Source organism: Urocitellus parryii, chromosome 1 (assembly GCF_045843805.1).
Source record: "Urocitellus parryii isolate mUroPar1 chromosome 1, mUroPar1.hap1, whole genome shotgun sequence".
Classification (NCBI taxonomy): Eukaryota; Metazoa; Chordata; class Mammalia; order Rodentia; family Sciuridae; genus Urocitellus; species Urocitellus parryii.
In genome coordinates this window covers 11,574,888-11,719,066 of record NC_135531.1, presented here as the reverse complement: position 1 = coordinate 11,719,066, position 144,179 = coordinate 11,574,888, and the positions used below count along the sequence as shown (strand labels likewise).

General features: G+C 35.5%; 1 long non-coding RNA gene across 1 annotated transcript; it reads left to right on the top strand.

Annotated features, from left to right (window-relative positions):
- Window positions 1–37,425: 37,425 nt before the first annotated feature.
- LOC113185304 (uncharacterized) lies at window positions 37,426–102,950 on the top strand. The gene is made up of 4 exons (XR_003301114.2): window positions 37,426–37,498; window positions 89,235–89,348; window positions 101,416–101,478; window positions 102,055–102,950. It is a non-coding gene; the product is annotated as an uncharacterized LOC113185304 (long non-coding RNA).
- Window positions 102,951–144,179: the final 41,229 nt, after the last annotated feature.

Here is a 144,179-nt window from a genome sequence, read left to right as displayed (position 1 = left end):
CAAAACAGTTTTATGTTTTGAGACTTCATTTCCTTGATAAAGTGATGTGAGAGTTTGATTAGGTAATTTTAGATTCTGTCAAACTTTGCCTTTGGGTCAAGCTACATGAGGAGTCCACAAAATACCCACATATGTATCATTAATTGATTTTGAACAAAGGAGCTAAACTGATTCCATGAAGAATCATATCAACCCCTAATGATGGACCAACTCCTCATATCTAATCCACTGATTCCCATTTGGAACTGGAAATAAGTGGACACTAGACAGCATTGCTAAGAAAGTATTTTACTTATTTGATTATTTATAGATTTAATGTGATCTCAAGTGAAAATTTTAACAGGCATTTTTTTTCTTATAAAATTAATAAACTAAATTTTGTAGTAGAAGATGAATCCATGAATCCAGGTCCTTGCCCATGCTAAGCAAACGGTTAGTCACATTAAATACATCTTTACTCTTCCTTCCTTCCTTTCTTTCTTTCTTTCTTTCTTTCTTTCTTTCTTTCTTTCTTTCTTTCTTTCTTTCTTTTTTTGAGCAGAGTTTCACTAAGTTGGCCTTGCACTTGCAATTTTCTTGCTTCAGCATTCTGAGTAGCTGGGATTACAGGCATGCACCAGTGTACACAGATCAAACTAAATGTTTTGATGGAAATTAAATATTCTTAAGGACCCAACATAATCATTAAAGGAATCATTAAATTGTATAATTTATATATTGCCTTATTTTAATAGTTTGTATAAAGTGACAGAAGGCAAAACAATGTGACAGAGAGTTGTTCCAAGACAGATACTTGCGTAAAATAGATGAATAGGTCAGTAGACCAGAGTCCACAAAATACCCACATATGTATCATTAATTGATTTTGAACAAAGGAGCTAAACTGATTCCATGAAAAGTCATATCAACCCCTAATGATGGACCAACTCCTTATTTCTAAAGAAGAACAAATGAGAACTGAGACTTGTCTTATTTCAGATGCAAAAATTTAATCTAAATCAAAGTAAAAGGAAATAAAGGAAAGAAGGAAAGCTTCTAAAGAACTCCTGTGTGATCTTGAGATAAAGAAAATTTATTCAATAAAACTCAAAAACAAGCCAGCACAGTGGCACATGCCTGTAATCCTAGATGCTTGTGAGGGTGAGGCAGAAGTATTGCAGGTTCAAAGCCAGCCTCGGCAAAAGGAGGTGCTAAGCAACTCAGTGAGACCCTGTCTCTAAATAAGATACAAAATTGGGCTGGGGATGTGGCTCAATGGCCCAGTGCCCCTTAGTTTAATCCCTGGTACAAAACCCAAACAAACTAACAAACAAAAAACAAATAGACCTAAGGAAGTTTAAAAAAAGCAATTTGGACTTTATAAAAGTTACAAATTTATGTTCATCAAAAGATGCCATTGAGAAAATGAAAAAGTCAAGCTACAGAATGAGAAGGAATATGTCCAACAAACATGAATGACAAACAACATACTTAGAATAAGTGCAAAATATCAATAAATTATGCACAAAGCATTTGAGTGATTAACCAGAGAAGATACTCACATGGCCATGAACATTTGCAAAAGTGGTCATCACTAGGCACCAAACTGGGCAACACCGATTCATTGAGCATGATGGGCTCCTCAAGTGGTACAAGCCACACTGTGGCACTCAATTTAAGTGACAAGGCAGGTGTGATTCTTCCAATGAGTGTCAAAGCGGGGCTTCACCCAGACAGATGTTTTGTTTCACCGAAACATCATATTGTAACCATAAATACTTACAGATATTGTGTTGATCAAAAAAATAAAAGTAAAAAGAAAAGCAGCATAGTTGAAGTGAATAGAAATTTGACTCGAATAAATATAAGAATCATGTTCTTCCATATTTGAGCCACTTCACAAATGCGGAGCTTCTTTGTGTATGTACGTGAGATTTCAAATGGTATTTTAAAAAGTTTAATTTTTAATTGACAAAAATTATATATACTTATGGTATACAGCATGATGCTCATTATATCGATATTAAAGGTATATACATACATAGGTATATAAACATATAAGTATATTTGTCCATACATATGTACATATATATGTATGTGTGTGCACATGTGTGCACCCATGCACATACACCACTATGGAACCAGAATGTCTTAAATAAAAATGAAACTGGAACCCCTAGGGGAATAATTCATCAAAACATCACATTGTCAAGGATCTCTATTACCAAACATCTACATTGAAAATGTTTCTCCTAATTTATGAAACAAGCTATGATCACTTACAAGGGTGACTGAGCAATGAGCAAAACAATAGGTTTTTCAAGTTTTCCAGGATTATTTGAAGTTGACTATATTGACTTTAGTTCCTAAAATGTCCAAAGATTATCAAGTAGATTAGGAGCATATGTAATCCAGGTAGGTAATGGACTTTTGTTTAGGATTCACTGTACGATGGGTCTATTTGGTTCCTGGACATATTCATGGCTATTTTTTGCAGTTTCTGAATGCACGGTTTAGTATAAATGACTCAGAAATATACAGAATACCTTTGTAGATTCTCTGACAAGTGGAGTGAGAAGTTTTATAATACAGTCACTTAAATAAAAACCCTTGGGAGGCTGAGGCAGGAGGCTTGCAAGTTCAAAGCCAGCCTCAGCAAAATTGAAGCTCTAGAGCTTTCATGTCTATAAAACTGGATAACCAAAATCAATCTTGCATTTCTAGAATGTCTTCAGGAATTAATGCCACTTACTAGGACTTGAAGAACCCAGGGTGGTGACTTCTAACATGCTCCCATTTTAATTATCTATCTGGTCTATGCAAAATAAAAAGACAAGTTTGGTGGTGCACACCTGTAAACCCTGCTATTTGGGAGACAGAGGCTAGAGGATTACAATTTGGGGCCAGCTTTGGCAACTGAGAGAGACCCTGCCTAAAAATTAAAAAAAAAAAAGTGCTGGTTATTTGTCTATCTCAGTGGAAAGTGTCCCTGGTTTCAATCCCCAGTACCAAAACAAACAAACACATGAAGAGATGGGTTTTTCAGAATAGCAATGGATTGTCATTTCCTGTATCCTGTTCTGACTTAAATTTAAAAATGTTGCTCTAGCTGTGTTTTCTTGACATGAACAAGGCAACGTATCTTTCAGATACCAGCAATTACTGACCTAGAGAGCTCTTAAATTTTTTTTTGCCTCTATACCCTTTATTAAAGATCACCCACACATGAAGACTAGTGGCACAGAATAGAAGATACAGACAAACCCACATAAATACAGTTATCTCATACTCCACAAAAGTGCCATAAACATACACTTGAGAAAAGATAGCTTCCTCAAAAAATTATGATGGGAAAACTGGAAATCCGTACGTAGCAGAATGAAATTTAACCCCTATCTCTGACCCTACACAAAACTCAACTAAAAGTGGATAAAGGACCCGGGCATCAGACCAGAGACCTTGCCTACTAGAAGAAAAAGTAAGCCCAACTCTCCATCATGTGGGCTTAAGAACCACATTTCTCAACAAGACGCCTAAAGTTCAGGCAGCAAAATCAGGAATCAACACTTGAGATGATATCAAACTAAAACTCCTCCACAACAAAGGAAACAATCAAGAATATAAATACATCTGGGCATGGTGGTGCATGCCTGTAATCCCTTGGGAGGCTGAGGCTGGAGGCTTGCAAGTTCAAAGCCAGCCTCAGCAAAATTAAAGCCCTGAGCAACTCAATCCCCAGTGCCACCCCCTGGCCCCACCAAAAAAAAAAAAAAAAAAGTGAAGAGAGAGCCTACAGAATGGGAGAAAATCTTTGCCACTTGCACCTGAGATAGAGCACTAATCTCCAGGATATATAAGGAACTTAAAACATGTAACACTAAAAAAACAAATAACTGAATCAGTAAGTCAGCAAAGGAACTGAACAGACACTTCACAAAAGGAGAAATATGATTGTTAAACAAATATATGAAAAAAAGTTCCACATCTCTAGCAATTAGAGAAAAGAAAATTAAAACTACAGTGAGATTTCATCTCACTCCAGTCATAATGGCAATTATCAAGAATACAAGCAACAATAAATGTTAGCGAGGATGTGGGGGAAAAGGTGCACTCATACATTACTGGTGAGACTGCAAATTGGTGCAACCACTTAGCAAAGAAGTATGGAGATTCATCAGAAACTTGGAATGGAACCACCATTTGACCCAGTTATTTAACTCCTCAACATGTACCCAAAGGACTTCAAATCAGCATACTGTGTTGACATGGCCAACAGGGATATTTATAGCTGCTTAGTTCACAATTGCTAAGCTATGGAACCACTCTAGGTGCCCTTCAACAAATAAATGGATAAAGAAAATGTGGTACATATACACAATGGAATATTACTCAGACATGAGGAAGAACAAAATTATGGCATTTGCCAGTACACGGATGGAACTGCATACTATCATGCTAAGCTAAATAAGCCAATCCCCCCAAACCAAATGCTGAATATTATTTCTGATATGTAGATGCTAGCTAACAATAAGTGGGATGGATGGAGGAGAATAGAAGTTCACTGGATTAGACAAGAGGAAATGAAGGGAAGGGAATGGGGCTGGGAATAAGAAAAACAGTAGAATGAATAAGACATAACTTTCCTGTGTTCATAGATGAATATACAAGCAGTGTAACTCCACCTCATGTACAACCACAAAAATAGAAGTTATACTCAATGTATGAAAAATAATTCTACTGTCACGTATAACAAAAGAGAACAAATGAAATTTCAAAAAAATCACCAATAGTGGGCTTTCAATATTAATAGTCAGTCATTCCAAGATCTACCTCATAGTTATTCCAGATGTCCAACTTTCTGTCATTATCTAATTTGAAAGGACATTAATTGCCTCTTTGTCCCATGCAGTTTCTTCCTAGTCCACTATATTGATAATATCATGTGATTGAACCTGTGGAGCAAGAGTAGTTTTTCTAGCCAATTGTTAAAAATCTGCACATACCTGTCTTAAAACTTTATAAGATGTGAATGTCAGTGGGCAGGAAATACATCCTTTCGTGGCTCTCTTTACACTCTACATGAAGTAGGTGGCAATCTAGCAAGAGTCTGCCATCTTCCTCTGTCCCTACCGGGAAACTCAGATGTGGATCATGGCTGTAGACCAACAGGCAGGAAAGTCGTGGTTGTTGTTTCACCTTTTTGGTTTTTCAAGCCACAGGATCTTTTCTGTTTAAGTGTTCAATAATAAATTAAATGAAACATATGTACCTATGTTTTAAGGAAGAAGATTTAGAGTATATAAGTGCCAGTATTCTTGAGTAGTGTCAGGCTGAAATTTACTACCTGTTTTGTCAATGTTGCACGAAGTCAATGTCACACAGAAAACTGTTTGCTATCTGAGATCCTCACATATGCAGGTAGAAAATATGCAAACTTCTTCTTAAAAGGATCCTTTCTAAAATCTATTCCATTATTTCTATTTACAAGAAAAAAATCTATTTATGCCATCTTAGCTTTCCAAATATTTTACTGTGTTTTACTTAAATACTAATAAGCATTATTTCATGATCATGTTAATGTTGCTTATGTAAAGTATATAGCATAATTTATTTATACTTCTTGTTCAACCTTTTCTTTTTGACATTTTTTAACTTATATAGTTTCTAGATATTTAGCTTTTTATTTTATAAAATATTTTTTAATGTATCCTACCCACTTATGCTTGTTTGTTTATGTACTCAAACATATATCACATATCAAAGCTGTTTTTCTCCTTGAAGACTTTTTGCTTGAAGCACTTCATTTTCCCAGCCATATCTAGACAGGATTCATTTTAGGAACATTGTAAAGTTGTTTTCTGAATCTCTTCTTTGCCAATTTTCTTTGATAAACCCATTGTTGGGTAGATTATCAATAGTTTTTCTTTTATTTTATTATTTTGTCTCTTCAAATTGATTTGTAATAAGGCATTCATGAAAAGTAAATATTTTGTATTATCACACTACTTGATCTCTATTATTTTCTCAGGTTTGGGGCACGGATTTCTAGAGTATATGAAAACCTCCTCTCAACACCCCACGTTAAGACTCCCCGCTCATTCTCACTTGCCTTCTAACCACATGCTTCCAAAGGCTGATCTTCTGCTTCTCACCAGCACGGGCCTCTGAATGCCCCTCCAGTTTCTTGTCTCTGAAAAGTGGACCATTTTTGTTAGCTTACTGTCTTCCGAATATTTGCTGAAATCTTTTGTTCTCTATCTTTGATCTTATTACTATTGTTTTTTAGAATTTATGGTTTAAACAATTTACTACCATTTTACAAGAGTTTTGAGAGTAGAAAGACAAATATGTATGGTCAATCTACTTCTTTTTCTTTAGTTTCCTTAGATTCTGTTCTAAATTTCATGAAATTTTTAAGACATACATTTCCCATTCTCCAGAGGCAGGCACAGAATCATGAACTAAGTATCATATTTATAATCATGAAGATTATAAACTTACACAATGTTAGTGGTAAATGAGATCTTGCCAATCCAATACACTAATTTTTCAAATGATAGGGCAATCTCATATGATTAGTTAAAAGCAAACCTGGAGATGAAACATATATCTTCAGATCTGTTCTTTCAATTCTTTATGCTCTATTCTATGATCAAACATTTTTGATGATCAGATTTTATACTGTATGTTGAGGATAAAAATTTGGATAAGAAATTGCATCTACTTAGAGAATTCAAAGTCTCTTGGAAAATCAAGAGGGACATTTTATAGTTCTAAAAGTGTATTTAAAGTTGTAATTTTGTAGTTAGAAAATTTATAAGAAATATTTTTTCATAATATCTATAATAGAGACTAACTTTTTAGAATATTCTTGTACAATTGGGAGGTAGCAAAGTAATAATTTGTGAATTAAGTTTCCATGGAAGTTATGAATATAAACAGTTAAGATATTTAATTTATCATAAAGATGGTAGATACAAATGAGGAGGAAGAATGTTATAAATAACAGATTTAAACATGCTATAAGTGCAGGTTTAAAAAAATCAATCATTCTCCTGTTCTTTGTTCTTCTCTCTAAACAGGATTTTTTTTTTTTTTTTTTTTTTTTGGTGTGTGTGTATACCAGGCATTGAAACCAGAGGTACTCAACCACTGAGCCCCATCCTCAACACTATTTACATTTTATCTTTGAAAGAGCATCTTGCTAAATTGCTAAGGCCTTGCCAAACTGCTGCAGCTTGCTTTGAACTTGTGATCCTCCTGCCTCAGCTTCCAAGTTGCTGGCGTTATAGGCATGCACCCCTGCACCTGGCCTCTAAATAGCTTTTGATGGTGCTTCACCATCTCACCATCTTGCCTGGTCAGAGTTATTGGTTTGAGTTTGTCTTATCTCGATTTCTACAGTATGCCTTAGGATTCTTTCTACCAACTGCAGATTATGTGAGTTTCTGGTGGTTGATGTCTAAGCAACAGCCTGACAGAGTCACTTTTTTTTGTTTCCGAAATTCTGGTAAGCTGTGTTTTCATTCTCTTTGGGAGGTGCATTCTTCTCTGAATAGTGTTCTCTGTGGAATGTGGCAATGGGGAGAACATTTTAAAATGCGTTTTTAATTAAAGCCCCATTTTGTTGCAGCACATGCTTGATTGAGCCCCTGGTACACAGTATCTTGTCCTTTCTCCTCTCGCCCATAGAACAGGTTACTATTACTATCTAGATATGCATGCCTGATATCAGGTAATGTGCACCCAATAAGAGGTTTGTATTAAGCTTAGTTTACAGAATATTATCTTTATTAAAGAGTAAGCAAGGGAGGGGGAGCATGGGAGGAATAGATGAACTCTAGATAGGGCAGAAGGGTGGGAGTGGGAGGGAGGGGGCAGGGAGTTAGCAGTGAAGGTGGAATGTGATGGACATCATTATCCTAAGTATATGTCTGAAGACATGAATTGGTGTGAACATACTCTATATAAAACAGAGATATGAAAACTTTTGCTCTATATGTGTATTAAGAATTGCAATGCATTCTGCTGTCATGTATTTAAAAAAATAAAATCAATTAAAAAATAAATAAAAAGGGTAAGCAAGTAAAGTTGTATGAACTAGAGACAGTTTTATTATAGACATGTAAGCATTTTCTTATCATTTGTTATTTTCATTGATAAATTAGGCAAAAATTTAAAAATCAGTTTTAAGCAGATTTTTATTTTTGTGATTTTTACATTTTAGATTTAAACAATTACATTGTCTTGTGTTTCAGTAAAGCAAATAATGTATACATACTCACACAAGTGCATATATAGTGTACCCTACTAGTCAGTTTTTCATTGCTTTTATCAAACTACCTGGCAGAAAAACTTATTTTGACTCACAGTTTAAGTGGTCTTGGTCCAGGGTTGGCTTGCTCCATTGTTCTGGGCCTGAGGTTAGGCAGAACGTCCTGGTGAAAGGGCATGGTGGACGAAAGCCACTCAGTTCAATAGCAGCCTGGAAGCAGAAAGGGAGAGTGTGAAACAAGGTAAAAATCAATAAATCCCCAATGGCATGCTCACAGTGATCACACCATAGCCGCCTTTAGTTACCACCCAGTAATCCATTTAACATTCTAAAATGGATCAATTCACTAATTATGTTACAGTAATCATAATCTAATCATTTCATCTCTGAAAATCTTTACATTGCCTAACATGTGGTTTTGCGGGGTCATCTCATACCCAGATCATATCTCTCTCTCTCTCTCTCTCTCTCTCTCTCTCTCTCTCACACACACACACACACGCACACACACACACACACACACACACACACACACAAATATGAATGTATGCAGATATGAGTATTTTGCGTTGATAACAAATATTTATGCTAGTTTTCAAATATAGCAACTTCTTTTACATTGATTTGTACATTATATTTTCAATATACTTAACTGGTTTGAGAATGGATGTAAACCCTACTTATTATATCATTTTATCAGGAAATTCTTGATTAATACTTTCTTGAAAAAGTTTATTTACTATATAAAGCTACTTATAAATCTGGTAGAATCTAATATTCTAGAATTAAAAAGAAAACACAAAATTATTTAATCACGTACTCCCATTTTAATGACTTATAGAAAATCCTTTGTGGTTTATAACACATGCTCTATAAGAACTTCTTTTTCCCCCTAACACAAGGTCATGTGAAGCATAGTTTGTTATAAATTTTCTAATTATTAAGATTTATGCTCATGATTTATTAAAACTTGATTTTAGGAGGCCTATCTAGAAATCAATGTCACTGAAGACATTAAAAATTAAGTAGAAATTTTCACCTGGATTTGTCTTAGCAATAAAATATATTGTTCATCATGATGAAGAAAGTTCTAAAGCATGTAATATAAATGCAAATAATTACCAAATGAACAATGTATATAATTTCTATTTTTCAATATGATGTCATGTTATTAAATGAACAACCATTACTAGACAGTTTTAAAATTCCTTATTTGAGTAACTTATTTGAGTAAAATATTTTAAAGGTCTTTGTTTTAAGGAAACACTAGAAAATATTTAAATGCCTTTCAAATGGAAAAAGTGAATTGAAATGCTTTAAAATTTAAAAAAAAAACACTGCTGCAATGATGTCCTCTATGTTCTTGTTAAGTCAAAATTTCTGAATTTGGGGGACCAAAACAATGAAGTGGCACTCATCCCCCTGTTTCCTCCTGTCGGAGAGTCTGTCAGAAGTACCACCAGGGGCTCAGTTGCTACAGCACCTAGGTGGGTTTGGTGGGGACTAGTTAATGGACTTGTCAGGGTGATTAATGGACTTCCCACTGTTTTAACAGAGATCAGTTTTCTGGTCAATATAACTGTCAGACGATCAATGCAGTGCTTTTAAGTTTTTTTCTTATATGACTGAATAATGGCCATAAATCTTCAGTGATATCTGGAATGTTAACATTATCACAGACTTTTGAAAATAATTTATTCTTTTAATCAGAAAGGCTCGATATTATCTTTATGAAATAATAGAGCAGTGTTTTGTACAATTTTTATTTTAATGATCCATGGATTATTTAGGAGCAAAGTAAACATGAGGTGTTAATACAATTTACAAAATCAATTCAGACAAAGCTTTCAGCTGCCTGCTTTAAAAAAAAAAAAAAGTGGTATTTTGGCCATTAAGGCGCTTGCTGACTTTTGTCCACCAACTGTGCACTTTTTACTTTTGACCTTCTCTCATTTCTAGGGATAAAAATCTGGAAGTTCCATCAGTGCCCGTCTCCCCAGGGCCTTGCTCAGGGGCAGGGCTGTTAGAAGGAAGGCAGACAGGGAGGAGCACTTTGCCTGCCTGTAGAAGCCAAGACAGGAAGAGCAGCAGCCACTGCTTCCCTGTGGGAAGACACAGTTTGGTTTTAAAGACCTTGTTTTCAAACATTTTATAAAAATGGTCGAAGATATTGCTCCTTGTAGGAACTAGAGTTTGTTTCTGAAGGGTCATTTTATCAAAGAGCAGCACTTAAAAATAACAAACAAACATCAAAATCCTCAAGTAGACCCATCTATTTTTAGTTTACATATTTCTGATAAATATGGGGAACACGGTGGAAACGAGAAGACAGCTGTCTCTGCTATGTTAAATTATCTTTCTCCTGACATGAGCATATAATCTAGTTTTCCAACAGGCATCTCTCTCTTCTGCGTTGAATGGTAAAATCATGGGGACGTGGTACGTGGGAGGGGCAATGTGAGGAAGCATTTCCTGAACTCAAGCCCTTCATCCCCACCTTATGTTATAGGGAATTCAGGGCAAGGAGGAAGTAAGGCTTCCCCAATACTTTATACGTTCTCAGCTGAGGCATTTTGAAACCAAAATTCCTGAAGCATTTTAATTGCATCAAGCAAGTTGAAATACCAAACTGCTGAAGAGGACAGATAAAACCATAGAACGTTTTTTGACTGAAAATAAAGTAAGTGTTAAAAAAGTGAAAGCTGTTTTTAATTTCTTATTATTGTTCTAACACATCTTTGCAAATTGAAGCTCCAAAACAGCACATAAGGGCTGGGGTTGTGGCTCAGCAGTAGGGCGCTTGGGTTCTATCCTCAGCACCACATAAAAATAAATAGATAAAATAAAGGTCTTTTTTTTTTAAAGCACATAATTCATGATGTTGCATTTGTGGAGGTCAGAAGTCCAAAGCTGCTTTATTGGGCCTAAATTAAGGCACTGGCTTGGCCTTCATTCCCTCTGAGCCCTTGAAGGGACCAAGGAGCCACCTTTTTTTTTTTTTTTAATAATTTTTTCGTAGCTCCTAGAGGCTACCTGGATTCTCTGGCTCCTGGCCCTTTCCCCATCTTCAAAGCCATGAGGGTAGAATGTTGTCTCCTCTCTGTTTTCTGCTTCTCACTAGGACACCTGTGATTGCACTGGGCCCACCGAGATGATCCAGGTTAATCTTCACCTCTTAGGATCCTTGATGACATCTGCAAAGTCCCTCTTGTCCTATAAAGTCACATATTCACAAATTCCAGGGATAAGGATGCATAAATATTATTTTTTTTCTTAGGCTTCACCCCCATCCCCAGAACATAGGATGTTAAACAAAAATTAGACCAATCCCAAATAAAGAGTTTAAAAATATTAAATTTTAGGTCCCATGTTTTATTTATTGATTTATTTATTTGTTTGTTTGTTTTTAAAATATTCCCTTATTTTAATTATTGTGTTTTACTTTCAATATTCATTTTTTTTTTTTTTTGGTCAGGGAGGATTTTTTATTTTTTATTGTTTTTTTATAAGCTTCCAGCTTGCCCATGAATTGGAAGAATGTTTGGGCTTATTCAAGCATTTCTGATTTTGCATGCTACTGCCACTAACAATAAACTGTGGATGGTTACATGAACCCATTACTGGAAAAGACTGGTTTTCCTAGCAAGTCCATATGTGTACTTGGGCCGTGGGGGTCCCAAAGCATTACTGATGGAAGAGGGTGTCCATATCTATGAGTCTCTTGAAAACTATAATAGAAATCCAGGCCTTGAATATTTGGGGAACTGTACATGATGACCTTGGGAATTGTGGTTTTTTTCAGCAAATGTTTTCTTTTCTTTTATTTTGTAAATCATGCTTTAGCGTAGCAGAAATTTATTTCTTGCTTATTTCAGTCTGATCTCAGGAGTTACTTTAGGGCAGTATCTGCTGCTTTGATTTAGTGCACCTCCCTTCTAACATGTGGACTGAACGTGTCCCCTGAACATTCATGTATTGAAGCTCTGGCATCAATGTGATCAATCAATCAAAGCACCTGACCAGGCTGGCACACCAATCTTAGGCTTCCCAGCCTCCAGAACTGGGAGAGATAGGCATTCAGACGAAGACATTTTGTTAAAGCAGCTTAAACAGACTGGACACTGGGTTATCTGTGCAAAGAAAAACTAAAATACAGTAAAAAACAAAAAAAAAAAAGAAAAAAAAAACAAAAAAACCCTCAAAAAACAAAAACCCACAAAACAAAACCAAACAACAACGACAAAGAACACCACAGTGTATTACTTCTTTACCAAGAAGTAAAGAAACAGAATATTCCATGTGCAGAGAAATTAAGAAAAACAGGGGGAACACTGGTCCTGCACCATACTTGCTCAAACTAAAAAGGTCAAAGCTGGCATCACAATCACAACCTTCACTAGCTTTTCAAGGCATATGAAAATGGAAAATCTATTCAAAAGGTCACCTATGAGACTGAAAATAGCTTTCATAGAAAAGATAATAACTGTATTATTTCCTGTGGCTGCCATACAAATGACCACAAAAGTGGTGGCTTGAGACAACAGAAATTTATTTCCCCACAGAAACCTGAAATCCAGGTATTGGCAGCAAAGATTTCCTCAGAAGGCTCTAGTGCAGACAGTCTTCCTATTCTTGCTTAGCTTCTGGTGGTTCTGTGTGTTCCTTGGTTTGTGGCCACATCACTCCAAGGCCAGCCTCCGTTTGTCTTCCTGTGGCCTTTCCTCTGTGTCTCTTACAAGGACACTTGTTACTGGAGTTAGGACTGGTCAGATAATCCAAAGGATTTCAGCTGGAGAGCCTTACTTTATTTGCATTTGGAAAGACCCTTGTCCTAGTTTGTTCTGGTTTAAAGGCCTTGTACTGGCCCCTTTATAAACAACAGAAAGGCTGAGAAGTTCAAGGTCAAGGTGTGGGGTAATTTGGTGTCTGCTGAGGGTGTGCGCCTCATGGATGGCATCTTCCTGCTGCTTGAGGCCCCTCAAGCGCTTCTTTCCTAAGGGAACCAAAAAGAGGCCTTCATGCCCTACTTACTTTCTAAAGCCCACATCTTACTACTGTCACATTAGTATCCAACATATGGATTCTTACTGGATGTTCAGAATACAGTGACCTTTTACTCCCCAGTAACATCGCATTAACAAATTTTGGGTGAAAAAGATGTTTTTGTGTTTGTACTTATATATACATTTTGAGGTGCAGTGCACCATGTAAACCACTAGAATCCTAAAACTCAGGACTCTTAGAACAACCCCAGCTGTGACACACCGTGGCCACGCCACTTGCTACCATGCCAGTCCTGACTTATATGTCTATGTTCAGACATGACTGCTGGACTTCCTGTAGAGGCACAGCCTCACACCCCTACACACACACAGGCTGATGAGAGGCCAAATTGAGTGGAGAGTAGAGAAGTAATATTATTTTGATAAAGTTTTTCTATATTTCATCACATACGGGCATCAGATGGGCACTCAGGACATAAATTGAGATGAGTTTATTCTAATCACTAGATCAAAATTGCATTTTTATAGCAATTCCCTTATTATAAAATTACTTTAATAAAATTACAGCAAAGTTCAAAATAAAGTAAGGTAGAATCTCATTTATTTACTATTTCTGAAAAAAAAATGACAAAATGAAATTATCCTAACAAACTCTAAGAGATTTGGGGAAAGAAAATAGAAAATGTTTATTCTATCCTGAATATACAAGAAAGTGATTTTACTCACAACAGCAAATTCACTGAAGAATTTGGACTTGTTATTCTTAATTACTAAATTAACTTTAGGATTTTTGAAAGTAAAAGTGACATTTCTAATTACTATTTTAGTTTCTTATTCTCAAAGATGGCTTGTGAATTAGAAAAATTTGACATCCATATATTTGAGATCACAATATGATTTCATCAAGAAATCCCCAGGAAATAGATTGCAGAACCGATGAAATATATAAAACCTTTGCAATTCATTCCAACCAGTCTCATTTTCTCTTCTAGACAGTATTCATCATAACACTCCTCTCTTAATTGCTATTTATATCTCTACATTCTGATTTACGTAAAGGTGAAGTTAATTGTTAAGACATATGCAAGTCCCAAGGTGATGTAATGACTTATTAAAGGCTGTGGAATATATTCCTATGGTTTTAAACTTATAGGAATTATCCAGCTATTTCCTCATGGCTCGGGGGCCTCAGGCTTCTGGGCTTGAAGACTCTATTCTGATTGATGTGAGAAAGCAGATAGTGGCAATGATTTATCATATGATCCTGCCCCTGTGAGGGCCTTTCATCTTCCAGCACCTAATTTTTCTCTGTTGCTGTAGAGCACTATGGCTTGTGTGTAGTAAGGTTTTAGGGCCTTACACGCAGACCTCAGGCAAGTCTTACAACAGGTGTTGTGCAAATACCCCAGCTCTCTCACCCTTCAGATGCAATAGCTCTGGATGCTGAGCTTTCCTAGGGGCAATAAAATCACCTAAGCCATAGTGAGGACTGACTCTAGTTATATCAGCTATTGTCTTTCTTTCCTTACTGGCTGGTGTTTTGTAACCTTTTCCTCACTACCCTGCATGCAAAACCTTATATCAGAGTATGCTCCTGAGTGACATCAAACAGGAACAAGGGGGCTCCAAGTCAGCCTCAGAAGGGAGGTCCATTTTGGGGTGGAACTTCTAATTGACAGGACTGGCAGGGGATTCAAATTGAGGGGCTGGAATACCAATGAAATTAAATAGGATTTTCTCTCTGAAGTTTAAAATTAGGTATGAGAATCAGACACTGAAGTGAATGAAAATTCTAGAACTAGAAAGTAGTCTAAACCTTGGAATTCTCCATTCCAATCTCATTATTTTATACTTGAGGGAACTGTATTCCAAGGAAGCCAAGTTGTGAAATAGTTTGCAACAATGGATTAAGAACTGAAATCAAGTAGCTTGAAACATGTATAAGGTTGTATATATGGCAGCACTCTTAAGAGATAATATTCATAGAGCTTTCTCCTCTTTTTTTTCTAATATCTTCAAGAGGGCATGTGTATAAGCTACTGATGTTTTATGATTGGAACTTAAGGCCACGAGACTTCAAAATTCTCATGAGTTTGTTCTGCCCAGTACCAGATGCCCATGTATAGTAACTGCATTTGAAAGCTCATTAGACACCGACATTTGAGGTGTTGAACAGGCTACACTAATTAAGTGATCCAGCTCCACCTCCTCTGGTGATTCCTTTTCCTCTCAGGACAAATTTTTTGTACATCTTTTAGATGGTTGGTGCAGATTAGATCCATACCCAGACCAAAGTCAGCAATTTGCTCTTTACTTCCCTCACCTTCCAGAACCCTTCAACACCCAATCAGTAGCCACAGTTGGTCACAAGAAAATGGCTAGGAAACATTTCTTACAAGTATATTTGTGGAAGAGGTGCACACATTTTCACTTTAATTGTATGTTTCTTTGAGGTGGCTCTGTGGCAGACTGAGGGAGATCATGTGGAGTTTGGCCCTCTCCCTCCACATTTCTTGAGCCCCTGGAAGGACAGGCTTCCACTGCCATGATCTGATCATGAACTTCTGTCATTTTGCAACTGTTGGGCTTCCTCTTCATCTGTCTAAGCCCTGACCCTGCTGCCCCTGTCTCGATAAGGGTGAGAGCAAGTCTATGGTAGGTGTGCCTGCCTCCTGTGCTGATTCTCCACGCAGCACCCACAATGATATTTTTAAGTCATTAATTGTCATTTAGTTGCTTAATGCCTTTCACTGACTGTCCATCAACTTCAGGATAAGACATCAAGCACCTTAGCATGAGTGTCAAGAGGTATTTTTTTCCCCTCTCATTTTTCTTTTTTGCTAAGTACTATGAGGTATGTGTAATGGTTAAGCAATTCTAAAATATAGGGACAAAGGAGAACTAATTGTAAGACAGAAGTCCTTAAGAAGACTTCACAGAAAATACCAGGAGAAGGAGCTTTGGAAAGTGGCATACTTTAGCAGGCATGAAGGTAGGGAGTGTGGATAAAGATGTCTGAACAAAAGCTATACAAGGAGAAATGCTGAAGTGTAATAATTCTTGCTCTCTTGGAATTTTTTTACCTTCTGCTCCAAATGCCTTAGAAACTATACACTTTTGCTCTATTCTGTGAAATCTACTCTCCGCTTTTTTTTTTTTAATCTCAAGTTCTGAATGCATTTCTCCGAAGCAAAATTTTTACTCCTTAAAACTTATGTGCCCTCATCCTTGTGTGTCCTTGGCACATGTGCTTCTACCAAATGTATGAAATTGTAATTTTATGCTGACATCTCTGTTGCTCCTAGTATGAGCTTTCTGCCCTACTTATATAATGACAAGGCTCTTCTCAACATTTTATCATGAGTTTATGACACACTATAGATACAAAGCAAGTGCTGGTGACTGAATTAATACACTAGGCATTAAGAGAGTTACATGCATTTGCTGGTAGGAAGAGTGGTAGTGAGCAATAAATGATAGAAAAGGGAAGAAGGATCATACCTAAATAAAACAGCAATAGTTTTTCTAATGTAACTTCCTTTCTTATATATCCCAGCTCACATTGCTCATATCCTGTCTCTTCTTCAATAAATTTTCATTTTAATAATTTTTTATTGTGGCAGAATGATCCTTGGTGGGTAGAAACAGTTCCTCTTCAAATCACAATATTTAAAGCGTAATTATGGAAAGTGATTGTCCTCAGAAAATGCAGCTGGGCTAAAGCAACATCCTGTCCTAGTCTTTTCACCTCAACTCCCATGCAAGGGTTTGGAATGTGTTGATTTATAATTACAAGGCAGAGACACATACATTAGATGTTGAAGAGATTTGCCAAGTTTGCATAGACATCAGAAATCTAGACCTTCCCCAGTGGTCAATGCAAAGCAGTTGGGCTCCATTTTTCTATCCCAAGTTAGTAATGCCTGCAATTGCTCTGTAATTCGGTGTGTGATTTGTCTTGCCTGTCAGAATTCCCATTTCTGACACCCATCAGAACTCTCAAGTGAGTAAATCTGTGAGGGCTTTTAATCCTGTGTTTTGTTTTGAAATGGCAGGAATTATGAAAGCAATTTATACTCTTCCTGGTTATTTTTCCTATGTTGTCTCCAGTCCCCCTGACTTGCACAACATTTTAACATGACTGTTCAGCCAAAGCCCCTCTGTCATGTTCTAGCATTTTCTAAATGGATGATACCTATTACTGGAAACTCATAAAGCTTTTGTATTTTAACCTCCATATTGAGTTGTCACTCATTACCTTTATTTATTCCCCAAATAGCTGCATGTCTACCTGGTAAGCCATCTGATTACTTTAAGATAGGAAGGATGACCACTGCCCTAGGTTTTACCATAAAAATGAGAGATGGAAATAACCTTTCAGGTCACTCTATCTCCTTAGCGAGCTACAATACAGTCCCCAGAGCAATGTTGCACTGAATGTGTCATAGTTTCTTGCATGGTGGCAAATTAGATTGTCCCAAATACTAGACTGCAGAAACTTCCTGAAGAAGTCTGACAGGTGGAGAACATCGTACACACAGTAGTTATAAATATACACTGCAGAGGTAAAGAAGGCAAGGCAGAAAAAGAAAATGCAAATTTGATGAAATTTTAATAAAACAGCTACGGTGTGGTATTAGTTTCTTAAACTCAACTTTTTTTTTTTCCCGTCAGTGCAATAAAATTCTTTAGCCCTCTTTTGCTTAAATGTATTTTTCTTCATAAAACACATTTAGAATGAGCTTGTGACAGGATTCTCTCTATGGGTTATTTCTTTGAAAAATAATCCCAAGAGTGCCACAAGAGGATCATGGCGTGGTACTTACCTTTGGAGATTTCCACGTGGATGCTACGGATTCATTTCTTTCCTTTTTCTTTTCATGTTTGTTTGATTATTTGGGACTTTCCTTTAATCCTTTCTGATTGGAAAATGTAAACAACAATTAATAGATATAATTGTCACAGAAGTAAAGGCCCAATGATAAAGTAAGGTGTGCAATGTGAAATGTGGTTTATTGGTGTGTGTGTGTGAAGGATTTAGGGATGGGGAGAGACAGGGCAGCTTTCTATCAGCAAACAGAAGCAGTAGGTGTAAGTCACTGTTCACTCAGTTATCTAAATATTTTGATAAAAAATATTTTTATTCAATGAATTGGCCACATAATAATTCAAGTCATCAAAATGGAACTGTTCACTATATTAATTGTACACACACACACACACACACTATTTTTTTTTCCAGTTCCGGGGATAGAACTCAGGGCTTTGTGCATGCTCGGCAAGTCCTCTACCACTGAGCTTTTTTCCAGTCTGGGGATCAGTTTTACTTCTGTAGTTTATCTGTGAAAAGCTGCTTTTGTATATTTCTGGTGTGAATCTTGTACCACAAGTTGTTTGTAGCTGAAGATGATTGTGGTGGTGAAAGGGAAGTTATTGACAGGAATTAGAAAGGAAAAGAAAGATAAAAACACAAATTAGAGCTCTCTGAGTCTGTAGCTTTGGCAGAGTGAAGATAGTCTACTCAGGAAATTCAAGAATAAAATACTCAAATATGTCACATTGTATTCCTTACTTTTTAATTGAAAGTATTTATATAATGTGGACTTAAAATAAATTTGAATGAAGTGACATCTGAAAGATTTATAGGAGAAAAGCTCTAGAAACAATCATAATGTAAGGAGAGAGCCTACAGATAGGGAGAAAATCTTTACCACATGCACCTCTGATAAAGCACTAATCTCTAGGATATATAAAGAACTCAAAAATCTTAACACCAAAAAACCAAATAACCCAATCAATAAATTGGCTAAGGAACTTAACAAACACTTCACAGAAGAAATACAAATATATGAAAAAGCGTTCAACATGTCTAGCAATTAGAGAAATGCAAATCAAAACTACATTAAGATTCCATCTCACTCCAGTCAGAATGACAATCATCAAGAATACAGGCAACAATAAATGTTGGTGAGGATGTGGAGAAAAGGTATACTCATACACTGCTGGTGGGCCTACAAATTGGTACAACCACGGTGGAAAGCAGTATGGAGATTCCTCGGAAAACTTGGAATAGAACCACCATTTGATCTAGTTATCCACTCTTATATTGGGTATATATCCAGTTTATACCCAAAGGATTTAAAAGTCAGCATACTACAGTGATGCATCATGTCAATGTTTGTAGCAGCTCAATTCACAGTAGCTAAACTATGGAACCAACCTAGGTGTCCTTCAATAGATGAACGGATAAAGAAAATGTGGTATACATTTTCAGTGGAATATCACTCAGCTTAAAAGAAGAATGAAATTATGGCATTTGTGGGTAAATGAATGGAGTTGGAGAATATCTGCTAAGCAAAATAAGCCAATCCCTGAAAGTCAAAGGCTGAATATTTTCTCTAATATGCAGAAGCTAATTCACAATAAGCAGGGGGGACAAGAGAGAGATAGCGTTACCTTAGATTAGGTAGAGGGAAGTGAAGGGAGAGGAAGGGAGTGGATATGGAGATAGGAAGGATAGTAGAACAAAACAGATATTATTACTTTATTTATATATGTGAATACATAATCAATGTGGTTCTACAACATGTAGTAGAAATTACATCCCATCTATGCATGATAGATATATCAACATACATAAATGCATTCTACTATCATATAGAATTAAAACAAATAAAACAATTTTTAAAAATGAAAAGGGATTAGCAACTGAAATTTTACATTAATTTGTTTTTTGAAGTCTTCATTTGAAATTGTAAAATTAGGAAAGTAAAAATGAAAAATAATTCTCTCTTTTATTCCCCTCCAGCACACTAATTTTTTGTTTATATATTTAAAATGTATTTCAGGCATATGAAAAATATGCATTTAATATCACTAATAAAAATCGTTTTTATAATTCATATTGTTTTCCATTATATATGTATATAGAAGTGTAGAGTAATTTGTTTGGGGAATAGTAGAAAACTAATATGAAGGCATTGATTTTCTGCTATAAAGAAAGAATTATGTCTTCAGCCGACGGCCAGTTTTGAATCACTCCAATTTAGAAATATTATTTTAGTTTATTCTAGATTTAAATTTTATAAAATTAATATCTATAGCTATTTAAATATTTTACTAAATACATTGTTAGGATTTAGATAACAGATGTCTCCAAAAAACTTAAAAGTTTTTAGGATAGGAATGTGCTTAGGTGAATGATTACATTATGAGAGCTATAGACTAACCAGTGGATTAATCCATTTGATGGATTAATAATTTGAATTATTAATAAGTAGTAACTATAGGCAGGTGGGGTGTAGCTAGAGAAGGTATGCCACCAGAATCACACCCTCTTGTTTCCCACTTCTTTCTCTTTCCTCTTCTCTCTGTCTCTTTCCCTCCCTCCCCCTGCCCCCGTTTCCTGGGGGCCATAGCTAAACAATTTTCCACTGCCACATCCTTTCACCATGACAGTGGAGTATGCTAATCATGGACTGAACATCTGAGAACAAGGACCTAAAATAAACTTTTTCTCTTCTAAGATGTTCTTAGCATGCATTTTGGTTACAGATATGAAAAGCTAATACATACATTTAATTATCATGTAAATACATACTGGCTATGCATTTTAAAAAATGATGGCATTATGATAGACACCCTTAATTTCAGTTATCTTTTCCCCTTTATCTCTCTGCATGATTTAATTATACAATTTATAGACCTTCTGATTCATAACTTAATTTTCTTTTATATTTGCCTATTGAATGATTACAAAATGGGAGACCATTGAATATTTGTTAGTGATTTATAATAGGGGGATTTAATTAGGCCTTCTGCATATATCACCTCTTTTAATCATCAGAAAAATATTTGTCAAATACACAGAGGTTTGGATACATTGCTACTTGAATGTCTATGGGCATCTCAAATTAGCATGTATAAAATTCAACACTCAATTCCTGTTATAATGTATTTCTATGTAACTGACTTTCCTTAAACTTAGTGTCTTAAAACAGTTATTTTGCTCCAGTTCATGTGGATCAGAAATTTGGAAAGAGAGACAGATTTTTGATCTCTGATCCAAAATACATCAGATGGTATGTCTGGTTGTAGAGAGTAAGCACTCCCAGGATGGCTAAGAGGATTCTTCTCTTAACACACCCATCTGACAGTCTGACATCTCAGTGTGTAGGCCTCTCATCTATCTATCTATCTATCTATCTATCTATCTATCTATCTATCTGTCTGTCTGTCTGTCTGTCTGTCTGTCTATCTATCTCTCAGCATCAAGTGCACCATATTCTATTAGAACAATAGCAGAGCCCATCCTGACTCAAGGGGATAGCCTAGACCCATTCCTCAATGGCTCAAAGTTTTGGCAACCCTAAATTTGCTATAATTTAGATTCTTCAACTCTCCTTTCAGCCCTTCGTACCACATTAAATCATTGTCACACTCATCTTGGTAAAAACCTTTGTAGGCCTGATTCTCTCAGAACTCATCTCAGAATATCCTATTAGCTCTACCCTTTAAACATATCCATAATCTGACTGCTAATTGCTAACCTACTGTTCATAATCTGGCACAGGACATTAACATTTGACTTTGACAATTAATGGAAATCTCAGATGCCCTAAATGGGCTACTCATGTTTATTTATATGAAAAGAATACTTTGTGTCAATACTGTTAACCAGTGTATGCCACCAGAAAAGAAAGATGCAGGACTAAGAGTAATTCAGCATTAATTGTTATTATTTTAAAAGCTTAAAATATCAAAAATAAGAAATGCACAAGGCTAAATATTTTAAAGTGTGCAAATTGGTTGGAGCATCCGTTCACTTTTTCCTCTCCTGTGCTCTACTGCATTCCACACTGAATCACTCAAACTTTAAAAATAACTGTGTATTTGGTTTATTGGCTTATTTAATTCACATGCTAACCATCTCCATATCACTGTGTAACCTGTCCGTTCTGCTCTTCATCAGCTTATCTTTTAGGGAAGGTTATCATGCCACATAATTCCATGTGCTATGTATTTGGAATTTTTAAAGCATTGTGTTTTTATATGCAGACCTTTTAAAATATACAATTTAACTGCAAAAAATGAATAGGTTCATTTGCATTTTGTCTAAAATTGCCAAATACGCTTGTATCAAGAAAATGACAAAAAAGTATGAACAAAATATACTATTTTTTGCAAGTGTACTTTAACACATGTTATTTTATATTTAAATAATACATTAATTATAAAAAGAAATGAAACCAATGTTTTGCAGGGCTTATAAGGATTTCATGTTTGTTTCTTTTTTATTTCTTAAAAAAAAGCTAGATCAGTCTCTGAATATTAAATTGCTTTTCAAAATAGCTTCGAAAATCACGAATTCTACATATCCTTATGGGAGCACATTCTTATTTAATGTTGATTATAATAAGGACAATTCAAATACTGTTGTTGCTCGGTCTTTGGAGATTTCACTATGACAGATGTGGCTAGGATCAGGTGTTTTAACTGGAGAGGTGCATCATGTGCACTGCTAAAGACTGGTGTGCAATCTGTTTTCACAGTAATTATCACTAATTATTATTGTTTCTCCTAAAAAATAGTATTATCTAGAAAACAGCTTAAATGATATTATAATCAAATGATTATTTTTGAGATTAGTCTTCATTTAGTAAAACTGCCAGGTGATTTCAGCAAGGTTTATGGTAACTTATTATACATCATTGGCAAGTATTAAAAATTTTCATGTATCTAGCATGTACTTAACTACTCAGCACCTTGCTAATAAATAATATAAACACATATCCAACAGACAGGTAATGAACATCTATGAACATTCTCACATAGTCATCTTATTTTGATAAATAATATTACATGAAATGCAATTTTAAAAGCTTTACCCCAAACTTGTACTGCTGATTAGAAATTGTCAGGGCAACTTAGCAGCCTTGTGTGGAAAAGTACAGTCCTCACTGTTACCGAATTCCTTCACCTAGGAGATGGCCTACAGCAAGCATGGAAGCTGTTTATCTCCCATTCTGGATGCTGGGACAATAGCCTGCCTCTCTCACCCAATTTTTGGGCCAACTTAGTTGCTGCCATTACCAAGCAACTCTTTCCTGTGCTTCCTGTTCAAGGACCAGCTTTCTTCTGCTTTGCTCAATTTTAGTTACTTGTTCTTTTTTCTTTACACAGTTTCTCATTCTAAATCTCTACCCGGCCTTCCTCAGAGTTTACACAGTCATCCAGTATATGCTATTTACTGTGAAGTAAGCTCTGTTGAAAGACCCATGTGAATACACATGCATGCAACGTCTGCATATGTGCGGTATTTTTCATATTGTTATTAAGTAAGCTACTGACATTGACAGTGATCGTGAGCATGACATCTTTCTTGTTGTCCTAGTATAAGGGCATTCTCTGTTATATTTGTGGGTGATATTATCACTACCTGGTTAGTTCTATTAATATCCTAGGGTGATATATTATCAGGACCTAAAAACAAATAATCCTTAATCTTTGGCTCTTAAGTCTGACAAAAGGTAAGTAGAGAATTCAGGATATTTGTGAATCTATGTTTTCAAAAAAATCATGTCTTTATTTTCGCTAACCTCTAAGATTAGTTTAGTATATTCTTTTGTTATGAATAAAGATGAAACACATAAGAACATTGAACAGTACTGTGGTTCAATGGATTTTTTCCTATGCAAGATCTATATTAATATATAGGAATATATTCATAGACTATATTATATTCACAGCCTATATTCATAGGTTATAATCAAATTGCAATTATGTCCCAGAATGTCAGTTTTAGAGTCTCTTACTTGCCAGTTTGGGGTGATGCTTCTTCTAGTGGTTGTTCAGCCAGCTGATGATTATGTCACGTATTCTGACAATGGAGGTTAGCTCAGAAGTTCTTGCAGAATATTTCATTGAAAAAGCCAACCCTAATCTTGTAAAATGATACAAGGAAGCCTTAATTCCATTTGCAGCAACACATCCTTAGGAACTGTATTTTCAAGACTTGTAACATTTAAACAAAATATTAAAATTTTTTTTCTGTATGGCTTGATATTCATGTTGGGTTGTCAGAATCTACCCTAGAGTTTAATCTCTGTGGCATTGGTCTCAATTTGCAGGTAGCCATTATAGTCTTCACATTAATCTTGCTTTAAAAGAGTAAAATTTATCTTTTTCTTGCTTAAATTCAATTGAACATCTTATTTCACATGCTAACAAACAAGCATAATATTTCTACATCAAAATATGTCAATTTTGAAATAATTTAATAATATTTCTGTATGATATTTAGATTAATCTTTGTGTTTTATTATATTAAATTAAAAACATTATTCTGAAGAGAGGCTACATAGACTTCATCCAACATCACAAAAAGCTTCAAATTCCCTGATCCAGATAATTGAATTTCTTTAAAATTAACAGATAATATTTCTGTAGTACATCTGTTTTCTCTTGTTATTACAAAATACCTGGGGTTGGTGCTTTATAAAGAAAAGAGGTTCATTTAGATCACAGTTTGGGAGGTTGAATGTCCAAGATTGGGTGGCAACATCCATCTGGTCTCTGGCGAAGTCCTCATGCTGAATGTCATCACAGTTTTGGGAGCATGTCCAGAAGAAATTGTGTCATAAAACAGAAAGACATAAAAGTAAGCAAGAACTGTCTGCAGTGGCACATGCCTATAATCCTGGAGGCTCAGGAGACTGAGACAGGAGGAACATGGTTCCAAGCCAGCCTCTCAGCAACACTGAGGTGCTAAGCAACTCTGTGAGACCTTGTCTCTAAATAAAATACAAAATAGGGCTGTGGATGTGGCTCAGTGGCTGAGTACCCCTGAACCCCTGAGTTCAACCCCCAGTACCTACCTGCAAAAAAAAAAAATGGAATCAAGGGCCAGGCTCACTCTTTTATAATGAGTCACTCTGGTAGATTTTTTTTAGATAGAGTCTTAGAAGAACTATTACAATTTCTTCTAATAGTAGCATCCCCAATGACTTAAATCCCCAATGCTAGTCTTCACAGCTTAAGGCATCACAAGCTCTTAAAATTGTCACACTGGAGACCAAGCTTCCAATACATGAATCTTTGAAGGACACACTCAAACTGTTGAAAAACCACGGCAATTTCCATGTTATAACAATTCATGTTATAATGTAACCTATGAAGTATGCTGGGTAGGAAGTTTTAGAAGACAGCCTAGATAAGATTAACTGTTTCTTGAAATCAGTCTGTTTAAATTGTATATATCATCCTGATTTAATTTGGGCATAACATATTCCCCTAGAAATTTGTGGATGACTTTGATATTTTCTATTTTATTGGAGTACAAATTTTCAAGGTAATTTCTAATTATCTTCTGTATTTCTGTAGTGTCCATCATAGTATTTCCTTTTTCATCATGGATGTTAGTAATTTGAGTTTTCTCTCTCCTTCTATTCTTTATTATGGCTAATGGCTTATAAATTTTATTTATTTTTTCAAAGAACCAACTTTTAGTTTTGTCAATTTTTCAATAGTTTCCTTTGTTTCAATTTCACTGATTTCAGCTCTGATTTTAATTATTTCCTGTCTTTTACTGCTTTGGGGGTTGATTTGTTCTTCTTTTTCTAGGGCCTTGAGATGTAAGGTTAGATCATCTATTTGTTGACTTTTTCTTCTTTGAAGGAATGAACTCCATGCAATTAACTTTCCTCTTAGAACTATCTTTATAGTGTCCCAGATATTTCAATATGTTGTATCAGTGTTCTAATTTACCTCCAAGAATTTTTTAATCTCCCCCTTGATATCTTTTGCTACCCATTGTTCATTCAATACATATTATTTAGTCTCCAGGTGTTGGAGTAGCTTTTATTTTTTATTTTATTATTGATTTCTAATTTCATTCCATTATGGTCTGATAGAATGCAGGGTAGTATCTCTACTTTTTCGTATTTACAAATATTTGCTTTGTGGCATAATATATGGTCTATTTTAGAGAAATATTCATGTGCTACTGAGAAAAAAAGTGTATCATAAACCTACCAACCAAGAAAAGCTCAGGACTGGAGGGATACACAGCTGAGTTCTACAAGATCTTTAAATAAGAACTAACACCAATGCTTCTCAAACTATTTTATGAAATAGAAAAAGAGGGAACACTTCCAAACACATTCTATGAGGCCAATATCACCCTGATTCCAAAACCGGACAAAGACACATCAAAAATAAAATAAAACAAAACAAAACAAAAAACTTCAGGCCAATATCTCTAATGAACATAGATGGAAAAATTCTCAAAAAAATTTTGGCAAATTGAATACAAAAGCATATCAAAAAGATCATGCACCATAATCAAGTAGGGTTTAATCCCAGGAATGCAAGGTCTGGTTCAACATATGGAAATCAATAAATGTAGTTCATTACATTAATAGACTCAAAGATAAAAATCATATGATCATCTCAATAGATGCAGACAAAGCATTTGATAAAATATAGCATCCCTTCATGTTCAAAACACTAGAAAAACTAGGGATATCAGGAATGTACCTCAATATTGTAAAGGCTATCTATGCTAAATCCCAGGCCAACATCATTCTAAATGGAGAAAAATTGAAAGTATTCCCTCTAAAAACTGGAAAAAGGCAAGGATGCCCTCTAAATTCTGCTTCTATTTAACAGAGTTCTTGAAACTCTAGCCAGAAAATTCAAACAGATTAAAGAAATTAAAGGGATACAGATAGGAAAAGAAGAACCCAAATTATCATTATTTGCAGATGATGTGATTATACACCAGACCAAACATTCCACCAGAAACATCCTAGAACTAATAAACAAATTCAGCAAAGTAGCTGGATATAAAATTAACATTCATAAATGAAAGGCATTTCTGTGCATCAGTGACAAATCCTCTGAAACAGAAACTAGGAAAACCACCCCATTTACAATAGCCTCAATAAAATGAAATATTTGGGAATAAACAATGTAACAGGTAAAAGACCTCTACAATGAAAAATACAGCACACTAAAGAAAGAAATTAAAGAAGATCTTAGAAAATGGGAAAATCTATCTTTTTCTTGGATAGGCAGAATTAATATTGTTAAAATGGCCACTATACCAAAAGCACTATACAGATTCAATGCAATCCCAATAAAAATCCTAAAGGCATTACTCACAGAAATAGAAAAAGCAATCATGAAACCCATCTCAAAAAATCAGTGAACCAGAATAGCCAAAGCAATCCTTAGCAAGAAGAGTGAACCTGGTGGCGTTACTATTCCAGACCTTAAACCATACTAAGAACAATAGTAACAAAACAGCATGGTGTTGGCACAAAAATAGACATGTGGACCAATGGTACAGAATAGAGGACACAGAGACTAACCCACATAATTACAGGTTTCTTTTATTAGACAAAGATGCCCAAAACATACATTGAAGAAAAGATAGCCTCTTCAACAAACGGTGCTGGGAAAACTGGAAATCCACATGTAACAAAATGAAATTAAACCTCTCTCTCTCACCATGCACAAAACTCAACTCAAAGTGGATTTAAACCAGAGACCTTGCGCCTAATGGAAGAGAAAGTAGGCCCAAATGTCCATCATGTCAGATTAGGCTCCAACTTCCTTAATGAGACTGCTATAGTGGAAGAATTAAAACCAAGAATCAAAAACTGTGATAGATTCAAACTAAAATCTCGTTCTCACAAAAAGAAACAATCAGTGAGGTGAATAGAGAGCCTACCAAATGGGAGCAAATCTTTACCACAAGCACATCAGATAGAGCACTAATCTGTAGGATATAGAAAGCACACAAAAAACTTAATACCAAAAAAAAAAAACCAATCAATAAATAAATAGGCCAAAGAAGTGAAATAACATTTCTCAGAAGAGGATATATAATTAATCAACAAACATGTGGAAAAATGTTCAACTTTTCTAGCAATTAGAGAAATGCAAATCAAAACTACTCTAGGATTTCATCTCACTCTAGTCAGAATGGTAGCTATTAAGAATACAAAAACAATAACTGCTGGTGATGATGTGGGGAAAAGGGCACACTCTTATATTGCTAGTGGGACTGCAAATTGGTGCAGCCCATCTGGAAAGCAGTATGGAGATTCCTTGGAAAATGGGGAATACAACCACCATTTGACCCAGTTATCCCACTCGTTGGTTTATACCTAAAGGACTTAAAAACAGCATACTACAGGGACACAGCCACATCAATGTTTATAGCAGCACAATTCACAACAGGTAAAGTGTGGAACCAACCTAGATGCCCTTCAGTAGGTAAATGGATAGGGAATCTTTGGTTATATATGCACAATGGAACATAACTCAGCATTAAAAGAGAATGAAATCATGACATTTGCAGATAAGTGTATGGAGTGGGAGAATATAATGCTAAGTGAAGTAAGCCAATTCCAAAAAACCAAAGGCCAAATGTTTTCTTTGATATGAGGATGCTGACTCTTAATGGTGATGGGAGGGGAGCATGGGAGAATGGAGGAATTTTAGATATGGCAAAGGGAAGGGAGCGGAAGGAAGGAGGCAAAGGGGTAGGAAAGATAGTGGAATGAGTTAGACATCATCACCCTAAGTACATGTATGAAGACAGGAATGGTGCGAAAATACTTTGTGTACAATCAGTGACTTGAAAAATTGTGCTCTATATGTGTAATATGAAATGAATTGCATTCTGCCATTGTGCATAATAAATTAGAATAAATAAATAATTTATTAAAAGATTAACTGTTCTTTATGATTTTGCAAAACTTCACTAAATCCTTTGGAATTTAGTAATTTTTTATTCTTTCACATTTAAACATCACCACCTCTTTATGGGAAGCAGAGTGGAGAGAGTTCTCAGAATCTTTAAAACACTGAAATCACACTTTAATTTTGAAGGAAGGATCTCAGAAATTCTTATTGACATTATAAATAATTTATTAAGTATATTTAGTTCTTGTTCTTAGTGTTCAATATCTCCTTAGCAACAGAATTATGCAAATTGAAAGAAATATAAACAGTGTTCCTGAAGCACCCCATTGCTTGGGGGACTTGATCAATGTGTTAAAGCAAGAAATGAGAAAAGCTTCTTCCTTTACATATCAAGGCTGTTTTTTTAAAATTTTTTTTCCCTTTTTTTTATTGGTTGTTCAAAACATTACAGAGCTCTTGACATATCATATTTCATACATTAGATTCAAGTGGGTTATGAACTCCCATTTTTACCCCAAATACAGATTGCAGAATCACATGGGTTACACATTCACATTTTTACATAATGCCATATTAGTAACTGTTGTATTCTGCTACCTTTCCTATCCTCTACTACCCCCCCCTCCTCTCCCCTCCTATCTTCTCTCTCTACCCCATCTACTGTAATTAATTTCTCTCCTTGTTTTTTTCCCATTCCCCTCACAACCTCTTATATGTAATTTTGTATAACAATGAGGGTCTCCTTCTATTTCCATGCAATTTTTTAATCTTGATTAACATGTATTAATTGTAAAGATTAATGGGGTTTAGTGTGATATTTCAATGCATGCATTCCGCATGCAGCAATCAAATTCAGGCTCTCTTTATCTGTCTACCCTCTGCCTCTTCCTACACCCTCTAGAAATCACTATTCTACACACATGTTGATTTGTTTCAAATATCCATGTGTGAGATACAAGATGCAGTACTTTTATTTCTTTGTCTGTCTTATTTCCTTAACATAACGTTACCTAGTTGCATCCATTTTTTTTCAAACGGCGGCATTTCATTCTTCTTAATGGCTCAGTAATATTTTATAATGAAAAATCACATGTATATATAATATGTATAAATAAAATCAAATTTTCTCTATCCATTTATCCATTGATGGGCATCTAGAAGGATTTTATATCTTAGCTATAGTGAATAGTTCCATAGTAAACTTGGACATGCAGGTGTCTCTTTGTTATGCTCATTGAAATTTCTTTGAAAATGTACTCAGTTCAGGTGGTAGATATTTATTTATTTATTTATTTGGAGAATTTCCTTAGTATTCTCCATAATGTTGGTATGACTTTACACCAACCCCAGCAATGCATGTAAGTTCCTTTTAAAACTATATATTTGCTAGAATTTTTGCTTTTGTTTAGTAGTTGTTGTAATTGAAGTAAGAGGATATCCCCTTGAAAGTTTGATTGGCAATTCTCTGATGACTAATGACATCCAGCATCTTTTTGTACATAGTTGTTGGAAGTTTGTTATTTATTTTGAAAGTGCCTATTCAAATTATTTGCCCATTTTTTTAGGTAATTACTTTTTGTTAAGCTTTTTGAGCTCTTTACATATTCTGGATATTGATCTTCTGTCAGACATACTTGTTGACTATTTTCTGCATTCTGTAGATTGTCTCTTCCATCTGTTGATTATTTTGTTTACTCTGCCCGAGCTTTTTAGCTTGATGTAAGGCCATTTGTATAGATTTGTTTTTCTTCTTGTACTTCCGGCTTCATAAAGGAAAATCATTGCTTATGCAAATATCTTGAAATGTTTCCTCTATGACTTTTTCTTCGTTGGTAATTTTGTCTTCCATTTAGGTTTTGGATTCATTTTGAATTGTGAAGGGTGAGATATAGGCTTCAGGTTTTAATCTTCTGTATGTGGTTATCCAATTCTCTCAGCATCATTTATTGAAGAAGTGATTCTTTTCCCAATGTATATTTCTGACTCCTTTGTTGAGAGTCAGTTGATTGTAGATTTATGGATTTATTTCTGGGATCTCTATTTTGCTCCATCGATCTGTGTGTATTTATGCCAGCACCATGCTGTTTTGGTTTTATGGTTCTGTAGTATGTATCAAAGCAGATATTATGATACCATCAGCTTTGATCTTTTTATTCAAGATTGGCTGTTCATGATCTTTTGTGCTTCAATTTGAATTTTAGAAATGTTTTGTAGTGTTGTAAAGGATGTCCTTGGTATTTTGATGGTGATTGTATTAAATCTTTAACTCACTTTGAGTTGTATGTACATTTTAAAAATATTAATTCTTCCAATCTATAAAATAAGAGCTTTCATTTTTTTTGTATCTTAAGTATTTTTCATCAGCATTTTGTAATTTTTATGGTAGAGATTTTTGATTTCTTTGTTAGATTTATTCCCAAATATTTCATTTTTATATTGTGAGTTGAGTTGCTTTAATGTTTTCGTCCTCACCAATCTTGTTACTCGTGGCAATTTTTGCATGTTGTTATTGTATCTTTCAATGTTACTGAACTTACTTAAACACTCTAATAATTTTCCTTGCTTGAGGGTTTAGATTTTTCTAATTTATCACATTATCTGCAAACAAGGTTAATTTAACTTATCCTTCTTATACATATACCTTTTGTTTTATTTGTCTTGATCCATTGCTGTGGCTAAAACATTCTGCACTATACTGAATAAGAAAGGTAATAGTGGACAATCTCATTCTGTGGTCAGATCAGAGAGACCATTAGGGATGAGGGGGAGTGGGGAACACAAGGAGGTACTTGGGAGTGGAATTAATCAAATTATGTTATATAATTATAAAAATATGCTACAGTGAAACCTACTATTCTGTATAACTAATATACAATATTAAAAAATTTAAAAACAATAAAAATATGAAGCACAGAGAGTTTTGTTTTTTTGACACTCACTGAGATATGGGAGTGTCACTGGGCAGCCATGTGAACTGCAGTGCTAGATAAATGTATCCTATGGGCAGCGTAATCCCCTGTATCTTTTCCTGGCTTGCAGAGCTGAACGAGAGTGGCAGCACAACTATGGTTTTATTCAATCTCTGTTTTCCCAGATTTTTTTCCTTTGTATTATTGTTTTATTCACTGATGAACATTCATGCCCAATGGTGGCAAAAGAACTGAAAATTTTTATAACCTGAATATTTGTTGAACTGTATAAATGGATTAATGGATTAAGATCCATTTTCTATTGAGGTGAGAGAGAATAAAAAAAAAACTCATGTCATCTGGACATTTGTCATTGTTTGTATTTGGAGGATGTTTTTGGTCACTGGGAAATACAGCGTATTTCATGGTAGAGGACTCTCTTCCACTTGTTTCACGCTTGTTTAATGCTTGAAAAACAAGCATCAAGATTTATTTGTAAGAAAAAGCATCTGTGTTCTTTAGTTTCTGTCCGTGTGTAGGTAGAATTGTCTCCTACCCTTTTCCCTAAGCATGTTGACAGGTGATACCACTTTATAAAGTCAAATGGGGCAATGAGACTTACGGAGACTATTGTGAGGGAGGAACTGTGTTTTCAGCTGCACTTGAACCTGGGATGATATCACTTTGAACTTGTTGGAAATCAAGTTTCCACCACTTAAAGCCTGAGAACTGAAAACACAGAAGAATGGAGCCAAGACATAGACAGAAACAGAATCCCAAGGCTGTCAATGAAACCCCGACTCTAAGTCAGGTGCCTGAAAGCAATCCTGCTCCCAGAGATGGCAGTTCCATGAGCCAGTTATTTCCCTTTTTGTTTTTTTTTTGTTTAATCTCGTTACCTGAGTTTTCTGTCACTTGATTTCCAGTGATTCCTCACAATAGAAGAGGGTAGGGAAGGACAATGGGGTGGATCGCTGCCCAGTTTCCTTAAGGCTAAGATAAGTGGAGGGAGCATATCCATTCTCCCCAGGTTGTATCAAGAATGGATCAAGGTCTTTGGGTTGGTCCTATTCCCTCTAAGAGACCCAGGGTCAGAGAATGTGTCCCCACGTTTGAACTCAGGATCCAGCTATCTTTCATTTTTCAGTTTCTACTTTGATAACACATGAAGCTATTTGACTCTTACCCTGCCTGCTTAGTGAGAGACTTCCTGACCCAGTCATGTCTCTGTAATCCTACTTTACACAGCTGTAGACAGATTGAGATTAGTGAAGCAGCTGCAGAGAAAGGACTGCCTGAGACAAATCACAGGGCTGGGTTTTCACCCAGTGTTCCCAGGGTGAAGAGTTTCTGAATGAAACTCTTACACTTGATTTCTTCACATCTACATGCCCAACGACATACAAGACAATTTTATGTTTTATGATTATGTCATTTTAGCAGATTAAGAAGATTGGATGGTAGTGAGTATACAAAACTCTTCTCTACCTCCCCTCCCATGCTCCTAATCATATTTTAGAGCCTAAATACTATTAAAGCTAATGCTGGCCCCTCCCTTCTCAAACCTCAAACTCCTTCAACACCAAAAACCTCAGTCTATGCCACGGCACAGGAAAAGAACTCAACTCTTCCACTTGAAGGATAAAATGTTGTTAAGAATAAATATCACTGATTACAAATTGCAGAAATCCTCCTCAGAGGGCATGTCCCAATGAGTCAATGAATTTGCTGGCTAGAGGAAGACAAACGTGGTGTTAAATTTTACTCTCAGGATTGCTTGGTGGATAATTTTCTATTTGCCAACAAAACACACATCTACAAAGATGCTAACAATGCTCTGCAGTTCCTGGGTACATCCTGCTGGGGGCTGGCTGGGCCACAGGCTCCCTGGGGCACAGGGAGGGAGTACCTTTAGGTCATAGTTATTGGTTTGAGGATTTCAGAATTTCCTAAGAGGTATACTCTGTGACTACTTAGAAACTCCAGACCCCAAGATTCTGCAGGATGGTTGCATGAATATCCAACCAAGGAATCTCCCTGCACCTGGATTCTGCCACACTGCAGCCCAAGTGTGAAGTCAATGGATAAGTTGAACTATCTTACTTAAATGAGCCCAAGGGTTATTTTTGTTGTTGTTGTTGTTCTCTCAATTTCAGCATATTTACTTCCCGAAAGTCATTTCTTTTCACACATTCCCAGAAGCTGACCCGATCATGCCCCGCAGAAAGTTATCTTCCAGCCTTTGCCTTCCTTCTTGGGTAAACACCATCAAAACAAAGTTCCAATCCTCTTTCTAAATCAACTTTTATGAGATATTTTCCACACTGATTCCCTATCTGTGAGCTTTCAATCTGAGGGATTTCATTTTGTTTATATAAAGTTTTGTTCTGCACAAATTATGCCTTAGTTGGTGGGCACAGTAATTCATGAAAAGAGAGATGATGGGTAACCTTGGAGAGTTCAGGATGAACAGGCCCAAAACAACCACTCAGTGATACTCAGTTCATTATCTTTTCCCTCTTCCTGTATCTGCATTGAGTCTGAAAGACAAGAAAAATAAAGAAAGGGCTCAGATTCAAGTCTTTCCTCTCTTTGGGCGGGTGTGGATATTCAGTAATCATGACTTGCTATTAAAATTAATGAAGCTCTGTGTTACTAAGCTATCATTCATTTACAAAGGCACAACAACGTTTTCTTATATTTCTACACTGGAAAACTCAAAGAACTTTTTTCTCTATGTGATCAATTGATGTTTCAGGAAGTATTTCTTTCCTTGACAAGGGCACAGCATTGCTGTCCTAGCATGCAGAGTTGGGACCCCTGCCTCTGATCAGCATCTCTCAGAAGCTCCACAGTTCCTCCACATCAACCCAAAAACAAAGGCTTGGCCGTTCCACCTAGGATGGGAAGGGGACTGAAGATCAAGGGTTGGGACTTTTCTTCTCCTGCAGGTATTGTGAACTCTCTTTATCACTGAATCCAGGGTCACTGAATCATTGCTTGAGATTCACCGTGGAGCCATATACTATGTGCACAAAGTTTCTCCTTTTTCCCTGGAATGATAATGATCTAATCTGTCTTGAGAGTTCAGATTTCTCCCTTTGCCAATAGAGCTGATTTAGGGAAGTGGGAAGAAGAACAGCATAAAGAAGCTACCAGCTGCTCAGAAGTCTGGAATAAGCTTTCCCTTATCTGATCGTTGTCTCTACTTTTCCAAAATATTAAGATAGAAAGTGGAAAAGCATACCATACCAGAAGTAAAAACCAGAATTCCAAAAGAAGAGGTGTGCCTCCTTCATCTGAAGAACCCTGCTATGCCAGGCAGTGGACACTGAGAAAGTGAGCTCCGGACTTGAGAATCCTAGGTCACAGCAGAGTTTCCAATCATGAAGTGTCCCCGAGGGGTGGACCATAAAGAAGAAGGTGAACACTCAGAACTCACCCCTGACCCTCCCAGGTACCACCAGTGTCTTAGCCTGAAGACACCCCTCCACCTGTCCCTTGCCCTCTTACTTTCCAACTTCTTTGCTTCATTGTATATTCTCACCTTGTACAATTTCTGCTTCTTCCACCTGTGACTCAGTGTGTCTTGCACTAATGAGTATATTATAGAGGTCAGAAGTCAGGGCTCTGTGTAGAGTAGCCCTCCGAATTGCTCCTCCAGAAGAGTGAGAAACTGGCCCACCACCTCCTGTTAGTCATGGTGCATGGGATACTTCAGAGCTTCAAACTCTCCTGCACTCCTGTCCTGCCCTCAGGAAGCTTGCTATGGGAATGGTCGCCGAGGGGGGCAAGAATATAGGGGCCAGTCACTGGCAGAATCACCTGCAATCCTCTAACATATTTCTCAGGAATGGGCTTCTACATCCTCATATTGTGAAGGGAACTTCTGAGTCAGTGGTCTATTCTTCCGTATTCTTTTAATAAATAAAATATTCTATTCTTAACTTCTCATCCAATATTAACCAGCCCATGTCACTACCTTGTGACACCTTCAGGAGTTGCCCTGTACACTCGCCTTCCAAGGTTGCACTTTCTCCTCACCCATTTGTCACTGGGTGGGCCAGGCTGTGAACTCATCCTGGAGTGCTGCCTTCCAACCACACGACAGCTGCTTCTGTATTTTTGACCCTTCCGTATCCTTAACTACACTGACCTGGAACCTTCCTGATCAGTTTCCTCCTATCCATTAGTCGGTTCTTAAGTCTTAGGCAACTCTAGTTTCATCAGTTCGTCTTTCCTGGAAGATCACTGTGCATGGGGACACTATTTTGTGTAGAAAGTAAAGGCTTTAGGATGAGTTGTTCCTTGGAAACTACCTCTCAAGGAATAATAAGCTCATTTCTCTATGACTTTTCCTAAAACGTTGCTTTTGAAATTATCATTTGTTTTTCTCAGACTCTAGCTGTGGTCAAAATGGTTATATTTAAGATGCCAATTATCTTACTTTGATTCAAGCACTAATATCACCGTAGAAACTGTTTTATATTACATTCTACTTAAACCCTTCCTGCTGTATATGCGTTAGAGCAACCTGAGTGACTATACTGCATGTGTAGGCCACAGATTAACTCCCATCCACACAAAGGAGCCTCTTTGCATGAATCTATTTCTGCATTTTACTGGCTTCCTCTCATCATTGATGTCCCCAGTTGGCATATCTGTCCTATGTGTTTTTGAGGTCTGGACTTAATATGGATACCCACTATTCCTAAAATAATTAGGAGTTATTAAGGCAGAAAACTTGCCTGGATGTGCTTAGTAATCTCTAGTTTAAGTATTGCTTTGAATAACAATTTGTTTCTCTTGTTTTTCCTCGGAATCTTCCTGTGCATGTGGGGCTTCTCTGACCTCTTCACATTAGATAGCGATCCATCAGTGCCTAAGTATACCTGCAAATAGCTGATGATCCTAATGTAAGTGGCAACATTCTCTCTTATTCATGCTTATGCAGCCATGTTCCAAGGGACCTGGGGAATTTTATATTCCAGAAATCACTATTAATCGTGTCTTAAGTTCTCTCCTCTTCTCCAGAGACATGGCTTGCAGTTCCCAATATTGCAACCAGAGTCAAAAGAGACTCACTCAGATATCATCACTGCTGTTCCTCAGGAGCAAACACCAGGTAAACCTTCTGAATAATGAGACACCCATTCCCTCGAGCCAGTGGCGGAGCATGCTGTATCTTCCTCTGGCTGCACCACTGTACAGAACAGAACATGATGCAGTCTTTTCAGCTGTACACTCTCGTATTCAGGCCTGAGGCTACAGCGTTTTTGACTGCTCCCTCCAGCTGCTTTTCAGTCTGCACTCACTAATAACTCCATTATAATATTTATAACACTGTCATTGAACTGAGAGCTTTGCTTGTCCCCACAGACACTATCAAATCATCCTCCATCTTTAGTTCTTGCTTATGCCTTCATTCTTTCCTGAGGAGGGCAGACCTGTTGACAGGGAGAATTGCAATTGAACGTCGTTGCCAACATCACGCCCACTGTAACTAAACACCAGCGTCCCATCTGCCTTGTCTTGGCTTACAGCCACCAGCTATGGATTCCAAGGGCTGGTAGACATGCAGCTGCAGTCTTGCTCCCCACATCAGCCTGGGTGAATCCGTAAGTAGAGCGCTGGCAGTGCTTGGATATTTCCTTTTCTTCTTTCTTGGATGCTGGATTTATTTGTGTTACTGAGGCAGGTGAATTTCTGTTGATGGGTTTGCAATGTACCATAATCTAACCTTTTCACCTAATGAAACTATGAGAGAGATAACATTGCATTTTAGAAACCTCAAGTGACATTAACCGAGTGGTGACAGGAATGAAATGTGCTCAAGGTGGGTCAGTGTGACACATGGGTCCTTAAGGGTGGTTCTTGCCAAAGTTGCTTGGCTCCCAGCATTTTAATGATTGAGATGGGACATGTGTTGTAACAGAATCTCAATGGCTACTGTGGGGAGGACAATGATGTAATATGAGAGCAGAGATGAAAGCAGGAGGGCAGGGGTTCCTGAGCACACAGAAGGCTCATGTCCTGCTTGTGTCTTGTTTGTCACCTCAGCATGGGGCGTGTTCCAGGAGGGGCAGCTGACTCCTTTGCACTGAAGGATCTAACGAATATATTGTTCATGGAAACCTCTAGAAAGTCAATCAAGGCAAAATTGCTCGGGCAGATCACAGAGACCCAGACACTAAGCATACACTTGACAACATCAATCATGAAACAAAAAATAATAGCCGCTATTATGAGCCAATACTGCCGTGATGTATTACATTTGACTCAGATCCTGGGACAAAACTTTCTCTTTTCAAGTGTGTGTGTGTGTGTGTGTGTGTGTGTGTGTGTGTGTGTGTGTGTGAAGATCCTATAAAGAAAACAGGAGTTATATATCAGAACGTTCAAAAGTTTTAGAGCAAAACTATAGTGAACATCTGGTCACAGAACAGTGTCGTGTTATCCCAGTTAAGCCGGGAAAATAAACACGAACGTGGTGCTATGCTTTTTCAGGTCTGAGAGCTGAGCTTTGCTTGGTGGGTTAATTAGACAACACTGATAAAGCAACTGATGAAGATGAGCGGAGGGAAAACTGTTAGGGCCCCACAATCAGGTTGAAAGCAATGATACCTCATGGTGAAAACCAGAAGGAAGGGAAGTCCGTCAGCACAACAAGGAGGCTGAGCCAGCAGTTCCAGGAGCGTCTCAGCCACCTCCTTCCACTCCCGTTCTTTAGTTTTGGATAATGCAAGATAAAAATGCATACATAAGTAAGTCCATAAGTAGTCATTTATTGAATACATAATAAAACATTCTAGGGTATAAGAGAAGTTTCACGGGAAGGATTTTTATGTTTTGGAGGTTGATAAAAATAATCACATATTTTATATTAAATGGTGCCCTACAGTTTTTGGAAAATTATAGTATGTTTAATTTACCTGTCTATCAGCCTCAGCAAAGAACCAGACCTAAGTATTGGGGCAAATTTAATTACCAAAATGAACAGTAACTGGGAAGAAAAAAAATTTAAAAAAAAAACATGATGTAGAAGAAAACAATAACAGCAGCAATATACCATTAGGGCTTGCATTTCACTTGGTATAAATGGGTTTTATTCCCAGCCTCTTCACTTGAAATTCATAGAATTTTTGCAATCTAAATTTTTTTTTACCAGTTTTATTGTTGATAACTAGTACTGAATTAGAAAATATGTACAGGAATGTATATCACGGATTATAGAAACATTAAACAATACAATAATTGACAGCCTTCATAAAACAAGGAAAATGGTATGGAAATACATATGTAAAATAGTAATAGCAGTATAGATTTGAGTGATTTTTTAAGAAAAAGGGGATTTTTTGTATATATTTTAGAAGCATTCCCTTCAAAAAGGCTATTTTTTATGATTCTTTCCAGGGGTCCTGAAACTTTCTTCAGATCCTCCTTACCCAACTGTGACAAATAAATTAGATTTACTATGCTTTCTCTATTCTCAACAGGTACTTAATTTAGCTTGTTAGAAAAAAAATCACTCAAAATTGAGCACCAGGAACAGGAAAAATTACTATAGGTGTGGTGGGAAATTTAGTAAGATGTTAAATTGGACAGTCTGAACAGAACAGCAGTGGGACAGGCAAGCCTGGGATGGAATCAATGACAAAGGCATGCAAATTCAGGACAAAGTGCCAACAATGATACCAGTTATGGCCGCACCATCATTTTGTGGTCAGAGGAGTGTCCTTGTCAGTGACAGATGCTGGCTCTGTCAAGGTTTCTCACCAACTGAACAAGTAACCATTGCATAGTATTTCCACTCACTCTCTTAGTAACTGTTGCAGCTTATTCTTCTATTCAATTCCATGCTGTTTCAAGAAAATGCAATGAAATAAGAAATTTAGCTTTTTTTTAAAAAATGGAGCAGATGTATATGTGTCGACTTTGTTTTGTTGGAGAGATTTGATGTCTTTGCAGGTAGATGGTTCTTCCTCCTTGGATTTTCATTACACAGATCTATTTAAAACAAACCCAGTCAAACAAACTTGCATTCACTGTATGATTCCCAGAGCTAGGTTTAATAAGCAAAAATTGCTCATTTTTATAGAGTTTCTATCTTTTCCCTATTTATTTCCTTTTATTACAAGTTTTATTGAAAAGTGCTTATGGGGAATATCCAGTGGCAACAGCCTGGACAGACACCTCCTCTACAGTTGTCTGTTCTTCACCAAGTCATGCCTGCAACTCTCTTGACACTATTCAGGAAGCCCAGTAATGACAGGCCAGATAGATAGCGTGCCCATTCCTATTTGGGCTATGCCAGAGAATAGCATCTCCATCCCTCATGGCTCTCATGTCCTTAATTCCACACCAGCCACTGCAGGGAGAGGGTTTTATAAGTCAGACTACAGTCTCAGTGACAACACTAACATAGCTGGCTTTGTCCATTTTGTGACCTGCATCCCAAGATTTTTTGCATGCACCTCTCTGCATATGACACAATAAGTTGTTGTAATTCCCAGCATACACGGGAGAAAGCTGTTGCTCTTTGAGATATAACATTGATCTGAATATTCTGGCTCAGTCTTGTGCTTGTTCTTCCTTTAACTTGGTTAGTTTCTTGGGAGAGAAAAAGGATATTTAAGGGAAATGGCCTTTACTTTCCTCCTTTTCTCCATGGATGACAGTAATAAAATGGTTAATTATTTGTGTCAACTGTTCTAGGATACGTTTGAATATCTTTATTAAAGCCAAAGTCTGGATGTTGCTTTTCAGTTGTGATTAACATGTAAATCAGTAGACTTTGAGGAAAGTGGTTCTTAAAGAGCAGCTAGCGGAGGATGGAGACAGACTCACTTAGGATTAATTCTAAAAGACAGTTACAGTTGTGGTTAGTTTCACATAAGTTATGTACAGTTGCTTACCCTACAGTCACATATTATTCATGGCTTAGTAAGGTTTTCTGAATATATACTCACATGATGAAGAATGGAGGGTGTAGAGAGATAGAAGCTTGAGTAAAACCCATGTCCTCAAGATATTTTGTTTATGGTCTGGACGGTAAAATTATCAAAATCAACCTCAACGAAATGTTTTATATTAGTTTTTTCATTTATTTATTCATTCATTCATATAATAATTTATTTAATAAACAATTAATGAACATAATTGTTTTTCGGGAACTGTGCTAGTTACTGGAGTCATAAAACTGAATAAATCACATTTCTTTATCTACAGGCAAATAATTCAAATAAACTTGTAAGGAGGATGAAAGAGGTAGAATTGAATTATTGTTTCCAAATACTCACTTTTCCATTACAAATTAATTCACCCTTGCCTCAGCACATGTAGGGCCTCCTGTTCCTGTTGAGTTCATCCATGTGTCTGACTTTTGCCAGTGACAGGTGACAGGTTGTGGTGAGCACTGAAATTCAAGAGGCAACTATAAAGGGCATTTAATAGTTCTTCTACCTATTTAAATATTTTTCTCTTGCCACAGGAAAAAAAAAATAAATCAAAATAGGAACATGTCCTTTACCTAGGTCCCCCAATAAATGAGAAGGTACATGGAAAATGTTTATCAGCCAAACCTGAGCTGCCTACACAAGGGAGTGAGAAATGAAGTCACTGTAACCACTGAGTATTTTTATTATTTGTTATCAAAGTAGATATACTGTGCTGTCCAATTTTTTATCTATCAAATTCTGAAAATTACTTATTACAAAGGTTGTAAATGAGCTGGACTTTATCTATTCAAGGAAAGAAGATGGTTCTCATTATTTAGAACAGCATGAAAACATCCAGGAAGTATGGATAAGGTTGTTATCTTTGCAAAAGTAAAGATAGTTTGGTAAAATCCATGCGAAAGGAAACAAAGAGAGATTAAACTGAAGAGGGAACAAGGGACATGTCTAGAACATGATCTGAAAAGTTAGTGTCTTTATCCTCCATGCAGGGCTTTAAACTGAGAGTCGGCTAGCTCTGAAAATCATTTCCACAGTCACTACTTACAGTCCTTTGAGGATGCAGAAGCGTGCACGTGTACACACACAAAAAAAAAAAAAAAAAAAAAAGAGAGAGAGAGAGAGAGATGAGAGAGAGGGGAGGGGAAGATTGTGGTTCATAGAGGAAATGTTATTTGAAGCAATTTAAAAAATATGGAAAAAAATTTGAAACATTTTAATGTTGGAGGTAGAGTTCAAAGCTATTCTAGGAACAAGGGACGGCATTATAGAAAACTAAAGTTAAAAAAAAATAGATTAACAGAGTGATACAGCACCATGTTTAGTGACAAATTTCAATGTCACTAAATTTGTGTCCTCACCAGACAGAAGCTGGAAGGACAAGAGAGCATACTCTATTCTGCATGAATCCTCTTCATCCCAGGCACAAAGGAAGAGGCCTCATGGCCTAATCATCTCTTAAAAGCCCCTCCCTCATAGCACTATGACTTTGGACAACATCATTCAAGAAGAAAGAGACACAGGAATGAAACATCATAAATGCTCTTGGAGAAAGCAGGTAACGGGGCATGGAGTCAGACTTACCCAGCATCAAACGTCTTCCTCCTGCTCTGTGAACCATCACAGGTCCTGGGGAAAGAGACCTCGCTACCATGAGGAGTCCTGGTCCGGATATTTTCTCTACCACTTGTCATCTTAGAGACCTCAGGCAACATGCAAGATCTTTTACATTTTTGGCATCCTAGCCTCAAAAATGTATCATTACCGAACATCTAAGGGTGATAATCATCAACCAAAACCAGAAAATTTTTGAGAAAAAGTTTATGTTACTGAATGTGTCCAGATATTTTTGGGGGTCATTCTTTCCTAAACAACACAGTATGGCAATGATTCATGTAGTATTTGTATTGTACTAAATAATGTAAGTAATCTAGACCTTTTTAGAGGAATACAAAGACATGCATAGGTCACATGAAAGTACTAGGACATTTTTCATAAAGGAATTGACCCCCTGCAGGTTTTGGTATCTCTTGGGAGTCTTGCAACCAATCCCTCACTGATATTGATGGACAACTACACACTAGAATATTTGAAGTGTCTACCTTGTCCCCAAATACAGTAGTTATTTCTTACTTTGCTTGACATTTGATTCTTCCTTGGAATCTGTAATTTGGGTCTCAGCAGGTAGGAGATGGGCCCAGAAACATCTGTGAGAGTCCACAAAATATAAATATCCTCGATCTTCTGGCTTAGCGGATGCTGTTTATATAGACAAGATATGACGCTTCAAAGATATCTAAGTGGCAAGTATCATGGAGAAGAATCTACTGAGTTTTTCTGGTAAGAATTGTAGTTAGGTGAGTAAACTGGAATTTCTTGATTTAATTATGAATGTAAAGAAAAGGGAGCCATTACCATTAAATAATTTCCTCTAGACTGAAATAAAATGTATTGAGTTTTCATAATTCTGAAAATAAAGTTGGTTCTGAAGCATACAATCATTGCCAAGAGATTTATTAACTTCCCTTTATGGAATACTAAGTATGAAAATGCATTCGGCTATTATATTATGTAATATGTATATATTTATATTTATTGTCATGTTTTGTCAATAGCTTTTGAATTAAATACATCAAACATGGAGGTCCAGTAGCTTAAAATACTTACACTTTGTGCTTTATAAAAATTTGCCTACATGTTGCTCTTTTTTAGTTTCTTTATTTCTAGTAAATTATGGCAGCATCTTTTCTGACTGTGACCTATTTATCTTAGCAGGAAACATTAGTAAAACACATCTGCATACCATGGATGCTCATCAGATAAGTGCTTCTCTGTGCACTGAATGTTTTAACGTTCATAAATAGAACAATTTTTCCCCTGGGTGAAATCTATTTCATAGATTAATATACAACCTTTCATCATTTAAATGGGCTGCAGTTAGAGATCTATGTTTATGATTCTGCTTTGGTACACTGATAGGTGGATGATACATATTCTGTTCTTTCAAAAGCAACACAGTTATATTATTCACACCATTGCCTTTAATGAGCTGGTTCAGAGCCATCGTCATCAATCTTGACATTTACATTCCTTTCATGTTGTACCAGAGCCTTGTGATGACATAATTGTATAATGAGTGCCGATGTGAAGTACATTAGCCATGAAAAACCTAATTTATAACCCAAATGGCCAGTTTGACCATTATCTGGAAAAAAAATTGAAGAAACTGTGAAGTTTCAGAAGAAAAAAAATGCTACTCTAAGATAGATAAAATATATGCTTAATATCTTACAACATGGTGAAGACTGCAGGGTTGATTGAAATGCTTCAAAAACAGGGATGAGAGTGGTGCCGCTGAGCAATATAGGACTTGTAATTTATTTCTTTAATATAGCAGCAGTTTGTCAGGAGTGTCACAAAAATATGGATTTGGTTTTATTATTGCTTGCACACTGCTCAGCACAAATGAATAATTCATTCCAAGAAAAGAAACACAAGAAATATTAACAGTTATTTAACTTGACCACTATAATATTTCAAGGAACGTACTGTCAACAGGGTTTCCAGATAATATGCAGAACCCCCAGTTAAATTTAAATCCTGGATGAATAATGAATGCTTTATCCAAACACAAGTATGTCCCAAATACGGCAACCCTAGTGGTCATTGTGTTTTTGGTTCCCTACCGCATGCTGTATGAGCCAGGAGCAGAGAGGTGTGTGGAAGATGAGACAATTTTAAGATCTGCTTGAGTTTATTTCAATACTTTTGTGTTATTCTATATGGAAATTCATTCTTGATCATTCTACATGAATCTCTTCAGGTACCCAGAAACAACTGAGACAACAAAATATACACTGCACTTAAGGCATACTTTAAAGTATATAAAGCAATCTTTCTCACTTTGATATAAGAATGGTGTTCACTTTTAATAGATAGGGACAAATTTAATAATGGGTTTCCCATAAATTTTCTAGAATATAAACAAACCTGCAAAGACATTATAAGTTACTGAAAGCCAAAATAATGTTCTATACTTTAAATTTGTTTTGGAAAAAGTTCCAGTGAATTTGGGTTTGCTATTACTTTTCACACCATCAAATAAGGAAGATATGTATGGTATTGAATCAGATGGTAATTTTGGTTCATTCCATTACTAGTCATTGAAAAGGTGTTTCAACATAATGATCTGCCAGGCCAGGTATTCAGCCAAATCACTGACACATTTTGTCAGAAGTGTTCATCTGATAATTTTAGTGAACCTAGTTTATTATTTTATCAAAAGGTTCAGTGTGTTTTAGCCTAGAACACATTGCTAAGTTTCTGTGTGAAGAAAGTAAATTAAAAACCACAAGATCTTTCCAGTTTGAGCCACAGAAATCTTGCATGGCAATCCTAAGTATCACGAGATTATTCTGGCAAGAACTCCAGGTCATGATGGGCTTATACACAATTGCAGACTGGATAGGAGGTGAAAATAATCTATATAACAGCATGATTGAAAATACAGATTTCTATAGTCATTTATGTGGTTGTCGTTTGAATCTTAAAGATTCTACAAAGCCTTGTGTTTAAGGGTTGGTCATTACTGGGTTGTGTCGGAACTTTTCGGAGGTGGAGCTTCATGGAAGGGGGTTAGTTCACTGCAGGGTTTGTTCTTGAAGGGAAGAGCAGGATCCAGAACCTTCTCTCTCTCTCTCTCTCTCTCTCTCTCTCTCTCTCTCTCTCTCTTTCTCTCACTCTCTCTTTCTCAGCTGCCATGGTATGATTAACTTTGCTATGCCACCCTCCCACCATGATATTCTTCTTCACTATAGGACCAACAGGAAACAGGACAACTCACCGTGGAGTGAAATGTGGACCTCAAAAAATCTTCCCTTCTTTATAAGTTTTAATCTCATGTACTTTGTCATAGCCATGGAGAATTGACTCACACATACAGCATGCTTTTTTGGAGCTACATTGTATTAATGATTTTGCCTAATTTTGTTCTCCATATGATATTTATAATTGTTGTCACCAATATGTAGACTACTATATTTTGCTATGGAAGCACATTGTAGTCATAGGTTTTATCTCAATGAACACTTAAATCACTAAGAGTTAGAGGACCTTTTTTGAAGACATAATTTACTCCATCATGACTAAAATTCATAAAGAAGATCTTTATAGGATAGAGAAACTGTCAGGGAGCCATCAATGATCATCAGCAGTACTCAATGTAAAAACAAAGTAAAAAAAAAATCTGAATTATCACCAAACTTAAAACATGTCGATGTACAGAAAGGTATTACTGGTGATTTGGCTTTTATTTGGTGTATTGGTGTTACATTTCCTATAAGTAATAATCTGTTTTATTGTTATAGTTGGTTCTTTTTCGTCAGCTTTATTACTGCTGTGACTAAAAGATCCAACCAGAATAATTCAAGAGGAGGAAAAGTTTATTGGGGGCTCACAGCTTCAGAGGTCTCAATCCATAGACCTTAGGCTGTATTTTTCCTCAAGAGAAAGGAGAGGCTGAAGGCTCTGTTCTGATGAGCAGAGGTTCTAATAGTACATATGATACCAAGATATGTATGGTGTTGAAGCAGACGGTGATTTTGGTTCAAAAATACTGAAGATGAGGCTGAACACTATGGCAGAAAAGTGTGATGGAGGGCAGCAACTCACCTGATGATCAGAAAGGAGAGAGAGAGAGAGAGAGAGAGAGAGAGAGAGAGAGAGAGAGACAGAGAGAGAACTTGCCAAATATGAATATATATCCCAAAGCCATGCCCCCAATGACCCAGCTCCTCTACCACACCCCTCCTGCCTCCAGCCATCACTCACTTAATCCCATCACAGATTAATTCCCCGATTGGGTTAAGCTTGTCACAACCCAATAATTTCCCTTTGGAAATTATTGGGTTGTGACACATTGTCTCAAATATGAAATTTTAGGGGACACCTCACATCCAAACTGTAATATGGTATAACATACATATTGGAAATCTGTAAAATATAGTTCATAGATCTTAGTCAGTTATGTTCCTCTTTCAAAGATAGAATAGATCTTGCATGCTGCTGCATATTACATGATATTTGAATATTATTTTTAATAACTAATTCTTAATAATAAGATGAAAAAACATTGAAGATTTTGGGCACTTGTAAGGTTATATTAAAAGAAAGGAAAAAAATTGATGTGTTACTATTTTCTGCCCAACATTTACATATAATAAGTCATATAATGTTCAGGTAAAAAAAAATAAAAACAACTATGCTAGAAAGAATAAGATGAGACAAATACATACAGGTAGGAAGTAGAAGAGCAAAGCCTGTACCATTTACAACATATCGACTCCTGATAAATGACCGATTGTATAGAACACACTGTTTAACGAAGTACTGCTCTCTGGGGTGTCAGCCTTGAATGCCAAGGCTCAGCATCGGACAGGGTGGACAGGGCAGGCTTTTGAAAACAAGAGCTTAGAACCTTAGCAGCTCAATACAGTAATATTTATTACTCATACTACATTATCAGTCTGTCTTGGCACAAGGACCTCCCCCACTATTCACTCCAGGACTGAGCCTTCTCTCCAGCCCACCTGTCCCTCAAAAACAAGAAGTTGTAATTGAATTAAGATAGCACTTTTACTTATTTCTACATACAAAGGAGTTTTCTACTCATATAAATTTCATATCGCTGAAATTCTTAAACTTTTTATTGTTTACATTAAAAATTGCATACCCCCTCCATTTTTTTCCCCTGTGCATACACTAAGTTTTTCCATCTTTACTTCCCATACTGATTAAATTTCAACATGATAAGTCTGTGGACCTTCACATTAACTAGGATGGTTCTAAACTTTTGATTGAAAAGTTTTATTCTTATGGAGTATGATAACAAAGACCCTAAAAATTCTTACTCAGCTATCAATTCCACTTTAAAGTGTCCCTCCACATTTCTCAAGAAATTCTCAACTTTGGTAACAAAATAAAGGCTCAGAATTTGACATTAAAATACTGACCTTGACTTCACACTGAGAAATTGTAGGGCAATTAAGGCAATCTTGTCCCAATTCAGACTTGATGTTTGGGCACTGTTGCTAGGAGCTGAATGCAATGGATACTTGATTGGTTTTTTGGTAGGTTAGACTTATCTGAAATAGCCATTTTCTTTAATAAAAACGTCTCATCCTTTTTCTCCTGAGCCCGTACTATCACATCTACTCCTGAACAATTGTCTCATTTCTTACTGAATGAGAGTAGGTCTTGCATTATGGTGGGTTATAAATGAAGTCTTATTCTTTTAAAGATTCCTGGAGCATAAAAGCACAATAGTAAAAACAGTAAAAACAAATATATATTTAATTAAACTCCTTCTATGTTTAATTTTAACAGTTACAGGCACCAGTCATTATCATTATCATCATGTCATCAATTAGGATGCTGAAACACACTCACCAAACACAGTCTCTTTTGTTCAATTCCATATCCTGGTAGCATGATGAATGAAGAAATAGAATAATTAAGGTAATTCATTTGTTCCTTATATACTTGTTTATTTTTCCAGGCTTTATTCTAGGTCATCACATTTTAACAAGGAAGGTACCTGGTGTCATCTTGGTGGATGTGTGAGTTCTCAAAATAGTGGTAGACATGCCAGTGGAGGAGAACTGTTTTCATGCTGTAGGTGCTGCTGGCCATGGATGTGCTAGGCAAGGTGAGCTCAGGTCTGTTGAGTTAATAAGAGCAATGATTTCACTGGTATGGATAGGACAGAGACATTGTAAAAGATAGAGAGGATATGAAATGCAATCTTCACATCTTCCAAAATTTCATTTTAGATCGGACTTCTTTTTTAGTGTAAGGAATAGAAACAGGTGTTTTGTTTATTTTGTACTATTTTTGCTTTTTTGTAGGATGAGGATGGTGGTGGTGTGGTGTTCTAATTGTTCATGGTACTCTCATTGCTTTGTGAAGATGGCATTATGGGCACGGGTCCTTAGAGGCAGACCAGAGCACTCCTATGATGCTTTCTGCAAAGCAGGACAGTCACCCTCTAGTGACATGTTGAGCTCATTAGGAATAACATCCTTGCAGTCCCTTGCCCTTTAGCTGGTGATACAAAAAAATCTTCCTTTAAGTCATTGCAGAGTGACTTTAACCCCTTGTTTCTGTAAGCACGAGCAGTTATACCAGAAAATGTCTCACATTAGCTTGATACTCAGAAACTTGGAAACATGTATATATATATATACTCTAATATATTTATATATATTCTCTCTCTCTCTCTCTCTCTCTATATATATATATATATATATATATATTCTCTAATATATTTATATATATTCTCTCTCTCTCTCTATATATATATATATATATACACATATATATATATATATATATATATATATATTCTCTAATAAAATGTCTTTGGTTTCATTTCTACTATTTGAACCTCTAGTTCTGTTCAGTTTTGTTTTCAAATCTTTATTGACAACTTTATCATATATTTACGTCAACTAAAATTCCAGAGAACATTAGGTTGTGTTTTCTTGCCAGTTATACGGTTTTGAGATTTTTTTTCTATTCCAATCCAAAGAGAAAGCTTGATTAGACTCCTTCATTCAAACAAGCAGTTATGCAATACCTACTATATATGAAGGTGCCTCTGTGCATAGTACAAGGGACACACAGATAAACACCAACTCCCCTGGTTTCTTGAAGATGACAGAGAGGCCCACATTTGTATGCTATAGAATAAGGTGATCTTCAAGTTGAAGATAAGAGAGATTCCAAGAATTTTTTTCTGACAGCATTATTATTTGTCTAAATGCTGAAATTACATTGCCAATAGATTCCTTTTACCTATTTGATCCTTCTTGCTCTGAAATTATATCTAAGTGTCACAAAAAGACCCTGGCTGAAATCTCTCTGCAACTGTGATTGTCAGGCTAACTCAGTTATGGATCTTATGCTGGAATACATTACTCTTTAATTATATAATTAAGGTATTGTGGTAATGATATTCTAGAACTAATGCGGTAGTAATGAATTAGCTTTACAATTGATGAATAATTGTCTTGGAAATTCTTTAAAAAATTAAATCTAATCCTGCTATAAATAGCTCCATCTATCTTGATCTATGTTTTTCCATCTTCAGGACTGTAGCTTTTGAATGGATATCAAAGTCTGCAGAATTTTAAAGTTAATTTTAGGTCACCTGAATTTTACATTCACTCTGTTGTTTAAAGTGAATAATTAAATGAAGAACAAGGGAGACTGGAAAAGCAAATTCTCTTTTGTTAAGTTGTATAGACCTAAATTCTTGAATAAATGGTACAGATGCGTATTTAACTAAGTCTTTTTTTTTCCTGCTGTGAAATATGCTTCAAAATTTACTGGGAATATGCTTTAGTGGAAATAGAATGGGGATAAAGTGATTAAAAGAACTTCATGCATATTTAAGGAAGCTGTCAAACCTTGTATTGCTTACATGTGTTTCTGTGGTGATCCCTGTAAGAAGGCTGAGTGTGAGATGGGAAGTTTTTGAAACGTGAAATTGATTTTGAACATCTCTCTATTTCTGCTACTATTTGGTAATGTCAGAAAAGCCTCCAAGTAGCTAATGGACCATTGGGACTTCACTGCCACTGTGGAGTTTATGCTTTTTCATAGATTAAAAGAAATGTCAGTGTGTGTTGTGCGTGCAGCAAAGGACACCAGGTGGTTCTGGCTGCAGGCTAAAGCTGAAAGGTTTAAAGCATAAACGATAAGAGCATTCCCCTTCCTCTCTTAGATCTGTCAGTTCCCATCTATTGTGGGGTGACAAAGATGTTTTTGTCCTGGGGCAGTTGATTTAACACATCCCCACTGAGTCCAAATTGTTGTCAGTAAGAGGGTTTCATGTTCCTCTCTCATTAGGTGATGAGGTGATGTGTGAAGGGAAGTCTGTTTAGAGGTGAGGGAAGATTCCAAAACACATTTTATTCATCTGAAAGTAAGGAGTGAGGGGACACTCTTCAAATCTGCCCTTTCAACTGCTGCTCAACGGTCCTGTTGGTAGAGGAAAGATGTAAATAAAACAGGATTCCCAAGGGTTCGGGATCTTATTGAAATGCAGGCAATTTCACTGTCCACTTGAATGATTGCTTAGATTTAATAGATGCATGATGGTTATACAATTTCTGCACTTTTCTTGGCAAAAGGTAGTACAGTTAGGTGCTAAAAGAACTTTGCTGTTGAGATGGTGGAGGTTCATCTACAGTGCACCATTAAGTCTTTATTGAAAACCACCCCAGTTTCCTAACTGTTTCTTAGTCTTTGTTCTTTTTCCCCAACCAGATTATAGCCACACCTCACCAACTCCATGCCATTCTATGGTTCTCCGTAGGTAGCATGTACTAAGTAACATGGACTAAGTTTTCCATACTGGGCTGCTCTGTAAGACCACAGCAGAGGTTTTAAAAGAGTGATAGGTGATGACACTATTAGGACTAGAGAATTTAACTACGGAGCTTTGCATCTCAAAATTCTGGTGGTGCAGGAAAAGAAGTGTATTTTTTTTTCTTAATCTGTCATAAATCAGAAGATTTTTAAAAAGACATATGGGAACGTAAATTAGTTCAGCCATTATGTAAAACAGTATGACAATTCCTCAAAAAGTTAAAAAATAGAATTACCATGTGGCTCAGTAATCCCATTTCTGTGTACATATCTGTAGGAAATATCTTTACTGATCTTGAAGAGACACATGCACTCCAATGTTCACTGCAGCATCCTCCAAAATGGATTTGATGTGGAAACAACTACGTGTCCATGTCCATCAGTGGATGAATGGATAAAAGATTTCTCACACAAATAAAATATTGCATAAAAAACAAATTCTTCCATTTGCCAAAGCCTGGGTATACTTGGAGGACATTATGCTGAGTGAATTAAGCCAGAAATAGAAAGACAAATATTGTATGATCTCACTTTTATGTAGAATCTAAAACAGATGAACTCATAGGAAGTAAAGGACAGGGTTGTGGATAAAGGAAAATAGGGAGATGTTGGTCAAAAGGCACAATGAGATGAGTAAATTCAGGAGAACTAATGTACAGTGTGGGGAAGAGAGTTTAAAATAATGTATTGTATAAGTGAAATCTTCTGAAAGAGTTGATCTTAAATTTCATCACACAAAATATAAAAAAATGTAGCTACTTGAGATGATGGATGCTAATTAGCTTGACCATGCTATAATAATTTCACAAGGTACAAGTACGTCAAAATATGACATTGTTTGTCTTAAATATATGTGATTGTTTCAATTATGTCTCAATAAAACTGGGTCAAACAACACAAAGTATAAGCCTGTATTTTTTATCTTTTGTGTCACCAGCCACAAAATTTATCTTCAATGTACCATAAACACTTTGAACTACTCTCGATTTTATTCTGCATTCATTCGTCACAGCCTGGGAGAGTCTGTGGGGTATCTATGGTGCATCAGGCACACATGGGGTGGGAATGGATTAGATCATGCATGACTGACTAGTTTTAATTTATTATGCATAGAGTCAATTATAATTTTATTGTTTAAGTGTACTTCATTTTAAGTATATTTTGTTCAACTATAAATGTGTAATATTAGGAAGAACATTTGTTAAAATTTAGTAATTATATGTTTGGAATAGTGAGAACTTAGTTTATTTTTTAGTCAAATATTTTGATTCTAGAGAAGAACTATTTTTCTCCTTTTCTTCTTTTTAATGTGAATTACCTCCCCTATAGAATTAAAACATTGTAAATGGCCAGCAATATTTTCTTGACATATAGATAGGTGAAAAAAAAAGAAGAGAGATTGTATAACTTGAGAAACTGGAGAATGAGAAAAATAAACATTCTTAACCATAGAGATACATTCATATATTGTGTTTGATCCCATGCTCTAGGCAGAGAGAAACATTGTTTCATCTTATTAACTAGGGAACCAGGCATATTTCTTCTCTCTCATAAGCTGTTTTATCTCCTTGTTGTGCTTACTAACAAGAAACACCACATTTTCAGACTACTGTTTATATTTCATTTGATTTAAGTAAATAGAGAGTTTGGATGTAAACTCACAGAAAATGTAAATGTGATACTTAGCTCAACTGAGTTTCTTTTCCTTATGACAGATTAAATATAGTTAAACTAGTTAAGCACTCTTTTTTATGACTTATTTCTATCAGAATCAGCAAAATACACCTGTAGCCCATATCTGGCACGCTACCGATTTGTGTTAATAAACTTTCAGAATCATGGCCTTTGCTTAAGTATCGCCAAGGTCTACTTTGCATTTATGTCAGAGTTGAGTAGCTAGGACAGAAACTGTGTAAACTGCAAAGATTAAACTCATAGCTAGTGACCCCTCTACAGAAAAAATTTGCCAGCCCCCATTTAGATGACGAACTGAACTTTAGCTGAAGCTCTGGAAGTTTTGATTAGTATTAAAAACATGGAGGATTTGTCTGAATATTATTGAAAAACAAGGATATGAAGTACAGGTGAGAATATGGAGAAACTGGAATTTGTACAGTATTGGTAGCTAAGTAAAAACTGAGGCACCCACTTGAGTTAAGTTTCATCTTTTCTGAAGTGGAAGCTACAAATGGACCTATTTTTAAATAGGTCATTGATTAATTCCATCCATCTACACTATCAAAAGTTTCTAAAATATGGACAAAATTAAGCAAAGCTAACCGGCACAGAGACCTCACAATGTGCCAGGTGCTGATTTAGGTTCTTAGTTCATGATTACCTGTATACTCTTTGTTAAGCATCATAAAAATCCTATGAGGTAGGTACAAATATCATCTTCTATTATTTTCACTTCACAGATGCTAAGATGTTAAAGGATTTGGTGAAGTTCATGCAGTTACTATAGGCAGATCTGTGTGGGAATTTCACATATTTTTCTTCAGAATCAACATTCTTAACCGTCAACCTCCCTCTATACAGCAACAGCAATGCAAAAAATTCCTTCTTTCCTCTTTTCTTTTATTCTTTCTTTTTCTTTTTTTTTTCTCTGTGTGTTTTTGCTACTGGGAGTTGAACCCAAGGGCACTCAACCACTGAGCTGCATCCCCAGCACTTTATTTTATTTTATTTAAGACAGGGTCTCACCAGGTTACTTAGGGATGGTTTTGAACTTGTGATCCTCCTGCCTCAGCTTCTTCAGGTACTGGGATTACAGGCATACACTACCATGCCTGGCTTAAAAATTTCTTAATGGAAAATTTTAATTTCCTTATGAAAGTATAATTGCTATCTGAAAAACTGCATGTTTAATGTATACAATGTGATGGATCTGAACATATGCATTCATCTCTAATACTTTCACTACAGTCAGGATGTAAAATATAAATTTGTCTCCTGCAAAAGTTTTCTGGTCTTCTTTAGTGGTAACAATGTTCAACATTGTTAAGTGCACACTCACACCACTGTGGTGCAACCTGGTGTTGTACACCAGGTCACCAGATATTCATCTCACAATGCCGACACATTCTCCCTGTTGATCACACACCATCTGCCCTCCCAGGCTCTGGAAACCACCATCCTGTTCTTTGTTTCTATAAGTTACACCATTTTAGATTTCTCATTTCTGAATTTGTCTTTGTAGTATGGGCTTGTTTCACGAATTATTGAGAAACAAGTATATTAAGTACAGGTGAGAATATGGAGAAACTGGAATTTGTACAGTATTGATAGCTAAGTGAAAACTGAGGCACCTACTTGAGGGAATTGCGCTGAAGTTCTTCAAAAATTTAAGAATAGAAATAGGGATTAAAATCAAGATCTCGAAAAGGGAAATCTTATATTTGTGACAACATGGAACTTAACACAGAAGTTCATTATTTTGAACATATATTTTCATAGTGATCTGTAAGATATATTTGCATATACTGTAATACCCTGTTATTTGTGAATGTTATTTGGAGTTTTCTTTACTTTACTTATACAGAGTACATCATTAAGATTTTCTGATCAATATTTTAGTGCAGTTCCCTGTACTAGTAACAATGGCAACTAATTTTTAGAATGAATTTTAACTTCTATGTTAAAAGTGCTACAATCTTAGACACAATTTGAGAATAGTTAACCATGTAAAAATCCCTGAACATTGTGCTTTGAAGATAGTTTCAACACTTTCCTTCTGAGACAAGAATGAAATAAAAAGTGTTAGGCTGAGAAAATGAAATACAAAGATACAATTAAATAAAATTATAGGTAATCCTTTATGTAATCATCTTGCTGAAAATTACAGGGTTTCATTGTCTTGTTTAAAAAAATGTTTTACCCGAAATGTTTCTCCAACTTCTCTTTGGTAGTATATTAGCAGTTAGACAGTGGTGATGTGATCCAGAATCAAAGTAATTATAGAAAATTTAGCCTAAAAATATGCACTCATTGGCGGTATCGGTAAGTGAGGCAAAGAGAAACATTGAAAAAATGTAGTCTTCCAAGTATTTTTGATGTGATGTCCCAATTTTAGAATTTGAAATGAATTTCTTTCCTGGTTTAGTATCACAATTTAGCACCAGGATTTCTGGAGTTAAATGATTCTGTCTCAGGAAGTGCCGGGGCACTCCTACATTTTTCAATCTAAGATATTTCAAAGTTTGAAAATTGTGAAATAATTGGGAATTTGTCAATTAGAATATAGTTTTTAAAGTGTTCTGGAAAAGTGTCATCTTTATTAGTAAAACATGTGGCCCTGCGGGTATGGAGAAAATGAAGAACAAGGGCTTCTGGTCTCTCCTGTCCTTGTTGCAAATTTCTCATCTGTGGAAACCCTTCTATATTTAGTACTGCAAAAATAATTATAAACTATGATGAAGACAAACTTATAAACCAAGGTCTTTAAAAACAGAAAGGATATAAAAAAATTTAGTACTGGAAGAAGCAACCCAAGTGCTCTCTACTGAGCACTGTTGAAGCCTAGCTAAAGCCCTTTGTCCCCTTCTGTACATTTTGGTCGTTTCCATATTGTCAGTTACATCATGGAAACCCAAAGTGTTCCATCTGCCAGCTTCTGAAGTCTATGGAGAGAAAAAGTGTAGCTTAATTTTTTAACCAACATTTTAATGTGTTCTTTGTTTGTTTTATATTTAAAAGAGCTACCTAAGAAACATGTAGAAGTTCCAGGTTCATCCTATCTGCTCAACCAGGCAATGGGCGGGGTGAGACACCTGCCTGACATTGCACCATTTGGAAACCTTGACAATGTCTTCTCCTTTTCCGGGGTTTTGTGGTTTTGATTCTCAGAGTGGCTCTTAGAAGTTCAGACTGCATTTCTCTCCAGTTGCCCATCAATTCTATAACTTTTCAATCTCTCTTGTTAAATCTGTTCCTTTCAGAACTAATTAGAGTGAATACTGTGCATGTGTATATGGGGCAGGCTAAACACTCTAAAGCCAAGAAAAGAACTAATTAGAAACTGGAGATCAAATTTTTGGACCAGAAGCTAAAGCACTGAGAGCTAATTCAAAGGGAACCTGTAGTCAGGGGATCAAATGAAGCCCAGCTCAACATTCCCTGTCTCTCAAAAATATAATTCCTTCTCCTGTGCTCTCATAGCCCTATGCAAACTTGCTCAGTTTCACTGAGATCTTCAATCTGTTCATTCACAGATTTCTGGTTTTCTGTTTTCATCTGCCCTGTTTTTCAGCTTAGACTCCATAGTTCCTCACTGGACTCCTACTGTTACATACACTATTACATTTCTCACCTCTTTTCTCCCCTCCACTGCACAAAACTAGATAAACCCAGTCCTTAGTCTCCTGCACATATGTGCAATTAAGAATTGTCAGAGAAAATTATATTATTATATCCTCACTGGTATTTATTACTTATATTTATAATCTCTAATCTTGCATTACAGTAAGACAGAAACAGTTCTGTAATAAGCTTACTAACTCGCTTCGTATCTGACTATGGTTTCTATATGTCCTTACATTCCATCCATCTTTTCCACTGCTGCAATCTTAAAGATAATTTATTTTTATATTTCATGGAGAAAAAAAATGATAAAACCACTATTTATCTCTCTCCTCTTCCCAGGCCCTGACCAAAACATACCTGTAGGACCTGCTATATGCCCATTCTTTCTTTTCAACTCTAGTTACTTCTTTCACAAGAGGTAGGTCCCTCCCTTTGAGATCAAGACCCCATGTTTTCTGGCTTTCCCAGGGAATTCTACTTCTTTGGCTCTTACTGCCTTCCTGCATTGGCAGCCATTGTCTCTCCACTACATTTTCATAGCACATGTAACCATGCTCCTAAATTTTACAACATTCCCTGTCCTTTATTTATTCCTTCAGCTACTAGATCATTATGTGACTACACTCTGAGGGATTTTTATATGAACTATCAAATCACATGGTCTTCACTCCCCTTTAAAACAGAATTGTAAAGCAAGGATGGTGGAAGGAGACAGTCATCATTATACAAAATACATGTATGAAGATGTGAATTTGGTGTCAACATACCTTATATACAAACAGAGATATGATAAATTGTGGTATAAAGGTGTATTAAGAATTGTAATTCAAAAAAACAAGAGAGCTCATGTTTAATTGCATAATTTGGCGTGAACATACTTTATATACAGAGTTATGAAAAATTATGCTGTGAGTGGATAATTATGAATGTAATGCATTCCATTGTTGTCATGTATGTAAGAAATAAATAAAAATAAATAAAACAGAATTGTGTTCAGAAGGCTACATGTGAATTTTATCGAAACCCAAGAGCAGACAGTATATCTTGGCCACAAGGAAGGCTGGTTCTAAGAACTGGAAAGGCATTAAAAACTGATTTCCTATTCTGAATATTTTGCTGTGTGTGTGTGTGTGTGTGTGTATGTGTGTGTGTTTAACTTTGTATTTTATTTGGAGACAGGTTCTCACTGACTTGCTTAGCACCTCACTTTTTGCTGAGGTTGGCTTTGAACTCACCATCCTCTTGTCTCAGCCTTCTGCTGGCATTATAGGTATGTACCACCATGTCCACTATGACCTTCTACTTCATTCTTTACATGTGCTTAAATATTCTCTTCTCTTTGTAAAATGAAATAAGGTATGGAGGAATGGGGTTGTAGCTCAGTGGTAGAAGTGTTGCCTTGCATGTGTGAGGCCCTGGGTTCAATCCTCAGCACCACATAAAAATAAATAAATAAATGAAAGATATTGTGTCCATCTACAACTAAAAAATAATAATAATAAAAAGAAATAAGGTATTCAGAAGATTTCTATAGACATTTTTATCAGACAAAATGTATAAAATCCTTGACCTGGATCTTTTAAGAAAGCCTCAGTCAGAAGTAAAAAACATGAATCGAGTTTTCTGGATTAAAGATCTATTATTCCTTTGAATATGTTTCTACACAGAGACTGGCCAGACAAGCACTTGGGTTTTATTGCACCTATGTGCATATTCTCAAAAGGCTTGCTTTTACTTGCCATTTTCCATAACTTTCCTTTTGAAGATTTTTGTATATAATATAATGCAAACAAGAAACTGAAATCTCAAAATCAGAACTATGTGATATAGGGAACAGGCCCCATGTGAGATATGAGGCATAATATTAGATTCGAGATTTTTATCAAAATAATTATATATCAAGCTGGAACATTCAAGTATAGTTTGATCACATTGCCTTGCTTTGAAACCGATTCTTCCAGTTGTTGATGAACATTTCTTAATAGTTCCTCTACTCTTAGGTGATATAATATGGAGTCTGAAGGTAGAGAATATGTGACTACAAAATCTCACTTTGGTACTTGTTAGTAGTGTTACCTTCAGAAAGTCATTTAATCCATTTGTACCTCAGTTTATTCCTCTATGAAATGGAATACATGGGCATAAAACACATACATGAGGTCCACATCTGGTGATAACTACCAGTAAAGTTAGTCTTCATATATCTGAAAATATTTATCATGCACTCACTCTCAAGTCATGGTTTGGTATAAAGTGCTAAGCTAGCAGAACATTTCTTTAAAATCTTGATGAGATCATTACATGACTCCCTGCATCTTTGTTATTGAAGGTGTGCAGTAGATGGGAATTAAATTTTTTTCCTCTGGAAAATTTTATTACTACTTCCTTATTTTTGGATTAAAGAAGCAATTTTGTTACATTTCTAAAATGCATATGATCTCATTTTGTCTGCTTAATATTTGGGATAGGGATACAACTTACACATTTCTTTAGTTTATAATTTTTTTTTCCCAATTGAAAACCCCAACCAGAGAACAGCCGCAGCATTGAAAGGGCTTCCTGAAAGCTTTGCTCTTCTATGCCTTTTATCTCTTTCTGTAGCTTTTTTTAAAATAATTTTTATTTGTTCATGTTAGGTATACATGACAGTAGAATCTATTTTGATGTATGTAGACAAACATGGAGTATATCTTACTCTAATTAGAATGCCAGCCTTGTAGATGTACATGATGGTGAGATTCACTGTGGTATTCATATATGTACAGAGGAAAGTTATATCGGATTCATTCATTCCACTGTCTCTCGATTCTCATCCCCCTCCCTTCCCTTCATTCCCTTTCATCTAACCCTATAAACTCCTACCCCTACCCCTTTGTTGCATGTGAGCCTCCACATATCAGAGAGGACATTCAACCTTTGGTTTTTGGTATTGGCTTATTTTGCTTAGTAAAGATTCATATTGCAATGTCTCCACAGTCACTAGTCAATCGCTCCACAGTTTACTTTTTAGGGTTTATTCTAGATATTTCATTTTTCATTGATAATACTCTATCTTTCTCTTTTTTATGATTTTTATTTTTTCCATAATCTGCAACTCATTTATTACTCATGTTGCAGAATTTCTTTTATTTTACAGTAAAATTATGCCTTTGTGTTTCTGTGTTAAACACATTGATTTTAAAGTATTTATACATATATTTTTAATGAAATTCATTCATTGTGAATTAATGATCTGCTGATTTATTTTATTGTCTTCTGTTAGCTTTGCATTTCTTCAAGTATTTTTCAAATTTTTAAATGAACACTGATTTTGAGAGTCTCTCTCCTTCTCTGACTGTCCTTCCTCCTTCTTCCAGAGGTCTCTTTCTCTCTGGGCCTAACCCACTCTCTGACTTGGAGTTGGACTTGGTTTCTTCCTCTGCCCACTGAGTCTCACCCTTCCCAGGGATAATCTTATAAGGGCAGTTGGAGGCATCTCCATTAAGAGACTGGAATTTGGGAAACCCACTGTGGCTCCAGGGAGGACCTGTTTGCTTCAGACTTGCTTATTCTCTATTATGTTTGTTGTGTTGTTTCTATTCATTACAGTGAAATATTTTCCTTATATATTAGGCTTCCCGTACTTCTTTATCTACTCTCTCTACATTTCATCTTTGATTACTCTTTAGTTAGCTTATTAAAGCTTGAACATCTGCACCATATGTATCCAAGCATCTTTTAAATATTTATGATTTTAGTTTTAACTGTATAATGGATTGACCGAATTTCTCTCATAAAGCTTATCAAAACTAAATGCAATGTTTTTTCTACCTGTCTACTTGATGTTTCAGCAGCACACAACACAGTTACTTGTTAGGGTCTGTAAACAAGTCTGGATGGCACCTGGCATTTTTCCAGAGGGAGTGGTTTGTGAAGTAACCCTAGCGAGCCATTAAGTGTGAAGATTCCTTATTGGTTGACTGCTATATCTAGTTTATGTTAACTAAGATAAGCTGTGTGGAATGTATATATACCCCTCCTGTCCTACAATAAACGGCTCCCACTCCTGGTGTATCAATCTACACAAGTTGCTCGTCACCCCTCTGTTATTTTGCTGCAGCCGGACTGCGGCAGTTACTAATTTGACTTGTGACATCTAGATCTTGAGAAATGTCTCTCATCCTTAAACATTTCTTCTTTGTCTTTTTGCTTTCCTAATGCTAGCCTGTATCCACATTTTTATACATTTTCTTCTAAAAATATCGTATTCCACTTTCATGATTTTAAATTTAATAACATGCTCTCAATTCAACATTGATATCACCAGGCCACTCCCATGGTATCCGTTTTGAATTCCAGTTATTACTGTATCATATGCATATTCAAGTCTTACTAATGTCTCAAAAACCCTGGTGAGTAGTGGCTAACTGCATATCACCTACATTTCTTCTTAGAAGACAAAGCAAAACGATACTTATGAGTCCTTGCGCTTATCTGCGTCTCACCAAAGCATCTGAGTTGATGTGCACTGTCCTTTCTGATCTGAAACAGTTAACAGAAGGCACACTGTCTCTTATTTGACTGCCAAATGATACCAGGAAAATTTGAGTCTGTGTATTGAAAATGGAAAGGATGCATACCTCAGATACCCTTGATTAGGAACATGTCCTGGACTTATTGTGACAGAAAAGCAGTCTTTAGCGTAAGCCATTCCATATTCGGGTCCATCTGTGATTACGGCATTCAGTAGCCTACCCTGCTGATTGTAGATGTAAATATTTTTCTTTTGGGTTGGGTTTCAATAGGGTCCTGGTAGATTTTGTTCCAGTTATTTAAATAGGTAAAACTTTGTTTTGCTTTTGGAAATCTCCTTCTGTCTGGAATGCTCTCTCACTGCCTAGGTGCCTTTCATAAGTATTTTTCTCATATTTCACTTCTGACTTGTAACACAACTTTTGTTTAGGAACTTTCTTTAACCAAGGCATTTACCAGTAGTACCTCTGATCCATTATTCTCCAGAAACTCCCTGTTTATCTTATTCATAGCAATTAGTCATTAAGTATTTGTGTATGTTCTTGTTTAAATTTTTGCTCCCTAAAAGAAATTCTGGGCAACATAATCCAAGAAAACTCTATTTCATTAGTGCTGTTTTCATCAGCTAGTGTAGAGCCTGGTATAGAACATATGTTCAGTACATATTTGTTACATAAATGAATATCTGAATAAATTAATTAGAGGTCAAACTGATCTTTTTAAAGCCCAAAATTTTTTGTTACATTTAATACAGTGTCTCCTTCTCCTAATCCTGGCTTTAAGGAACATACCATTAAATGCTTTCTCTGGGAATAAATCACCTTAAGTCTTTCTTCTCTCTTAACAGGAAACCAAAGATTTGTCCAATCAATAGAACAGAGAGACAGAAATGTCAACAGGGAGAGGCAGAAGAATTTGTAAGCAAATGGAATTTGAGAAGGTCATTTCATGTGTATTCTATTCTTTCTTCCCAGGAACACTTTCTCACAAGGGAGAAAGTCCTTCCAGAACTGTTCTGGGGAAACCACTGGTATATGCCTACATATAAACAATATTTAGATTTGGTGTTCTTAAAGGTGAGAGTGCTTGAAGACATTCTGCGTCTTAGGGGTCAGTAATGCCACCATCAGAGTTTCAGTACAATTCCATTTAGGCTACTGAGGCCATTGAACCAATGTCATTATTGGATATGAAAACTATCTTCAAAAAATATATCAAGGTTGGTTCCTTTTTATAGTTGTATATCATCCACAAAACCCTAAAAGATATGGGAATGCTAAAGTTTAGATTTACTAGAATACTAAAACAAGGTTTCTGAAGAATAACCTATTTTGGCAATGATTTACATATTAGAAAGCAAAGGCAACTAAGATTTTCAAGACCTGGCTCTTCTTAATGTTCATTGTGTTTCTCTAGGCCCAGTGATGCACATCTGTATTCCCAGTGACTTGGGAGGCTGAGGCAGGGTTTCAAATTCAAGGCCAGCCTTAGCAACTTAGTGAGAAAGGACTGGGGATGTAACTCAGTTGCAAAGCAATCCTGGGTTCAATTTGATTAACCCCCACAAACACTCTTCCCCACCAATAGAAAGTATAAATTTATTTCTAAACAACTTAATCTTCATTATTTTTCTAATAAATCTTTATTGGCTTTCTAGCATTTTCCAGGAATCTATTATATAGTTCCAGTAACTTTATGCATACACACACACAGAAAAATCATAACCTGTTGCACACGACATATCAGCAATATGGTAACTACAAAGTGTACAAAATCTTTTTGCTTCACTGTCACAATTTTCTCATGATCACACTTCTATATGTCACCAAGATTAATAGTTGGTGTGCCTCCTAGACATTCACCAGGTCACACAGTATTTATTGAATGTCTGATATAGGGTAGGCATTGTTGATGTAGAGCCTAGGAATATATAGATGTGTTCCTTATGACAAATGAAGAGTATTCTTATACCCTTGTAGATAGACAAATATTTCATTGTTTTAACTAAATGCCAGCCCAGAGATACCATGTTGGCATGTCCTAATTCCATGTCTGTTGAGAGCCACAGCCAAAGGGGCCCCAGCAAACTTCCAGCTGCCAGCAAACTTCCAGCTGCCGGCTGATGATTGGCTCACAGTGGCCCCAGCAGCATCTAGCTAATTGGCTCCTCTGCAGAGCTGCTCATTGGGCTGTTTTCCTGCCCTTCATACTGCCAGCTGATGATTGGCTCACAGTGGCCCCAGCAACATCTAGCTGATTGGCTCCTCCACGGAGCTGGTGACTGGGCTGTATCCCTGCCCTTTCAGACCATGGAGCTGCTCATTGGGGGACTTCTTTGGCTCCGCCCACGCGACCCAGCCAATCGGTCTCAAGAACAGGAGGATTGTGGGAGGTGGGGTGGTTTGTGTGGGGAGAGGCTTGTGGAAGCCGGTGGTGGCAGTTGGGCTCTGAGGGTTTTTTCCTGAGGAGCTGTTTTGTTTGGCGTTTGTAGTTCTAAAAATAAAGTTAGTTTCTTTTGACAAGTGGCTCCTGAATTGTGCCCAGCCAGACTGCAGCACATGTCCTTATACCATGTTGCTGTGTTCTAGTGTCCTTCTTCTCTTTACAAGGTAGATATATCCTATGTTCATGCCTTTCTTGTCTTTTTCCACAGAAAGATATTTATGTTGATATATTCCGTATCTTATTTGGCCCTTTTTATGTATATCAAGTTGTCTTTAATAATTTGTTCTCATAAATAAACTTACATTATTTATGAGAAGATGCTTGTTAGAGTCCTAACAGTAGATTTACAGCAGAGATATTTCAATTCTGAAAAGGCAGAAAGAATATAAAGACCTTACAAAAGTTACATGAGAAAATACAGTATTTCTGTAGTTGGAAAGAGATTGCTTCTGAGATGGATGTTGCCCTGAGAAAGAACATTGTAACTTACTATTAAATACAGTGTTGACACTTCTTTAAGTGTGTAATAAATAGAGATAAAAGACAAAAGACAACCCAGGATGCAATAGCATAATGTAAAAAATAGCATAATACAAAACTGTAATAATCAAGTGACAATGCATACATTCATGACATAAATACACATTAGGGCAACTAGAGAAAGAATAATTCAAAAAGAGAGAATAAAACATGACATTTAGGAGGAACACAAAGGTCAAAAAGTAAATTCCTATCTAGTAATTATTTTAGGTATTATAAATATCAATTTTTAAAGTATTTAGTTCTGATATTTAAAAAGGTACATTTGTACACTGTTGGTGGGACCGCAAATTAGTACAACCACTATGGAATGAAGTATGAATATTGCTGAAGACAAAGAATGGAACCCTCATATGACTTGGCCATCTCACTCCTTGGATTTATCCCAAATAACTAAAATCAGTCTACTATCATAATGCAGGCACATTAATGTTTATAGCAACGTAATTGACAGTAGCCAAGCTCTGACACTAGAACTGCCCAGGTGCCCATTCCCAGGCGAATGGATGAAGAAAATGTGGCATATATCACACACAATGGAGTTTCACTCAACTAAAAAGAAGAATGAAATTATGGTGCTTGCTGATAAATGGTAAAATGGGAGAACATGAAGCTATGTGAAAAAAGCCAGATTCAGAAAGTCAAGGGCTTCATATGCAGAAGCTGAACATAAATAAGGGAACAAAAGATGGGAAGGGAAGAACCATGAAAATAGAAAGGACATGAAAGGAATAAAGAGATTGTGGGGGTGAGAGAAGAGACAGAGAAGAGGAGGAACAATGCAATGAAATTCACCAAATGATGCCATGCACATGTGTCAATGTACCACAGTGGATGTCAGCTTTATATACATCTGTAAAGCACCAGTTTTAAAAAAGTATAAATGAATAGAAGAAGAGTAGAGTAGAAAAAGAGGAGGCATGGGGGAAGGAGGGAGGGAAAGAAGAAGTACTGAGGATTGAAATTCCATCTATTATGGAACTCATATTATTTGCATTGTATCAAAATAAACCCTAACATTTTATAAAAATATAATGCACTAATACAAATATAAAAAGAAAAATTAAATTTAAATTAAAAGCATACAAAAGTCACATGGTAGTAACTTGAATATGCAATTTCAAGAATTTGATCAAGTCTTACATACAAAGAAATCCTCAGTCTGCCCTTCAGTATCTTAAGGGAAACCCATGTTTATGGAAAACATATTCTCATTCCACACAACTGTAATATGAGTGTCTCAATTAACAGGGTATTGTGTAGTATAAAAACTGCCTACATTTTTTTGTATTTAGAAACTCACAATTTTTAAATTTTAATTTTTAAATTGATATTTATTTGATACTTATTTCATTAAAAACTTAATTTTTAATAATCACACTATTCATTTTTTTTAAACTTGAAGGCTCTGGTAAAGTTTGGAAAAGATAAAATAATATTCAAATCTGAAAAATTTTATGCAGAACCATGCTACAGGATTCAGAAAATTTCTGTTATACTTACTAAATGTGTAGGGGGTATTAATTCCTAGATATAATCAATTTTTCATTTACCATAATAGGAGTATATGTTTCATAACTAAACATGTTGAGTTCATTAATATGTACATATTATATCACCTTAGATATTACCTCTAAGTTCAGGAGTTTCAGACCAGCCTGGGAAGCATAGCAAGACTCCATATAAAAAAAATTGAACAAAGTCCTTCAAATTCTTAAATCATATCAGTTGCAAAACTCAAAAAGAAGGAAAAATTTGAGAAGATTTTTATACATTAAACAAAATTTAATAATACTTCAAATTTTCAAGCAATAAAATTCTTCACACTAACAAACTCATGAAAAGCACACAAGCTAACAATAAACACAAAAAGAAACTACTAGATTAAATTCAAAACCCATTTGTGGCAAAGCTTTTATAAAAAAACTAATAATCGAAGGAATTTTTTAATGTAATAAAGTTTTTTGATATATTAGAGGGAATGTATGCACACACACACACACACACACACACACACACATACACACTCACCATGGCTTAAACTCTACCTAATGTGCAGGAATTGCATGTTTTTTCATTAAAAAATAATGTATGCTATTGTCTTTCCAGAAATTCTGTTCCACAATATGCTGAAAGTCCTACTTAGTTTACTAAATTATGAAAAAGGGGGAAAAGTCATGTATGCAAGGGAGGAAAAGAAGATATAGTCTATATTTTTTTTTTGCAGATGATCCCATTGTTTATATAGTTATTTATGTAGATAACTCCAAAAACCAGTAAACAACAAAAACAAAAACAAAACTCTTCTGGAAACAAATGAATGAATTGAGTGAGATCACAGGGTACAATGAAAATAATGACAGCCAATTGTTATATATACAAGGAACAACTGCACTTAAAAAAACAAACAAACATGATTATAATTACAATAACACCAAAAATGAAGTAGTTATCACCACAGAAAACAGATATGCAGGGTGTATATTGAGAAGAGTAGGAAGCAATAACTAAATACAACATTCAAGATGGAATGGAATGGAGAGACAAGGTGGAACATTGAAATGACAAGGTAAACGACCAAATATTTGAGTAAAACTCAAAGTTTAACCTCAATATCTGTTAGTGCATACCAATATAAATACATAAATTGGTGGAAAGAGACCAGGGATCACATAAAAGACAACTGCCATTATGGAAAACCATTGTCCAAACTGTGCAGAAACCCCTCTGAGCTGGAATTCACCTGCCATCCTCCCTGAGTGTGCACTGCACTCAGTGACTCACGGTGCCATGCACAGTATTGGAGGGAGAGTGAAAGTCTGTATAGGTGACTTTTTTTTTTTAACAATGACAAAGTCAGATTAACAGTACTTTAATCAGATGAGAAATTATGTCACATTGGTATTATTTATTTTTTATTTAATGGGATGAGAATGATATTTTGCCTCTGTGTCCCTCCTTCTCCAAACCCTAACCCCACGGCTACTCATTTGATAAGCATCATAGAGACTCAAATTAAGAGGATTCATATAATTTTACAATGTATCAGACCAGTGCTTAGCACAATTGTCAAGGACATCAATATTAAGGAAAGTTTGAGGAGCTGTCATAGGACACAGAAGCTTGAGACACAAATATCATTTTCTGGAAGAGAATGGGGGCAAGAGACACATTTATGACATCCAAACATACAGGGTGAGTTTTCTTAATAGTAGTAGTGTACAATCAGTGGTGGCTCTTTAGTTAGACCAGCATACCATATCAGTGTGAGATAAACTCTGGAAGGAACCAGGTGAGGGCATGTGGCAACTCCTAGAACCTCTACAACTTTTCTATAAATATAAAACTTTTCTAAAATAAAATATTGATTTTATACGATTTTTTTCTTTCAGAGCTACAGGTCTTATTACACAGAATGCTTAACCAGGAGACAGGGTGAAGGGGTCTCAACGCATGGTATTCTCTATTTTGCAGACTCTGTCAAAAATATGAGGTTTTTGTAGGGTTATTTTGATAAACACTTGAGTTTTTAAAAATATACTTAAGAAGCAAAGAATAATGTTAGTTCTAATGATCCTAAAGTAAAGACGACATCCTAACAGATTAGATTTGATGATCAACATGCTAATAAATGATAACAATTGAAGCAGGAGAAACCATAGAGTATAATCTCTCTAGGTTATATAAAGTACTCCAAAAGCTAAACACCAAAAAAAAAAAAAAATCAACAAATGGACCAAAGACTTCAACAGACACTTCCCAGAAGAGGCTATACAATCAATCAACCAATATATGAAAAAATGTTCAAGATCACTAGCAATTAGAAAAATGCAAATTAAATCCTCTCTAAGATTTCATCTCACTCCAGTCAAATGGCAGCTATTATGAAGCAAACAACAATAAGTGTTGGCAAGGATGTGGGGAAAAAGGCACACTCATACATTGCTGGTAGGAATGCAAATTGGTATAGCCAATATGGAAAGTAGTATGGAGATTCCTTGGGAAACTGGGAATGAAACCACCATTTGACTCAGCTATCCCTGTTCTGTCTGTACCCAAAGTACTTAAAACAGCATACTACATGGAAACAGCCACATCAATGTTTATAGCAGCACAATTCACAACAACTAAACTGTGGAACCAAGCTAGATGCCCTTCAGTAGACGAATGGATTAAAAAAATGTGGCATATATACACAATGGAATTTTACTCAGTAATTAAAGAGAATAAAATCATGGCATTTGCAGGTAAATGGATGGAGTTGGAGAAGATAATGCTAAGTGAAGTTAGCCAATCCCCCCAAAATGCTAAATGTTTTCTCTGATATAGGAGGCTGATTCATAGTGGGGGGTGTGGAGCATGGGAAGAATAGATGAACTCTAGATAGGGGAGAAGGGTTGGAGGGGAAGGGAGTGGGCATGGGCTTAGCAAGGATGGTCATATGTGATGGACAACATTATCCAAAATAAATGTGTGAAGACACGAATTGTTGTGCATATACTTTATATATAATCAGAGATATGAAAAACCGTGCTCCATATGTGTAATATGAATTGTTATGCATTCTGCTGTCATTTATTAAAAAATCAATAAAAAAGTAATCCTTGGGAACTAATGCAATCTGATATGATGACTAACATTTTTTTTTTCCTGTAAATGACAAAATTTTTGTATCTCTCTCACTCTGAGGGGATGTCAAATTCTGTGGTTCTGTCTTAAAGATTCAGGGATCACCTTCATTTTTTTAATTGTTTCTTAAAAATATTTTATTTTATTTTTAGTTGTAGTTGGACACAATGCCTTTATTTTATTTATTCATTTTTATGTGGTGCTGAGGATCGAACCCAGAGCCTCACATGTCCTAGGTGAGCACTCTATGGCTGAGTCCCAGCCCCAGCCTCAGGGATCGCCTTCTTTGGTCATGACTCATTGGGGAAGGTCATCTGTCAGAAAGAAGAGCAATGCTTCCAACCCAGTTAAACCTGAACAGATAAGATCATAGTTTAACATGGGTTACCAACTTAATGAGGGTTTGTTTACAGATTAAGAGAACTTAGTTAAGTACATGTGAAAATGGAGAAAATTAGAAAACTCCTACAGGCATGGAAAATCATATTTTCTACTCTATATTTCATTTGAAATTTACACAAAGGAATTTTTAAAATACATGTAATGAATCAATTTGGACATCCCACTGGCAAAATCAGAATCGAACGAAAATTATGAGAGGATAAATATGTAAACTGATCAATTGGTTTAGCATAAAAATCATATAAATTATCAGAAACTGGTACAGAAATATGCAGAATAAGTCTTTCAATCCAAAAATATTTTAGTAAGACAAAGAAATAAATAATTCTTGCTTTATTCAAGAATGAATATATAATATATTTTCCTCTGCTCTCCAGGAAAAAAAAAATTACACATCTCACATCCATGATAATAAAGCTTCCCTGGAATGGGGTCATTTTTCAGAGACTTGTAGTATAATTGATTTTAAAGAAATATGCTAGGCACACTGAAAATTTAAAGTTAGAAGGACACAGTCCTGATGGATGGCTGTGAATGCACCTCCCATTAGGTCTGTGTTTGAAATAATGGAGATTAGTGGGCACTTACAGTGTGCAATTGCACATGTTCACTCCCTTGCTGGTACAGAATGTACTGACTGTGTGTTTGAGTGTTGGCTTCATATCCAGGTTCCAGGGGGACAAGATTGTGTATTTCCTGGTTTTAGAATATTTAAAGAATTAGCATAGCAGCTACCATCAAAGAAAAACATGCCGTGGGTTGGAGAGGTGATAGGTATGTCAACGCCCTCCAGTCAAGACCACCAGCAGCACACCTGCAATTGAACTGTTGGCTTACTACAGCATGAGGTGAGGCAGAACTCACACCATGGGGAATTGCAGGGTATCTCCATCAAAGAGGCCTTGGAAAGTACTTAGTGTGGGTTTGTGCATGGGTTAGGTGGTCTTAAGGAGAATCGAAGAAGGAGGTGGCTGTGGGAGATGAATGCTGTCAGAGAATGACAGGACCTTCCCTAGAAGAGAGAATGACTAAACATAATTGATCAAGGAACAAGAGTTGGCACTGTCAGCATGATCATTTTTGTAGCTAGGATACAATGACAAGTTAAAAAAAAAAACACTTATAAATCCACTTTGTTTATAAATTCAGATCCTTGACAAGGCTTTGGAGCAAATATATACTTTATGCATATATATATATTTTGGGGGCAGGTACCAGGGATTGAACTAAGGGGTACTTAACCCCTGACCCAAATCCCCAACCCTTTTTTGTATTTTATTTAGACACAGAGTCTCACTGAATTACTTATCACCTTACTTTTGCTGAGGCTAGTTTTGAACTCATGATTCTCCTGCCTCAGCCTTCGGAGCCTTTGGGATTACAGGCGTGCACCACTATGCCCAGCTGGGGCAAATATATTAGGATAGTTCATTTTATCAGACTTCAGTATTTAGTGTTTACCACAATGTCCTAGCTACTTTATAGCCAGTTCTAGGTTTTATTTTATCTCTATAAAACATTAGCCCCTCCTTCCCTTTCTTTCTTCAATTTCTTCCTTCATCACCACAGTTTTTTTTTTTCAAGCTAGCCTTAAAACCCCTGAGAGATCAATTGTATGCAGCACTACTATAGTACTATAGAGTTTGTTTTGGAAATTAATGAGATTTTGAGTACTAACAACTTCTGTAAACATTGTTGATAAGGTGTAAACATGTAGCATTGCTGCTTAAATTTTTGTTTTTATGCTTTATGCCACCAATTAAATTTGTATTTGTTCCTTTTTAAAATTAAACATTTAAAGTATTTATGGATTACATCACAAGTCATATTTTGTTGTAACCAAATGCCATTTTCGTCATTTTTATTATATCACCTAGCACTACATATAAATATTCATTAACCTGATTTGCTGGTATGTATGTAATAATAAAACAACCTTTCATCTTTATTCATAGAACCGTCTTATAGTTATTTGAAATGGGCTATTTTCATCAATATTAAATTCTCTAGAAAATATTTCTCTGAACTGGTCTGATGAATTTGTTCAGCCAAAGTTGAAAGCATTAGGGATTAGTAGATAATACTTAAGAACAACATTTTAATTTATTATGTTATGTTGACTATCTTCACCACCATCGAGAATACAAAAGGATTAGAAATAAGGCACCCATCCAGGTAATGTATGAGATCTTTAATATCAAGTAGGAGAGAGACAAGTTGCACCTGAATTCAGAATGAAGGCAGTGTTCCCTCTTGTAAGTTGCCTGCAACTAGTACATTTCAGGGAAGTTCTAGCAGCATGACACTCCAGGCCTCTGCCTGCTTCCCTAGTCCCTGGTGCCTGGTGAATGAGGAGTGTCTCTCTCTGATGATGCATGTGGAAGAAGGAACGTGGGACAGAGTTCAGATTCAGGTTCAAAGCACTATTCTTCCTTGTTTTAAATATACAGTGTAGTCTGGGTTAGCCCCAACACTCCTCAGCCACTCTGTGCATTCTGGCTCCTTTCTATCAGTTTTATGAATGATGAAGGAGATATCCTCATCTCCCAACTCCCATTCTCCTTTGAATAATCTCAAGATGCTTCAGACCTCTGGTGGAGAAGAATAATGTTCTTCTGTGGGTCCCTTCATATCCTTAATGGAGAGCTTAAGTGAAATGCTAACTCTAAGAATAATGAGATGCAGACAAAAAAGGGAGAAAGGTTACTGGATTATTTAATTATTTCAATAATTAAGACTAATTAATTACTTACGGTATGTTCTTGAAAATTGTTGTTTGACAAGCCCAAATCAACCCTCTGCAGTTCTAAGGACAGGGGAAGAATGATACATGTGCAGAGGGGAAGATGGTTTAATGTTATCAGAAGAGCTTTAGAAAGAGAAAGAAAAGGAGGAAAACTTGTAAGTTCTCATCTATTTCTGTAGTATCCCGATGATTCATTCTGTATATGCATATTCCAATATATATTTTATTTATGAGTGCACAGTTTTATTCTATTTTATCAGAATAAAATTATGAGTTAAATGAATACTGCTTTATTTTTAATGATAAATTTTAAGGGTTGTATGTATTCATTCTTGTGTCTTAAAATAGCTTTGAATAATTACTGTCATGCAATGCATTTAAATTTGCTTCATAAAATGTATTTTAAAATGTAAGAAACTGGAGCACAAAGGGATGTGAGATTGCACAGATATTAAGTATTGGAGCAGAGATTTAAACTAAGACACCCTGAATTCACACACCACTTCCTTCATTGCACTTATTTACTATGCATCAATTTTTTTCAGGCTATTTTTGTATCTTTTATCTTTCTATGTATTTTGCACAAGAATAAAAACATAAAGATACAAGACTATAAAAGAGATTCGTTTAAGCCATGTGCATTTGCAATCAAGAAAAAGGTTGCTACAACAATGGCTTATGTAAATGGACATGTTTCTCCTGTGAGAAGTCTACCACAAGCAAACAGTTACCTTTGCTTCAGTGGCAAATGATGCCAAATGCCAAGATCTCTGCAACTCCAACAATCATCTCCATATTCAAGGCAGAAAGACGAGGTCAGAAAGGAGCCCCTAGCCATCTTCTTCTTTCCCTTCCTATTAAAGGCAGTAGCTCATATTGAATCTTACTGCCTTAGTTGGGCACAGAAAGGCAGGCTGGGCAGAACAAATCAGTGGGCTCTCTGTATACACGTTTTGCTTACATCCATTTAACCAAATATGAATTAGTGTTATTCTTCCAAACATTCCAGAAATTTCTAACAAGTAAAACTTGAATTTGCCATATGTCCATCCCCACGATGAGTCCAGGGGAATTAAATGATTTGTAGGCATACTCTGCAGCAGCCTCCAGTACTCCACAGACCCCAGTCTCTCACCAGCTCAACAAGTGTTGGAGCATTGCTCTTCTGGTGTCTTCTTAATGTGCTCTGTAGTTAAGGCTGTGATGGTTGGGACTGTAATGAACATGTGAAAACTTCCTGGTCATCCTTCCCTAAAAAATGCAATTGTTTACATCACATTTATATTTTTTAGGTGTTACAATTATGCTAAAGATAATTTAACATACACAGTAGGATACGTATAGGTTGTATGCAAACACAATGACATTTTTATATAAGGAACTTGAACAGCTCCAAATTTGGCTATCCATGGAGGTCCTAGATCCAGTCCCCCACAGTAACAAAGAATAACTCAACTTGTCTTTCTTTTAAGCTTCAATATTGAGAGCAGATACATTTGATAAGGCTCTTATAACAAGCACCTCTACTAACTGAGTTTCCCAAATTTCTGTAATCTGCCTAATGACTCATTTCGTGCTTTAGAGAATGTACAGAATTCTAACTTGACTGAATAAAATTTATCTGGATTTATTCAATTTCAAATAGTGGACATATAGTGACAATTTTATCATATTCTGGGCAGTTTATATTGTTTTCTGTATTTCATAAAATAATCATTCCTTAGCCCTGCCCTTCCTACCAATAGCCCCCTCTTGCATCATCCATGACTGTATAATCCATGAGAGAAAAGTTCATGACTATTTTTTTTCAGAAATCTTCTGATTTAAATGTCTCACATCTGACATTATAATATATTTATATGTAAAATTTAAAGATGGATAGTGGTTTAAAATAACTTAGCAATAAGTTGTTCTAAAAATATTTTGTGGAGAAAATATATGTATAAACAATTATAGGCAAAATTATAAAGTGCCTGATATTTTAAAAGAAAACAGAAAATACAGAAATCATTGCAGAGTTAGGAAATCTGGTGGTAAGCGAACAATGACTTACAGTATTTATAAATTTTGCTTTTGAAACTGTCAAAAAATCATAAGTTATAAGAAAAACCTCTTCCCCTATATAACTCTCATCTCTGTTATGGAGAGTTCTGGTAAAGGGTAAATCTTGAGGAGGAGTAGGGATCTAACTGCCTCTTGAAAGCAGGCTGTTCCCTACGCCCCACACTGCACAGGGACCATCATAGATCAGTACCAACTTCCTCTTATTTAAGTAGACAGGACTTGAGAGCATTAAGTTTTGTAATTTTGTCATAAATGTAGAAAGGATGAATAGAAAAAGAAGCCAATTTAGTATTAATGAGACCTATTTACAAAAGTGCTGCTTTGATGTACTTTCAACCTGGTTCTTTCACTATACTTAAATTTTAAATGCATAATTATTACAAAATTGATGTTTTATTTAAACAAAAGTGAAGTGAAGATTTGAGACTTGCTGAATGTAAGCAGAACAACCAAGTAAATGCAGTATAGATTCAAATATAGATTTGTTTGAGAAGCCTTGTTAATTAAAAGATCTTTTTCCAACAGTAACATTATGGAAGCTACAATCAAGATAAGTCAAGGATAATCATCCTTTATTTTAGAAATGTCAGGCATAAGCTGAATGATTTCAGTGTTAACTAATTCTGTTTTTCAGCAGTTAGTCTTGAATAAACACTTTTATAAATACATTTAATTTTTTCCCCATGAACTAATATACTCCCAATGAGGAGCAGAATCAGAACTCCGTCATGTTTTATAACTAGACTTGCTGCTCAGATATTTCCTCTCAAGTTTGGGATGTAATGGAATCTCTGAATGTTTCAATAAATTAGAAGTGAAAAAAATTGAACTAGTAATCTTTGGATATGGGTAAATTTGGTTAGGAAACCAAAAGTAATAGAAGTTGATTCAGTTCAACTTACATTTATTTGTTGCCTTTAAAATACTCCTTTCAGTTTTGATTCACAAAAGAGAATACATACACACATATAATTTATAATTTGGTTTCAAATGATAGACACATCATTGATATTCATGAAACCTTCATTTACCCCACCCCTCCGCCAAACTCAAATATGTCTAATGTTTGAAGTAGGTCTTGATTATTCAAGTTACATAAGACTGAATACATTAAATGAAGGAAAATCAATAAAGTTCAGTAAATGAACAACACTGACTTTTAAAAAACTATTCTTAGGGTCAATAGAAAATAAGAGCACACACTTATATTTGCCCTTTTCAGGGCTGAATGCACTATTTAAGTATGCCATTAATATGCATTTGCTTACACAGAAATATTTATGTTATTCATGGATAAATCATATTTCATTATTTGAGAGATATATAATATGTACTCTATTGTACCAATAAAAACCTATGTAGATGAATGTAACAATTAAAAATAAGCAAAGAAAGATAATATAATTCTATTATCATCAGTCCCTGGGTGTGAATACCCAGTCTGCAACTTGCCTAAGATTCTTTGTTAATAGGCAATCACTTATGTTTATATTTTCAGGGTTGTTTGGATGATCTGGCTGGAGAGGTGGGTGTTCCCTTCCTCCCCACCCTCTCCATGCCCATCCCTTCTAAAGATGTACACGTTTTGGAAGAGGATGACCTTTCCCGATAGAGGAAGACCTTAGGTTGTGGGTATGAGTAGCTGTACAACCCTGCGAGAATCTCTAAACAAGCTCTCAAAGCACATGTGTAGCTTTCTTTGGGGTGTAGTATAAGGTTAATTTTGTATTCAGCTCTTGCTTGAATTGTATTTTTCCTTCTGTTAAGCAAATCAATACTTCCTGAGATGTAGGGTATTGATTTTGGGCTTCACCTATTGTCATTGATCTGTATTTCAGATAGTTGGTGTCTGAACCCATTTGAAAACTGCCAGCTATTTATCAGCAAAGACAAAACAAACAAGTACATGCAGAAATATTAAAGACATTGTTTTCTTTTGCTTGGGAATAATTGTTTTCCCATTATCCCTGTTGGGTTCTTCTCTAAGTACATTTAGTTCAATTTCTGGTATTGATTACAGCCTTCATGAACTGCTTACCCCTAGTCCAGTGTGATCATCTTTGTGGACTACTGCATCTACAGTTCACTGTGAGCATCTATCTAGGAATTTCTCTGAAGGGTGCTGGTAGCAGCTATGAAATATGTGAAAAATGACTTCACATTTAAAATCAATTTGGCCTTCACCCAATATCCATGCCTTATTTAATATAATTAGTTTTATGTTTTTCTGGCTATCTCAGTTTATTTCAAACTTAGAAGTTGTGTGTTTATTCCTGTGTTACCTAAGGTGGCTAGAAAATGACTGGTATTTGATCACTAGTCAACACAGTTTGTTTGAATAAATGAACATTTTCCTTCTACATAAAATGTTCTGTTGGAAAAGACAATGCCTGCCATATGGTATCTATCGCCTCACAGTATAAAATTCACTGTGGCCAATAAGTATATAGTTATTGATTCAAATTGGAATATTTTACTATGATCAAACTTTATAAATAGGCAATCGCTTATGTTATAATTTGGGGAAGTAAAGTCTTTCTTCCAAAATATTTTCATTTCCATTCCTACCATGGGTCTTGAGAACTTGAACTTGAAATTGTTGTGAAACTCTTGAACTGAAAAGAATAGAAGCTCCTTAAGTGTCTGTAATCAACCAATAACTTAGCTCTGCTAAAAAGAAATGGGAGAGCACTGAATTTGGCATTTCCTTTAAATTCCATTTATCTAATTCCATTAAGAGACTGGAGGAGCAGATTGAAAGTCAAGATTCTATTTCATTGTGTCCAGACAGCTTTAGGCCAACAGAGTGATATGGCCTTAGCACAAGAGCCTTTATGTAGCTTAAAGGAGGTGAACCATAGGGAAATAATTCATCAACGTCAAATTTAGAAAAAGCGTCCTGGAATTTAACTGAGCACTTTCACCTGCTCTGGTGTACCAACCAACTTTTCTTCAGGACTTAGGCAATCACTCCACCCTGGCTGGTGTCTGTCTTGTCAGCTCACTGCTCACACTTGAGTTCCACTCTAGGAACTGCCCTCAGTGAAGGGAGACTGTATCGTGCAAGATTATGTGTGCTTTCTTGGGGTACCCTAAATTTAATGAACTGATCTAGGAATGGAAGATGAGGCTCCCTTGCCTCAGTTAGAACAAGCCAAAGTTTTCCCAGCGCCAGAATGCACCAAAATATCTGTTGGAACCACCCATAAAATTTCACCACAGTTTAATCTCTCTACCTGGCCTATCCTGCTCTCTTCATCCCTCCTTCTGAATAAGCCACTTTTTTGTGCAAACATCAGAATTTCAATATATTTGTTTCCTAGTAATCTTATTTATGACAGTTGATGACAACTGTTCCCAGAAGGAAGCTGACCCCGAAATGTGGGTTTCAAGCTGGATTGTCCAGTGATTGGCTGGCAGTGGAAACTGTATTAGTTGTGGAAGTTGGAGCATGATTTTTCATGACGTGGGGCTGTGGTACAAACACTCAGCTCTCATTCGTACAGCCCTGGGATGGAATAGTAGGGAAGGGAATGTGTTGGTATTCACACCATATCAGGTGTTTGATGAATTTGGAGCAAAGTGGTGCAGGAAAGCCTTGCTGGGGGTTATAGGTGCATTCAGGAAGGGTAATCAGAAGTTGAAGGTGGGCAACTCCAAAATAAAGCAAAGCATGAAGAACAGAAAGCTGTTGCTGCAGTACATGGAAAGCATCTTAGCACCTGCGATCCGTGGACAGAATAAATGAGAACCCAGTTCAGGTCTTATTTATGAAATGAGTGACAGAGATGTAGAGAGCACTGAATCTCCAACATCTGGTATACACAAGATCTGGTATGATAAGGTCAGGAAGCCCATTGTGAAGAAGTGAGATTCTTAAATCTGGAATGAGAACATCTGGATTGAACCCTCAAAGCCTCAAATATCCATATTCCCCTGAACTTGTCAGAAGCCACCCATTCTGTGAAAGGCTAGAACTCTTCTTTTTGCTCAAGATGTTACAGAGGCTTCTGCCTTGTCAGACCACAGGAACCTCCAGGGCCTAGTTCTATCTACCTCCCTTCCTGACCTGTCTGGGAGAGTCCTGGGTCTGCACAAGCATAATGTAGACCAATGGGCTGCAGAGCTCAACCAAGATGCTCCATTGAGAGTGGATTTGTACCCAAATATGAGAAAGTTGGATCATGACGAATAGGATATAAAGTTGGTTAAGGGAGAGATGTGGAATGGAATTAAAGATCTTGTAGTGGGACATACTGAGATCCCTGAAATCCACTGGAAAGACAGAACTTTGAAACAATTGAGACCACATGGCAGTTTTTCTAATTAGTACATGATAGATATATACTATTATGGTTCATTTTGACATAATTATACAAACATGGAATATAATTTGCTCCAATTCAGTCCCTAATACTTCCCTTTTTAACCCATCTTACTACCCCATTCTGTTTTCTCTACTGTAGTGATATTTCTTCTGTTTATTTATAGTTTTTTTAGATTAATGAATTATGGATATGCATAAAGGTGAAATGCACTGTAATGTATTCTTACACGTACATAAGAATGTTTGGTCCCCTCAATATCCTTCCTCTACTCCACTGATCTTTCTTCTACTTTCCAAATGGAAGTTCTTATTCATTAACAAGGAAAATGTTAGAATATAAGTGTTGGCTCCCTCCAAAACTCATGCTGAAATTTAATGGCCATTGTGATGGTATTTGGAAGTGGGATCATGAAGAGGTGTCTCAGTCTTGGGGGATCCACTGTCACAAATGGACTAATGCCATTATCTCTGGAGCTTTTTTATTATTTTGAGAGTGGGTTTGATTTACCTTGCTCACTCGTTTGCCTGCCCCCTCTCTCTCCCCTCTTTTACCAATGTGAAGCACTCTGTCATGTTATGATTTAGGTGAGAAGGGACTTGCCCAGTTCCAGCATCTTTGTATTGTAGCTCCTAGTCTGTAGAAATAGGAGTCAATAAATTCTGTTCACTGTAAGTTACCAACTCTATCATATTCTGTTACAAAAGCACAAAACCATAAAGATATAGACAAAATAATTCTAATGAATAACTAGATGAGAATGTCAACTGGGAGTCCTGACCACAAGAGTTCCCGATGTGCTTAATAGAAGATGACAATATCATAAACAAGAAGTGTACCAGTCAATCTACAACCAAAGGGATACAGAGGGATGATCAGGAGGAAGAGGTCATGTACCTGATGAAAAATCATGTCCTTAGAAGAGTCTCTGAACTTCAGATAGAGAATCTGTGTAGGAAGTTTTGTGTCAAAATGAGAAAAAAAAAAACTGTAATGAATTTTTCAGTTCTTCACCAAAGGGATTTGTTTTAGTCAGCCTTTTGGCTGCTATGTCTAAAAAAATCTGTCCAGAACAAGTTTAGTGGAGAAAAAGTTTATTTTAGGGCTCACAGTTTCAGAAGTCCTAATCCATAGAAAGCCAGCTACATTCCTCAGGGTTGAGGCGAGGTAAAAACATCATGGAGGAAGAGTGTGGCAGAGGGAAGCCGCTCACATCACGATCAGAAAGCAGAGACGGAACAACTCCACCCTCCAGATACAAAATATATACCCATAGCCATATCCCATTCCTACTTCCTCCAGCCATACCCTACAACTTCAGTGACCACCCAGTTAATCCCTATTAGGGGATTAAATCACTGATTGGGTTAAGACTCTTACTGCCCAATTATTTCTCCTTTGAATCTTCTTGCATTGTCTCTCATGTGAGCTTTCGGGGAACATCTCACATCCAAACCATAACAGGACTAGAGACTACTAGACAATGGCCATTCTTAGAATTCAAGACTACTAGAATTGTATTCAAGACTACTAGACAATGGCCATTCTTAGAATTGGTGCTTGGAAACTTCAAGCATCATTGTGGAACCCTATTAGGGTGGAGGAATAATAAAGTCAAGTAGTAGATAGATCCTTAGCCCAGTTTTGTCTCACAGATGATCCACTAGTTCTAAGGAACCACTGAGTAGTAATTTTCCCTTTCCTGCCACAATAGAATGAAGAATGTCTGGACTTACTGGCAAGGACTCTGAAATTGGGCAATGTCAGAATGACTTCTGACACTACCATTCTCTTGGTTAAGATACATAAAACATAAGGAATATTGCATTCATGGGGGACAGGAATCAGAGACTACTGTTATGTTTAAGGACAACACTTTTGGAGTATGATCTCCATCATATCCCCATTTAATTTATAAATTTGGTTATAAAAACAGATCAAAGCTGGAGGAGGACAGTCAATGATTGCAACTCAATCAAGATAAAAGCTGGAGTAAGTGTTGTATTATTACAGAACATGTTAGTGGGAGTTCAGGTAGACGGTGAACAGTCATTGGTATGGTGCTTCTCATTCCTACTAGGAAGGAAGATCAGAAGCAGTTCACACTCACACAGGCATATCAAGAGTGCACATTTATGGTTAATTTACCCTCTACCTTAACACATTCTGAAATAACTGGGAACATTCTGCAGAATACCACATGAATCTACTAAGTCTATGACATCTTATTAGTTGAAAAATAAGAGCAAAAAATCACAGGTATGCTGAAGGCATTTGAAAGATATATGTACTTCACAGAATGGGAGATAAACCTAAGAAGTTTCAGGACCCTAACACATTGGAGAAGATTGTGGGGTTCAATGGTCTTAAACACACTGTGTTAGCTCCTTTTGTCACCAAGAAAAAAATATGAAAATCTGGTAGGTCTCTACAGGTTCTGGGCAACATAATCCATACTTGGCAACTACTCAGTTAATTTATAAAATGACGAGAGCTGCCATATTGTGATAAGGAACAGAGAAAGTAAAGATGCTGCAAGAGGTACAGTTTGCATTAGAAGCATACTTTCTACTTGATCCATATAAACGAACAGTTCCTATGGTGTAGAGGTGGCTGCAGTGGGTAAAAATGGTATGGATTTATGGCAACTCCCAGATGATCAGAATGTATATACCTGAGTTGTGGGAGCACAATATGGCATACATGACAGGCAATTATATGTCACATAAAAGTTAGTGAGATAGGAAAGAGAAGATAAAATGACCATAAGGCATTAGCTGTCCTGTGTTCTAAGGCATCAATCTATAACTGGATATATCAGTCCTCTCAAAACAATATATTCTGTTGTCCTGAAAGCAGCCATGAAAAAAAAATGGAAAAAGAACATCTGGGTTTACATATAGACAAGGAAAAAAAGCACAAATAAGCTGCATAAGCAGCAACTGGGTCCTCCATATTATCCACCACATTTCACTAATGTCTACATGTGCTCACACCTATGGCCACATGGAGACTTCCTTATGAACAGCTGATGGAAGAAGAAAAATATCAGTGTTGATAGATGAGTCTTCTGGGTATGTGCAAAATGAAAACAGAAGATCCTAAATTTCTCTCAGGGTGGCCTCAAAAACAGCAGTGATGTGAAATCCTCCCATTGGCCAAGTTCAGGCAATATATCATGTTGTGAAATTTGTGTGGATAGAAAGTCATCCTGAAGTAAAAGAATATATTGGACTTATGGGCAACAAGCATGGTTTGGCTGCTTAGTAAATGGCTGGACATGAAAAGTAATGGACGATCAAAGACAAGAACTATGTAAAAACTGGCATATCTGGCTAACATACATAAGTGGGCATAAAGTGTGAACATCTTTATATGATATAAATGTTCAACAGAGCACATTGACCTATGTCACCTGCCTATATCAGTGGCAACTCTAGTGCTTGCATAGTGGACATATAAATTGAATGTTCATGGTGCCCTTTATGGTCATACTTGCTGGAGTGTACATTGTCTCTTGATCCAGCATGGATTCCCACTCACCTGGATAATTCACATTTACTGCTTTGGAGAATTCAATCCTTGAGGTCCTGATGTGACTCTGTCTCTTGAGGAAGTCAACCACCACTACAACCTTCACACTTGGCAATTTGTCCTTCTCGTTTAGGAGACTCTCAAGCTTGTCTGCTTTGCAGGTTTCAGTTTTGAGAGGGGGATGCTTCCATTTGGAGATGCAGCAAAAGTTCTACTGAACTTAAGACTATGAAGCAATCCATTGTCCTGACTGCACAGAGTTTTGCCATGATAGATAAAGGTTAAGCCCTTATACGGAAATTGACATTGTCAAAGAAGCTGCCTTTCCTAAGGGTATACAACATGACTAATAGCAGGTCCATGGAGTAGACATGGATCCCATCCTCTTTCCCCAACTGGGGAAAGTCCAAGGGGTTTCCAGTTCCCAATCGCTAAACATATCACCAATAGCTTCTCTGCAACTGCACCAGGACTCAGCTCCTCCATCCTCTAGTCCTACTTCCCTCACTGCTGCATGTGATTTTCTAAAGACCACGTCCCAATATATACACCATCTACAAACCTCAGCATTCTGAAGTCTGTTTCTTGGGGCATGTGATCTACAGCAACACTTGGGCTAGAAACCGATGCTGCAAGGAGAGTCTCTAATCCACAGGGGCTAAAAAGGAGAAAGCACAAATTTTAGCACAGAAGATAGAGACACTGAGTTTGACTCCTAGAGGGGATCCACTGAAGGTCAGCTGTGCTTTGACTCAACATATCTCCATTCAGAGAGCTAGTCTGATGGAACTCTTTATCTCTGTCATTGGCCTTCCTGTGGCAAAGGAAATAGGTCATGGAGAATTATCAGTAGCTCTTCTGTATCCTCCCCAGAATGAATTCCTGTCACTGCACTCAGACATTATTGCCCAAAACACATCATGTGGCCATACTTTACACAGTGATGTTTCCCTGGGGGATGGAGCCATGGAGTGGAGTTCTCGACATGGATAAGCAGTGCTGTAGGCTACCACCTGGACTATGGCAGGAACCACCAGACACGGCTTAGGTAAGAGAATTTGAGCACAAGGGGCAGACAGGTTCACAGGGAAAAAGTAGAAACTATGAACATGTGAGAGCTTTTGACACCCCCAGATCAGAGGTTATGTGTTTAAATTATGTAGTTCAAAGCATGTGGGTTTGGCTAAGAGCAAAGTGTATAAACTCTGTAGCCTCAGGAAAATTCTTCAATATATATTAAACTCAGAAAATGACACAATAGAAGTTACCATGTAGTGTTTTTGGAAAGATGCAATGAGATAAGGCTTATAAAATGAATAGGACTCTGCCTGGCATCTAGAGTCTGCTCAGTGGATATTAGCTTTTATGGTCAGTAAAGGTGATTTTTGCTCTCTTCAAGTAGTAGATCAAAGTTGATTTGATATATTTTTTTTCTGAAATCGCATTTGTTTTTGAAGATTACAAGTATCCTTGAATTGGTAGTGGGTCAAATAGAGGTGGTGAATGAAAGAAAAAGGATACAAGGAAGGCATGGGACTATATTTCTAAATGTTCTGGCCCTCTCTTACAGAAATTAAACCTTTCCATCTTATAGTACAGGTATATTTTATTAATTTTGTCAAGTATATGATAAGTAATTTTTCCTTTCTGAGCCCATATACTATCCCTTATTAAGCTTGGTTTTCATGCAATACCTTTCCCAATTTAGATGATTATGATTTATTAATAGGATCTAATGTTGTCTTTCCTGTTTCTATTATTATAATTCAATTTTCTGTTTAAAAATCATGCAGGGGAATAGAAGTTCATTGGATTTCCAAAAAAAAAAATAAAAATGGGTGTGCAGGGAAGGAAGGGGAGATACAAATAGGAAAGACAATAGAATGAATTGGACAAAACGTCCTATGTTACAACCAATGTAACTCCAGTCATGTACAACCACAAGAACGGGAAGTTACACTCCTTGTATGTACGATACATCAAAATGCATTCTACTGTTGTGTATAACTGAGCAGAACAAATAAAAAATTAAAAAAAAATCACAAAGGGTATGGGTACAGCTTGGATAGTATCCCTCAAAAGCTCACGTGTGAGATAATGCAAGAAAATTCACAAGTAGAATGGATTGTGTTATGAGAGCCTTAACCTAAGTCAGTGCATTAACCACTTGAAAGGATTAACTGAGTGATAACTGCAGGCAGGTAGGGTGTCACTGGGGGTATGCGTTTGGGGTTTATATTTTATTCATGGTCATGAAGCTCTTCCTGCCTCTTTGTTACCATGTCCCAAAAAATTTTCCTCTGCCACACGCTTCCACCGTGATGTTCTGTGTCACCATGGGTCCAGAGCTCTGGAGTCAGTTGTATAGAGGCTGAAACCTCTAAAATCATGAGCCAAACAAACTTGTCATCTTTCAGTGGCTCATGTTAGGTCTTTTGGTCACAGTGATGAAAAAGCTGACTAAAACAGGTGTCTCAGATATTTTTTGAGTTTTGACTTCCTTGGCTTGCCAAATAGTGTCATTTATAATCTGGTTCCAACATAAACTTCTAGTTTTATTTCCTACTAACTACCTTTATGCACCATCTAAATTAAACTATTTTTTATTTTTTTGTACCTGTTCATAGATTTTCTGAAGTCCCAATTTTGGCATATCTCTTAGTTTTATTCCCATTTGTGGTTATCAGACAGCTTTTATCATACCTTTCCTGCCAGTCACCCACATTGCTGTTCTGCTCCAAAACATTTATAAGATTTCCTGGTCATAAGTAAATGTAAAAAACATACTAAATTAATAAATAAAAAGTTGGAGCATGACTAATCAATACAGACCCAAGGACTGAAAAACTAAAAGATGGCAGGATGAGTCTGGATGCTGAGACTAGTTGGTTTCCACCATGTAGAGAGTGGTTCATGCCTTTGAGTAAGCTCCTTAACTGCCTATGTGTATCTGAGCCAGGAACAAATGGTCATCTGCACTGGGTTGGATGGCAGTATGTTATGGACTAAGACACTGGGCTAATGTTTTGGCTCTAGGCATGAGTTCTGGTCCTTCCAAATAATCCTGCCCTGTTTGTAATATGAGTTTCCCCATGGAATCAGAATATTGTAGATAACTGCATAAGCAAAACTAACATTTTGGATTTGGACTCAGTTATGACAGCATTTTAAATCATTGTTTTCATTGTTTTAGGCAGACTTTGTTGTACAACAGGAATATAATTTTATGTACAGTATTGAACTTGGGTCAGGGGACATATTTTGTAGCAGCTTAATAAGAAATAAGAATAGAATGAATTATGACTTGAAAATTTTTTCTGAATTAACAATGGCAATTTAATCTAACCATCTAAGATCCTATTTTATAGAACCTAGAATGAATGGTTTATTAAAAATTTAGAGCTGGATGTGATAAGTGTTTCTTGTCCCCCCACCCCCCAACATGGCATCTTTTCTGTTTCTGGTCCTTGGGTCTGTATTTATTAGTATTAAGTCCATACTCCAAGTTTTTATTTATTTTTAATTTTTAATTTTTTTTACATTTACTTGCAACCAGGAAATATTATAAATGTTTTTGGGAAAGATACTTTAATATATTCAGAACAAAAAAACAAAATCATGGTACTTAATTTTTAATGAGACAGAGCCTTCTGTAGACATAAAAAGACAGGTGTTCCATGCACATGGATTAGAAAAGCCTATTTAAACACAAATTTGATTTCATGATTGCTATTCGGAAAATATCTCAGAATAAAACAAATAAAGTCTGGTGCTACATGAATGTGAAAGATTGCAAAAATGAGTTTGAAATGAAACTGTACCAAATTTAACTAATCTAAGTGGAAATTAAAGCATGCAATAAATACCTGGATATGTTCTCCACATGTTACCAAATGTCCAAATATGTGGAAACATTTGGCTAATTTATTATTGTCATTTTCATTGACATAACTGGTGCTGTGGCAGAATCACAGAAGTAGGGAGATGAAATCGTCCATGTCATCAAGATGAACAACGTTAACTCAGCAATGAGAAAATTAAGACATTACTTAGTCAAGCACAGCCTATGGTAGAGCTGATAGAGGGGCAAATTGTCTGACTACTAGCTAAAAAAATATCCCACATTATCTTATAGTTCAAACTCTACTACAGTTTTTGTGTTCAAATAGAAAAAAAAAACAATTTTGGTAACACAGTGGTGAGGAACCCTAATAACTAGCTTGGCATTGCCCAGGACTGACTCATGAAGACTCGTGGAAACTAAGGACTGGAAGTAAATTAATCTCCCAAGGGATTAGAAACAGAGTCAGGAAAGGGTGCTGGGGCAAAGCTCCCCTGTTCTTGCCACAGGACTGGACTCTCTTCCTTTTGGCCTTTGTTCCATTTGTCCTCTCCACAGATCAGCTTTCTCTTCTCTCCATCTTGCAATGGCAGCATGTGGCATTCCCAGCCCATAGTCCATAGTGCCCTCCTTAGTCACTGTTTGTACCCCAGTTCCCTCAACTACTCTTCTGCAAGAATAAGGAAGGATCTGACTAGATTGCTCAGGTCAGTTGTACACCACAGGGCCAGTCAGTTGTGGCCAACATAGAGGGGACTTTACTACCTACTAGGTTCACCTCCAGCTGGGGAAGCAGTCTTCTCAAAAGTGGGAGTTTAAACTTGCAGACATTCCGTGTAATCTGACAGAATAAGTTTTCTTCATTCATCATGCATTTACTGCATTCTAGGTTGAACAAAGAACCCATGTGCTTGCATTCTAACCTACAGGGCACAGAGATGCCTGCAGAGTGTAAGTGTCAATGTGACACATTCTCTCAGCTTACAGTGAGTTAGTTGACTCACACACCAGTAAGAACCCAAGTCTAGAATCCTAATAATTGAAGAGATTAAGTGCTTTTACAATTTACCATTTATGACATTACCAAATAAAATCTATGAACATTTTGAGTACCTACTAAGTAGTATTCTAGGTACTTCATGGGATATATAGATGGAATAACGTAGATCCTGCTGACAGGATATTAAACACTGTCGGAGTAATAATTTATACTGAGAACAATTATAGAGGTTAAATATATGTGATTAAGTTTATGCTGAGAGCTATAAATGAAAAAGGCAGGTGGAGAAAACACAAATCTCTGCAGACTGGGGTCACTAAGGAACACGTGAACATCCATCTGGGATTTGTATTTGGACAGAATTCCAATTTGAAAATAATTTTAGTTTCTATGAATTATAATCTTCTCTAGTGAACTGTTAAGAAATGTTTTTTTTTTTTTTTTCTGGAGGTACTACAGGCAATAGGGTTTTTTCTGGAGGTACTACAGGCATGAGTAGGTATGAACCCTAAATACCAAGATGAGACATGAATGGCAAGGATAGCAGATATAGGATTTCAGGCATGTGTGATACTCAGGGGTTTACTGAGGGATGCAGGTGCTTCCCAAAGGCAGATTATGTGTGAAAACTGTCATGGGTCAGTGCCAAATGCCCACCCATAATGGAAAAAGTAGATCAAACTAACTTCCTTCCTTCCTTCCTTCCTTCCTTCCTTCCTTCCTTCCTTCCTTCCTTCCTTCCTCCCTCCCTCCCTCCCTCCCTCCCTCCCTCCCTCTCTCCTCCTCCTCCTCCTCCTCCTCCTCCTCCTCCTCCTCCTCCTTCTTCTTCTCTCTCTCTCTCTCTCCTATTTATTTTTACATGATGAAACCCAAGGCCTCATACATGCTAGGTAAAAGCTCTACCACTGAGCTATACCCTAGCAAAAAGTGATTTTAATATGGCTTTAAAATTATATTTCCTGTACCTATTTTCCCTTTCCTCAGCACTCAACTACAAATATCTGCAAAATTATGGATCATGTTATTTTACACTATGCTTTATTACTGTCATTTGGGGGGGAATTTACATTACTTAAATTTCAGATCACTAATACATTTCAGATCCTGGAATTTCCTGTCGTTATTGCAGACGCTAAGGTTTTAGAACATATAATTTGGGTTGAAGAATTCTTAACCAGTTAGTTACCATTTCTTTTTCCTGAAGCACTCTTTCCTGAAGTCTTCTCCCAAAGGGAGAAGGCGATGTGCTCAGTCGCCTTCCCAAACAGTGAGATTCAACACAATCTTTCTTCTTCTCCTGTGGGCCTAAAATATTTTCCAGGTAAAACTGTACACACATCTGTAAAAAGGGATGGATTCTGATGTGGGAACATAAAGTTCAGAGAAGATGAAATGTGGATGATAGAATTAACTGTCAAGCATACTTAATATTCAGAGAAATTATACGAAAGAATCACAAGCTCACTGCTGGTTGAAATCTCACCTTGAGTGTTGAGATGGCCTTGGATGGTTGTGTCCTTGAAGAATGTCTACTGGCAGACTAAAGTATAGATTCATGGGCAGAATGAAGTAACTTTTCTTACTTTCTCTGAACAAGCTGTAGAAAATTGTCAGGGTACTATAGAAAGCATGAATCATGCACAAACCTTTTAATAAGAAATGTGCTCAACACAATAGGTGCGGCTGTCTTTGAATCAGGCCACAGTTTTATTAGTTTGATTTCCCATATAGAAATCGAGTGAAATCTTATTTAAGGTTTCACAGCTGAACTTCTACCATTTCCTTCCTGAAAATAACACACACACACACACACACACACACACACACACACATACATACACAATATGTACACATGTGCACACAACTAAAAAGGTATACACTGACACACAGTACTCATATATATCCTCAAACACTATAAATATGTACACATACCCCACAAACATACCACCACAGGCACATATTCTGCATATTTCAGAATTGAAGTCTTACCTTTGTACAAGTCACTTTTTATGAAGTAGAAAAGCAGAGAAAACTTACCTTTCACAGAATTCCATAATAATCAGAACAGAAGATTACTGAAAAACTCCTTTTTGTGTCTACACCTAGACTATCTCCCTTAGCCCTTGACACATGAGGAAACGGGAGTCCGCCAGCTTTCTCCAGACTTGAGCTCTATGTGGAGACGTGGTTCCAAGAAAACTTCACTGATGAGTTCTGTCAGCACAAGATCTCCATATAGCTGTACTCTACTCCTGAGTCACAAAAGACCATTTTGATTGCCAAAGGCAACATATCTTTCTCTCTCCCCAAACACTTTCATCTCTCTTTTTCTAGAGAACCAAGTCCCCCACACTGTCCTTTTCCGTAATATGGCTTTATTCGTCTTTCTAGCTTTATTCCACATCCTTTTCTTTCTGCTGACTGCCTTGCCATTTCCTTTCCTGAGTAAAAGTTTGAGTTAGTGATCACTGAAAAGCAAAAGTTTTTATTATCAAATTTCTAGGCAGTATTGAAAAGATATTTTGGGGAAAATAACAAGGAAAGTTATTTTTTCTCTGGATCCTCCAGCTGTCTATGGTTTTATTAAATTGACTTGTGGGGTGATTATCTCCCCTGTTTCTGAAAATCAGACGATTCTGGAGGCTACACTGGGGACAAAGGAGGAAGAACTGCATGTTCCATGGCATTACAGCCCTCACGAGGACCAGAGGATGCTGAAGCTGCATGCCCACAAGTTTTCCCAGGTAAGCATGGGCAAAGGGATCCACATCTAGATTTTTGGGCTGCTATTTACTCATTTCTAAGTTCTGCAACTTGTAAGTAACAGTTTCCGATCTTTAATTACCTTGACTCCAGTATGAATTATAAGGCTAATTATCACCTCCAAAGGAAGGCCAGTGTTCTCTGCAACTGTGTTCAGCTTCCTGGCCAGCCTGCACCAAGCCCTGGCTGTTGGAAGTCCCCTGATTGGCTAGAGAGCAAAGAAAGCCATTTGCCTCCCAGTGAGGAGTGCTTCTGTTAAATTGGGCTGTGGGGCTTCTCACCAACACTGCTCATAGAAATACTGCTGTGAATTAACTCCCCAGATAATGACGAGGTAAAGAAAATGATTTAAACCATTACCTTAAAATATCCTGTACAGCAGTTTGTTCTTGGTTCTATGCCCTGCAAGAAACGCTTACTGTGTTTAATGTGGTGTGATTTAGGTCACATAAAGGAAAATATCACATTGTTTTTTATTCCATTTTCTCCTACTTTCCACTTGTTTTGTCTCTATTAAAATAGTAGAAATTTCTTCCCAATTTTCTTTTAACAATTGGAATTAAAAATTCTCTTTTATTTATACTTATTCTCTGGGAAACTTATTCCTAAATTATTCTCCAATTCATTATCTGACAAGAGATCTCTTTTTTTCTCAAGGACATTTACAATTTCCTAAAAATTCTTTCACAAGTGAAACCATGTATGAAGTTAATCTAGATATTTTAAAGTAATCAGAAAAGTTATATTGAATATTTCTATTGTCCAGTGTCTGACACAATGAACCCACCAGAATATGGACTCTGTTACTTTCATTTATTTTATTCACCATTCCTGAGCTCAAATCTAAGCACTTTAGTACACTTTATATGAATGTTAAAATTTAAAAATAAATCAATTGTCTTTATTATAAGGAAATAGAATTCTAACATGCAAGAATTATGAAGACATCTACACAATAACTGATGGATACTGATAAAATTCCTCATTTAATTTTGGATGTAGTTGAAGCTAGTTTGAAGTCCAATGCTAATTAGAAAATTTTTCTCATTCTTAACATTTATTCTTATTGATATTGGTCTTAAAAATTTAAAAATAATATAAATTCTGTGTATAACATACCCAAGAAGACTAAATGGAAATATATGTATATATAATAAGTATATACATTATATATAATGATCTATATAATGATACATGAAAGAGATAATGAGAAAGTGTATAAGGTGTTAATATAAAAATCAGATGTGCATTTTATGGTATAAGTAAGTAACAGAAAGTCACTTTAAGATAATGCAAATTCATACCATAAACATTATAGAATGTTGAGTAATTGTGGTAAAAATTTAAATTTTAACTGGGCGTGGTGGTGCATGCCTGTAATAACATTCGCTTGGGAGGCCGAGACAGAGGGGATTTTAAGTACAAAGCCAAACTCAGCACGTAGCCAGGCCCTGACCAACTTAGAGAGAACCTGTCTCAAAATAAAAAATAAAAATGTGATGTGCTCAGTGCTTGAGTACCAGGTTCCATCCCTGGTACCTAAATCAACCAATCAATCAATCAATCAATCAATAAATAAATTTCCTGTACAGAACTAGGTGATATTAACAAATGTAATGTCTTGATCCCACAAAAATAAAATATTTCTAAAACCAGTATCTGCATAATGTAGGGAACCAGTGTATCCCAAATGAGTAATAAATGATGTGAGAAAATCACGACTGGGTAAATGATCCTTCAGATTGAAAGAAAATGAATTTTTATGTAAAAAGTACATAACACAAATTTAGATTATACATTATAACTAATCATTAATAACTCTAGCAAATCACCACTTGTCAAACTTTATTATTAAAACAAATAATTTCCACAATTGTATAAAAATTCTTTTAAAAACTTTTCCATTTTTAAACTTCATGTATGTGGGAAGCAAGAAATAACCCTGCTGTGATCTGTTAAGCCAAACATGAAAAAAATGTGCAAAGCTGTAATATAATTCTACTATCTCTCCTTTTTGGTGTGTGTGGGGGTAGAATATGGTAAGATATAGTATTTTTTTTCATAAAGACAGACTAGTTATATGAACAAAATATATTTATTAGTAATTAAAATGAATTAGTAAATATATATTTTAAATTTCATAGTTTTAATTTGTAATGTGGTAGATTTATATATATAATTCCACAAAATCCCTATATATCCTCAATCTATTTATGTAATATAAAGTGTTCCTGTGAATGAAAAAAAAAGTTTTAGAATTTGTAATCTAGAGAGTTGACGTATTTATATTGTTAGAATTTTGGTGGGGGACATAAACAACTGGAAATTGAGCACAGGAGTACTTTAACACTGAGTGCTTTTTACAAATCTTGAGACAAGGTCTTACTCAATTCCTGAGGTCTCACTAACTTGCTGAGGCTAGCTTTGGACTTGAAATCCTCCCATCTCAGCCTCCAGAGTTTCTGGGATTACAGACCAGGAGTGTGGCAACACACTAAGCTGTTGTTTGACTATTTTTAAAAGAAATGTTTTCTATAAAATCTTGTGTTTCTTAAAAACTACTTTTAAATGTGGTATCTTTTTTAGGCGGAGTGTATCTCATGGAAGACAGAATGAATAAATTTGTTTAAATCAGTATAGAGTGAATGAATTTGTCTAAAGGAACATTCATCTGCAAGTAATAAATATTGTCTTTCTTTTCTTATTAAATATCTTTATAATAGAAAAAAAGAAATCATATTCCATGTCACATTGTATTTCTCAGTCTCTTTTCCCAGAAGCAATGTTTGCTGAATTCATGCCCAATGACTAAAAGTTACACAAATGGGATCGTGTAGGAGCTGATGTATTTGAAACTCTGCATTAGATCATGCTGCCTCCTTACTCCATGATAAATCAAACTGAATAAAAATTTTCACTCTAGAAAGTACTATTTAGATTCACAAAGAGATATTTTATCAAATATTATTTCAATTAAGTTTTTTTAATGTTAAACTCTATTGCTTAAGATATTTAATCTCAAAGGGTTTCCATCTAATTATCCAGTTCTATTTGTGGCCTGCAATGTAAAAGCTCCTATTAACATTTCAGACTCCTCTGCTAAAAATAAAAGCAGTGACCCAAGATGGGTGTCTGCACCTAGCAGAGAGATAGGACACCTGCTGGCTATTTATTGGTAGATATCTACAAAAGTAGCAAGTAGGTCAAATTTAGCAGAAGGAAAACATATTTTTTAATTCAGAACTAAAAGATAAATCATTGTTTGAGGGTAGGGGGAGGAGGTTTAAAGTCATCTGGAATATAATAATTGCCGTATAAACAAGAGATGGCATACCTTTGTATTTTCAGGTTTTTCTTAGAGTAGTATGGGCATATTGATTCTTACATCTGAACATAGTATACCTACTATATACACAGTATATCTAATATGTATTTACTAGTCATCTTCTATTTTTCTCATTAATGTTCCTTAATTTTGAGAGTACAGATCATTCAACTTTTTAACTAAATTTATTCCTAAATATATTTTTGATGACATTATAAACAAGATTAATTTATTTTTCAGATACTTTACTCTTAGTGTATAGAAATGTTCACTCTTGGATCTTGCAACTTTATTGAGTCTGTTTATCAGTTCTAACACCTTTTTTTTGTGGAGTCTTTAGGGTTTCCTGTATAAACCCTGTTTCCCTTTTTATCATGTCCAAACAGAAAGAATTTTGCTTCTTATTTTCCAATTTGAATGTCTTTTGTTTTTGTACTTGTGTGGCTGCTCTGGGTAGGACTTCAAGTTCTATATTGGATAAAAGTGGCAAGTCTGTGTATTCTTGTTTCATTTTTGGTCTTAGAGGAAATGTTTCAATGTGCATGATGAAGACTGATTAGCTATGGGTTTGTGATGTGTGGCCCCTGTACATTCCTTCTATACTTAATTTGGTGAGAGCTTTTACCATGAAAGGATGTTAAAATTTGTCAATATTTTTCCTGACTATTGCATTGATCATATAATCAGTATCCTTCATTGTGCTCATGTAGTAAATAGCACCATTATCTGCAGGGGAAAAATCCACAGAACGTCCCACAAATGCCTGAAAATATGGATAGCATAGAATGATATATATATATATATTTTTGTGTATATATATATATATATATATATATATATATATATGCTATTGTATAAGAGTTCAGAATAGTCTTTCTGAATATATTGTATTTCTGTGGTATCAGTTATAGTGTTATGATATCTCTTTTCATTCTTAATGTTGTTTCAGTCTTCTGTCTTTCCCAGTTAGTCTATCTTAAGATTTATTAATTCAGTATATGTTTTCAAGGTCATCAACTGTGTTTTGTTGATCTTCTCTAAGTGCATGTGCACGGTATGATTTTTTTTTCTACAAACATATACCCAGGAAAAAAATTAATTTAAAATTAAACACAGTAATGGACTTACAACAATTTATCAATTTAATTGAACTGATTTAAAATAAAACAATTAGAACAATACTCTAAAATACAAGTTATTTAAAACTTAAGAATTCATACTTTCCTCGGGAATATTGACCTATAATTTCCTTCCTTCCTTCCTTCCTTCCTTCCTTCCTTCCTTCCTTCCTTCCTTCCTTCCTTCCTTCCTTTCTTTCTTTCTTTCTTTCTTTCTTTCTTTCTTTCTTTCTTTCTTTCTTTCTATTTTTTATATCTCTTTCTGGCTGTGATTTCAAGGTAATGCTGCCCTTGTAAGAAAAAATTGGATGTGTTCTTTCTTCTTTAGTTTTTTGAAAGAGTTTAAGGATTAAATTAAGTCTTCAAATGTTTGGTAGAACACACCCGTGAAGCCATTAGGTCCTCAGCTTTTGTTGGATGGGAGATTATTTAAAAAATTAACAATTAAATATCTTTACTCATTTTTGGTGTGTTCAGATTTTTATTTATTCATGATTCTGTGTTGGTAGGTTGTATGTGTCTGGGAACTTACCCATTACTTCTAGTCTGTCCAATTCATTATTGTTTAATGGTTCAGAACTTTTTTCTGATATTCTGTATTTCTGTGGTATCAGTTATAGTATTAAAATTTCTCTTCTTTCATTCCTGATGTCACTTCAGTTTCTGTCTTTTCCTTCTAGTCTAGCTTAAGATTTATCAATTTACTGTATGTTTGCAAAGACATAAACTGTGTTTTGTGATCTTCTCTATAGTTTTCCTAGTTTCTATTTATTCTGCTTTTTAATATTAATTTCCACTTACTACCTTTGGACTTAGATTCTTCTTTTTCTGCAACATTAGACCAGTCATTTGAGGTCTTTCTTATCTGTTGTCCTTCATAGTCATGTTTTTGCCCCCATCAATACATTAGGATATTTCCATTCTTCATTTGTCTCAAGGTATTTTTAAATTTTCCTGTTTGAATTCTTACTTGATTCCTTGGTTGTTCAGGAGTAATTAATTTCCATGTATTTGTAAAATGTCTGCCATTTTGTTCTGATACAGAAAATTCACTTGGTACAACTTCATGGTTGTTAACTTTGTTTGACTTGTTTTGTGGCTCTGCACTCTGTCTGTCTTAGAGAATGCTCCACGCACTTCTGGGAAGGAAGTGTGTTCTGCTGGTGTGTGTGCAAGGCTTTGCAACTTGTCCTTCTGGTCTAAGTGTGCTTAAGTCCTGTGATCTTATTGACAAGACAATGAGAAACTTTGGTTTCATGGAAGAATTGTTCTTTTAGTACCTTATTATTGTTATTAAATTGCAGTCTTTATTTCTCTTTAGCTCTATACTATTTTTTTCATATTATAAGCATTTTAGTGTTGGGTGTATATAGAGCTGTTCTATCCTTTTGATGAACTGAGCTTTATGAGTACATAATAATCTTTTTTTTTGTTGTTTCTTGGGACAGTTTTTAATTTAAAGTCCATTTTCTCTTATATAAATATAACCACCCTTCCTATCTTTTGGTTTTTATTAGCATGGAATATCATTTTCTAATACTATATACATTCTTAAAGCAGAAATAGTCACTTTTAGGTAGCTTATAATCAAATCTTATATTTATTAATTTTTTGTTCATTTTAATTAGCTATACATGACAGTAGAATACATTTTTGCACTTTGATATATCATATATAGATCAGATATAATTTCTAATTTTTCTGAGTGTACATGTTACAGAATCATATTGGTCATGCAGTTGCATATATACATAAAATAATAATTACTATTTCATTCCATTATCTTTCCTATCCCCACATCTCTTCCTCTCCCCTCCCATCACTTCCCTCTACCTAATCTAAGGTAATTCTATTCTTCTCTAGTGCCCCACACTTTATTGTGAATTAGCATCTGCATATTAGAGAAAACATTCAGCCTTTAGTTTTGTGGGATTGGCTTTTTTCGCTTAGGATGATATTCTCCAACTTCAACCATTTACTGGCAAATGCCATAATTTCACTCTTCTTTAAAGCTGAGTAATATTCCCTTAGGGGGAAAAATATATTATTTTTTATTTATTATTTAAATATTATTTTTTCTATTTATCTATTGGGGGATGCCTATATTGGTGCCATAGTCTAGCTATTGGGAATTGAGCTGCTATAAAAATTGACAAGGCTGCATTACTGTAGTATGCTGATTTTAAGTCCTTTGGGTATAAACTGAGGAGTGAGATAGCTGGGTCAAACGGTGGTTCCATTTCCAGTTTTATGAGGAATCTCCATACTGCTTTCCTTAAGTGATTGCACCAATCTGCAGTCCCACCAGCCATGTATGAGTGTGCCTTTTTCCTCACATCCTTGCCAACAGTTATTGTTGTTTGTTGTCATAATAGCCATCATTCTAATAGGAGTGAGATGAAATCTTAGAGTAGTTTTGATTTGCATTTCTCTAATTGCTAGAGATGTTGAACACTTTTTTAATATATTTGTTAATCAGTTATATTTCTTCTGTGAAGTGTCTGTTAAGTTCCTTAGCCCATTTATTGATTGGGTTATTTGTTTTCTTGATGTTAAGTTTTGTTTTAGTTCTTTATATACCCTAGAGATTAATGCTTTATTAGAGGTACATGTGGTAAAGATTTTCTCCCAATCTGTAGGCTATCTCTCCTCACATTATTGATTGTTTCTTTTACTGATAAGAAGCTTTTTCATTTGAATCCATCCCATTTATTGATTTATTGATTTTACTTCTTGGGGTTTAGGAGTCTTGTTAAGGAAGTCAGATCCTAAGCCAACATGGTAAAGATTTGGGCCTACTTTTTCTTCTCTTACGCTCAGGGTATCTGTTCTAGTACCTAAGTTTTTAATCCTCTTTCAGTTGATTTTTGTGCAGGGTGAGAGATAGAGGTTTACTTTCATTTTGCTACATATGGATTTACAGTTTTGACAGCACCATTTGTTGAATAGACTCTTCTCCAGTGAATGTTTTTGGCACCTTTGTCTAGTAAGACATAACCATATTTATGTGGGTTTGTCTCTGTGTCCTGTATTCTGTATCTTTAGTCTACAAGTCTATTTTGATGCCAATACCATGGTATTTTTATTTCTGTAGCTCTGTAGTATAGTTTAAAGTCTGGTATTGTGATGTCTCCTGCTTCACTTTTTTTGCTAAGGATTGCTTTAGCTATTCTGGGTCTCTTATTTTTTAAAATAAATTTAATGATTCCTTTTTCTATTTCTGGAAGAATGTCATTGGGATTTTAATATAAATTGCATTAAATCTGTATAATGCTTTTGGTAGTATGGCTATTTTGGCAATATTAATTCTGCAATATTAGTATGGCTAATAAGTATATACTTTTATAGTATGGTTACTTTGGCAGTATTAATTCAACTTTATATTTTGTTAATTTTTTTAATAAATTGGAGATTTTTCAATCTTCTGAGCTAAGGTTTTCTTCAGTTTCTTTCTTTAGTGTTCTGTAGTTTTCATAGTAGAGGTCTTTTACCTCTTTTGTTAGTTTGATTCCCAGGTACTTTTTTATATTTATTTTTGAGGCTATTATGAATGGGGTAGTTTTTCTAATTTCTCTTTCAGTGGATTCATCGCTTATGTATAGGAATGTGTTTGATTTCTGGGTGTTGATATTATATCCTGTTACCTTCCGGAATTCACTTATTAGTTATAGAAGTTTTCTTGTGGAATTTTTTGGATCTTCTACATATAGAATCATGTCATTAACAAATAGTAATACTTCGAGTTCTTTTTCACATACTTAGATCCCTATAATTTCTTTCTTTTGTTTGATTGCTCTGGCAAGAGTTTCAAGAATAATGTTGAATAGAAGTGATGAAAGAGGATGTCCTCGTCTTGTTCCAGTCTCTGGAGGGAAAGCTTTGAATTTTTCTCCATTTAGAATGATGCTGGCCTTTAGCATATATGGCTTTTAAAATATTGAGGCACATTTCTACTATTTCTAGTTTTTCTAGTGTTTTGAACATGAATGTGTGCTGTATTTTGTAAAACGCTTTTCCTGCATCTATTGAGATGATTATATGATTCTTCTAAGATTATTAATATGATGAATTATCTTTATTGATTTCTGTATGTTGAACTCTCCCCGCATCCTTGGGATGAACTCCACTTGACTATGGTGCACAATCTTTTTAATATGTGTTTGTATGCAATTTGCCAGAATTTTGTTTAGAATTTTTTCATCTATGTTCATCAGGGATATTGGTCTGAAGTTTTCTTTCCTTGAAGTATCTTTGTCTGGTTTTGGAGTCAGGGTGATATTAGCCTCATAGAATGAGTTTGGAAGGGTTCCCTCCTTTTCTATTTCATGGAATACTTTGCAGAGTATTGGTGTTAATTCTTCTTTGAAAGTCTTGTAGAACTCAGCTGAGAATCCATCTGATTCTAGGCTTTTCTTGGTTGGTAAGCTTTGGATGGCATTTTCTATTTCATTACTTGAAATTGATTTGTTTAACTCATGGATGACTACCCATTCAGTTTGGTTAAGTCATATATCTCTAGATTCCACTCTACCCCAGTTTATTTCAGGTTATACATGGGAAAGAACATCTCAAAACCTCCCCTGGATGCTCCACTTTGTGCAATTATTCTCACTGTACCTTGTTCAGCAGGATGGCTCTGTAATACCTACTGTAAGAGAAGGCACCCAGCAGAGCTTGTGTCGCGGGGTGGGGGGGGTGAGGGTGCTAGTGGCTTTGAAGTGGGAAGTCATTCCTATGAGGAGGACATCTGGAAAACAGAGCAGTGATGTCTCCAGGAAAAAATAGGCAGTTCAGTGGGACCAAAGCCAAACAGTATTTAATGTTGAAGGAGCCTAGAGGAGTGTTCTCATCCATCATTCTCCTGCAGGAACAACTAGAAATGAGGAAAATGGATTTTTGTTCCTTAGCCTGCTCACATATCTATTTCATAATCTGACAGATTTTTTTTTAAAGTTCCTTCCATTTCTGAAATTCTTACAGCACTTGAAAAATTTCGTGATTTTAGAGCATGTGTTTAAAACATTACTTCGTAACATCAAACAGAACAGAAAACTCAACCTAAATTTTTCAATACTAATTTCTAAGGACCTAGATCTGCGTTTGATGAAATCAGTCTTTTCTCAGTTAACATCTTAGCCAGACCTATGCACTTGGTAAGTGGAAGATCCAAAGAGAGGATCTAGCTTAAGACAGTAATACAATGCAGTTAAGGACCAAGATCATGCCTCCCTCCATCCATGCAATGCTTATTTGCTTTCTTCACATTAAGCTTACGTTGCAAATAAGAGACAAATATTACATGATCTCACTTACATGCATATTGCAAAATAGTTAAATTCATAGAAAAAGAGAGAAGAATGGTGGTGACCCAGGATCAAGATAAAAAGAGTAGGGAAGAGCAGTACTTCATCAAAAGTAAAAACTCACAGTTCTAAGTTGTGGAGAACTAGTGTATAGCATGGGGACTATGGTTAATGATAATGCAATGTTTCCCTGAAATTGATTGTAGACCTTAAGAGCATTTAGATAGTTGGGTGGCAATTATTAAAGCTGCAGCATGTGTTGTTTCTATGTTGGTTAAAAGGAATCAACTGTAAACTTTTAGCAATCTCTATAACATACAGAGGGAACAAAAGTTTTGATAGCAAGTATGGAAATTAAAGAAAGGGAGTGGAGTTGTAGCTCAGTGGTAGAGCACTTGCCTAGCATGTGTGAGGCACTGGGTTTAATTCTCTGTATCCCATATAAGTGAATAAAATAAAGTTCCATTAACAACTAAAAAATATGTATTTAAAAAATTTTAAAAGAAAATTAAAGAAAAAATAATACAATCTTTATTCTAAAGAAAGACTGCATCAGGGGTAGATCATATAAAAATCAAACTTTAACTCTTAAGGCTGTAATTATTAAGAGTCACCACTTGCCAGGTATTAACAGCCAATGCAAAGGGCTAGGGGGTTGCAGGTCTTTGGCACTTGGGAAGAACAGCAATGTGACGCATGTGCCTGGACCAGGGCAGTGAGGTTGCAGGATGTGGGGATAGCAGGTCACAGAGGTAAGAGGATGTCATATTGTATCTGAGGGGTTTTATTTTGGAAAAAAATAGAAAATTAAATATTAAAAACAGGAAATAAATTTGGAGGGCTTTTAGGAAGACAGAATAGTAGGCATACATTTTTATCAACTTCATTCTGGCTGCTGAGCTGAGACCAGGCTTTCATTGAAAGATTTTGCTTTAAAATTATGTTCATAAATTATTTTTCACCAAAAGATTCTCCATAGAAGCCCCCAATCACTCTCTCCTTCATTTGTACATACATTTATATGTTCATTTATTCATTTATCAAAATCTATGGAATGTTGACTGGTTTTCCAGCACTGTTCTGTGTATGGGGAATATCCTGAAGAATCTGAGATTCTCTGCTCTTAGTAGAGGATCCTGAGCGATGTGTCAAATCAGTAGAGTTTACCGAGCTAGATGAATTATATGATCTTTTTAAATTTAAAAAAATAGGTATCAGTGGAAGAGAAATTTTACTGAGAACACACACTATTATTCAAAGCTTTCAAATATGTGATAATTTGAATGGTTCTATTTCATAAATTTATTTTATGAACTATTAAATATATTCCGCAAAATTTTATATATATATGGAATGATACACAAGAAAAGTTATGTATTACACATGTTATATATTATATTATATATTATTCTTATGTATACATTGCATATTAGATGCATACAATACATACATATATGCTATGTTTACATGTTATACACATATATGTCACTATATATACGTGTGTGTATATTTGCGGATGTGAGGGGGGATGTAAACTCAAAGATTTCAAAATGTTGAAAATAAGCAAACCACTTCAGGAATGTATCTCAGCCCTAAAAGAAAAAATGTTTTTAGTCATTATAAAGTTGTGAAGATGTGAGATTTCAGGGAAACGTATTTAACTCTAACTGCTTTAATTCCAAATGCATTTGCTGCTATTAAAATAGTTCATATTGTGTTTTCATTCATTTGACTCACAAAGCAAGTTAACATTTTTTATGGAATTTTCGTTTGTTTCCTATATTCAATACACTAGAAATGATGAAAAGTTTTTGGATGGCATTTCCCTTGAATGTAATGTTTACATTGATTCTCCCTTTACACAAAGACCACCATGTCTAAGGAAGTAGAGAGTTCATTTCCCCATCATGGAAACCAGACTAGTGGTTGAAAATATATATCCCCTTGGGATTGGTTCAATGGTAGAGCAGCTCCCTAGCATGTGTGAGGCCCTGAGATCAATCCCCAGTGCCACAGGAAAGAAAGAAAGAGAGAAAGAAAGAAAGAAAGAAAGAGAGAGAGAGAGAGAGAGAGAGAGAGAGAGAGAGAGAGAGAGAAAGAAAGAGGAAAATATATCACTTATTAGGCATCTTCAACAGTTGACTGAAGGCTACTTGTACACCTGGATATTGGAAACTGAAAGGTCTCAAAATTCCCATCATTGATTTGAGCAGGGTTGACAAGACAGCTAAGAAATTTGGATTATGATCTCAGTGTAGGTGTTACTTACTATGTATACTGACGTGCAATTTGCCTTTTCTAGGTCAAGTTTTCTGATTTATTTCCCCATTCAAGATTCTGAGCTTTCTGATATCTAAAGTCTCTTGTGAGTAATCTGAAATTTTATGACTTTTTATTTTATTTTATCTCTTCTTAAAAAACATAGTCTTTCTATAATATTTGGAAAGAATTTGTATAGACAGTTGATGTCATATAGCCATTTCAATTCAGATCTTGTTTTACATACATGTAGTATATGAGATGAGTTTAGCAATATGTGTTGCAGTAAATGTACACATAAAATTTGCTCGAGAACTTCTGCCTCTGGGTAGCCTTTTGTGAATGTCTCACTATAGTTTAGGACTCTGCTATATTATAGTAATGAAACAGTAGTAATGACTATTATTTACAGAGTATCAGACACAATTCTAAGTAGTTTACATCTACTGATTAATTTACTCCTTTGCATATTTTGGTCTCTATCATTATCAGAACATGGGAAAGCAAGGCCCACAGAATTGAAGCAGTTTCTCAAATTCACAGAGCTACAACGTGTCAGATCCAGTATTTAATCTTCTATAGCTTGATTCTCCACTTTTCTTCCATGAATCATATTTTAATGTGAAATTTTAAAAACATATACAATGCTATTGTTACTGACCCAGCTTTCTTTTTCCCACAGCACAGTATGCCATTCACCGAAACTACAGGTTTTGCAAGAAAGAAACAGCTTATTCTCATGATGCTCAAGCTCAGAGATGTGATAATAAGTCTCAAATCTGCCACCCCAAAGATAAAGTTTAAGGGTATTGGTAGGATAAAGAAGCAGGGTGGTCTGAAGAGTGGATAAAAGCATTGTATGAAAGCAGAGAGAAGTAATCCGTGGACTGCATATGTGTAATAACCTTCATGCTTCTTCAGAAAGGCGTGCTCAGAGCATGGCTGCTTCTAAAATCAGAAAGGAAATCAAGCCGCTAGGAGCAAGCTAAATTAAGAGACTTATTCAGGTTTTCTGTTAATTTCACTCTTCAGTCTCCTAATCCAAGGAAACAATAACATGGATAAATTAACTATTATTTCATGACTCTTGCCTAAGAGTTGAAAGATCTAGAGTCCCGTTTTTAATATTCTCATTACACAGAAGTGTAGCATGTACTACAGAAAAATTTTGATTATTATGAAGCTCATCAATTATAGTTTTTTTCTGCTCAAACTCTAGAACAATTTTGATTCAGTGCCTACTATTTACCTACTTTTAAGTAAAAATGAATTACTCATGAATAGGAGGCCAGATATTCTACTTTAGAATGCCTTATTCCCTGGTTAATTCTTTTTTACTGTGTTCTGTTATTTCAAACAGAGGATGATTTATTAAAAAAAACCCAAAAAACAAAAAAACGTGTTGGACGTTTGTTTCCTGTTACTTGGAAGTTCATTATAGCTGTGACAAAATGACACTTCTCTCATCTTCTGTCCCTTCCCTATGGAGGCATTTCCTTAAGGTGGCTCCTTGAAAGTAGCACCAAATTCTATTTGGTATTTTCTTTGGATTTGGGATACTTTTTATGATCTGATAAAAATAATGAAATATTAATTGTTTATTTTCTGAGGGTAGTATAAAGTTGTATTGATTTAATAATTTATAAAAAACTTCTAAGTGAAAGGTTGAATGTTTATTTTGTCTCCTGGAAACTAGAGAGAAATAAAGAAATAAAATAGAAAAAAAAAAAAAAAAAACAAAACAGCTACTTAACAGTAGCCCAGGAAAACAGAAGGAAGATCAGTGAAGTAGAGGAAGAGGATCAAAGGGGAGGGAGCAGGGACAAGAAAAGGGAGAAACTGTGGAGTGAAATCGACCAAATTGTGCTGTATACATATACCACAGTGAATTCCGCCTTTATATGTACCTATAAAGCACCAACTAAAAAAAGAACAAATAAATAAAAGGAAGACCAGTAGAGGAGGGGGAAGAGGGGGAGGGAGGAAGGGAAGGAAAGAGAAAGTACTGGGGATTGAAATAGAGTAAATTATATTCCATGCATGTAGGAATATGTCAGAATGAACCCCAATATTATCTATAAATATCATGCACTCATAAAAAATCATTTCAGTAAAACCTTCTAAATGGAACTCACACCCACATGGACCAAGTGAATTAACCTTGCTACTGGGGGAGTCATTTGAAGATCATTTAGAACAGAAATCCCTCCATACACAATTTGTAAGTTATTAGATTGGTCCATTGCTCACACCAGATAAATGATAATGTCCCCAACTCATTTACAAGTTAGGGTTTCTTCCTTCTGGAGAAAAGAGGGTGTTCCTCCAAAGAATGGAAGTCTTTTTACTCAAATTCTCTTGTCTCTTCTTTGTTCAAATCCCAGGGTGTAGTTGTTCAAATTTTATGTCTACTCATTTTTCTCCAAGTTTTATTTTCTCCTCTTTGATTATTTTGTCATAGTTAATATATTTCCTATGTGCAGATATTTGATTCAGCTCTAAAATTTGAGACATTCTACTTAACAAGTGTAAATTTACAATGGAAGAGGAAAAACAGTTATTTAAATTAATATTTTAAATTTATAGACCAGATTTTCTGTAAGTCTTTGTATAGAACTGGATTCAGAAAGAAAATGAATATACGGGATCTGTTCAAGACTTATTAAGAATTTTAAAACAATTTAACAAAACGTTTAACCAAGCACAGTGACAGTCTGCTCCGGAAGCTCTGTAGGATTAGAGTCATCTTCATATAAAGCCAGCTCTGCCTTCTTTTCTCCTGGATGGAATGCAGGAAAGAAAAAATGTTCTGGAAATATTGAATATTTATGTGTGAGATTAATCAAAGTTGTGGTTTTCTACATGTTCTTTTTAAAATCAATATATGTTTCTTCTTTTCACCACCCTGGTCCGTTCTCCCTCCCTCCCTCCCTCCCTCCCTCCCTTCCTTCCTTCCTTCCTTCCTTCCTTCCTTCCTTCCTTCCTTCCTTCCTTCCTTCCCTTCTTCTGTCTTTCATCAAATGATTATAGATTGCTTAGGAGCAAACTATAATCACAGTTAGAGATGAAGCAAATGTGTCCTGGGGTATATACTAGTAAAAGTCATAGAACTGATAAAAAAAAAATGTTGACTTTAGGAATTTCAGAAGATTGTCAGGGTAAAATCTAAATGTTTTGTGTAGTCTGAGTTTCACAAGATCTGTTTCTCCTTATAAACATCAAATAATTCCGTATATAAACATCAAATCCATTTATGTGATGAAAGGAAATTCTGTACATAAGAGAAACAGAAAGCTAAATTCCTACAGTGTTTTTAAATGCTACCTAGCCAGATTTCCTTTCTCCAATGATGCTTGGAATAGGGATTTCAGGAGCCTATAAAAATTAACCTAGAATTCTAGGAAAATCTTTATTTTGAAATGACTTGTTTTAACTAAAGATGAATTTTAATTTTATTTTGGTCCACTGTTCTTCATGTTTGGACCTGCTTCAGAAACATCAGAACCACCTGCAGTTTCTTAGATGCACTCTTTCTCAGGCCCTGCCCCAGATCTTCTGAGTTAGAGAGCCTGGATGGGGGGGTACTTAGGCCAGCAGTGTGTTTAAGGAGCAGATCAGCTTATGTCAATGCAAGCTGAAATTAAGGACGTGGCACTGGTCTATTCCCTCCATTTTAAAGCCTTTAATTTTTTTATTTTTTTATTCAACTATATTGTCTTTTATTTTTTATTGTTGGTCGTTCAAAACATTACATAGTTCTTAATACATCATATTTCACAGTTTGATTCAAGTGGGTTATGAACTCCCAATTTTACCCCGTATACAGATTGCTGTATCACATCAGTTACCCTTCCATTGATTGACAAATTGCCTTTCTAGTGTCTGATGTATTCTGCTGTCTGTCCTATTCTCTACTATCCCCCCTCCCCTCCCCTCCCCTCCCCTCCTCTCCCCTCCCCTTTTCTCTCTCTACCCCTTCTACTGTAAATCATTTCTTCCATTTGTATTATCTTGTCTTACCCCTCCTTTCCTCTTATATGTCATTTTGTATAACCCTGAGGATCGCCTTCCATTTCCATGCGATTTCCCTTCTCACTCCCTTTCCCTCCCACCTCTCATCCCTGTTTAATGTAAATCTTCTTCTCAAGCTCTTCGTCCCTACCCTGTCCTTGTTTACTCCCCTTATATCAAATGGGTCATTTGGTATTTGTTTTTTAAAGATTGACTAGCTTCACTTAGCATAATCTGCTCTAATGCCATCCATTTCCCTCCAAATTCTATGATTTTGTCATTTTTTAATGCAGAGTAATACTCCATTGTGTATAAATGCCACATTTTTTTTTATCCATTCATATATTGAAGGGCTTCTAGTCTGATTCCACAATCTTGCTATCATGAATTGTGCTGCTATGAACATCGATGTAGCAGTGTCCCTGTAGCATGCTCTTATTAGGTCTTTAGGGAATAGACTGAGAAGGGGAATAGCTGGGTCAAATGGTGGTTCCATTCCCAGCTTTCCAAGAAATCTCCATACTGCACCAATTTGCAGTCCCACCAACAATGAACAAGAGTGCTCTTTTCCCCGCATCCTCTCCAGCACTTATTGTTGTTTGACTTCCTAATGGCTGCCAATCTTACTGGAGTGAGATGGTATCTTAGGGTAGTTTTGATTTGCATTTCTCTGACTGCTAGAGATGGTGAGCATTTTTCATGTACTTATTGATTGTATGTCCTCCTCTGAGAAGTGTCTGTTCAGGTCCTTGGCCCATTTGTTGATTGGATTATTTGTTATCTTATTGTCTAATTTTTTGAGTTCTTTGTATACCCTGGTTATTAGGGCTCTATCTGAAGTGTGTGGAGTAAAGATTTGTTCCCAGGATGTAGGCTCCCTGTTTATCTCTCTTATTGTTTCTCTTGCTGAGAAAAAACTTTTTAGTTTGAGTAAGTCCCATTTGTTGATTCAAGTTGTTAACTCTTGTGCTATGGGTGTCCTATTGAGGAATTTGGAGCCCGATCCCACAGTATGTAGATCATAAACAACTTTTTCTTCTATCAGATGCCGTGTCTCTGATTTAGTATCAAGCTCCTTGATCCATTTTGAGTTAACTTTTGTGCATGGCGAGAGATAGGGATTCAGATTCATTTTGATGCAAATGGATTTCCAGTTTTCCCAGCACCATTTGTTGAAGATGCTATCCTTCCTCCATTGCATGCTTTTAGCCCCTTTATCAAATATAAGATAGTTGTAGTTTTGTGGATTGGTTACTGTGTCCTCTATTCTGTACCATTGGTCCACCCTCCTGTTTTGGTACCAGTACCATGCTGTTTTAGTTACTATTGCTCTGTAGTATAGTTTGAAGTCTGGTATCGCTATACCGCCTGATTCACACTTCCTGCTTAGCATTGTTTTTACTATACTAGGTCTTTTATTATTCCATATGAATTTCATGATTCTTTTATCTATGAAGATTGTTATCAGTGTAATGAAATAGTAAAGCTATTATTTAGATCTATTAACCTTTTAAATGTTATAAATTCATAGGACTTTTAAAAATTGAAAAGTAAACAGATGTAAGCATTTCATGATTAGAACTGGAATAAGTGCTGTACTTATAATGACAGTCTATGATCAATAACATCTACAAATAAATACAGTTCCTATAGGGAATTTGAAAAATGTTTTATTCATAGTCTAAATTTTATTTAATTTTGTATAATCATTTATAGAAAAAAAACATAGCTCTTTGTGAAATTACCACCATACCTCAGATTTATATCATGCACACCTCTCTTTCTTTCATTTCTAGTATTTATCTGTAAGAATTTATACCTTTGTAAGAAAATACTTTTGTATGTTGTTTGCCTGAAGTCAAAATCTAAATTACAATAAAGTTTGCTTCTGAAATGGAAAATCCCCTGAAAAGAAACTTCCAGCCAATGAACACATTCTTAGAAGAGAACTTTCCAAAGTTTTAGAAATGATACAACACATTTTCATTCATCAGGTGAACAAAGAATTAAGTATCTTGTGCATCTGAACTAGACTCTCATTTATATACATGGACAAGTAAATTGAAGAGCACATATGCCAGAATTATACCAAGTTTGCAATTTTTTTGTGTTCAGTACTGACATTTTAGCTTACAGAGCCAATATTAGTAAAACTTTTCTTTGAGGAATTTGGTATTTTTTTTTTGTGTGTGTGTGTATGTGTACATACATTATAGTTATACTATGTGAAGATATCTCTATATAATTACATATGATATGTATATACACACATATATATATATGAGTTATTATATAAATTGAAGTAGTATAATATATATTAAATATAAGTAATAGCTACAGGATATGAACATCTGTAGGCTTTTTTCTGAGAGGAATATATTCTATCCTTCAGAAAACTCTTCCATAATCTGCAGGTAACTGAGTGAAATTCAAAGGCACCTGTACAGAGTTTGCAATGGGGAGCATGAGGCCTCCTTTGCCCTGCATCACAGATGAGTTAGATTTTTTGAAAACTAATATCAAATGGCAGACACATTGGTAATATTTAAAGATTTAGGAATCATCAGGCAGGACTTCATTTTCATTATCTTCAGATAATGTAATGATAGTATCTAGGTTCTTGAGACTTACATAGGTTAAACTAATTTTCATGGAAATTTACTGCTTTATAGCAGTTATACCACAGTGCAATATTAGTTTCACTGTTTAACAGTATATATTTATCTCTCAGGCTTATATTTCAAAATATTTTCCATTTCCAAAATAATAGGTATTTTAAATTGTCTAGAGGAATTCAACAGCTGCTTTCTCAATTTTCATGGTGTGAACAGAAACCACTACTTAAAATGGCAGGGAGAAATTTGAGGACTATGTGCAAATGAGGTCTGTGAATAATGGTCATTACCAGGGATACATATTGCTGGGAAGCTGTTAAGCAAGAAATTTGAAACATTTTTTTTCTCTTCAAATGGAAGATCTTATTCTATAACTTGAATTCTAATGTTCAATAACAGCTTACGCCTCGTTGGTCACTCCATAAAATGTGTGAGATACAGACCATTACATTCAGGTTCCAGTTGATCGGGTTTTAAGTGTGAAGCTTCAGGAATATTATTCACTGAAGTGGGATGTGAAGTTTAAATATATCACTTTTGTTCCTTTTGACAAACACATCCAACAGGAGCAATGCTTACATCCAAGAAGGCAGAGACTTAATGGGAATCAGATCAGTCTTGTGCTGATACACACTGCTCCCCCAAATGTGATCCATCCATGTAACAATATCTAGTTCCATCATAAAAAGAAGTTCTGACACATGTTAAAATAGGGTAAGCCTTGAAAACCAATGCTAAGTGAAAGACATAGTCATAAAAGGCCCAAAGTTATAAGATTCCATTTATTTCAATTATCTAAAGTAGGTAAACACCACAGACAGAAAATAGATTAATGGTTACCTTGGGATGAGGATAGCTTATTTAACGGATCTGGGGGTTCTTCTTGAGATAAAAAAAGTTCTGGAATAGATAATTGTGAAGGTTGTACGATTGTGTATCTATCTAGTGCCATTGATTTGAACTTTTTACAATAGTTAAAATGGTAGAGATGTTATATTTTACATTATGTATATTTTCTTGCAATAATAAAAAAAAACATTCAGGAAAAAATAAAGGAAGAAGGGCCAGTCTTACATATGAAACCACAGATGGTCTCCAGTGATATTTTTTTTATAAAGACAAGATCTCTTGAAGAAACAGGTCTCCATAGTTGGTCATGGTGTCAAAATTTCCATCATATGCAACTTATTTCTAAGTTGAAGTAGCAACTACATCTAGAAGAAACTTTAAAATGTTTCCTGGACAAACTTAAAAACCTTTGGAAGAAGCAATGCATTTAACTGCTTCCAATTCAGTGGATGATAGTCTAATAGAGAATGACCAGTCTGTCTTTCAGAAGACCATGGGTGTAGACAGCTTCTCTCTTGAAGAAAGTTGGTCAAATTCTTCCAAGTCTGGAGCATCATATGATGGCAGAGAGCAAGGTATTCCCTTGGATGGGCTCTGTACCTGGGGAATTCTTGTCAACCACTGTAGAACATGGGTGTGAATAGCTGGAGGAAATGAAAGAGAAATTGAAATTTAAAGACATTTTTTGCACTTATATCAAATATCTGGAATAAGTATATTTTTAAAGATAGAAAGTAGATGAGAAGTTTCCCACAATTAGGAAATAGGACATGAGAAATTTTTGACTGGTGGAAATAGAATTTGTGTTAGCGGTATGATAAATTTTGTGAAAAAAAAAGGTAGTGATAGTGATAGAATACTGGTAGGAAAATTAATGTCCTTGAACTTTACAGTTAAAATGATAAAACAGTAAAATTTATTTACATGTCTATATTACCACAATTTAAAAATGAGGCTAGGTGCTGGGTGGGGTGGCTCACTTCTCTAATCCCAACAACTCAGGAAGCTGAGGCAGGAGGATCACAAGTTCAAAGTCAGCCTCAGCCACTTAGTGAGGCCCTAAGCAATTTCATGACACTCAAAATTTAAAAAAATAAAACAGAAAGGGCTAGGAATGTGGTTCAGTGGTTGAGAGCTCCTGGATTCAATCCACAGTTCTGACCCCCTCAAAAAAAAAAAAAAAAAAGGGAGAGAGAGAGAAAGAGAGAGAGAGGAATGGCACTGAAGGGTGGGTCTGCTTGATCTCATTTTGAGGTTCTAGACAGAACTTCCCTATCAGTCAATGCTGGTTGTGGCTTCTTTCTTGCCTGGGACAGCAATGTATAGGTGCATTCTGCTCTTGCTTTTAGGGATCCCATAGTCAAGTAGATTATGAAATATATGAAACCATAGGAAGAAATATTATTCACTGAAGTGGGATGTGAAGTTTAAAAATATCATGTTTGAAATATTGCCTTAGATGGTAATGTCTACATGTGACTCAACTTGAAAGATAGAATGTTAAATATGTTACTTTGATCTGAACCAGGATCAATTAAATGGGTAAGATAAAAACAACAACAACAACAAAAACTTACCATTATTTTCTTTGAGAATTTCTTTTTATTTTAATATTTTAAAGTAGATATTCAGATATTATTGTTCTGATACAGCATATTCACATGATCAGAGAAAGTTATTTTGTGTGTAATACCCCAGTATTCACCCTGCACCCTTATTTTAGGTATGTATTGTGTATACCCATGCCTAAATATATATTTCATGTGGACAATTATGGACCAGAAGAAATTCAATTTGTATGTTATCAACAAGTGGAAACTGAAGTGGAAAATTGAAGCTACTTTCTGAATAATTCAGTATTCACCACTTTCACTGAAAATATAGAGATTTGATTTTAAAATGTAAATTTGTGTGAATGCCTTAAGAATTGATTAAATATATTTTATTTGGAAAATCACTTCATTCTTGAAACATGATTTTTATACATTATGTTTCTAAATAATCAATAGTCCTAACATCTTGTGGTATTTTCAAATTTTCATGCATTATTATGAAAAAATAAATTACCAAACAGAATTATTCACATTTCCTTGTTCTCAATACACTGAGTTATTTAGCTCTGGTCCAAAATTTAATTCCCATGTATTTATGGAAAAAATAAGGGGAGTCTTTGTGGTATTTCATTAACTAGAAATATTATTTATTACTGTTCACAGAAAACTTAGATTGGAAACATTCAATTTTGTTCAATTTTAAGATGTTAATTCTTTATGGCTTAAGTTGTAAAGAAGAGAAATTAGTCATATTAAGCTATTGAATTAATTATCCAGATGATTTAGCCTCTTGAATACTTAAAAAATTGGGGCAAAAAAAATTAGGGTATATCTACTTGCCTCATTTCTACTTCCTTCAATAGACACTACAATATACTCTTTTTTTCTGTTCTTCCCTGCAACTTGGGTTGACTGAAGCCCATGAATCCAAATAAACCACACGCTAAAGCAAAAGGGCACAACCTGATGTTTATGGGACTAAAGCCTTTTTATTCCACTCCACATTCTACTGAAAGAATCCCCCAAAGCTCATTATGTGTTCATCATTACCATGGTGCAGAAGGTCAGGTCCACCCTCATTACTCACAGCAGAATTTTAGATGGGAGAAGAGAGAAAGTTTTGCCCTGTCGCTCGGCACTGCATGACCCCCTGTGGAAAGGTCAGCAGGACCTCTCACCCGGGGAGGTGCTCCTTTTCTCTTTGCTGTGGCAAACCTTGTCATTTCTGTGTCATTCACAGCTGTCTCTTTATGAGCAGACATAACACGTCTGCTCACATTTAAAAGCTTCACTAGGTAAATAAGATGCATTTTATTTTATTCTACTCTGCTACTGCCTAAAGTTTTGGCTTCAGCTGGCAGGGTCCAGAGGCCTACTTAGATATTCAGATTATTCAGATTAAAATAGCATCTAAATACCACGGAGACCTCTCTCAACTAGCACTGATATACACAACACACACACACACACACACACACACACACACACACAAAATCTTGTACATTGGCTTCTAATTCATCTTAACCTTGACTCCCAGAAACTTGTTCAAACTGAATCGTATTCACAAATTGTCACCAAATAAAATGAAAAGTTACTGCCTAAGTTTTTCCAGCTAAACAATAGCTGCATGTAGAGCAACAGGAAGTGTCAGCTTGGTCTACTGTAACAAAATAACAGACTGGGTGGCTTAAACAAGAATAATTGCAAACTGAGGAGAAAAAGTCAAATATAGGTAGTCTAAAATTCTCATTTTGCAACACTGATGAAATTGAGGGAGAGGTGGGACCTTAAAGACCACTGTCACATTATAGCCTTGCGATTGCTGTTATTGTGCTACCACAGAGGCTATGCATGGGGGCTATGTTGAGAATGATTTAAGGACGTTCAGACCTGGTGACTGTAATCCCAATTGAAATCACAATCTCATTTCTTAAGAGAAATGTTCAATGTAGGTTAATGTGGTTTACTCATTAGCCATTCTCACCCCTGAGTTATTACCAGGCTTCTGAGAAAACCAATCATCAAGATAATTATGCTTTGCAGTTTAGTGCAGGATTAAGACCAACTGTCTGATTTTTTTTTTGAAAAACAAAAATAAGTTTTTCACTTTCAAGAACATTGACATAGTTATATATAGGGACTTGGACTCTAGTGTAATTTAAAAAAATCAGATAGTATTTGTTTCATATATTTAAAAACTTAGTGAAGCCTTTGTTGAAAGAGTAGGCTATTTCTCCTCTAGCAAACAGCAGGAAAATAAATTCAGAGGAAAGAATATGTATTTTAAGTGAAGATGAAGAATTTCATTTAGAACACAAAATTTACCAAAAAAACCCAAACATTTAATAGATGGGCTCTTGAAGTATTAACCTTGCTTTGCATGATGTCTTGGCACTTCCAGGGCTCCTCTTGATGTGAGTGTGCAGCATCAATGGTGGGAATGGCATGCATGACATCAGGTAAGTCCCTTTATTTTATTTTTGTGTCAGTTGGATTTTTGTTGCTGTGATCAAGATACCCGAGAACGATTTAGAGAAAACACAGGTTATTTTGGCTCATGGTTTCAGGGGTTCAGTCCATGGTCAATGGACTCCATTGCTCTGAGCCCAAGGTGAGGGGAACATCATAGTGGATGGAGGTGGTGGAGAATCTGTGCACATGAATTCAGGAAGCAGAGGGAGAGAGGGAAAAGGACCACTGGGAAGATGCAGCCTCCCAGGGCAGGTACCAAGGACGCACCTCCTGCAGTCACAGTTACCATCTGCCTGCAGTTACCATCCAATGAGTCCATTCAAATCAGGATGGACCAATTAGGTTACAGCCCATATAATCTAATGATTTCACCTCCAAATATTCCTGCACTGACACAGGAACATTGGGGGAATTAACACCTTAGAGCCAAACCATAATTTTCTTTATCTACCCCCATCCTTCCCTCTTTCTTTCCTTTCTTTCTCTCTTTTTCTTTTTCTCTTCATCTTCCTTTCTTCCCCCCTTTCTTTCCTTTGTCTCTCTCCCTCTCTCCCTCACTCTCTCTCTTTCTCTTGCTTGCTTTCCGTGCCAGAAATTGAACTGCAGCCTCAGACATACCAAGTACCTGCTGTACATCTGAATTTTCTAATTTGTAACCTATGAAAATATTTATTTATCCTGAAAGTTTTTTTTGGCATCATGAAAAATTAAAATATGATACTTTATTAGAAAGTATCTGAAATAAATTGTATCTCTTTCTATAATTAACTTCAGAGAATGCTTTTGAATTTCTCCATTTGCCATTGAAGTCCTTCATGAATTTATTTAGCCAACAAATAGCTCTGGAGCATTGTCTATATTCCCGGGAGCTCTAACATCGCTGACATGGCTCTCCTGTCTTACCTCCCAACACGCTGGTCATTGTAACAAAGTCATTCATATTCCTGTATTTAGTTCTAAAAAAAAAAGAAAGAGGATGCTCTTTTATTTTTTTTAAGAGAGAGAAGAGAGAGAGAGAGAGAATTTTTTAACATTTTATTTTTCAGCTTTCGGTGGACACAACATCTTTCTTTTATTTTATGTTTTTATGTGGTGCTGAGGATCGAACCCAGTGCCCCACGCATGCCAGGCAACCGTGTTACCGTTTGCGCCACATCCCCAGCCCAAGGATGCTCTTTTATTTGAATTCTCCTGTCATTTTTATATTAAGTGGATGATGTATTCTAGAAACCTTGAATGCTTGCCCATGTTGATCTCTTCTCTGTGATGGCCTGTCTCCACACACATATTGTATCTCTTACATATTTGTGAAGTCATTTTATGCCAGTTGCAATCTCTAAAGCAGATAAAGACCAGCTGGAAATGTCTTTTTTTATTCCCAGTCTAGATTTCTTGTTATTGCTGTTGTTGTTGTTGTTGTTGTTATTGTTGTGGTTGTTATGTGATACACAGAATCCAACCCAGGGCTTTGTGAACACAAATCAAGTGCTTTAGCAGAGAACTATATCCCTAGACCCTGTAAATCTTCCTAGCAGTGAGGAATCCATATCTCTGTTCTCAGGACAGTGATAAGGGTAGAACTACATATGTAGTACACACAGAAGCCCAGAGGATGGTCTGAAGGTGGACTTCAAAAATTATCTGCAAGCTCTATTTCCTTGTCTTTTAGTCATTCAGGGTTCCATATTGTCCCAAAGCAGATATAACTCCCCTGACAAAAGAGCCCATATCACAATCTTTACACATCAAAAATACCTGGAAGATGGCTAAATATGACTCTGCTTTTAAATACATTTTGCAACCCTTTTATAAACCTAAATTTCTTTGTGTTTTAGAATGAATACCTATAAATAAATCAAAAGAATAATGTTTATAGAAATAGAGCACAGCATGTTTAAATTCTACGTATTTATTAGATGACCTTATTTCCAATTATTTATTTACATTTTAGTAGCTTTCATAAGATCGTCTTCTTATCATGACACATGATATTAAAATACAATTATATGTTATAAAATATATCAGACTTGTGGATGAAGAATGTTAAGATTTTCCAATTTCTCCTGAACCATACAAATAGTATTTGATATTAAAAACTATGTTTACCTGAGATTTTCCTGTTGTATTATTATCACTTTGAAACAATTTGAACACTGGATTTCTTATTTATGATCTACACTAATGTGTCTGGGTATGTCTTTGAGTCTCAGTTTGTTAATATTTGTAAAGGATTCTGCATTAGTATGTTCCTCCAAGGATTTTTTTTATTCATTAATAACACATAAAGTGTTTTGAACCTGCTTGGTTTATGATAAGCAATATGCATATAACTATTAAATAATTGGACATCCACAGGTGACAGGGAAGCATTGGTTAGAACTGAGGTGCTGGGAATTTCAACAATGTTTTCCTAAGTTGACCCTTGACTAGGGATCACAGGAGAAGTACTATAAACCACTAAATAGGTCTTCCCCAACCGAGAAATGCCACAATTTCCAAAATTTCATTCAGTGATCCTTCAGTAGGAATCAAGAATACGGGAAATTTTAATGCAGATTGGTTGTAGAAAGTCTAATATTTATTTAACCACAGAAAATATGTTACAAAGAGCCAAGTAAAATTTTGAAAATTTGCTTAGTATCATACATGCATGAACAAAAGACAAACAACATCCCCCCCCAAAAAAAAGATTAAGTAAAATATGCCCCTCTATTCTTTAATCCATCTCATTCATCCCAGATTAATTTAAATCTAGATAAATTCACCTCACATATCTTCCTTTGCTCTCTAAAAATTGTTCCTTACCTTTCAGGTTCCCAGGGTAGCTGAAGGTTTTGATACTTGAAACATTCCATTGCACTTTTCAAAGCCTGTTTTACAATTAAAGAGAATTTCTTTTTTTTAAAGTGTTTCATTTCTTTCAATCTGGCATAACCAAAAAGGTGTCACTTTCCTTGCTTGTCCAGAGAAGTGGTTTTTGAGTGCTCATCCTACTGAAGGCTGTTGACCTTTGAAAGTGAAAACAGGATAATCAAATGCCTTTCTCCATGGGGGGCGGGGGGGGTTGACACACAGTCCATAGCTAAAACCCTCACTCTTTGTCCAATAACAACTGATGTCTTTTAACTATGACAAGGTAGCTACCGTTTCAAGCCTTTTTTTCACGTTTTAGTTTATTTTTAAATTATTATAATTAATTATACATGATGGTAGAGTATATTTTGATAAATTTTATATATATGGAGTATAACTTCCCATTCTTCTGATTGTACATGATGTAGAATCACATTGGTCGTGTACTCGTGTTTGCACATAGGACAGTAATGTCTGTTTCATACTACTACCTTTCCTCTTCCCATTCCCCTACCCTTCCCTTCATTTCCTTTTGTCTAATCCAAAGTACTTTTAGTCTTCCCTAACACTCCTCCTCTTATTGTGAAATTAGCATTGACATATCAGAGAAAAGACTTAGATTTTTGGGGATTGGTTTATTTAACTTAAAATGATATTCTCCAGTTCCACCCATTTACCTGCAAATGTCATCATTTCATTATTTTTTTATGACTGAGTAATATTCCATTCCATTTGTATGTTGAAGGGCATCTAGATTGTTTCCTTAGTTTATCTCTTGTGATTTGAGCTGCTATAAACATTGATGTGACTGCATCACCATAGTATGATGATTTGAAGTCCTTTGGGTATAAAATGAAGAGTGGGATAACTGAGTCAAATGGTGGTTCCATTCCAAGTTTTCTGATGAATCTCCATACTGCTTTCCAGAGTGGTTGCACCAATTTGCAACCCCACCAGCAATGTATGAATGAACATTTTCCCCTATATCCTCACCAACATCTTTTGTTGCTTGTATTCTTGACAAATGATTTGCATTTCTTTAATTGCTAGAGATGTTAAACATGATTTCATATATTTGTTGACCAATCATATTTCTTATTTGGTGAAGTACCTGTTCAGTTCTTTGGCCCACTTATTGATTGGGTTATTTGGGATTTTTGGTGTTCAATTTTCTGAGTTTTTTTTATATATCCTGGAGATCAATGCTATATCTGAGGTTCAGGTGACAAAGACTTTCTCTCATTTTGTAGACTCGCTCTTCACATTATTGATTGTTTCCTTTGCTGTTAAGAGGCTTTTTAGTTTAACTCCATCCCATTTATTAAGTCATGATGGAAATTCCTTGGAGAAAGGGTGTATGGTGCCAGAGACCCTGCCAAGGGATACTCGTGGGGGCAGAAGGTAGATTGTCTTCCTATGTTCATCAATAGGTCACTGTATTGAAGCATTCAATAGCCTGGAATTCTTTTGTTAGGCTTGGCGGGAAAATCCAGAAAGAAATTGACATTTTGGTCCCAAACATTTCGTTAAAACTCTTTCTTAAAAGAATCAGTTGCTTTTTTGACATGGCAGTTAATTTTGCTAAAAGTAATTGCTGAAACCTCCTTCCGTGACTTGGTTTTGCTCAACATCTTACTGTACAAACCCATGTTTGAGGAATGAAAGTGATCAGACTTCATAGGTACTGCCCTGAGGTGTATTGTAGAATTATAAAGAGAGACAATCCTTAATTCCTCTTTTAATGTGAATTATCTTTTGTTTATTAAATTAATTGATGAGGTGTAGAAATAATTTGGCTGAGGTTTTATTCTATAAATTTAACCATTAAAATATCTTATTGAAAAAGTGTTTATAAATCATCAACTGCAATATTAATGTATAAAATTGTGTGCTTTTGATTGACTTTACAAGTGCAATGTTACCATTCTATTATTTCATTTTCCTTAGCCTATCAAATTGTAGCTAAATGCATTAAATTCTAGCAACCATTATTTGCATTAATCAAAATGCAAAATATGTTAAAGCAGGGTATAAATCTTTATGGAGCTAATGTACAGATACTAAGGCACAGATCAAAAATATTTGCCCCAATTTAACAATGTCCAATTTTCTTTGAATTAATAATAAAACAACATTTTTAGGGCACATTTTCAAAACAAGAAAGGAAATTATCCAATACAAATTTCCATTCTTTGTTTGAAAAACAAAATTGGCATTAGTTTTGTCTAAAGCTTGTTAACAGTTTTTACAGAGAAAAATTGTACTTTTTGTTTAGTTTTTACAATTATATTTTCCAAGACTTCAATGTGGCCTTATTTTTTGTTACAGCAAAGAGAAGATATTAAATGCAAAATATTGTATTTAAATGCAAATGTTAGAATTGAATGTAACAGAAGGCCATAATTTGCCATGAGATCCTATGAATACTCATTAAACTGAAGAAGTGCTAGTTTTATTATTTATGAATTCATTTTAAGAGTTGGTACAAATGGGAATATTCAGGTAGTTCACTGTCAGAAATGTGTATTTGTATGAATGTACACATACTACATATGTAAAATATATATATATATATATATATATATATATATATATATATATATCACATAAATGTATATCTACTTATTGCCAAAGTGTAGACAAATAGCTTTATAGAAATGTAACACCATACATAGTGAGTATTTCAGCTTCATTTTCATATTCCAAGAAAAAAATTTACAGGTTAGAAAACTGAAAATAAGAACATGGCATTTATATACTTTTTTTTAAATTCCTGAAACTAATATTAAATTTTATTTAAATCTTCCAGAAAAGAGTCTTCAAAAGCCTTTCCATCATATACCTAGGAAATTTCACTGATTCACAATTTGTCATGTCTTGATTTTTAGGACCAGTACTGTCTCTAATGAGAGGAAATCAGTGATGTAACCCCTATATTCATCTCTTTCAAATCTTTTAACATTGAAACTTCTAGGATTCTTGGAGTTTTACTGTCAGGGCAATAAAATGCCCAAATGCACCCAGCAATAGGTGTACCCAAACAGCAGGAGGTCTATGGTTCAGAGATGGTCTGCAGAGACCTACAGTGATAAATGTTTTCTCTGATGTTCTTAAACTCATGAAGGAAGAATTTCTTGGTTGTTGTTTACCCCAGGCCTACCTACAGTAGTCCAAGATCTTCCATTTAACCTGACATATAATTCCCTAGACAATGAAACAAGGTAGCTTTTGTGCATCTACTTAGAACAGGATCCTCATTATCATTTCAGAAGTAGAATCTTTCCAAATATTTTTAATAGTTTCTGGCCCAGATGACAACTCTTCCCAGTCTTTTGCTCTCATGGTTGCTTTTTTGAAAATCAAATTTAATAACCTTGGACTCACCCTCTTTGTCTGACTTTCTTCTAGCCTCAGAGACCAAATAACTCAATTTCTTCTACATGGTTGTGCTAAATCATTTTCAGACATCAAGGTGAAACTTGGGGTAGGAGGGTCATCATGAGATTGTGTGGGCAGGTAGGGAGCTTGGGCAAGTTGACCTCACATGAATATCTTCATTGCCTTGATCATAGTGATGAAAGCAGTTTTCCTAGGGTTCTGAGTTTCAGTTGTGATCCAACTTCCCAAGGTTACAGAGACCTGAACTATTCATCAATCAGATATCCAAGGGTGTTGTGCACAAAAACAGGCTGCACCTGGGATATGAATTAATTCAGTCTTTTTAAATTATCAGCTGTCTTTATACTGTTGTTATTTTTTCTCTAACAATTAAATTCAAGTCACTGAGACATACAAACATGTAGACCGATTTTTCTAAGATTATCATGTTTTGAGGAATCACGACTGCTTAAGGAGTCACCAACTACCTGTAAGAATATTGGGTACCTGGGGAAGGGACACCTCACTTCCTGCACCCTGAACTGTCTACCTTCTCAGAAGAAGCATTTTATTTTCAGTCAGTAATGATCTATTTCACAACCCTAAGTAGTAACCCTAAGAATAATAGTTGTGCTTTCTTTCAAAATGAAACTTTCCTTTTCACGGATCAGAATATATGGCATATGAAATGAAGAAGGGGATAAATCACAGTGAAAAGAGCTAAAGGAAGAATGATCTAATTAAATATCAGCTGTTTGTGTCACAAGCCTTGAGAGCAAATTTCATAAAATGAAACATTTTAAAATTAAAGTCTTAGTTCTCTTCTTCTCTCCTCTTTCTCTCTAATTAGCAAAGAAGAAGATGCAGTTATTTTCTCCTGGAGTGATAAAAGTAAAAGTGGAGCAAAGATTTGCATGAAGCTTCACATGATTGAGGATGACCTTTTGGGTGAGGAGTAATTGTCCCAATCAGTCTTACTGAAGGCACAGTGTATGAGACCCAGGTCCTAAATGATGTTTAAAAATCACCATCCATTCAATTTCCATACTTTCCTTGCATCTCTTCAGATTTCAAATATCATCTTTAAAGCATTGTCTTTGCTTAAAAATATGTAGATCAGAAAAGGAGGCTTCTTGGTGAATGATAGCAAAATATTATCTTAAATGGATTAAGGTAAATATAAAATCATTATATTTCTCAATTTACTACTTTTTGACAATTACAAATTTCATCTTACTTGGCTTGTCTCTGAACAAATATGTTATATTAATTTCAAAAAAATATATATTAATGTGTTGGTATAGAACTAGGAATGCAGAACTACAATGTGTGTTGGGAACATTGAGTAGAATTTCCTGCCTGCCGAAAGCTGAGTGGTTGGTTTGGCCTTCTCACCTGCTACTATGGGCTTGGTGTTGAAGGACTTCAGATTTATACTTTAGGGACCCTGGAGGCCCACAGTTGAAGGTCACAGTGCCATAATTTAATGCCTCTAGTTCTCCTCCTAGCCACGTTAGATGTTTTTTTCAGTAATAAGAGAACGAAGATGGAGCCTGTGCAGCAGACATCCAGGGTGTTGGGGGCTATCTATTGCAGGTCAGGGTGACCTCACAGCTAGAAGGCTAAATATCAGAAACTATTACTGTTTGTGTTATTATTACTGTCATGTGTTCAGATGCATTTATCAGTTAAATTTTGTTTTGTCCTCTTTATGTGTACATGTTAAATTTCAGGATTATATTCCCAAGTACTTTTCACGGGAACAGGTTGAATTCCACAGTAAACCACTTCCTTGTTTTACTTCATACTTTGCAAGAGGGCTTCATTTTAACAATTAAGAATTATATGGATTGAATTACAGATACTTTTATTTTTTACTGAACATTAAGCTTTTATAATGACTTCAGGTTGCTGCTTATGGCTATGATACATTCATTATTGTGGGCCACATTGTATTTACTTATTATATGGGTATATCATAAATTATCAATTTTATATTTTGACATCAAGGTTGTTTCTTTATGGTGCTCTCATTAAATTGTTGCTCTGAACTTGTTAGCAAATATCTTCTTGGGCATAACTCTTACTGTGCTTACTGAGACATGGGTTTCTATTTTCAATATGGTAGTTCATGATGAACAATTTTCTCCTGTCATGATGTTTTCAATACTTCCCAGCAGTATTTTACAATTTATTATGTTCTTACCAATTCTTGATAAGATCAACTTAAAAATTTGAAGCATGCTATACAAAAACAGTGAAGCGAAAATAAGTATACTTTTCCATATGTGAAAATACTTGACCCAGCTGTTCCTCTCCTCTGTCTGTGCCCAAGGACTTAAAAAATAGCATACTACAGAGACACAGCTGTGATTATAGCAGCACAATTCACAATAACTAAACTGTGGGACCAACCTAGATGCCCTTCAGTAGATGTATGGATAAAGAAAATGTGGCATATATACACAATGGAATATTACTCAGCAATAAAAGAGAATAAAATCATGGAGTTTGCAGGTAAAAGGATGGAGTTAGAGAAGACAATGCTTAATGATGTTAGCCAATCCCAAAATACCAAATGCCAAATGTTTTCTTTGATATAAGTAAGCTGATTCATAGTGGGATTGAGAGGGAGCATGGAAGTAATAAACAAACTCTAGATAGGGCAGAGGGGCTAGAGGGAAAGGGAGGGACCTGGGGTTATTAAAGATGGTGGAATGTGATGATCATTATTATCCAAAGTACAGGTATGAAGACACGAATTGGTGTGAATATACATTGTGTACAACCAGAGATATGAAAAATCATGCTCTATATGTGTAATAAGAAGAGTAAAGCATTCCACCATAATATATAAATTTAAAAATTTAAGAAGTAAATATCAAAGAACAACAATAACAAAAGAAGTAGAACATAGAATGTACTAGAAGCTTCATATTATTTCTGTGCAGTGGCTACTGCTCCACAAAGTCCTCTACCCTAATCTCTTGTTCTATTTTTTAGTTTTGCCACTTTTCCAAATTCTTATATGTGCATTGTACAGAACATCTTCTTCAGTTTTTAGATTTTGTTTCTTACAGTTTTCAATGAGTTTTATTTATGTTATCACATGCAGAAAGCATTTGTTTATTCTCCTTATAGATTAATGCTCTGTTAAGTAAATATTCCTCATCATAGTCAACCTATAAAAGTGTTCATATACCTAGATAAAATTGTTAAAAAGTAATAATTGCTTCTAATTTTGGCAGCTACAACTAGAACTCCTTGAACATAAATATGATCTTTCCATCGAATATGTGCATAGAAGCGCTGCAACTTGGGATATGTTTGTGTTGGATTTACTAACTTTTGACAATAGGGCTTTTCCTCATATAGTTGAACCTGTTTGCTCTCCTATGTGCAGAGTCCCTGAGTTCTTGTGCAAAATTCAAATAAAGACTTGGTTTTGTCTATACCATTTTAGCCATGCTACTGTATTGCATCAGTATCCCATTGTGACATTCATTTGCTTTACTTTAATGTAAAGAATTACTTCTGGATAAATGTACTCATAATTTTGCATTATCTCTATTACTTACTTGTCTTTCCACTATTAGGTTGCTCTTATTTTTTATTTATTAGTTTATGCAAATTTAAACTATATTTTAGGTATGAACTATTAGGTACTTAGCATGTTGCAAATGGCTGTTCTGATTCTATTGCTCCCAATTCTCCCCTTATTAATTTTGTCTTCTGGTGAACTTTCCACAAACTTTGAGAAAATCTTAAAAATTTAAATATAATAGATAATATTAATATGGTCTTTCATTTTTGACTAAAATTTAGGAAAAATATTTCACTAATATCTCTGCCTATTCCCATAGTCAAAAGCATGCTGTTTTTCCTTCTTTAAGATTTACAGTTTTGTATTTTACATTAAAAATTATTTAATTTTGTACTAAGCAATTTTTGCATATCATATGTTTGGCATTGGAATTCATTTTCCCATACAACATTCTACTGGTATAGAATATATATATTTCTATTTTTGTGTCCTGAATCAAGTTTCCACAGATCTGCACACCAGGATCTAAGATATCTATTCTTTACCATTTGTCCATATATGTATCCAGCACCACACTGTATTCATTACTATAGCTTTAACCATGAGTTATCTATATATAATTTTTGATATCTAGAGAGGTTGCATTGTAGTAATAAAACATGTATTTCATGGTTTTAATTTGACTGAGGGTCACATTTTTATGTTTTGTATTTCTCCATATGTACTTTATTTTTAATATTTTAGTGCGTAGTGTAAATTATGGATGATACATTATAAATTGTTTTTTATTATGTTCCTCTGAAGTTTATCTTGGGTTTTGCCTTAGAGGGCAGTTAAACTACCAGCAATTATTGTGGATTTTGTGAAATTTTTGGTTTCGGGTTTTTCAAAGTAAGTCTCTATCCTTTTGAAGCTTTATCTTAGGCATATACCTTGGGTTCACTTGTGGCCCATATACCTATGTTCTGCCTCTTCTAGGGTTTCAATTGAAAATTTATGAAGCCCTTCTTACTGGGCAGGATTAAACCCCAGAATATTCTTCTAATTTCTAGAAAGTTGCTTAAATCTTTTTAATTATAATTTTTAGTCTAATATTTGTTGTTTTACCTCTGATCTTCTTTGGAAAAATTGAGTTTAAACATCAGGCAATTTTATCAGGTACTAGAATGAATATTTTGGGGATCTTGTCTATGTTGCTTTCTCCTTTTTCCAGTGTTTCTTCTCTCAACTTTAATTTTTTTATGGAAGCTCTAACAATTAATGCAATTGCTGATCCTTGAAGCCAACAAGTTTGCAACTTTGGGCTGCAATATGCTTATAAGTGCATGACTCTGTAGAGCTTTCTTCCTCTGGAACTTCTGCTGTCTATGTCATGGCCCAATTTTCATACTTTCTTCTTATTAGTATATGTCAATCACATTCTGTAGCTGGTTTGTATTTCCTGTCATTTAGTCAGTTAAGATTCTTTACCTACTCTTCAAATAAGCTTTGTTGGAAAGAAGAATGACGTTAAGAATTATTTTTCTAACTCAGAGAGCAGTCCAGTTTCCTTTCCAAATTGTTACAAATACCCACTGTTATCTACAGTGACCATGCAGTCTGAACATGAGAATTCATCCTGACTCAAACACTCGTCACACCACGCTTCTTTCAAATTCTTATTTCGTAAATATGTACAGAATTTTGGTCCATTAGCAAAACTGAATAGAGAACACACACTTGTTTATACATGGTTTGATGCTTCAATTAGTTGTTGACTAATTTGAGCTGGACTTAACACTTTTCTTTTCCTCAAGAATACTCTTTAGGCTTCTCATACTGACATTATCCATACCCCTTCTTCCCCTTATCGTAAGTAATCCTTGCTTTCCTTCTTCTCTAAATAAAGCTCTGCTTGTGCCAAAAACAAAAACAAAAACAAACAAACAAAAAAAACTTTTGGAGGTTTCATAATTATTAACATGCACATTTCCTAAATACTAAAACCAAGGAGAAATATGCTGTACTGAAGGCATGCATTTTCACTGAAAAAAAATAGATTTAGATTGTACAAGTATGTTTTGAATATGCAATGATACCAACAAAAAATATGGAAAAATAAAAATTGGAATATTGTCATAAATGTAAATTCCTGGATGGGATTCATAGTAGGAAGGGCAAAATGAAATTGTTGAAGATGATAAAATATAGAATCAATCTTGATGCAAATTTGAAGAAACGTGAATGGATTCATTACAAAGGAAGTGAAAGCCATTTCTTTCTCAGTTGAGTATTGAAGTAATTATTTTGTTTTCCTTTGATAAAGTGCATTTCCAGAATGGAGAATAGTTAGTAAAGGGTGCAGCTTCTGCAGCTTTTTTTGTTCCTGAGATGCCACCATGGCAGCAAATGGAAGAATTCCGGTGGTGTCCAGTGACTGAAGGCTCCACAATGAAGTCTACAGTTTGGTCAATCTAATCTCTGGTGAGCAGCTGCTTTTATGATCTTAGACTTGTCACTTCTGTCTGTTTTATCTTTTCTCTTCTCACGGAGCTATTCACAATTCTAATCACATGTGCCTATGTCATTGCAGCACCAGAAGATTAATTGCTAAATGTCTCCCTGGAGCCCAGGAGGAAAAGGACGTTAATAAAAAAAGAGCTGCCAAAAGTGTTGCACTGTCACAATTTTTAATATCAGAATATCTAGTAGGCTCTTCCACACATTTTCATTTGTCAAAGTCTTGCTCATTTTCCAAGGCTAGCTTAAATTTCACCCTCTTTTGTGAAGATTTTCTTCATCTTCAGTCAGAATAAATCAAAAGTAAAATCTCCTCAATGCGCCCTAAAATTTAGTTTTCACTTTGGATCCAAAATTGTTCACAGTCCTTTTATACCATGAAAACACTTTGTTTCTATTTCAAATACTCTCTTAGGGTTCCCAGTTAGGTAAATAAGAGATTTCAAAACATTCTTAGTTAAGTTTAGGGAAATTTTAGCTCCATTTGTTTTTTTGTGAATCCCATAGACCAAAAAAGTGAGAGCATTGATTGCTATAGTATCATCAACCCTTCATCCTTCATCTACCTGCACTCTAAGATCAAACTAAGAAAAAAGTGAGGATGAGAAAAACATCTGGCCAAAGAACAAAGAAAGAATTGCAAGGATTGAAAAGGAACTTCCTTCATTGTGACTCACGTGGCAAAGGTGACCTTTGGCAGACATTTCCTTAGGGGTGAAGGTATTCTAAAGCTCCTCTTTGTTTTGTTTTGTTTTCTTAGTTGTAGTTGGACACAATACCTTTATTTTATTTATTTATTTTTATGTGGTGCTGAGGATGGAGCCCAACACCTTGCACATGCTAGGCGAGCGCTCTAGTGCTGAGCCACAAGCCCAGCCCCCCACCCCACACTGTGTTTTATTACTCCTTTTAAGGTTGTGTTGGGTAATGTCATGGTTTGCATGTGAAGTGTCCCCCAAAGGCTCCTATGTGAGACAATGCAAGAAAGTTCAGAGAAGAAATGATCCGGCTCTAAGAGTCTTAACCCAATCAGTGATTTAATCCCCTGATAAGGATTAATGAGTGGTAGCTGAATTGGTGAGGTGTGGTTGGAGGAGGTGGGAATTGGACAGTGGCTTTGGGGTATATCTTTGTATCTGGCTAGTGGGGTCTCTCTCTCTCTCTCTCTCTCTCTCTCTCTCTCTCTCTCTCTCTCCTATCTGATCATCATGTGAACTGCTTCCCTATACCACACTCTTCTGCTATGACATCCTGCCTAACCTCAACCCGGAGGAATGGAGTAGGCCTTCTATGGACTATGACCTCTGACACTGTGGCCGCCTAAATAAGTTTTTCCTCCTCTACAGTTGTTCTGGTTGGGTCCTTTAATAACAGGAGTGAAAAAGCTAACTAAAGTAGGTAACAATAATAAAAATAATGGTTAAAACTGGACTTGTAAAGTATTGGGATGAGTACATATGAAGGACCATTAGCAGTCATAAGCAGGGTCTATTCTGCTCCTTTTTGCAAAGATGCTCTATTAGAAAGTATATATTATTCCTAATGTTAATTTACTGCCCTGCCAAATCTCTAATATGGATTATGAGCATCTTCTTTTTCTCCAAATAAGTCTTTTCCAAAGCTACCTAATTTTTTTTTCCATTTTCAGGGAGCTTACTTGATATACAAAGATATTAGAAAACTTTGGAAAGGGATAGAATTATTTTATAATAGTATACAACTCATCCATCAGTCCTTCAGAATAAGAAGGGTATAACATACATAAGTAGCTTCATAAAGTGCATTTTTTAAAAATATCAGCTTTTCTATGACTAATTATTTATTCAAACACCAAATTCCCACATAACAAGTGAAATTAAACTAATAATTTTGTTTGAATAAGAATAGAAACCCAAAGGCAGTAATAGGACATGGACAATACATTAAACACTCATAGCACTCTGATAAGGAACTATGAATGTCAATGAAGAATTAAAGATAATATTCAGAAGGAAGACATGCCAATTTATTTATTTTTTAGTACTGGGGATTGAACCCAGGGGCATTTAACTGCTAAGCCACATTCCCACCCCTTTTTTATTTTGAGACAAGGTCTCACAAAGTTGTTTAGAGTATCGCTAAATTGCTAAAGCTGTCTTTGAGCTTGCAATCTTCCTGTCTTAGCCTCCCAAGAAGCTAGGATTATAGGCATGTATCACCATACCTAGTAATACTTTAATGTAAATTATTGGAACAACGTTTCCTGCCTTATGGAGAAATATTCTGATGTACTATGATGGGCTAACCTAGTCTGATTTACTTGGATTCATAAATCAGTATACATGTGTATGTGTGGTTATGTGTTCTTTTTGGATCTACATGACAGTAGCATATATTATATTATACATACATGAAGTATAACTTATTCTATTTAGGATCCAATTCTTGTTGAATATGATGTCAATTTACCCTAGTCATATATTTATATATAAACATAGAAATGTCATGTCTAATTCATTCTACTAAGATTTTTTCTTAGAGCCATTTTATGTTCAAAGCAAAAAAGAAAGGTACAGCTATTTCCTATGTATCCCCTGCTTCACACATGTGTAAGCTCTCTTATTATCAATATCCCCTGCCAGAGTGATACATTTGTTACAACCAACGAATGTGCATTGAAAATTCAAGATCACCCAGACTCCAATTTACGTTATAGTTCATTCTTTATGTTCTAGGTTCTATTAGCGTGTAATGACATTTATCAACTATTTTAATGTTCTATACTTTTACTGCCCTAAAAATCTGTGTTCTGTGTCTTCATTTGTCTTCTACTTAAAATCTCAGACCACCACTAATCATTTTTATTGTCTCAGAGCTTTGTCTTTTATGAAATGTCACATGTTTGGAATCATACAGTACACTACATTCTCAGGTTGGCTTTCACCTAATAATATGTACTTAAGGTTCTCATGTCTTTTCCTGGCTTGATAGCTCATTTTTTTTGTAGTGCTGAATGATGTCTATGATATCTTGTAGTCTAGATGAACCTCATTTTCTATCCATTTACCTACTGAAGGACATCTGTTTCTTCCAAATCTTGGCAATTATCAAAGAAGTGCAGGTATTTGTGTGGCGATGAGGTTAAAACACTTTTGAGTAAATACTAAGGAGTGTGCTTGATGGGTTGAATAGTAAAGGTGTGTTTCATTTTGTAAGAAACTGCCAGCCCTCCAAAGTGGCTCTGACTTTGTGTGTTCCACAGGCAATGAACACAAGTTCTTGTTGTCTCAGGTCCTCATCAGCATCCCTCTTGTTGGGGTTCTGCCGGGGTCCTGCCCTAGCGGGGTCCAGGGAGTCCTGAAAGATGAGTGGCGTCGGTGAAAAGATGAGACAGGAGTCATTCCGTTTGAGCAATCTCCAGAAAGAGAGCTAATGCATCTTTCTCTGGGTCATCTTTTATCGCAATTTTTGTCATCATTATAGATTCAGAATTCGTCATTGATTATAGAATTTAAAACTTTGCCAAGACATGACATCTCCTTAACCATGATTGGGGGTACAAACAATGTAACATTAATTTACATTTTTCCAGGATATGTCCGTCAGTTATGTAATTATTAAAAGTACAGGATCATTAATAAAATACTTCACTAATTTACATTTTTCAGATTTTCCCAAGATTTACTATTTTTCCCAAGATATGCTATTTTCTTATTAACTAATGCCAAACTACGTAACCAGACTCTAAGTCTCCTAACCCATCATTAACCTAAAGTACACTTGTACTTTATTTCTAATCTAAAATTCCCATCTAAAAAAGTCCCTTTAAATCTTATACTTAAAACATCCTAAAGTTTATAAATCATTCTTAAAACATATCAGAAACCTATACAACTAAAAACTTAAGAATTTCTAAACTTAAGAATCAAAATAAAATAATATTTCTAACATTATTCTAAAACCGTGTCTTATAAAGCTGTTTTAATTAATTCCTAAATTTATTCTCATAAAACTGGTTGAGCTGCTTTCTCAAAGAGTTTCTTTCTTTCTCAGTCAAGGTGCACTAGTTCTCATATCTTTATAATCTTTCTCAATAGAAAGTTCTTCAGACACTTCTCAGAGGAGGACATACAATCAATCAACAAGTACATGAAAAAATGCTCACCATCTCTAGCAGTCAGAGAAATGCAAATCAAAACCACCCTAAGATACCATCTCACTCCAGTAAGATTGGCAGCCACTATGAAGTCAAACAACAACAAGTGCTGGCGAGGATGTGGGGAAAAGGGTACACTTGTTCATTGTTGGTGGGACTGCAAATTGGTGCATCCAATTTGGAAAGCAGTATGGAGATTCCTGGGAAAGCTTGAAATGGAACCACCATTCGACCCAGCTATTGCCCTTCTCCGACTATTCCCCGAAGACCTTAAAAGAGCGTACTACAGGGATACTGCCACATCGATGTTCATAGCAGCACAATTCACAATTGCTAGACTGTGGAACCAACCCAGATGCCCTTCAATAGATGAATGGATTAAAAAATGTGGCATTTATACGCCATGGAGTATTATGCAGCACTAAAAAATGACAAAATCATGGAATTTGCAGGGAAATGGATGGCACTAGAGCAGATTATGCTTAGTGAAGCTAGCCAATCCCTAAAACACAAATACCAAATGTCTTCTTTGATATAATGAGAGCAACTAAGAACAGAGCAGGGAGGAAGAGCAGGAAGAAAAGATTAACATTAAACAGATACATGAAGTGGGAGGGAAAGGGAGAGAAAAGGGAAATTGCATGGAAATGAAGGGAGACCCTCATTGCTATACAATATTACATATAAGAGGTTGTGAGGGGAATGGGAAAATTAACAAGGAGAGAAATGAATTACAGTAGATGGGGTAGAGAGAGAAGATGGGAGGGGAGGGGAGGGGGGATAGTAGGGGATAGGAAAGGTAGCAGAATACAACAATTACTAATTGGGCATTATGTAAAATTGTGGATGTGTAACCTACGTGATTCTGCAATCTGCATTTGGGGTAAAAATGGGAGTTCATAACCCACTTCAATCTAATGTATGAAATATGATATGTCAAGAGCTTTGTAATGTTTTGAACAACCAATAAAAAAAATAAATAAAACATTGAAGTACCAAAGGAAAAAAAAAAGAAAGTAAGTTCTAAACATCAATCCACTTTCCACCAACTAACCACTAACTATGCTCATCATATATCCCTATGTAAAATAAAAATGGGTTTATAAAAAGATAAGAATATATCTTTATATATTTTAACTTTTATAAGTGTATAATATAACTTTCCTTAATCAAAAATGAAACTGCATGTGGTGAACTTTGTAAAATAAGCATACTGATTAGGTTTTCTAAGAGGCTGGAAACATGGGCTTGGGTTCTAGTTGATATAATCAATGTGGTGCCTAAAATTCTCATGACCTTTCAAAGGATGATTGTTGTCCGTTATCAGGTTTGTCCACAATGTACTGAGATAGAAGAACAGCCTTCCACTTTGTCCTTGATATGCTGAGGGGTAGTAGAACAGCCTCCAAGGCATGAACTACCTGTTGTGTTCTAGCCATCTGAAATTTAGTTTGTTTGGCATTTAACACACTCGTGCCTCCTGTGAGAAACATAAGCATGAAAATGAAAAGTCCCAATTACATAAAAAAGGGTCTCATGGTTTCGGTTTCCCACCAACCAGCGTGGCTTTGCCAGCATTCATCCTCACTGCGACCCTGTCAAGACAGTGGGAGAGCGGCTTTGCCAACACTTTTTCTCACTGTGACCCTGTCAAGACAGTGAGTGGGGGATCGCCTTCACCAGGGTTCTATATATTTTGACACTTTGATGAATGTGTAGTAGGCTCTGAGACTTGAATTTGCAATTTCTTGATGACTCGTGACATGGAGCACCTGTGTATCTTGTTTGGTAGAATATTCTTTCAGGTCTTTGGTTCTTTTCCTTATTAAATTGATATCTTATTGAGGAGTTTTAAGAGTTCGTTGTGTATTTGGGATACAGTCCTTCATTAGATGTGTGCTTTGCCAATATTTTGTCCCAGTTTCTGACTTGTATTCTCATTCTGTTGACATTAACTTTACAGAACAGTAGTTTCAAATTGTAACGAAGATGAGTTTGTCAGTTATTGTGATGGATGGATCACGTCTTTGTGTCTTTGGTTTTTTACTTGATAGTCATCACTATATCCAAGCTTTTAGTAAATATCTGCACACGATTTTGGAGAGTTAAATGATCTTCTATGATACATTCCTAGGGGGAACCGGGATTCCTGGTAAATGATTTGGATTCTTACATCCTTTCCCATATGTAAATGTCTAAGAAATATTTGGAGAGCTTTAATGATTTTCTAAACCTTGTCTCACTAATGAATGAGAGATAAAAATCACCTAGCCCATCAAATTAGACTTTAATGGTTTCCTTAGGTGAGTAAGAACACAGAGAAAACAGTATAGAAAGTGTAAACTGACACCAACTTTGAGAAAATGAGCCAATTAAATAATTGGCCTATGATAGATTTTACTCCCCACTAATATTTGTGGTTATTTGGGAGCTTTGTTTTTTCTTAGCCTTTTCAGAAAGTGCCAGAAAAAAAGATCTTGAAAAATAATCTACTAGTTATTATTGCCTGAGTTTTATAATTATCAACAAATCTCTAGGGCATTCTAATGTAAGAATGCCTCAAACCAACTACACACACTTTATACATACATACAAATTGATTTTTTCCCCTCACTTAGTTTACCTGGACTTTTGAGTGACATTTAATTTTACTTTCAAGTTAAATACAGAATGGATTCATCATAAACATAATCACATTTTCTAATTTAATTATGTTATTTATGTATAGCAACAGCAGTTAAAGAAAATGTACTAACCAGGGGCTTGGTAATTATGGGGCATTAATTTTGGGATCTTACAAATAACACGCCTCGGGGAATATCTGAACTCATATTAAAGTTTCAGAAAGTCAATATTAGAGTATAATTCATTTCCTTATATTCCCACTGGACTGAGTTTTGCCTGATTGCTCACAGATTGGTTCCCCCTTAACCAACTCTTTCCTACTCTTCTGGTAGGCAAGGGAATGCACTGGGGCCAACTCTGAGGATGAGGGATGAGAGAAAGACGCATCTTCTTCTCTGTTCCAGGAAGCAGGTTTGGAAGTAGCCAAGTCATATCTGCAGCTTTCATTTCCATCAGAAGCCTTGGATGCAGGCCCAGGACAACTCACCTGCCCCTAGAGGTGGCAACAGCTTCCTGTTATTGCTTACACTGGTTGCCACTGGATGTCTGCTGACACCTTTTCCATGTTTTCACTCCTCAATACTCTTCTGTTCTATTCAATTATTCAACACATCTTCTATTTTTTTTTTTCTGACAGGACTCTACCTGATACTTTGATTTACTAATTCAAGTTTTTTTTTTCTTTTGATGTAACATCATTGTATTTGCACTTTACCAACAAAACCAGATGGGGTTGGAGTTTTCATAATACAGACAGAAAAAAATAATAATATTCCATTTATTTGACACAAATTCAGCAATTTAAATTCCCAACTAAAATTATCAACCTAAAGCAAGCATAAATGTGTCTTAGCTCTTAGAAGTAAAAATTATTTTCTTTGCTTTATTCTGCAAGAATCATCTAAGTCCACTTTAGTTTGCCTTGTGTTTTGAAATGAGATTTGGCTAGATTTTTTGCAGTACTTCATCTGTAATAGAGTATTGAATTCAATGTCTGCAGGACATCAGTAAAACTATATGTATTGAACATGTGGGAAGAAGATTATCTTCTAGCACATCAATGCAATCTGGATTATTTTATTAAAGAAAAACAATCACATACCAATGAATTCTGAGATTCTTGTTCCTTTCAAAGTTTCACAACTGATAACCATAAAAAAGAACTCTCACTCTCACTAAAGCCTGGAGGAGAGGCTTAACATCAGGTACTTACTTTAATCAATTAGATAGAAAGAAATGCAAAGATACCCAAAATATAATACAAAATGTTTTCATGCTCTAGTAATAAACTTAAATAAAATCACATCAAATATGCTTTCATTAGACAAAATGAATTAAATTAAAACCTTGAAATATCACTACTTACATATAGTTGGAAGACCTCAAAAACCTTCAACAAGGTATATTCAGTTGCAAAGCATTCCTGGGCTCATATACTTGAATATATGAATAGAATCAGAATCACATTTGAAAGGAAACTAAAGAGAAAAATAAAATAAGTGAATTCAAAACTAATTGAACCAGTTCAATAAATTAAGAATAACTAAAATCAACATTAGTTAGTTTAAAAATAAATTTGTAGAAATTATCTAGGACCCAGCACAAAAACAATAAGATTTTTTTTTAATTCAATAACAATGAAAGTCAAAATGAGGAGAAAAACACACATCTAGTCAGTATTCCTGAGAAAACAGAGAGAGAATGGGGAAGAGGCAAAGTTGGAGACATGAGAGAATATTCCAGAAATAATTGGAAGTGCAAAAACAACAAGTAGGATAAATAAAGAGAATGCCTGGCCCAAGTATGTCGGAGTGAAAATCGAGATCATCCATGAGAAAACTCAGCTTTACAAAAAGAGCAAAGGCAGAGTGTCTTCAAAGACAGGAGAATCCTCCTGCTGTTCACTTCTCCAACACAGGAACAAAACTGAGTGGACGGTGGGAAAAACTGCCTTAAATAGCTTACCTTGTGGAAAATGAAAACAGAGTTACAGATATGTCAGCTGGAAGTATCACAGATGAAAGCAGTGCAAAGATATTTTCAGGCAAAGCGCTCAGATTTCACACCACAGACACTCTTTAAAGCAAATATTTAAAATTTTTCTGAAAAGCAAAATTAAAGTGATCTCACATGGAATTTCTGGAATGGAAAAAGGGAAAGGTGAACAGAAAAGGTGGCAAACATTGGCCAATCTGAATGAGCAGACTGGAAAACATAGGCAGGTACTGATCAGTTACAAGCCAAGAGGTTGTGGATGAACTTATGCCAGTATGAATAAGTAATTTTAATTAGCAAAAAGCATCATTAGGAATAAAAGAAATTAGTGCTTAAGTTGGTTTCAACTCGGGGCTGGGGTTGTGGCTCAGCAGTAGAGAGCTCGCCTAGCACAAGCGAGGTGCTGGGTTTGATCCTCAGCACCACGTAAAAGTAAATAAAATAAAGAAGGTATTGTGTCTAACTACAACTTAAAAGAAAACGAATGCTCCAACTCATCATAAACAGAGTTAAGTTGATGTACCTAACTACATAGAAAGCAAAATTTTTCAGAAAAACACATTAATAAGATAGTAAAAAATTCACAATCACAGTGGGGGTTTTGGCTAGACTTTTAAAAAATTAATTAATTTATTTGTTCTAATTAATTATGTATGGCAGCAGAATACATTTTGATTCAGAGTGCACAAATGGAGCATAATTTTTCATGTCTCTGTTTTTATACAGAGTCACACCATTCATGTCTCCATACATGTACTTAGGTTAATGACGTCCATCTCATTCCACCATCTTTCCTACTCCTATGCCCCCTCCCTTCTCCTCCCTCTCCTTTGCTCTATCCAAAGTTTTGGCTAGACTTTCTTAATAGTTGTAAAACAAAGAAAATTGAAAATATCAGTAGGGTCACAAAAGATTTCAATAAACCAATATAAAAGTTAGATCTAATGTTACAACCATAAAATATGAAGTCTGTGTGGGAATTGGGACAGAAGACAACTCAAATATTTTCAAAGCAGTGAAATGTTCTGTGATTATAATGTGCTTGAGTTTAAAGTGAGAGAGAGATCTAGAAAAATCATGTTTGGAATCTAGAAAAATAAGCCAATGATCAATAATTTGGGGATAAAGTAATGGAAACTAGGTGTTTAGACATAAAAGACAAAATTCTGCTTGTCAAAACCAGCACCTTTAGAGATGCAGCTAAAGCAACATTTATATGTAAATTCATAGTTTTAAATAATTAAATTGGAAAAGAAAGGCTGAGCATTAATGAGTCAAGAACCTAACTTTAGATGTTATAAAGGAAAAGAAAGAGAATAAATCCAAATAAATTAGGGTTACATAAATAATGTGAATCTCTGATGTCATGGCCTGTCCTAAGCAGTTTGTCCAGTTTAGTTCAATCAGGACTAGGGCTCTGTGAAGGCTGCCTCTATACTCTGATCTATTCATTTTTATTCTGTTCTCTCTTTATCAGTGGAGAAACAGAGAAAGTTAGCAATGAAATAGAAAGCAATGTTAAAATAAGGTGAAAGTCAACCCTAACTTTGCCAAGTACCTCAGGATTATAAACTGCTTGATAAGATTCAATACTTATGATAGTCCAATCTCCTCTTGAAAAGTGTCGAGGGGGCTGGTGGCTAAATCTTGAAGAGCCATAAAATGTAAAAATTCAGATATCAAACCATCTGGTAATCACAACTGTACAGGTGGGGTAATAATCACAGAACTTAATGTTTTGTTGCTTTGAGGATTAAAAGAGAGAGAGTTTCTGTTACATATCCGCCATGTTCATTCACTACTTGACAATAAGACACCATTAAATGGGCAGTTGTTTGCTTGCCACGTACGGCTTACAGGATGGACAAAAACTCTTTGTAATTTGTCATTCTAATCCTAATCACTTCCTTTGATTTCTCTTTAATTTTTCCATTTTAAGATACTTCTTTTTTTTCCAAGTTGTAATGAAGTCGTTAAATTTTCGTCTAACATCGATAAGAGGCAGAACTGATAAATCATTAACCTTTTAGGACCAGCATCTTGACTTCTTCATTTTCCTCATGGTGGTGATCATACCAGAGCTCACACTCTTTAAAATCTAATTGAAAGAGTTCTAAAGGGTCTATGATCCTAATGAGCTCTACAACACCAGTCTACCTCATAGTGCTCTTGAGTTCTAATTACTTTTAGCCCCAGCAGACTCCTAACTTTGAATATAACTTACACCATTCACTGAGAGAGTTTGCCCAATTCTATCAATGCTTTTTCTCATGTTTCTATGATTCTAATTGGAAATTACTCTCAGAATTTGTCCTGGTGTATAAATTACACCAGGCTGCTAGTAAAACTCTCCAAGATTTGACCAGGAGTAAATTAGCATTTTTGATTATCATTCAAGAGGTTATTTCGTGCCATATATTTTTTAAGGTGACCCTTTATGTTGTTGCAGTAAATAGGATCTTTTTTATAATAAGGGCTAGCATATCTGCATCAAAATTCACCCTTTCTAGTATATTATTTTGTGATTTAAAACACGTGTATACAGTTATACAATCACTACCACAGTCAAAATATTGAACAGTAACACATTATCTAAATAGTGCTCTAGTTCTATTTGTAAAAATTTCTCTGGTACCATCTGACTTGCTTTGTGTCTGAATGACTTTGTCTGAAAATTCAAATAAATTTAAGTACACCAGCTAGCTTTCAAATTTGACTTTGCTGCTAAATGCAATGCATTTGTGTTTTATCACTGTGTGTTTGTCAGAAGCTCATTTCTTATGACTGTCGAATGTTATTTTATCCGACAAATTCACTACGGTTGATAAATTTTCTAGTTCATATAACAGTCATCACTTGTGTTTGTGGCAATGACAAATAAAGCTACTATAAAACACTACTCTTATCAACTACTATTCTCATATCAGCATTGGTGTTAACAGAATTAATTCTACTTGGGAAATGGTGAGTGTTTACTTAAATTTTTTTAAATGCAGTTTTATTTTTGAAGCAGTTTTAGATTAATAGAAAAATTGAAAATCGTACAGAGAGTTCTCATATACTGGAACTTGTTTCCCATATTATTAACATCTTAATTTATTATTATACATTTGTACAATTAATGTACCAATATTCATATCATATTATTAACTAAATCACATATTTTACTGTGATTTCTTCATTCCTTTTTAATTAGTTTTAATTAGTTATACATGACTCATTTCTAATAGCTTTCTTTTTAAGAGATCAATAAAAAGTACAAAATTATACACACTTATGGGTACTTGAATAAAAATCGTATACATTTACATGATGTTTTGATAATGTATATATTATATAATATTTACGATTAAACATTTCTGTATATTTCAACATTTTCCATTTCTTTATGATAAAATATTCAAAACCTTTTTTCTAGTTTTTTGAAGCATATTTTCATAACCTACAGTCACCCTGCTGTGCAATAGATTGTTAGAACATTTTATTTCTTTCTAACTCTAAGTTAATAGCCATTGGTCAACCTCTCCCCATCTGGCCTTCCTCCCATTCTCCCCAGATCCTGGGAATCATTGTTCCACTGTCGGTCTCCATGAGATCATAATTTTAGATTCTCCATGAAATGAGAGTATGTGATGGTGCTTGTCTTTCTGTGCCTATCTGGCTTCACTCAACATAATCATCTCCAGTTCTATCCACACTGGCAAAAATGACACAGTTTTATTTCTGTGGAAGAACAATATTCCACTGGGTACATGTACCACAGTTTCTTAATCCTTTAGACTCTGATGGACACTTAGGTTGTTTCTATTTCTTGATTATTGTGACTAGTGTTCCAATGAACATGGCAGGGTACGTGTCTCTCTGACATAATGATTTCATTTTCTTTGGATACATTCCCAGTAGTGGATTGCCAGATCTCAACAGTAGTTTTGTTTTTAATTCTTTAGAGAAACTCCATATTGCTTTTGTTCTATAGTGTGCAAGAGTCCCCTTTATCTCCATAGCCTCGACAGCACCTGATATCTTTAGTTGTTTCGATAATAGTCATTTTTAATTGGGTGAGAGGAGAGGATAGCTCAGCACAGTTTTTATTTCCATTGCCCAAATGATCAGTGCTGCTCATAATTTTTTTGTTGTTGCTGTTTGTTTGTGGTGCTAGGGATTGAACCCAGGGCCTCGTGCATGCACTCTACCAACTGAGCTATATCCCCAGCCCCAATGCTAAGAATTTTTTTCCTATAACTCTTTGTCATTTATGTGTCTTCTTTTAAGAAATATATAATTTAAATGTATTGCTTCTGTATCTTGAACATTATTTCCTTGTCAGATGTACAGTTTGCAAATATTTTCCCCATTCTGTAGGATGTTTATTTACTCTCCTGATGGTTTCCTTTGTGGAAGAGAATCTTATCAATTTAATGTAACCCCATTTGTTTGTTTGTTTGTTTGTTTCCTGTACTTTTTGGATCTTGTCTAAATATCCTTATCCATTCCAATGTCCTGAGATGTTTATATAGCTTCAGGTCTTACACTGAACTCTTCAATCCATTTTGAGCTGATTTTTTTCTAACTGGCAAGAGACACAGGACATTTGTCCTTACTGTGTTCTCCTGTTACAGCATCTCATTCAGGCTGCCTCCTTCCACATAGCAAAGGAGGCATCCCAAGCTCCTCCTAGCTATGAGGTGTCTCCCACTTCTCTCACTGTTAGGATTTGGTGGTTTTGAGCAGTAATGGACAGGTATTACATAGTCTGACCCTTAAATATCATAATTCAGATATTTCTCTCATGAATTGACTTGTGTTTTATATTTTTGGAAGGAAAACCATAGAGATGAGGGACCATTTTCATTGCATCATAAATGTGACACCACAATACATTGTATCACAAAGGCAATCAATGAAATGTATTTTCTAGCACATTTACTTAATGATATTTTCACTGACATTCCATAATACTTATGAGTAATAAACTAAATGCTGTTTTTATTCATATGCAATTCCAACTTTAGGATTCAAATTGCCTTTCTTTAAATTTAAAATCTCTATGTGATGATAAGAATGCAATGTCATCTTCCAGTTTTGTTTTTATAATTTTTAAACACTATTATTGTGAAAGGAGAGAAGATATTTTTATTCTTAGCTTATTGTAATGTTAGATACCCAAACTTGTATTATTAACTTAGCTTGTCTGAGAGTCAGTTTTATACTTGCCAAACTAGTCAGAAAATGCAAATAGCCACTTTAATGTCTAATACTAGTAATGAGAATGCAGTGAAAAAAAAATGATTGGTAAAATACAGTTTAACATGGATAGCACTGTAAAGATACATAATTGTTTTCACCAAAATTTGGGAATACACTCTGCCTTATGGAAGACATGGCTCTCACAGTGGGAAAATTGTTTTGCATATGGATTTATGGAATATGTTTAGATTTATATAACTCTTGAAGTTACCTTCCCAGGCATAATGATGGTTTGATGGAGAAATTAGATGCACCAGGAATTTTTCATTCACTTCAAGGATGAATGGAAGAAGATGAATGAGTTCACAGAGGAGACTGAGAACCTGCTGCCTAGAAGGGGGAGGGCTCCACGAAAATTCACTTACAGGCCCTAGGAGAGGGTCAAGAGCATCCAGAGTGTCAGGTCCCAGGGGAGAGTTCAGATGAAGAGTGTGGGGAGGGTGCCAGGCTGGAAGTCTGGGGAGCTTGGAGCTAGAGGTCCTGAAGTAACGCAGAGAGGGAAGAGAAGATGGAAAAGCCCAGACTGTAGGCCACATCTTCAAGGGTAAGTTTCTAAGCAGGCAGTAATACTCTGCATGTAGCTCTCATTGAACATTTTAGTTTTTAATAGAATTTCCTTTTAGGGTGTCATAAGCCTCATTTTCTCTCTCAAGTCCTTGGAAATATTTATGTGGCAACAATGCTTCCAGTAACACGGTGCCCGCTCTCCAAAGCCTGTGTATTGACAAACATTACATTTGCCTGAAGCCAATGAACACTCCAGGTGATATGGCAGTGTCCAGATGAAATGGTCAAAGTGAAAATTGTCATACTTTAAGTGGCTTAAATCCACCCCTTCTATTGCTTACTGAGAATTTATCTGTGAAATCACTCAATTTGACAATTTTGTCTCTTCATGAGAGGTTTCCAACACCTCTGACTAGTATCTCTTGTGTCTTTAATCACTATCCAGAGGGCAGTTTACTGTGATCTCTTTTATGCTGAATGTTGAATTTATCCTTTACTAAGCCCAGTCATGAATGTAAGCAGAAGTCAAACTCCCTGTAGGATCTCACTCAATCAAGGAAATCAAAGCTGGAGTTAAAAATCATAATTCGAAATTACCCAAATGAGATGAATATGGATGATTATAAATTGAGATTAATGTTATATTTCGATATGGGACGTCCCTTCCAAAATTTTGTTTGAGACAATTCAAGAAAGTTTAGAGGTGAAATGATTAGGCTATGAGAACCTTAATCTAATTAGTGTGTTACTGCTCTGATGTGGGTTAACTAGGCAGGAGTTGTAGGCAGGTAGTGTGTAGTTGGAAGAAGTAGGTCATTGTAGGTGTATCTTTGGGTTTATATTTTGTCTCTGGTGAGCAGAGCTCTTTCTCTCTGCTTCCTGGGGCCACGAGATCAACTGCTTTCCTCCACCATTCCCTTCTGCTATGATATTCTGCCTCATCTTGAGACCAGGGCTATGGAGTCTGCTGTCTGGACTGAGACTTCTGAAACCATTAACCAAAGTAAACTTTTCCTCCTCTCATCCTTCTTCTCAGGTCTTTTGGACACATCACTGAAAAAGTTGACTGAAACAAATATGCTGTCCTTACCATACAGGTAGAAGGCAATGCCCCTGATTCTCCATGCTGGGACAGTGAGCCCAATTGTCATCCTGTCCCCTTGATGCATGTTCTTATTGCTTTTAAATAAAATGAGAAAAAAGAAGCTGTAGACTGTTTTTTTAAAAATCTGTTAATATGCATGATATTAAAATTTGAGAAGGAAAAATTACATTGTAAATGTTTATAGGTAAAACAATATCCAACCCAGTGTTCTTGGGCTCATATTGTCCAAACAAAAGAATTGCTATTGCTGACCAGTTTATTTTATTAACATTACTTTGGCAATTTTTTAAGTACAGTACATGAGTAGGTAAACACTGACAGGTGGTTTGGACCATGGCAGATTTTAGTGACAGTAAAAAAACTTCTTCTGCTGAATAATGCACCATCAAAATAGCCTGAGGCTCCTGCACATGTTCATGTTATTTGATAGCATTCGTAATTTGTTTCATCTTACATAAGGTGAGCCAAATGTAACAAAGATATTTTGTGACACAATGAGCCTGAATATTGTCTTTAATATTTAAAGGAATTTTTCTCTTTCTTTTTCTATTCCCTTCCTTCCTTCCTTCCTTCCTTCCTTCCTTCCTTCCTTCCTTCCTTCCTTCCTTTTTTCTTCCTCTCTTCCTACTTCTCTCTCTCTCTCCTCCTCCTCCTCCCCTCCTCCTCCTCCCCTCCTCCTCCTCTCCTCCTCCTCCTCCTCCTCCCCTCCTCCTCCCCTCCTCCTCCTCCTCCTCCTCCTCCTCCTCTCCTCCTCCTCCTCCTCCTTCTTCTTCCTCTTGATGTGCTAAGGATTGAACCAGGCACCTTGCACATGCTAGGCAAGTGATGGCAAGGGCTCTCCTACTGACTACTTCCCTAACTATTTTCTCCCATCTTAATTATTCTATTTTGACACATGGTCTTGCTAAGATGCAGAGACTGGTCTTGGACTTGTGATTTTGCTGCCTCAGCCTCCAAAGTAGCTGGAATTACAGGTATGCACCACCATGACCATTTTTATTTAAAATAATTTTCTTTAGACATAAAATAGGAAACTATAATGTTTTCTCACTTGCTTACTTTATTAATCAGAAAGTTTGAACCTCCTGAGATGTTGAAAATAATTTCTTTTGTCAATTGGCAGAATTAGTAATTTTCTTTTTTTTTCAGTTTAAAATTACAACCTGTAATACCAACAAGATTTTTAAAATGCCCTGCTTTGCCTTTCTTTGTAATTATAATATTTAACTTTGAAGGACAATACAAATTAGCATATTTGAAGGAGGAGTGAAGGGATGGATTAAATTGTCAAAATCAATATAAACTCTCAAATTTGCACTCAAAGAAAATTTGATTTTTGTCCAAGGACAAGACTTTCAGAATTATTTACTAATCACCTAAAAGATTCATAAGAATAGATTGTTAATATTGTTTTTCAGTCTGTAAATCCTTTTCAAAGACTTTCCTAGGAACTTTATCAAATGCTTAATGAATTTAAACTAATAAAATAATTTATGTGATAAATGAATCTATCAAATGAGTTTTGCTAGAAATAAGAATAGGTGCTTAGCTTCTAAGTGACAATATTCTTCCTACTCCCAAATATAGTGTCCATAGTTGTCTATACTCATTTTTCTTCATCCAATGATATGGGGTATAATACTGTCCCTTTAACCATTTCCCCCCCCAAACAACAAACAAAAATAAAACAAAAATGGACAAAAAATGAAATGGAAAAAAAGTTATCTAATTTTGTATATAATAAATAGACATCAGTCCTTAAATCATACCTTATAACTGTATTCACAAAAAGTAAACATGGACATATAGTTTTCTACATGTCTTTTTGGAAGGGATCATTGGAAACTTTATCAGTAGCAGTCTTTTCCCCACATTTTCTTTGCTATATTATGAAGGTTTTACAATTCACTGCTCTTTATCTTCTAAAACAGTATGTGGCTTCTTATATCCTTGACTCATATATACATATAATATAGTATTGATGTTGACTATTAGTGTAGTGCCTCCTATGTCTTGCAGATATTAAAATTTGAGAATTTAAATTTGTAATATGCCAGAATTTAAATTTGTAATGGTTTCCTAAAAATAAATCTGGCCAAATTATTAGTAAAGTAGAATCACCCTGGAAACCATACCATTAGAGAAATAATATTACCTTTAATTATGTAAGTCTTAACATGCTGATCTTCCCTTGAAACTAATCTAGAACTTCTAATTTGCTATCTGTATTAAATTTAGTATACTAAGCTTACAAAGGGGAAGAAAAAGATTTATGCATTAATTACTTGAAATTGTAGTAAGAAATATATTTAATATATTAATTCCAAAGCTCTTAAATTTTTTGATCTCAGGATGCCTGTACACTATAAAATAATTATTGAGGTTTTTAAATAGCTTAAATATCTCTCTCATTATGCTATTGAAAATTAAAAGTAATAAATTAAATAATATTTAATAATATTTAATATTATTTAATATTTTTAAATAATATTTATTTGTATTTTATGATTGTATTATTTGTTATTTATTATTTTATATATCAAGAAAACATATATCATGCTAATATAAATAATATATCTTTCACGTAAACTATATTGTCAAAAAAATAAAGGTGACAAGGAAGGCAGAATTATACTGTTGCAAATGTCTTTAATATCTGGAGTAATATAGGGCAGTTGGAGTTGCTGACCTGGCACTTATTGTCCATTACTACTTTTACTTTTGGGGGCATGCATGGAATTCAGCCTTACACAGATAATGTATTTGGAACTTGCGGGAATGTTTCAAGAGCCTTTACAGGTAATTATGAACGATTGTCTTTGATACTACAACAAAATTTGACGTGTTGCAGTTACTTAATGGTCATTTGCAGTTGTCTTAAACTGCATCAGTTAGCTTCTCATACTTTACTGTTTTAAGATTCACTGGATTTTCTTGAACTCTGGATGAATCTTTCTCCTGTGCATGATTATCATGCATTTGGCATTTGGAAAGAATCAGTTCAGTGAGGATGCAGATTTTCTGAATGTTAATGTATCTCCTTTAAATGTTGGTAGCTGTCAAGCTCATGGTGACAGTTTTAAGTCTTCAAAAATTCTAATCTTCATTAGGAAGTAGAAACATTGTCATTAAAAAGCAATATCATCATTTTTTTAGTGTTAAGCTCACTTTGACCATTTTGTTTTTTAATGTTTTTGATAGATGAATTTCCTTTATTAGTCATTTTTTTTATATATTTTAATTAGTTATACATGATAGTAGAATGCAGTATGACACATCATACATAAATGGAGTATAATTTCTCATTCTTCTGGTTGTACATGATGTAGAATCATACCCGTCATGTAGTCATATATGTACATAGAGTAATAATGTCTGATTTCCTCTCCTCACACCCTTCTCCTCTTGTCAGCTGTTAG